The sequence below is a fragment of the Leucopleurus acutus genome, assembly GCF_964270905.1.
Source record: "Leucopleurus acutus genome assembly, chromosome: 1".
NCBI classification, from domain to species: Eukaryota; Metazoa; Chordata; class Mammalia; order Artiodactyla; family Delphinidae; genus Leucopleurus; species Leucopleurus acutus.
This window is the reverse complement of record NC_139142.1, coordinates 132,456,022-132,577,917: the sequence shown is the minus strand read 5'-3', so window position 1 is coordinate 132,577,917 and position 121,896 is coordinate 132,456,022. Positions and strand designations below refer to the sequence as shown.

The window sequence follows — 121,896 nt, the reverse complement described above, 5'->3', positions numbered from 1 at the left end:
CGTGCGCCCACGTTCAGCAAATATAGCAGGTAAAAATTTAACTTTGCATTGCTTTTAATGGCTTCGTTAACCAAGGATTTAACCAGGTCTGCTGCTTTTATGTCTTTTACTTTGGGTTTTTCCAATGATTGTTTCCCTTTATGATGGGAGAACGGTATAAAATAAGGATAACAATCCAGTTTATGAAAGAATCACAGCAACAAGCGAATTTTCTAGAATCGCGTTTGCAGTCACTGCTAGGAATGCATCTGCCAGATGAAAGGCTACCGGGCTCGGGGGGGGGGGGGGGGGCGGAGGGCGGCGCGGAGCAAAGCCTCTAGGTAACCCGTTCGATGGCTCTCTAGCGCCTGGCGCCCGGGGTGCCTCCCCTCCTCCCGCTGGTGCAGCACGGAGACGCGCCCCCGGGTAGCTCCGAGCGGCCACGCCTCCCCACGGCTGTTATTTAGACACCCCCCCCCCAACTGCGACCTCAGCCGGGGAGTATGGGCTAAGGGCTCCCGCGCAGCGCCAGGCGGAGAACCGGGTGCTTAGGGGAGACAGGGAAGGGTGCTGGTGTTTAGTGAGAAACACCAGAGTGTTTTTCAAGCATCTGGCCATCAAACCTTGCACTGAGCCAATGTATAAAATCGTAATGTGCGGGAGGCGCTCGTATCCCCGTCTTGGCTGAGGATGTGGCGGCTGTCTAGGGGCTGTTGTTCAATGCAGGCCACTCCTCCCGCCCGGAGGCCCAGGGCCGGTGTCCCAGACACGGCCCGCCCGGCCTAGCGCAGAAGCTGCTTGCGGAGGGCAGCGCCGGGCGAACGCAGGCCGCGCGGGAGCTGATCGGGGATCATGGCCGCGCTGTGTTCGGCGCGCAGAGTCAGGCGCGGGCACGCGGCGCGCAGGCGGCGCAGGCCGGTCGCGCTCACGTTGCGGCAGAAGTCCACGTGCAGCGTCTGCAGCGCCCGCCCGTGCGCCGCCACGGCCGTCAGCGTGCGGTTGGTGACGCGCGCGCAGTTCTCCAGGCGCAGCGCGCGCAGGCGCGGGCAGGAGCGCAGCAGACGCGCCAGGCAGTCGTCGGTGACGTGGCCGCAGCCCGACAGCGTGACGGATGCCAGGTTGGGGCACCTGCGGAGAGAACGCGGTGACCATGGGCCGGGGCCGAGGAGGGTGCGGTTAGCGTGCTAGCGTGCGGCCGCCCCCGGTCACGCCCCTTAGCTCCCTGGTTGGTCCCCGTGCCAACTCTGGGAGACCGGGCAGGCCCTCCCGCTTTTTATAGAGGAGGAACGGGCCCAGAGAGTTTCGGGCACTTGCCCGCGGTGACACGCCGGGATCTGAACCGGGGCTTCTGTCCCATGTCCCCTGTTCTTTCTGCCACTCCCTCCCACCTTACTTTAATCTGCCTGGGCTCTTAGTCCCAGGAGCCCAAGCCCCGGCCCTGCTGTGGACATAGGCGATGCTGGTTCCAAGGAGGATCGGCTACAGTTTCTTTGGTTCTTTCAGACTTGTTGCCTTGGGTGGGGGTGAGGAAAGCGGTGTGGAGTGACCGCTCCAGTCTAGCTTCAAGCTGAGGCCCTGATGCTCCTGGCAGGACGGTGCAGAGAGGAAGGGTTTTCTGTGGGGTGGCTTAGGGTCAGGCCCATTCCAACCCGTGAGGCCATCGGGGCACGCCTCTTGAGTATTCGCTCTGAGTTCTAGAGCCCTGGTTTCAGCTCAGTTGACTGAGACAGTTACTGCATCTCCAGTGGGATGCCAGCCTGTCACAGGCCAGGATCTGGAGGTAGCTAGACCCAGGCCTGAGGTGGGTACAATCAGGGATACAGGTAGCTTGTCCAGAAAGCTTTAGGGCCGGGGGGGGGGGGGCTCTCTGCCCCAACCTTACCAGCACCTGCTGGGGGAAAAGATTTGAGCAAATTTGGCTTATTTGCACCATGACCTTGATTAAGTCACTCGCTGAGCCCTAGTTTACCTGGGGGAGTGTGTTGGGAGTGGGTGGCAGGGAGGGAATAATGCCTACCAGTGGGGCTGCTGTGATGATTAAGCGAGATTTGGGGTATCTGGAACCTGTACAGGACCTTCCGTAGGCCATCATAACCCATGTTTCCTGGGAGCAAGCAGGACCAGACCGCTTCCAGTCCAGAAGGACCTGTCTCAGCGGTGCAGGCCTTGGCTTCCTGTAGCCAGAGGGAGCTGGAGTCGGGCCACAGGGGGTTTCCCTCTCCCCATCAGCCTCCCCCATTGCCCCTTGACTGCACCTGCCTGGGCCAGCTCAGCTCCCTTGTTCCTGAGCAAGGAGGTGAGGAACTAAAAGACTGGTCATGGCCACATCCACACGCCGAGTGCATCCTGTCTTCCCAAGTCCACACAACTTCCTAAGTCTTCATATCAACCTTCCACCCCCAATTTCATGAATGAGGAAACTGGCTCAGGGAGCTCGAGTGACTTGCCTGTGACACATTTGCTGTGTGACCCAGGACAAATGTCCGAACCTTGCTGGGCCACCTCCTCATCTGTCAGGCAGAGAAACTGTTACTTTCAGGGTGGTGGTAAGGATTAGGTAGGGGTTTAAGCCCCAGGGCTGTTAAATGATCCCTTCCTGTAAGAACCTTTAAAATAATCCGGATGCAGGAAGAAACCAGAGGAAGAAAAAGCCAGCTCCCTCCCTGCCCAGCCATCCTCAGCTTTCCTCTCACAACCCCTCTCCCCAGCTGATTGCCAGGTGTAGATTTGGCGCATACTTATCGATACCTACTATGTGCCAGTGCTGCTGTGTCATTTAATCCTTTCAGCGTGTGAGATAAGGTAGTTTATCCCATTTTACAGATAAACAAATGAGGTTGAAAGTGTTTAAATATTTGGGCTGGGGTCACATGGCTGGACAGTAGCAGAACTGGGGGACTCAGCCCCGAGCCCTTTGCTTTTTTGGTGACACTGGGAACCCTTGCCGTACCTAGACAGTGGCCTTGGAGGTCCAGTCCACACCTTGCTGGTTTGGGGGATTAAACCTGGTTCCCCTACAACAAGAATGCAGCAGATCTGGGGCAAGCTTTTCACCCCATACATATCGCCCTCCAGTCTGATTTCTGGGCCTTGTTAAACTCATCAAAATGTCATGGTCCCACCAGGGACCAGCCCCAAGTCCATCTTCTGTTTTCTTCTCTTGCCTTAAAAAAAAAAAGGGGGGGCGGCGAGGCCACTACACTATTTCCTCCCATTCCTTGTTGGGCTGCCAGAACATAGCAGCTGTTAGACTTGGGTGGCAGCAAGCTGACTGAACGTAGTTTGTTAGTAAACAAGGGGGTGTCTTTCCTCAAAGGCTAGGACAGGACTGGTAAAGTCTCAGTGAGAGTCAGTTCTTGCATGGACTGCTCTAGGCAGGAGGCTGTGACTGTGAAGGGAGTCTAACCCATGGCTAAGCCTCTGTGGGGTTGACAGGTCAAATACAGGATGTATTTGGGACAGGCACCAAAAAAATTATTCCATCTATCTGAAATTCAAATTTCTCTGGGCCTTTTGAATTTTTATTTGCTAATATCCGGCAATCCTAGACCGGGGCAAGTCACACCACCTGTCACAAGTTCCGGTTTGCTCATTTGAAACTTAGGCTAAAACACCCTCTCCTTCAGGTGCCGTGAAGATTAGTGAGTTTCTAATAAGGAAACCATTATCACCACCCCTACTTCTGGAGCCTGGCTTGGTCAGCTAACCCAGGGCTGAGCACCCTAACTCTCCTTCCTCGGCCGCATTTCACAGGTCTTGGGGTTTGCTTGCTAGGGGCAAATCGTAGGGGTGAGCTGATTGCTGAATCTAGAAACCTCTTCCTGGAGCCTGACCTTGAAAATGAAGGCCCAGCTGGACCTACCCAGCACTTAACGGCTGCCAGGGAAGACAGCCGCCTGAAACACAGGGACAGCTGAAGCCAAGTTTGTCCTCTTTGCCGAAGCAGCTCCAAGACCCGTGAGGCTAAGAGGAGGATTGGTGCCCGTTTCCCCCAGGATTTTATCCATCTTCTGGGGACCGCGCAGTGGGCAGGCCTGGAGGGTCTAAGCCTTGGGCCTAGTCTGAGGCTCCCGGAAGCAAAGCCGTCTTGCTCTTGTAATTGGCTCTTCCCTGACCCCCGGAAGCCTCCCAGAGCTCTGGATGCCAGCGCTGCTCAGAGGCGGCCTACCTGTCGCACACCTGGAGGAGGAAATCACTGACTAGGCTCTCGTGCCGGCTGCAGATGTTCCTCTGGAGGGCGCTCTTGAGCCAGTCCTCGATGCTGCACACCTGCACGCGGCTGGAGTGCCAGCAGATGGACAGGCTCCTGAGCGCCGGGCTCAGGAGGAAGTTGTCCTTCTTGAGTTCTGTGAGGGAACGGAAGTGCAGCAGGGGCCACAGCGCGGGGTCCTCAAACACGTCCTGGAGCTGGGGGCAGGTCCTGGCAAGGTTCTTCCTGCTGTCCTTGTCCAGAAAGGAGAAGAGGTGTAGCAGGCACTCGCGGTTGAGCTGGGTGATGTGCATGGTGCACGGCAGCCACGGCGTGTGGCTGGAGCCCGGGGTCCTGACCTACCTCCTGCTCCTCCTCCCCAGCTCCGGGCTGGTGGACATATATGGTTGAGGAATGGTGTTTATTTTTGGCCAACAACTGGTGCTGCTGCTCTGAAGAGGCGGGGAAGCCCAGACCCAGACACACGTGCAGCAGTCCGTGGCTCGGCTTATGTTCCGAGGAATTGAAAACCCTGGCAGAAAAGCAGCGTATTGAAATTAAATAGCTTCCTTAAAAGGGATTTCTTTCCTTTTAGCTGACCGTGGTGTTAGGCGGAGAGCTCTTTTGGCATTTTCATCTGTGGTGCTGGCTGGACCACCTCTGTCTGGGCTTGCAGTCTCTACTCACTGGGAGGGACTCTAATTGTACATAGGATCTGTTTTTGTTTCCTAGGACATCAGTATGAGTCTTTTGCTCTCCTCTTAGTAGGAAGAAGACTGCTGTCTATGAAGAGCTAAGGGGGACGGTTTTGTGCTCAGAGGTGTAAGCAGAAGCCTGGGTGACACTTTCATCTGTCACTTTGTTCAGTAGTGATGGTTTCCAGGCTGAGCTACCTTCAAATCCTGCTGCTCTCCTCCAGGCGCAGGGATTTCTTCGGTCTCCCAGTTGGCTGTATTTTTACCCTGAGCTTTTCCATAAAAGATTTGTCTTAAGTAGCTTATCTCTCCAAGGTTCTTCTGTGTGTGTCACGTTTTAAACTTAAGTTTACTTGGCTTTACATTTTTCCAGATATGTGACCCGCTGTATCTAGTCTGTATTTCCCCAAATGTCAGGACGGATGAGGTAGCTCTTAATACAAAACTGCTTGAAACAATTTTAAGTTGAAGTATTTTACTCTTTTGCCCTTTAAGCCTGCCACACACCATCCTCCTTGTGAGGGATGCTTTTAGCTCCTGGAATTAAGCTGCTAGGCAGGTTGCCTGGAGGTTGTTCATTAAGTTCTCCCTTCCTAAAGTAACTGAGATTTCTCAGTCCATGGATCCATTTTCTAATACTGCTTCACTCCCAATCATTCACCAGACCCTACCGCATTTCCCCTCCTGTGAACTCCTAGCTCTGTGTACCGGTTGGTTGGTTGGTTGGTTTGTGGGCTACAGTAGTGAGATGAGGAACCATTTTTCCTCTGCTGGACCAGGGAACACCACCTCAGTGGTTACCTTTGTCCCTTTTCCCACATAATTAGAATGGGAAGGAATGGGAATACTTTGTTTCCACTTGCGTGGAGTAACACAGATGAGGCACATAGGGCGGACCCTCTTCGGGAACTAAGGCTCGATCAGACCTGGTGCAGCTTTGCCTGTTAAAGCAGAATGCAGCCTAGAGGAGAAAGCAGGCATTCTAGCCAGCACCCTGGCTCTGAGGAGCCGGTCTCAGTGGTCCCCTGTGCCTCAGGTACCCGGCCACTGCCAAGGTAAAGTGGAAGGGGTGACTTTCCTTAAAAAAAACAGGAACCAATAAACAGCCAAAAGGAAGATGTGTTTCTCAAGGAAAGGTTAACTAGGAACTGCTCATATTTCAAGCTAATCATTTTAATTGTTCGAATTAAAGCTGACAGCCAGAGTCCCTCTTTGGGCTCTAGCTACACTCACCCACTGAAACGGTACTGCTGCACCAGAGGTGGATTTACTAGAAAGCCTTATTATCTCCACTTTCACTCCCAAATCCTTTCCAAACCAGTACTTTTTAGAGGGCCGATTCCTGGAAGTAGTTGGTTCTTTCACCTTCCTAAAAGGCAGAGCCATGTTAAGTGTGCTGGCCACAGGGGAGAGTCATTGTGGTTCCTCGTGGCTTCCAAGCTGCATTCCCGCAGCTCTGCTCGAACAGCAAAACGTGGGCAGGGTGAACGTTCAGAGCCTGGCCTCTTCGCTGCTCGTCCCGCGGGGTTGTAGGGAGCACCCCAGAATGCAGGGTGGGTCCCTGTGCCTGCCTGCCTGCCTGCAGGGAGGGATCTGGCTTGCGGCCTGGGGGTTGTGGCAGCAGCTCCTCCCAGCTCCTCCCTTTCCGCCCTGTGGAGCTCAGCTCCGGGGCTGCAGCAGTAGCCGCTATGGCCTCTGACCAGCACAGCTGCCAAAAGGAGACGTGTGACATGGGAACTGGAGGCAAAACCATTTGGGCTGCAGGCGCCTTTGTCTTCAGTTTCAGAAGACTGATAGAAACAGGCAAATAAGTAACACAGAAAAACGATGGGTGTGGACACAGGGTGGGTCTTGATTTTTTTGCTTGTTTGCAGGGGACATGGGGGCGGAGAGGGGTGTAAAGCAGAATATTTATTTTTTAACAATGGCACTTGTTTGTCTGTTTGGCTTTAAAAGGCGATCCTTTGCTCGGAGCCCCAAACCTAGTTCCTCAGAGTCGAGTCTGGCTCCAAAGGAGTCAAGTGGACCTCATTTTTATAAAATCTTGTCACAGGGAAAGACAGGATGAAGTCACTCACTGCCGGCGAGCTCTCCCTCAGGACCTGAACGCAGGCACTAGAGGCTCTCTCCCACCACCCCCCTCCCCTGCCCCTCCAGGTCACTCCGTCTGGGCCCATGTGCACCAGCAGCCCCAGATGGCGAGGGGTCTGTAAAAACCTACTACCTGTTGACTGACTCTAACGGCCTGTAGCTTGAGCTAAGTACATCATCACTTACTATGCTCCACTGAAAGGTGTTCAGAAATAATAGTCAAAAGGAAAGAGACCAGATCTTTAATGATACTTTCCATAAAACAGTTCAGGTTGGTGAAGCAGAAAAGGGATGTGATTACAACTTAAATGAAATCAGTCACTTGCACAGTTAATCCTCTCAGCATCACACAGACTAGGTTTTAGTGGAAATGATTACATCACACACAACCATCACTCACAGAGGGCAGTCTGGAGTCCTTCACAGACCTGAGGGGGAAGGTACTGCACCCAGTGAGGTGATGCACAGACCTTGGACCACAGCATGACGCCACCCACGCCCACCCCTTCCTGTGCTATGGGCACCTTCCTGCGGCCGTACGCTCATCCCTTGGGACCCATGCCCTGGATGCAGGAACGGACTTTGCTCAGGAGCTCCTCCAGGGCCTGTGTGAAGAGGCCACTTCAGCAACAGGGGGGATGTGAGAAAGTTTAGGGGACGGTGGAGGTGGAAGTGGGATAAGTATATCTAAATAGACTTACGTACATACACTAAACCAATGAAGAGGAGGTTTGGCTGTAAGAAATAAATATGTCCCCAACCCCGGAAACCAAGCTGCTGAGCAGGTTCCACAGGTGAGATACACATTTAACACTTAACCAGGGCCCATATACTTTACTGGTTTTATTCTATTACATTTGTCATCACTAGACACTGAGTAGAATACAGTGGATAAGCAAAAGTTTCTCCACCATGGAGAGAGATTTGTGTTGCCACAAACTGTTTCTGTCACCCACCTGTGTGGGAGGACTTCTGAGAAAGTTTTCTTGTTCCGAGGAGCCCTGTGACTCGGCGTGAGGCCCTGCCTCAGCGCTGCTCTCTGAGCGAGAAGCCACAAACACGCTAGAGACAACACGGCACAAGGGAAGAGCCCCGAAGAGCACGAAGAGCTTTTGAAATAGGCGTGATACAGCTGCACAGTTAAAAATTTCAAAATACAGAGAGGCACATTTACATCGCTGGGGTTCAAGTGGACAGTTCACACGGGTCCAGTCACTTTTCCAAAGAACCTTCATGATACCCTTCAAACGTGTCTGCTGAAGTAAAATCAAGAAATAAAAACACTGCGGGATTCAGAGAGGAGACGCGTTCATTTCCTAAGCCAACAGCGTTGCCTGTGTGAGGACCACGTTCCCCAACAAAGTAGTCTAGTCTGTTGTTAAGTTCCATGCGGTATAAAGGCCACTTTCCTCCGTCAACACTGCCCGAGGCTTTCTTGCTGGAGTTATAACTGCTGCCTGTCCAGAGACTAATGATGTAAGTGCAAATGTCAGAAGTTACAGCTGTGTACCTTCTAAACAAAAGAGCCTGGATTCATAGGAGCGAGATCAGAGGAGATGCACGTTTCAAGTTCAATGACATGGGGTGTTAACGCACTGATACAGTAGATCAAATTATGTGAAACTGTCATTTTTGTAGATCAAAAACAGTCAAATAGAATTTCACATGGCTCGACCTGTGTGATTTAACATTGTGAACTGTTTTAAATACATGTTTCCCTCTTAATTCTAGGCACTCTAAGTTGTAAGACTTAAACACGATGGCAGAGCTTTTCTCTCTGGAGTGAAAGTGTAGACCAGTGCTGTCTGAGAGGGTTCACACGGTGGAACTGTCCCAGACCTGGGCGGTCCTGTGCCACGTGTGGCTGCTGAGCATTTGAAATGTGGCCAGTGTGACTGGAGAACTGAATTCTTAATTTATTTTTAATTAACATTTAACTAACCATATGTGGCCAGTGACTGCTGTATTGGACAGTATAAGTTTAGACATAATTGTAATTTGTTTCTAGTTAAAGTATATAGCAGATGTGTTCTGCTCTGAGAAAATGTGGGATTTACCCAGCTAATATTAAAGTGGAAATAGAGCACATCTGCTCCTGCAACTGCAAATATCCAACCTAGGAGGAGAGCCACCCAACTTTCTTTTACATTCATACACTTAAGAAATTACCTGGACTATTTTTTTCTTTTAACAGAAAAACAAGAATAGCAAAAAGTCTGGTTGGCTGGCTTAACATGAAATACATTCTGCCCCTTGTAACAACTTGTCGAGAATCGGGAAGGGAGGAAAATAATGACTGGGACAAGAAATGAACATGAAAATGTGCCTGGTCCTATCCCACAGGCAGAGCTGGAGCTCCTTCCTTTTCTCTCATTAATTTGCACATCATGCCACCAGCACCCCAAGATCCACAGGCTGGCTTGGAGCGCTTGCAGAAAGCACAGTTACCTTCATTAGATGGGATTCTGGTTCCAGATTTCAGTTTGAGTTAAATCTAAATAGTGCTGGTGCCTATTTTTTTGATTTTTTTTTTTTTTTTTTTCCGGTACGCGGGCCTCTCACTGTTGTGGCGTCTCCCGTTGCGGAGCACAGGCTCCGGAAGCGCAGGCTCAGCGGCCATGGCTCACAGGCCCAGCCGCTCCGCGGCATGTGGGATCTTCCCGGACCAGGGCATGAACCCGCGTCCCCTGCATCGGCAGACTCTCAACCACTGCACCACCAGGGAAGCCCTTTTCTTGAAAATTTTAAAACAGACTACTAACCTCAACAATAGAAACTGTACTTATTCAAAGTGAAAATATTTTCAGTTGCTCTGCTATGAGGATAGGCCAATGAGAATTGTTAAAACTTAGACTAGTAAAGACTTTAGTTTCCTTCTGTGGAAGCAGACCCCACAGTATTACGCGACGTTTAGGTGATGGTCAGGATCAACTCTGGAGGGTAGCATCTCAACCTCAGGTGACCAAGTAAGAAGTAAGACTACAGTGGACATGCAGTTAATCCCGGTGCTACAACTAACAGGGAATTAGGTGCTGACTCTAAAAGGCGAACAGAAGCTATGGTTTCATGGCAGTGGATAAATAACACCTGGATAACATGTAGCCGAGTCATGGAATTTTTTAAACACTTAAGTGTATTTGGCCTTCCTGGGAGTTTTCAGTACCCCTATCTCCATGAAAATACCCCAAAATCAAAAAAAAAAAAAGGTAATTCTTGAATTTGCAATATAGTTACAACTGAACCAACAAATTTAGTTAGTGCAGCTCTGAGAGATACGAAGAGCAGCAATTACCTGGTCTACTTAACAATGCCCTTTCAGTTATCTTTTACAAGCAAAGAGAAGAATTACTGAGCAGTCACTGAAATCTCGTGGGCCACAAATTACGTGCACACATGATCCCTGATTTTGAGCCAACCTGATCTCCGTTACAGCTGTGAGAAGGCAGCAGGTGGTTACGTTGCTCTTCACGATCAGGAACGTATCTTCCTTTCAGCATGTGAGAGTAACAATGCATTGATGTAAATGTGCCTCAAAGTGAGAATTGAACATTAATATAAAAAAGTCAAATAGAACTAAGTTCTTGAAACTACATATAAAAACTGAATTATTACAACTAAAGCAGCAAATCAAAATATCTGCTGAGGTTTTCTGGTAGAACTAAAAAAAAAAATTAGTTGGTGCCCATGTTCAATAAGTCACTACCATTGACAAAATAAAACTAAACCCAAAATAGGAAACTGAAAAGTGCATAATGAAATTAAATCTTGGATCAAGTATTTATGGAAAATTGGAAATGTTTGTCCGGTATAGTTGACGAATAATGATTTGGAGGAGGTATTAAAGTTTATCCGACCCAGCTTTGGCCTGGCGTTCCACATAAAAAAGGATGTAGGCCTTGGCCTTCACAACGGTGTCTTCATCAGTCAGTGTTACAGTACTGTCATTGAAATGGAACCAGCGACCTTCGTGAGTTGCATATGCTGTGTAATGTCCAGAACCGACCCTGTAAGGAAAGGTCAGATGATCAAAGACTACAGAAATCACAAAAGAATCTATGCAACCATATAAATTATCAGGTAGACAATCAATTTTAATAAGTACTGTAATTAGAGAATAAATCCTAGAGGCTTGTAATTTAAGATAGTTGCTTGGGCTCATGTGTTTATCTTCTCAAAACTCATTGAAATGACAAGGAATATACTGACACTGGAAAACAGGGAAGAGTGCCATGGACTGACCAGAAATTGAGGATTTTTTAGGACACACAAAGCAGTGTTTACATGGTACTGGATTAACAGAGAAACCAAACAGTGAAGGAGCTCTCAACCTAACAAGCAGAGGTCAAAGCCTATGGAAACATGGAAAACTGAGGACCAGGAAGTCTTAGAGGAAACCTGAGCATAAGACAGAAATCTGCCTCCAGGGAAGCACTTTCCCTCCTACTTTGGCCATCAAAGGCTTTTCTCTCTCAGCATGACCCACCCACTCACACATGGAACCCCAGAGTCAGTCCTCCTGGGTAGGAGAAAGCCTGTAGATAGAATAGAGACCTTCATAAACTGCTAGAAAAAACCCTTACAACATTTCCATGAGCTGAAGACATCAGACTTAAGAGTGCCCCTGTCAACTACCAAAGAGAAATGCATCTGATGTAATTTCTCAAGTCCAAAGGAAAAAACAAACAAATGAGAATCAGACACGTAGTGGACTTGTCACTTGTAACTATGAATGGTGAAGTCAGTGGAGCAATGTCTACAAAGTTCAGAGGGAAAAGGATTTTCAACATGGGTTGCGGTTTGCCAAGTCTGAAGGTAAAACTGCCATTCTCAAGCGGACCAGAAATAAGGTATATACCCTAATGCAGACCTTCAGGGGGAAAAAGTAGTCGAGAGTGTCATTTAACAAAATAAGAAATGCACCTTTAAAGTAGATGACATGAAGTAAAGTTATTCTAGATAATCCCCCATTTAAATATCAACTGGCCAAGGAAATCAACAGCTTTGGAGTAAAGACTACTCAGGATTTTGTGAACAATAGACTGGTTCTGAATGCTGGGCTCAAATGAACCCTTCTCCATTTTGGTTTCATGTGCCTTCTCTTCATGCTTTGCAACGTCCTCAGGAATATTCTTTCCCACCAAGACTGAAGGAAAGTTCTACTTCACCCACTTTAATGAATCTGAATCTAGTATAGGGAGTCCGGGGAGAGTTACCGGGAGTGGTACAAAACTGTGGGTCTTCACTCTGTATCCCCAGCCCTGAGAAGCCTGCTGGCATACTCACCCGGAACCATGGTGCACCACCACAGCAGCAAGGTCATAGAGGCAGTTCTCCGGGCCGCTGTTCTCAGGCTACAGAACAAGGGAGAAGGTATCCCAGCACTGAGTTAGGAGCAGTGGTCAATGACATCGGCATCTCCCTACCTCAGTGACCTCTACCCTCTATTTGTGAAGACTTAATTTTACTGAAAAGCCATCTTCACCAGGCTAACAAAGGTAATTACCTTACCTCTAGTAAGTAGCATTTCATGTCTAGGCCTCTCAGGGGAAATTCTACATATGTATCAACTTTGTTTCTTAAATATGCTGTCCAATGAAATCTTTTCAAATGTAAGCATAGCACCTGGATGAGAGATAAAGACAAAAATTATAAACAATTTACCTTTCAATCAAAATTAGCTACTTGGTACTAATGTCTCTGAAATAATATTTTAGGTGGCCTACCAGCTTTTCTTTGGATTCTTGATATTAGTTTCTTCCATGAATACCTTATTGTGGTACTGTGATTTATAACAGTATGTTTTTAGTCTTTGTCTCCTCTCCTGGCACAGAGCTTCTAAAAGCCTTGAAATTTTCTAAGTGAGGAGAGCCATGAAGGTGTCTTTTTATGTTAATGAGGTATGGGCACTTGTTGCCAAAAGAACCAAAAAATCAAGAGAGGAGAGAGTTGAAGCTTTCAGTCCCACCCCCCCGACCCCCAAGAGGGGAGAGGGACTGGAGTTTGAATGATCAGCAGTGGCCAGTGATTTAATCAGTCAGCCTGTGTAATGAAGCCCCAAAGCAAAGGGTTTGGAGAGCTTCTAGGCTGGGGAACCAGAGCTCTTCCACGTGCCACCATGCTGGGCCCCAAACTCCATGAGGACAGAAGCTCCTTTGTTCAGGACTTTGCCCTTTGTATCTCTTCATCTGGTTGTTGATTTGTATCCTTTAACATCCTTTGTCATAAATTGGTAATCTAGTGAGCAAACGGGTTTCCTGCGTTCTGTGAGCTGCTCTAGCAAATTAATAGAACCCAAGGAGGGGGTCATGGGAACCTCTGATTTATAACTAGTCGGTCACAAGGAGGGGTAACAATGTGGACTTGCGACTGGTGTCTGAAGTCCAGGGAAAGGGTCACAGGAACCCTCAATCTGTAGTTTGTAGTTGAGAAGCATAATGCACAAAGTAACAACCTGGGCTTGTGACTGGTGTCTGATGGGGAGGGTGATCTTGTGGGACTGAGCCCTTACCCTGTGGAATCTAACTCTGGGTAGATAGTGTTAGAATTGAGTTCAATTGTAGGACACCCATGGTGTCAGAGAAGTGCTTGTTAGTGGCATGGTGGGAAAAAAAAAACCTCCACACATTGTAAATAGTGATTAGGACATATTTACTTATGAATTCTTAAAGGGTGTATTTAGTTTTACTGAAACCCTTAGAGACCAATGCAGAACAGATTATATAAGTATAAAGTTAGAAAAATAATTTGTCTTCCAGTCAATCATAAGCATTTTTCCCCTCAGAATTGCATTATAATTTGAAACTCAACACTTACCTTGGGTAGTTTCTGAATCCAAAACTTTTTAGTGGACTTTTGTTTCTTCTTGCACTTGTGGCACATATATAACTCTGTCTCATCAAGTTCTTCTAAGTCGGTAAAACTGCGAAGACAATCTAAAACCAAATTGATTTGGGCAGCATTAAAACAGGATGTCTTTTATAGAGGCAGTGTACTGTAGGAAGAAGAGACTGTGAACTTCGAAGCTGAACAACTCAGGTTCAAATCTCAGCTTTACTAGCTATATGACCTTAGAAGAGTCAGCCTTTCTCAGTTGCAAAATGGAGACCAAAACAAAAAAGTCTACATTGAAGGACTGTTGTGAGGAAGAGAAATAACATGTATAATGTGCCTGGCATCATGTCTAATAATCTGATGATGATCAATTCATGACAGATGGTATTATTGTAGTTGGGTTTACCATTATTAGTAAAAGAATTAATCTGGATAATTCTGATAAAAATGGTTCCCTAATGAAATCAAGGTTCAAAGAGCAATTTTCTCTCAGTATCTTACATAACAAAGGACAAAGCCCCAAGTTCATAAAAATGTCAAGTTTACCTCAAACATTTTCAGTCATAACTTAATAAACATACATTACAGAAGGCTGCATTACTGACCTTCCTATTATATATCTCCAGTGAATCCTTTGCTTCACACGCTGCTCAGAATCCCCTAGATAAACCACAGCTATATTTTTTTCTTTTAAAGATTTAACTGTGTAATCTGGGATTCGGTAAACTTTGGCCCCAAGCTAAATCCAGCCACCTGGTTTTGTAAATAAAATGTGGAACAGAACCACACCCACTCATTTATATACTCTGTGGCCGCTTTTACACTACAACAGCAGAACGGAGTAGCTGTGACGTAGACCTTATTTGCTGTAAAGCCTAAAAACATTACCATCTGGCCCTTTATAGAAACAGTTTGCCAAAGCCTGGCAAAATTAGTAATATATTCAGAAGTCCATGTATCAATAAAATGTATGTATTGTTCTGTGAGAATAAATATATTATTTTTTTAGAGAAATATGAATGCCTGTGTACTCACCACTCCAGTAAGGAAATGGACTCTAGTACTTGAGAAGCCAGAGTTTATGTGAATGGCATCCCCTAGAGTTGTTCAGGGGGCAGCCTGTGTGGCAGCCCTGGTAAGAGCTTCCTGAGTGCCTCATCCCAGTCAACCTTCCCCCAACCCCAGCAGTAGTCATTATCCTGACCTCCGTTCAATCGTTTCTTGGCTTGTCTTTATATTCCATATATATGCATTTATGCATCTTTAAACAATATACTGTTTGGTTTGAGAAGTTGGGTTGCAAGCACAGACCTAGCGTTTAAGGAAAGGCAACACTCTCGCTGTGCTCGGAGTCTTCAAGTCATAGTCAGCCTTGGCACTAGAGAGAGTGTGAGAAAGAGCCCCTTCAGGGGAGTTAGTGGGGCAAGGTCTAGCAGGGATTAGATGTGGGCCGGGTTCTACACAGGCCAGCATGTAGCCAGAGGCCCATGTACTCTTTTCTTTTTTTAAGCATACTTTATAAAGCATAACATATTATATTAGCTTCAGTTGTATAATATAATGATTCAATATTTGTATATATGTAAAATGATCACAATAAATCTGGTTACCTTTAGTCACCATATATGTTTCAATTTTTTTTCTTCTGATGAGAACTTTTAAGATTTACCCTCTTAGTGACTTCCAAATATGCAATACAGTATAAACTACAGTTAGCATGCTATACATTACATCCCTGTGACTTTATGAGTGCAAGTTTGTACCTTTTGACCCATTTTACCCACCCTCCACCCCGATTCTGGCACCCATCAATTTGTTCTCTTTATCTACGAGCTTGTTTTTTAGATTCCATACATAAGTGAGATCATATGGTATTTGTCTTTCTCTGTCTGACTTATTTCACTTAGCACAATGCCCTCAAGATACATCCATGTTGTCCCAAACGGCAAGATTTCATTCTTTTTCTTTTCTTTTTGGCTCCGTTCGGTCTTCATTGCTGCACGCGGGCTTTTCTCTAGTTGTGGCGAGCAGGGGCTACTCTTCGTTGTGGTGCGCGGGTTTCTCGTTGTGGCGGCTTCTCTTGTGGAGCGTGGGCTCTAGGCACGCAGGCTTCAGTAGTTGCAGCATGTGGGCTCAGTAGTTGTGGCTCTCAGGCTCTAGAGCACAGGCTCAGTAGTTGTGGTACATGGGCTTAGCTGCTTTGCAGCATGTGGGAATCTTCCCAGACCAGGGATCGAACCCGTGTCCCCTACATTGGCAGGCGGATTCATAACCACTGCGCCACCAGGGAAGTCCCAAGATTTCATTCTTTCTCAAGGCTGAATTATATTCTATTGTGCATGTGAGTGAGTGAGTGTGTGTGTGTGTGTGTGTGTGTGTGTGTGTGTGCGCGCGTACCACATTTTCTTTACCCATTCACCCATCAGTGGACACTTAGGCTGTTTCCATATCTCGGCTATTGTAAATAATGCTGCAATGAACATGAGGGTGCATATATCTTTTGAAATTAGTGTTTTTGTTTTCTTTGGATAAATACCCAGAAGTGGAATTGCTGGATCATATGGCAGTTCTATTTTTAATTTTTTGAGGAACCTCCATACTGTTTTCCATAGTGGCTGCACCAATTTACAATCCCCACTAACAGTGTATGAGGGTTCCCTTTTCTCTACATCCCCCTCAACACTTGTTACTTGTTGTCTTCTTGATGACAGCCATTCTTACAGGTGTGAGGTGGTATTTCATTGTGGGTTTGATTTTTATTTCCCTGATAATGATGTTGAGCATCTTTTCATATACCTGTTGGCCCTCTGTATGTCTTCTTTGGAAAAATGTCTATTCAGATCTTCTGCCCATTCCTTCAGCTGACTTTTTAAAAATTTATTATTTAATTTATTTATTTTTGGCTGCGTTGGGTCTTCGTTGCTGTGTGCGGGCTTTCTCTAGTTGCGGCGAGCAGGGTCTACTCTTCATTGCGGTGAGCGGGCTTCTCATTGCGGTGTCTTCTCTTGTTGCAGTTGCAGAGCACAGGCCATAGGTGCACGGGCTTCAGTAGTTGTGGCATGTGGGCTCAGTAGTTGTGGCTCATGGGCTGTAGAGCGCAGGCTCAGTAGTTGTGGTGCACGGGCTTAGCTGCTTTGTGGCATGTGGGATCTTCCCGGACCAGGGCTCAAACCCGTGTCCCCTGCATTGGCAGGTGGATTCTTAACCACTGCACCACCAGGGAAGCCCCCTTCAGCTGACTCCTGAACAACGCAGGTTTAAACTATGCAGGTCCACTCATACAGATATTTTTTAGTAGTAAATACTACAGTACTACATGGTCTGTGGTTGGTTGAATCCATGGATGTAGAAGGACTGTGGACATGAAGGGTCGACTATAAATTATACGTGGACTAACCCCCTCATTGCTCAAGGGTCGACTGCAATCAGATTGTTTTTTTCTGCTATTGAGTTGTGCAAGTGTTTTATATATTTTGGATATTAACCCCTTATCAGATATATGATGCAAATTCAGTAGGTTGCTTTTTCATTTTGTTGATGATTTCCTTTGCTGTGCAGAAGGTTTTTAGTTTAATGTAGTCCCACTTGTTTTTGTTGCCTTTGCTTTTGGAGTCAGATCCAGAAAATCATCACCAAGACTGAGGTCAAGGAACTTACTGTGTATGTTTTCTTCTAGGGGTTTTAGGGTTTCAGGTCTTACATTCAATTCTTTAATCCATTTTGAGTTAATTTGTGTGTAAGATAGTGGTCCAGTTTCATTCTTTTACATATGGCTGTCTGGTTTTCCAAACACCATCTATTGAAGAGACGGTCCTTTCCCCATTGCATATTCTTGGCTCCTTTGTCATAAATTAACTGACCATGTATGCATGGTTTATTTCTGGGTTCTCTATTCTGTTCCATTGATCTATGTGTCTGTGTTTGTGCCAATACCATACTGTTTTGATGACTGTAACTTTGTAGTATAGTTTGAAATCAGGAAGCATAATACCTCCAGCTTTGTTCTTTTTTTCTCTAGATTGCTTTGGCTATTTGGGGTCATATGTGATTCCATACAAATTTTAGAATTATTTGTTCTAGTTCTGTGAATAATGACATTGGTATTTTCGTAGGAATTATACTGAATCTGTAGATTGTCTTGGGTATTATGGTCATTTTAACCATTGATTCTTCCAATCTGTGAGCACAGTATATCTATATCTTTCCATCTGTTCGTGTCACCTTCAATTTCTTTTATCACTGTCTTGTAGTTTTCCAAGTACACGTCTTTTCTTTTAATTAATTTTTATTGGAGTATGGTTGCTTTACAATGTTGTGCTAGCCTCCACTGCACAACAAAATGAATCAGCCATACACATGCAGATATCTCCTCCCTTTTGGACTTCACTCCCATTTAGGTTACCACAGTGCATTAGGTAGAGTTCCCTGTGCTATACAGTATGTCTATTTTATACATAATATCAATGATGTATATGCAAGTACATGTCTTTTACATCCTTGGTTGGATTTATTTCTAAGTATTTTATTCTTTTTGATGTGGTTGTAAATGGTATTGTTTTCTTAATTTCTCTGATAGCTCATTGTTAACATATAGAAATGCAACAGGTTTTTGTATGTTGATTTTGTATCCTGCAACTTTACTGAATTTGTTTAATTCTAACAGTTTTTTTGGTGGAGTCTTTGGCATTTTCTATATATAATATGTCATCTGCAAAAAGTGACAGTTTCACATCTTCCTTTCTAATTTGAATGCCCTTATTTCTTTCTTGCCTAACTGCTCTGGCTAGGTCTTCCAATACTATGTTGAATAAAAGTGACATAAGTGGGAATTCTTGTCTTGTTCCTGATATTAGAAGATTTCAGCTTTTCACCATTGAGTATGATGTTAGCTGTGTGACCTGACATATATGGCCTTTATTATGTTGAGGTGTATTCCCTCTATACCCACTTTGAGAGTTTTTAGCATAAATGGATGTTGAATTTTCTCAAATCTTTTTCTGCATGTATAGACATGATCATATGATTTTTATCCTTCATTTCTGTAAATGTGGTAAAACAAATCGATCGACTTTGCAGATGCTGAACCATTGTTGCATCCCTGAAATAAATCCTACTTGATCATTGGTATATGATCCTTTTAATGCATTGTTGAATTGGGTGTGCTAATATTGTTTGAGGTTTTCTGTGTTTATGTTCATCAGTGATACCGGCCTGTAACTTTCTTTTTTTGTGGTGTCCTTGTCTGACTTTGGTATCAGGTAATGCTGGCCTTATGCGTTTGGAAGTGTTCCCTCCTCTTCTGTTTATTGGAAGAGTTTGAGAAGGATTGTATTCTTCTTTGAATGTTTGGTTGCATTCACCAGTGAAGCTGTCTGGTCCTGGACTACTGTTTGTTGGGAGGCTTTGATTACTGGTTCAATTTCCTTACTAGTAATCAGTCTGTTCACATTTCCTGTTTCTTCATGATTCAGTCTTGGTAGGTTGTGTGTTTCTAGGAATTTATCCATTTCTTCTATATTGTCCAATTTGTTGGCATGTAATTGTTCCTAGTGGTCTCTTATGATCCTTTGTATATCTGTGGTTATCAGTTGTAATGTCTCCTCTTTCATTTCTGATTTTATCTATTTGATCTATTATCTATTTTAGATCTATTATCTATTATCTATTTATCTATTTAGATCTATTTAGATTATCTATTTAGATCTATATTTATCTATTTGAGTCCTTTTTTTAAATAGTTTTTAATACGTGATTTTACTTATTTATTTGGCCATGCCACGTGGCATGTGCAATCTTAGTTCCCCAACCAGGGATTGAACCATGCCCCCTGCAGTGGAAGCACAAAATCCCAACCACTGGACTGCCAGGGAATTCCCAGTCCTCTCTTTTTTACTTGGTAAATCATAGCAAAAGGTTTGGCAACTTAGTTTATCTTTTCAGAGAATCAGCTCTTAGATTTATTGATCTTTTCTGTTGTCTTTTTTGTCTCTAATTCATTTATTTCTGCTCTGATCTTTGTTATTTCCTTCCTTTTAGTAACTTTGGATATCATTTGTTATTTTTCTAGTTCCTTGAGCTGTAAAGTTAGGTTCTTTATTCGAGATTTTTCTTGTTTCTTGAGGTAAGCATTTATTGCTGTGAACTTCCCTCTTACAACTGCCTTTGCTGTGTCACATAAGTTTGGTATGTTTTACTTCCCTTTACATTTGTCTGAAGGTACTGTTTGATTTCTCTTTTGATTTCTTCTTTGACCTACTGGTTGTTCAGTAGCAAGTTGTTTTCATCTCCACATGTTTGTCATTTTTCTAATTTTCTTCTTGTAGTTGACTTCTACTTTCATACCATCATGGCTGGGAAAGATGTTTGATATGATTTCAGTTTTCTTAAATTTATTAAGACTTGTTTTGGGAATTGCCTAGTGGTCCAGTGGTTAGGACTCCATGCTTTCCCTGCCAAGGACCCAGATTCAATCTCTGGTCTGGGAACTAAAATCCCATGAGCCACACAGTATGACCAAAAAAAAAGAGACTTATTTTGTGGCCTTACATATGATCTACCTGGGGAATATTCCATGTGCACTTGAGAAGAATGTGTATTCTGTTGCTTTTGTATGGAATGTTGTGTATAAATCTGTTAAGTCTGTCTGATCTAATGTGTCATTTAAGGCCAGTGTTTCTTTATGGATTTTCTGTCTGGATGATCTATGCATTGATGTAATTGGGGCATTAATGTCTCCACTATTTATTGTATTGCTGTCTATTTCTCACTTTAAGTTGGTTAATATTTGCTTTATATAGTTAGGTGCTCCTATATTGGGTGCCTAAATATTTACAAACGTTACATCCCCTTGTTGTATTGACCCCTTTATCATTATATAATGTCCATCTTTGTGTCTTATTACAGTCTTTGTTTTAAATTCCATTTTGTCTGACATACCTATCCTAGGTTTGTTTTGGTTTCCATTTGCATGGAATATATTCTTCCATCCCTCTACTTTCATTCTGTGTGTCCTTATATCTGTAGTGAGTCTCTTGTAGGGAGCATATAGATGGGTCTTATTTTTTTAGCCCATTCAGCTGCTCTGTCTCTTGATTGGAGAATTTAGTCCATTTAAAGTAATTATTGATAGGTATGTACCTACTGCCATTTTGTTAATTGTTTTCTGGCTGTTTTGTAGTTCCTCTCTGTTCCTTTCTTCTCTTGCTCTCTTCCTTTGTGGTTTGATGACTTTCTTTAGTGGTATGCTTAAATTCCTTTCTCACTATCTTTTGTGTATTTACTGTAGGTTTTTACTTTGTGGTTACCATGAGGCTTACATAATATATTTTAGACTTAAAACTTGTAACAGTCTATTTTAAGTTGATAACAAGTTCAAACGCATTCTGAAGCTCCATTTCCTCCTGCCCACATTTATGTTTTTGATATCACATCTTTAACATCTTTATTAGAGTATAATTAATGTCACATCTTTTTATCTTGTGTATCTCTTAACTATTGTATATTTTACTACTTCTGTCTTTTAACCTTCATACTAGCTTTCTAACTGATTAATCCACTACCTTTACTATATATATTTACCTTTAATGGTAAAGTTTATACTTTATGTTTTTGTTACTAATTAGTGCCCTTTATTTTCAGCTCAAAGAAGTCTCTCTAACAGTTCTTGTAAGGTCAGTTTAGTGGTGATGAACTCCTTTGGCTTTTGCCTGTCTGGAAAACTATCTCTTCTTCAATTCTGAATGATAAATTTGCCAGGTAGAATATTCCTGTTGGAAATTCTTTTCTTTCAGCACTTTGAATATATTGTGCTACTCCCTTCTGGCCTGCAAAGTTTCTGCTGAAAGATTCAGATTCTCTCCTTGTTTTTAACTTTTGATACTTTAATTATGTGTCCTGATGGGAGTTTTCTATCTCTTTGTTGACGTTCTCACTGTTGTTCATCCACTCTTCTCCTGAGATGGTAAGCATCTTTATGACCATTATTTTGAACTCCTGATCAGGTAAATTACTTATCTCTGTTTAATTAAGGTTTTTTTCTGAGGTTTTATCTTGTTCTTTCATTTGGAACGTAGTCCTCTGTTTCTTCATTTTGCTGACTCTATGCATTAGATACCCCAGCCACCTCTCCCAGTCTTGAAGGTGTGGACTTTGTGTAGGAGATGAACCATATTGCTCAACCATGCCCTAGCTCTTGGTTGTCTCTCAAAGCTGGAGGTGTCCCTCCCACCAGAGTCAAAAAATTGGGGTCCAGACGAGGGTATAAACTCCTTTCTGGGAGATACCAGTGAGCTGTGGCAAGGCAGAGGGAGAGTGCAAAGATGACCTCCCTGGCCTGTGTTGCCTGAGAGTACCTCTATAAGCCCCTAGGTGTGTGCCAAACCAGAAGCCTGCCTCTCAGGCCAAAGCTCCAACATAAGTAAATTGGCCTCTTTTACAGGAAGACTTGGGGTTTTAGTCTGCTGTCTGTGCAGTGCCCTGGAGGTGGTAGCCTACCAAGCACTATCTTCAATGGTTAGAGTCCTGTGGGACCCAGGAACACAAGTCCCTCCCCCGTGGCCTCCAGAGACAGGCAGTCAAGGGGCATCCCATGGGCTGCAGTCACAAAAAATGGGGCACCAGACATGTCTAAGAGCTCCCCTTCAGGATATAATGGAACTGTGGAGCATGGCAGAAGGAGAGGACAGCACCCATCCTCCAGGTTCTCTGGAAAGGATTATAGTCAGCCCTTAGGTGTGTGTCTAATTAGAAGCCTACCCTTCAGGCTGCAGCTATGATGATAAACATATAGGCCTCTTTCAGAGAAAGGCTGAGCTCCTAAGTGTGTTGCTTCTTGCTGTGCCTGGAGAGTGACAGCTGTTTAAGAGCTCTTTCTCCATTGGTTACAGTCCTCTGGGACCTGTGAGCATAAGCCCTGCTGGCCACCACAGCCAGGTGACAGAAAGGTGTCCCCTGACAACAGCTACAAAAATCCGAGTGCCAGACAAGGGTATAAGCTCCTTTCTGGAAGATACTGGTGAGCTAGAGCAAGGCTTTAGCCTTGCTAGAACACAAAGGTTGCATCTGCTGGCCTCCACTCCCTGAGAGCAACTCTGTAGGCCCCTAGAACTGCGCCAGACCAGAAGCCTGCCCCTCAGGCCAAAGCTCCTGGACAAGCAAAGCCTCAGAAAGACTGGGTATGTCTGTCTGTTTTCTGTGCAATGCTGTGGGGATGGCACTCTGCCAAGAACTGTCTCTCCATTGTTATAGTCTCATGGGATGCAGGAATGAATGTAAGCCCCTCTGGCCTCCAGAGCCAGGTGATAAAGGGGCATCCCCTGACAGGAGCTGCCAAAACTGGGGCACCGGATGCATGTGAAAGTTCCCCTCCAGGAGATGTTGGTGCTCTGGAGCATGGCAGAGAGCCTGAAGATGGTGCCTGCTGTCTGGAGCAAAACAGAAAAGGAGTGTAAAGATGGCAGCAACCCAAAGCAGCACACACACACAGACACACACAGACACACACAGACACACAGACACACACACACACACACACACACACACACACACACACACACACACACAAAACGCGGCTCCGGCAGGTTTTACCAAGGCAAAGGAGAGCATGAAGATGGCACCCACCAGCCTCCATCCCTGGAGGGTCTCTCAGCCGGCCCCTGCCCCTCAGGCTGATGCTTTAAGGTCAGCAAATAAGCCTCACATAAAGTCTCGGTGCTTTTCAAAGGTCTGCTTCTGCATGGGCCCCTAAAGTGAGTGAGTCCGTGCACAAGCCCTTTAAGAGCCATTTCTGAGTCTCGTGGGTCTGGTGGATGCAAGCCCTGCTGGTTTTCAAAGCTGTTTTGAGGCCTCACTTCTCAAGTGCAGGTCTTAAAAGGTGGGGTGCCTGGTGAAGGGAGAAGCTCTGGGTTTTGAGTTCCCTCCCTATGTGGGTTGCTGCCCTGGGTGTGGGCTTATGGTGAGATTGTGTCTCAGCCTCTCCTACCCACTACAATGTGGTTCCCTTCTTACTTGCCCAATGTGCAGGAGTCACTGTTAGTTTTTAGGGTTTTTTTCAGAGCAAATTGTTCCATACGTAGCTGTAGATTTGGTGTGTCCATGGAAGGAGTTAAGCTCAGAATCTTCCTGTGTCACTGTCTTGAGCTGGAATCCCCATGCATTCTTTCTTCTTCTTCTTCTTCGTTTTTTAATTGAAGTACAGTCGATTTGCAATGTTGTGTTAATTTCTGCTGTACAGCAAAGTGATTCAGTTATATGTATATATACATTCTTTTTACATTCTCTTCCATTATGGTTTATCACAGGATATTGAATATAGTTCTCTGTGCTGTATAGTAGGACCTTATTATTTATCCATTCTATACATAAAAGGTTACATCTGCTGACCCCAACCTCCCAATCCATCCCTCCCCCAACCCTCTCCCCCTTGGCAACCCCAAGTCTGTTCTCTATGTCCGTGAGTCTGTTTCTGTTTTGCAGATAGGTTCATTTGTGTCATATTTTAGATTCCACATAGTGATACCATATGGTATTTGTCATTCTCTTTCTGACTTACTTCATTTAATATGATAATCTCTAGTTGCATCCATGTTGCTGCAAATGGCATTATTTTGTTCCTTTTTATGGCTGGGTAGTATTCCATTGTGTATATGTACCACATCTTTCTTATCCATTCATCTGTCGATGGGCATTTAGGTTGTTTCCACATCTTGGCTATTGTCAGCAGTGCTGCCATAGGGGTGCATGTATCTTTTTGGATTAGAGTTTTGTATGGATATATGCTCAGGAGTGGGATTGCTAGGTCATATGGCAACTCTAGTTTTAGTTTTTTAAGAAACCTTCATACTGTCCTCCATAGTGGCTGCACCAACTTACATTCCCCCCACCAGTGTGGGAGATTTCCCTTTTCTCCACACCCTCTCCACTATTTGTTATTTGTACAGTTTTTAATGATGGCCATTCTGACGGGTGTGACGTGGTACCTCATTGTAGTTTTGATTTGCATTTCTCTAATAATTAGTGATGTTGAGCATCTTTTCATGTGCCTATTGGCCATTTGTATTTCTTCTGTGGAGAAATGTCTATTTAGGTCTTCTGCCCAGTTTTCAATTGGGTTGTTTTTTTGTTGTTGAGTTGTATGTACTGTCTGTATATTTTGGAAATTAATCTCTTGTCGGTTGCATTGTTTGCAAATATTTTCTTCCATTATGTAGATTGTCTTTTTGTTTTGTTTATGGTTTATTTTGCTGTGCAAAAGCTTGTAAGTTTGATTAGGTCCCATTTGTTTATTTTTGTTTTTATTTCTATTGTCTTGGGAGACTGAACTAAAAGATCATTGGTACAATTCCCTGCAGGTGTTCTTGACTATACCTTTGCTCCCTGATCCCAATACCCGGAATGTACATCCCACAACTGCCTCTCCTCAACTCAAACTTCTCACGTTTTGGTTTTTTGTTTTTTTTTTTTGAGCCTTTCCCAACCTCCAGGGGAAGTGACCCTTCCCTCTTAACCCTGTCCTAATAGATTTCGTTAATACTACATTGCCAACTTGCTATTTTATCTCAAGGATGGTTCCTCCTTTTATTTCCTGAAGCAAGTAACAAATATTAAACTTAGAGTGATGCTGCCCTTAGGGACCTCCGAAGTTACACATCTCTAGCTACAAGGGCACTGACTATACCACAGACTGGCTTGTACTGTGAATCCCTTTAGATTGATCACTATGGTCTTGTAATCTCTGAAGCTGAAATTACAAGAACTTCCATCAGCAAGTATTTGTTGCATTGTGTGAAAAGCTGTAACCTTGCAGGGAAGGAGGGGGAGGTGGGGAATGGGATTATACATAGGAAGGAAAAATATAATTTTCCACATTTAAAAATCAGCAATGTAAACACTCAAACTAGGAAAAGAAGGCAACTTTTTTAATATGATAAAGGTCATGTATGAAAAATTCAAAGCAAACATCATACTGAATGGTGAAAGACTGAAAGCTTTTCCCCTAAGATTAGGAACAAGACAAAGATGCCTTTGCCACTTATATTCAACACAGTATTGGCAATTTTAGCCAGAGCAAATAGGCAAGAAAAAGAAAAGGCATTAAACTGAAAGGAAAAAGTAAAATTATCTGTTTGCAGATAATACGATCTTTTATGTAGAAAACTCTAAAAATAAAACACCAAACTGCTAGAGCTAATATACCAATTTGGTAAAGTTACAGGATACAGAATCAACACAAAAAATCAGTTGTTTTTGTACACTAACAATGAACAACCCAAAAATAAGACAATCTCATTTACAATAGCATTTTTAAAAGGAATAAAATACTTAGTAAAACATTAACTCAAGAAGACAAAAGATTTGTACTGAAAACTACAAAACACTGCTGAAAAAAATTTTATAAAGACCTAAATAAATGGAAAGACATCCCACGTTTATGGATTGGAAGACTTGATATTGTTAACATGACAATACCACCGATAGAAGTACAAAGATTCAATGCAATTTCTGTAGAAGTCCCAGGGGCATTTTTTGCAGAAATAGAAAAGCCCATTCTAAAATTCATATGGAATCTCAAAGAATCCCAAATAGCCAAAACAATCTGAAAAAGCAGAACAAAGTTGCAGGACTCACACTTCTCTGATTTCAAAACTTACTACAAAGCCATAGTGTAGTACTGACATAAAGTTAGTTTTCAGGGCTCTTTCAGAGGAAATTGTTCCATACGTAGCTGTAGTAGTGACATAAAGTGAAAGAGAATAGAGAGTCCAGAAGTAAACCCTCAAATATATGGGCAATAGAATTTTGACAAGAGCAACAGGATCATTCAATGGGGAAATGACGGTCTTTTCAACAAATGGTGCTAGGGAAACTGGATATCCACATGCAAAAGAATGAAGTTAGACCCTTACCTAATACCATATACAAAAATTAATTCAAAACTCTTAGAAGGAAATATAAGGGAAAAGCTTCATGACTTTGGATTTGACAATGACTTCTTTGATATGATACCAAATGCAGGGGCAACAAAAGAAAAATTAGATAAACTGGACTTTGCCAAAATTAAAAACTTTTGTGTATCAAAGGACACTAACAACAGAGTGAAAAGACTAACCACAGAATGGGAGAAAAATACTTGCAAATCATGTCTCCAGTAAGGGATTAATAGATAAAATATATAAAAAACTCCTACAACTCAACAACAACAAAAATAAACCACTTGATTCAAAAATAGGCAAAGGACTTAGACATTTCCCCAGAGAAGATATACAAATGGCCAAATAAGCACATCATTCAACATCATTAATGATTAGTAAAAGGCAGTTCAAAACCACAATGAGATACCACTTCACACTCATTATGATGGCTATTTTTAAAAAACTGAAAAATAACAGGTATTAGCTAGAATATGGAGAAATTAGAATCCTCATGCATTGCTGGTGGGAATGTAAAATGGTGCAGCCACTGTGGAAACCAGTTTGGCAGTACCTCAAAAAGTTAAAGAATTACCGTATGATCTAGCAATTCCACTCCTAGGTATACACTCAGAAGAAGTGAAAGCAGGGACTCAAACAGACTCAAACGTAAGTATACTTACGTTTGCAGCAACATTCTTCATAATAGCCAAAAGGTAAAAGCTACCCAAAGTTACATCAACAGATTAATGGATAAACAAAATGTGGTATATATGTACAATGGAATATTATTCAGTCTTAAAAAGGCAGGCAATTCTGATACATGCCATAGTATGGATGAACCTTGAAACCGTTACGCTAAATGAAATATGCCAGTCACAGAAGGATAATAGTATGATTCATTGAATGTAGAATAGAGGTACCAGGGCTAGGGAAAGAGGAATGGGGAATTAATGTTTAATTGGTACATTTTCTGGTTTGGATGATTTCTAAAGTTCTAGAAATAGTGGCGATGGTTGCATAATATTGTGAGTTTACTGAATGCTGCTGAATTGTACACTTAAATTATTAACATGGTAAATTTTACGTATATTTTACCAGCATAAACAAACTTTTTTTTTGAATAAGTGAAAATCAATATCTGCCTGAAGCTTTCATAAACAAACAGTAGGCAAGAATGATGACTCTGAGATGCTTGGTCACTCAGCTTCTCCGTCCCATTAACCAGGTGGTGGTATGATTTGCTAGCAAGACATCCATTCCCCAAGTCTCCCCAGCCACATAACACTGAGAAGCAGAAACAACTCGATGGTGGGGAAGCATCTTTTTCCTATATTTAACCTGCACTGAACCACTTTCCTGTGTATGGAAGCATGCAGTCATTCAGACGGGGTTACTAATGAGTTAGTGGGTGGCATTGTGAAAGTCTCCGTTGATAATTACTTAGACCCTCTAATTTCAGGAATATGCTACCCTTACAAATGTTGAGATTATTGAAAGAATATATCAACATTTCACAGCGACTCAGCTGCATTTTTGAGACCAAAATGTAAAATGCCCAGAAGTACTGGAGTGCTCTCTGGTTTCTTCTCCCTGCTAAGACACGGGTGGGCGCCTCTGCGGCCGCCCTGCAGGTCTCCCTCCGTGGGGAGGCCCCACCCACTTTCCACACACAGGCCTAGAGCCACAGCATCTGGCCTTGGCCCTGCATCATCCTGCTCCTTTTCTGCAAACAAAGCCCCTCCCTCTAGCAACCGTCCAGTCCTTTTCTTCTCCCCAACACAGTTTCACCTTCCTTCCTCCAGCATCTTTTTGCTTTCCAACATTTTCTTCCTTTGTATTTTTCTTCCTCCCTGACTTTTTGAGAGGCTTAAACTTATGGGGTGACCACCAAGTAAGTGGTCCCACAACTGACTTATGTACAAGATAGTGCAGAGTTGCCTCCTTTTCATGTGAGGCCGTACATGATAAACCAAAATGGAACAGAAGCCATGAAAAGCCCATCAGACGATTCACACGCAAGCAATAAAAGCTGAGCCTAGTTTTTCCAACACTCAGTTTTAAAAACGGTGGCCCCAGCTGCCTCTCAGAGCCCTCTCTCTCTCTCTGTTCTCCCAACTCTCCCTGGCGCTGCCACAGGCACAGGAAGCCCACACCTGGGGCTGTCCCCAGACAATGACAGGCCAGGAAACTGCTGTGCCAAGGGCAGCCTCTAGGGAGTAGTTTCAGTGAAGAAACGACATTATAAATCCTTGCTGGATTTGTAGAGAACTACCCCCACTACCACAATCACCTCCCTATGGGTTTAAAAAAGCTTCTTTAGTTCTCCTGAAAAGTTAAGGCCTATGTGTAATGGCTTCTATGGGTTAAAAAAATAATAACTCACAACAATTCTAAAGTTCCAAGTGCTGCCTTTTTATAAAGCAGCTTTTAAAGGAGTTTTTAAGTTAAAATATCCTTAACCATGGTATTTCTGGAAATAAGCTTAGAAGGGATGTTTCTTTTCCTCTTTGTGCTCTTTTGAATTGTCCCCAAATTCTACAATAAACATACAAAGAATTTTGCTTTTTTTGTTTGAAACATATGCACACAAACATTTCTTTAAAAGGAGGACTGCCTAGATACAGCATCTCCTTGACATTCACAGATTTGACAACTGCCATCTTAACTATTTGAAAAGTCTGAATGACCCCAAAATGTACTACAGTATAATATTCTGCAGCAGCATGAACATGAATCTCACGTCAGAGCTCACATGTAGAAGTGAGTCACATGGCCGGTGACCAGTCTGCTAGGTACCCATCACTCACACCTCAGCCAAGTTTTGTTGTTCTCTACTTACCTTCATTAAGGATCTGAGAAAACAGCTTAACGTTTTCATTTGTACTTTACTGCATTTCATGAGGGAAAAATACATGTGTGTGTGTTTGTGTGTATATATATATATGCCATATATATGTGTATGTATGTGTGTGTGTGTGTGTGTATGCATGCCAAGGTGGCTTCTAAAACTCCTAAGATTCTTAAAGGTTTCAGGGCATATATTTCGTAAATGTCAGTCTAACTCATTACATCAACTGTTAAACAGCATTCTGTAGAGAGCAGGGAATAACACTGATTTGCTGAAGTTACTAGATCACTTTATACACTATATAAATTAAAGCAGTAATTGGGAAGTATGCATAAATAATCCACATTTTGTTTTACTCCCCCAAAACAAATATATAAAGGTGATACATTAAGTTAAAAAACTCAAACAATATAAAAGAGATGAAAAATAGTCCCAGTTCCATTTCTTTCTGAATCCCACTACCCACTAAGATAGTCACTGTGAACAGGTGTACGCTGCTCAAGAATTTTAATGCACATATTTTTTTAATATTATAAAATGGAAGAATTCATGGAATAATTCTCTATATATACTTCCATGGATAGTGTTTGACTCTACAGTATTTTGTAGCTAGCTTTCTGTGGCCTAGCTGTTGATCAGTTTTATCTTTCTTAAATGTTACATAGCACAGTGTATTAAACCAATGCCCTACTGGTGGACATATAAGTTATTTCTGATTTTTTGCAATAGCAATGTTTCCATGAATATCTTTTACATATGTTACTGTCCACGTTCACAAATGAAATTACTATGTCTAAAAAAAAAGCCCATTAAAAATGGTGATCACTACCCTCCAAAAACAACTGTACCAATTTATACTCCTAACAGCAATATATGAGAGTGCCCACCTTACGAAACTTTCACTAACAGTGTATATTATCTGTCTTTATCATCTTGACTAATTTTGCTTTACTTACGCTTTCTTGAATATAAATGAGACTTAGTATTTTTCCAGATGTTAAATTGACCATGTGCATTTCTCTTATTCATATATTTTGCCCAAGTACTTTTTTTCATATATGTTACAAATATTAGTTTCAAGTTTATCATCTTTTCTACTTTGTTTATGGTATCTTTTACCATTATACAGTTAAATTTATGAATTTCTAGCCTTCATGATATACTTACAAAGCTCTCTCCTACAACACGATCAAAAAGATGTTTTACTATAATGCCCTTGTGGTTTTATTTTTCACACTAAATCTTGAAGTCTCAAATTAATCTGGGAAAACATATGAGTTAGGAATGAAACTAATGATTCCCACATAAATTTTCATTTACACTAATACAACCTATAGTAATTTCTTATTTTCTCCACTAATTTGAAGTGTCTCCTTTGCCGTTTAGTAAATTCCCATATACATAGTACTTCCAGGACACTACCTATGTCATCTCTGTCCTGCTCCATTATTTTTGTTTTAAAACATTTTTAGCTCCTCTTAAGAGTATCTGCTTATAGAAGAACTTCTGAACTAATTAGAATAAATGTAAGAAGTAATTTGGGGGAAAACTACATCTCTATCATACTGGGTCTTCCCATCCAAGAATATGACATGGCTCTGTTAATTCTAGCTTTTTCTGTCCTTTTATGAAGTTTTATAATTTCTTCATCTAGGTCTTGCATATTTCTCAATAAATTTATCCTCAAGTACTTTTGAGTTTTTAATACAACTGTGAATAGGATCTTTTGCTATGTGTAAGAAAGCAGTTGGTTTTTGCCTATTTTCTATTTGGCCATCTGACTAAGCTTTTTAGCTCCACATTAAGCATTTATTTATCAAATCAATATCTGTGTTTGTTTTTTGTTAACTGAGGGCTAGGAAAGCAGGTCTCCTGCGTTCCAGAGATAGCTAGGGCTAAACATTCTTTCATAATTTCCAACTGATTCTCTTGAAATGTTCTAGGTATGTAATAATTTGGTCTTTCCTCTTCACTACTTATTTCTTTTCCTTGTCTACTGCCTTGTCCCACAGCAGCAGTCCTCCTGGCTGATTCCTGACTGTAATGGAAAGTCATTAGTGCTTCACTATTACTGTGATGATCACTGGCAGCTTTTGATAGATAATCCTCAACAAGTTAAGAACATGTCTATTCCTATAATAATAGGGCTTTTTTTATTCTTCTTTTAATCAGTCATGAATTTGCAATTTTATCAAAACCTATTTGGGCATTTTGATTTTTCTTCTCCCAACAAATTATACTTTCTAATATTAAATCAGTCTTGCACTATTAAAATAAATCCTACTTGATCTCTGTATATTACTCTTTCAGGACACTACTGGATTCTATGTGCTAACATTTTATTTAAGATTCTTTATAGTATTAGTAAGATAAAGCTACATTTTTTTTCCTTTCAGATGGTATCTTTGTTAGGGTTTAGACATGGGGTTATTTTAGCCTCCCATACACCCTTTCATTTAAATGATTTCAAATGACAGTGGTCTTTCTCACCATCACCTTTCCTTTTTAAATGAAAACTAACCTTAACAATTACAGATCCAAAAAGCACATAAGTAATTCTAGCCAACTAGATGTCTAAGCATGTAAAAGCAAGACTTCTCAGGTAATCACACATCTCCATCCCCATTTAATAAACAAATGTGTATTACTCAACTAAAATTCATCACACTATGGACTGTCCAAGAAAAACGACTGCCCTTAATTGATATTAGTGGTAAACAAAAAGAGAATGAAGCGTTACCACACCCCATCATATACTTTTTAAAGCTGATGTAAGCTATTTATTTGTTTATTTTTTACTGAAGTGTATTTGATTTACAATACTGTCTGGGTTTCAGGTGCACAGCAAAGTGATTCAGTTATACATATGCATATATCGATTTTTTCAGATTTCTTTCCCTTATAGGTTATTACAAAATATTGAGTATAGTTCCCTGTGCTATACAGTAGGACCTTGTTGGTTATCTACTTTATATATAGTAGTGTGTATATGTTAATCCCAAACCCCTATTATAATTTATCCCTTGCCCTGCTTTCCCCTTTGGTAACCTTAAGTTTGTTTTCTATGTCTGTGGGCCTATTTCTGTTTGGTATATAAATCCATTAGTATCTTTTTTTTTTTAGATTCCACATATAAGCAATATATGGTATTGGTCTTTCTCTGTTGGCTTACTTCACTTAGTATGATAATCTCTAAGTCCATCCGTGTTACTGTAAATGGCATTATTTTTTATGGCTGAGTAATATTCCATTGTATATATGTACCACATCTTCTTTATCCACTCCTCTGTTGATGGACATTTAGGTTGCTTCCATGTCCCGGCTATGGTAAATAGTGCTGCAGTGAACATTGGGGTGCATATATCTTTTCAAATTATGGTTTTCTCCAGATATATGCCCAGGAGTGGGATTGCTGGTCATATGGTAGTTCTAGTTTACTTTTTTAAGGAACCTCCATACTGTTGTTCATAATGGTTGTAACCAATTTACATCCCTACCAACAGTGCAAGAGTGTTCCCTTTTGTCCACACTCTCTCCAGCATTTATTGTTTGTAGACTTTTTGATGATGGCCATTCTACCTCATTGTAGTTTTGATTTGCATTTCTCTAATAATTAGTGATGTAAGCATCTTTTCATGTGCTTTTTGGCCATCTGTACGTCTTCTTTGGAGAAATGTCTATTTAGGTCTTCTGCCCATGTTTTGATTGGGTTGTTTGGTGTTTTGTTATTAGGCTGCATGAGCTGTTTGTATATTTTGAAGATTAATCACTTGTCAGTTGCTTCATTTGCAAATATCTTCTCCCATTCTGAGGGTTGTCTTTTTTTGTTTTCTTTATGGTTTCCTTTGCTGCGCTGAAGGTGTTAAGTTTAATTAGGTCCCATTTGTTTATTTTTGTTTTCATTACTGTAGGAGGTGGATCCAAAAGGATTTTGTTGCCATTTATGTCAAAGAGTGTCCTGCCTATGTTTTCCTCTAAGAGTTTTACAGTATCCAGTCTTACATTTAGGTCTTTAATCCATTTTATTTTTGTGTATGGTGTTAGAGAATATTCTAGTTTCATTCTTTTACACATAGCTGTCCAGTTTTCCCAGCACCACTTATTGAAGAGACTGTCTTTTTTCCATTGTATTTTCTTGCCTCCTCTGTCATAGATTAGTTGACCATAGGTGCATGAGTTTATCTCTGGACTTTCTATCCTGTTCCGTTGATCTATATTTGTTTTGAGGCCAGTTCCGTTTTTCTTTCTCAGGACTGCTTTGGCTATTTGGGGTCATTTGTGATTCCATTAAAATTGTAAAATTTTTTGTTCTAGTTCTGTGAAAAATGCCATTGGTAATTTAATAGAGATTGCATTGAATCTGTAGATTGCTTTGGGTAGTATAGTCATTTTGATAATACTGATTCTTCCAATCCCAGAATGTGGTGTATCTCTCCATCTGTGTGTGTCATGTTCAGGTTCTTTCATCATTGTCTTACAGTTTTTCGAGTATAGGTCTTTTGCCTCCTCAGGTAGGTTTATTCCTAGGTACTTGGTTCTTTTTGATGTGATGGTAAATGGGATTGTTTCCTTAATTTCTGTTTCTGATCTTTGGTTGTTAGTGTATAGGAATGCAAGAGATTTCTGTGTATTAATTTTGTGTCCTGCAACTTTACCAAATTCACTGAAGAGCTTTAGTAGTTTTCTGGTAGCATCTTTAGTATTTTCTATGCGTAGTATGTCATCTGCAAACAGTGACAGTTTTACTTCTTCTTTTCCAATTTGGATTCCTTTTATTTCTTTTTCTTCTCTGATTGCCGTGGCTAAGACTTCCAAAACTATGTTGAATAAAAGTGGGGAGAGTGGACATCCTTGTCTCGTTCCTGATCTTAGAGGAAATGCTTTCAGCTTTTCACCATTGAGTGTGACGTTAGCTGTGGGTTTGTCATATATGGCTTTTATTATGTTGAGGTAGGTCCCCTCTAGGCCCACTTTCAAGAGGTTTTATCATAAATGGGTGTTGGAATTTTGTCAAAAGCTATTTCTGCATCTATTGAGACGATCATATGGTTTTTATTCTTCAATTTGTTAATGTGGTATATATCACACTGACTGATTTGAGAATATTGAAAAATCCTTGCATCCCAGGGATAAATCCCACTTGATCATGGTGTATGACCCTTTTAATGTATTGTTGGATTTGGCTTGCTAGTATTTTGTTGAGGATTTTTGCAGCTATGTTCATCAGTGATATTAGCCTGTAAGTTTCTTTTTTGTGGTACCTTTGTCTGGTTTTGGTTATCAGGGTGATGGTGGCCTCATAGAATGAGTTTGGGAGTGTTCCTTCCTCTGCAGTATTTTGGAATAGTTTCAGAAGGATAGGTGTTAACTCTTCTCTAAATGTTTGATAGACTTTGCCTGTGAAGCCATCTGGTCCTGGACTTTCGTTTGTTTGAAGTTTTAAAATCAGAGTTTCAATTTTGGTGCTTATGATAGATCTGTTCATATTTTCTGTTTCTTCCTGGTTCAATCTTGGAAGTTTATACCTTTCTAAGAATTTGTCCATTTCTTCTAGGTTGTCCATTTTATTGGCACATAGTTGCTTGTCTCTTATGATCCTTTGTATTTCTATGGTGTCCACTGTAACTTCTTTTTCATTTCTAGTTTTATTATTTTTTTGAGCCCTCTCCCTTTTTTTCTTGATGAGTCTGGCTGAAGGTTTATCAATTTTGCTTATCTTCTCAAAGAACCAGCTTTTAGTTTCCTTAATCTTTTCTGTTATTTTCTTCATCTCTATTTCATTTATTTCTGCTCTGATCTTTATGATTTCTTCTACTAACTTTGGGTTTTGTTTGTTCTTCTTTCTCTAGTTGCTTTAGGTGTAAGGTTAGGTTGTTTACTTGAGATTTTTCTTGTTTCCTAAGGTAAGATTGTCTTGCTATAAACTTCCCTTTTAGAACTGCTTTTGCTGTGTCCCATAAGTTTTGTATCATCTTGGCTGTCATTTTCATTTGTCTCCAGGTACTTTTTGACTTCCTCTTTGATTTCTTCAGTGATCCATTGGTTGTTTGATAGCATACTGTTTAGCCTCCATATGTTTGCTTTTTTAGTTTTTTTCCTTGTAGTTGATTTATAATCTTAGAGCATTGTGGTCAGAAAAGAAGCTTGATATGATTTCAGTTTTTTTAAATTTACCAAGGCTTGCTTTGTTGCCCAACATGTGATCTATCCTGGAGAATGTTCCGTGTGCACTTGAGAAGGTGTATTCTGCTGCTTTCGGATGGAATGTTCTATAAATGTCAATCCATCTGGTCTAATGTGTCATTTAAGGCCTGTGTTTCCTTTTATTTTCTGTCTGCATGATCTGTCCATTGATGTAAGTGGGGAGTTAAAGTCCCCCACTATTACTGTGTTACTGTTGATTTCTCCTTTTATGGCTATTAGCATTTGCCTTATATATTGAGGTGCTCCTATGTTGAGTTCATATATATATATTTACAATTGTTATATCTTCTTGGCTTGATTCCTTGATCATTTTATAATGTCCTCCTTTGTCTCTTGTAACAGTGTTTTAAAGTCTATTTTGTCTGATATGAGTATTGCTACTCCAGCTTTCTTTTGATTTCCATTTGCATGGAATAGCTTTTTCCATGTCCTCACTTTCAGTCTGTATGTGTCCCTAGATTTGAAGTGGGTCTTTTGTGGACAGCATATATATGGGTCTTGTTTTTATATATGGGTCTTGTTTTTGTATCTATTCAGCCAATCTATGTCTTTTGGTTTGAGCATTTAATCTGTTTATGTTTAAGGTAATTATCAGTATGTTCTTATTGCCATTTTGTTAATTGTTTTGGATTTGTTTTTGTAGGTCTTTTTTCTTCCCTTCCTCTTTTGTTCTCTTGTGATTTGATGACTATCTTTAGTGTTGTGTTTGGACTGCTTTTTCTTTTTTGTGTGTCTCTTATATAGATTTTTGGTTTGCAGCTACATTGAGGTTTTGATATAACAGTCTCTCTCTCTCTATATATATATATACACAGGATTAAGTTGCTGGTCTCTTAATTTCAAATGTATTTGTACTCTCCTCACAATTGCTGATTTTGATATCATGTTTGTGGTTTGATGATTTCCTACCCTTACTATATGTTTACCTTTATTGGTGAGCTTTCCCATTCATAATTTTCTCATTTCTAGCTGTGGCCTTTTCCACCTAGAGAAGTTCCTTTCGCATTTGTCATAAAACTGGTGGTGCTGAATTCTCTTAGCTTTTGCTTGTCTGTAAAGCTTTTGATTTCTCTGTTGAATATGAATGAGAGCCCTGCTGGGTTGAGTATTCTTGGTTGTAGATTTTTCCCTTTCATCACTTTAAGTATATCATGCCACTCCCTTCTGGCCTGCAGAGTTTCTGCTGAAAAATCAGCTGATAACGGGATTCCCTTGTATGTTATTTGTTGCTTTTCACTTGTGTTTTTAATATTTTCTTTTTGTCTTTAATTTTTGTCAATTTGATTAATATGTGTCTTGGTGTGTTCCTCCTTGGGTTTATCCTGTATGGGATTCTCTGCACTTCCTGGACTTGACTGTGTGTTTCCTTTCCCATGTTAGGGAAGTTTTTGGCTATTATCTCTCTTCAAGTATTTTCTCAGGCCCTTTCTCTGTTCTCCTTCTGGGACCCATATCATGCGAATGTTGGTATGTTTAATGTTATCCTGGAGGTCTCTTAGACTGTCCTCATTTCTTTTCATTCTTCTTTCTTTATTCTGTTCCACAGCAGTGATTTCCACCAGTCTGTCTTCCAGCCCACTTGTTCGTTCTTCTGCCTCATTTATTCTACTACTGATTCCTTCTAGTGTATTTTTCATTTAGGTTATTGTATTGTTCATCTTGTTTGTTCTTTAAAGCTTCTAGCTCTTTGTTAAACATTCCTTGTATCCTCTTGGTCTGTGCCTCCGTTCTGTTTCCGAGATCTTGGATCAACTTTACTGTTATTACTCTGAATTTTTTTTAAGTAGATTGCCTAGCTCCACTTCATTTAGTTGTTCTTCTGGGGTTTTATCTTGTTCTTTCACCTGGAACATATTTCTTTGTGATGTCATTTTATCTAACTTTGTGTGTTTGAGGTCTCTGTTCCCCAGGCTGCAGGAGTATAATTCTTCTTGGTTCTGGTGTCTGCCCCCTGGTGGGTGAGGTTGGTCCAGGGGCTTGTGCAGGCTTCTTGGTGGGAGGGACTGGTGTCTGGCCCCTGGTGGGTGGAGCTGGGTCTTGTCCCTCTGGTGGGCAGGGCCATCTCAGGAGGTGTATTTATAGGTGGCTGTTGGCTCTGGATGACTTTAGGCAGCCTGTCTGATGACGGGTGGGGCTGTGTTCCCACCCTGTTGGTTGGTTGGCCTGAAGTGTGCCAGCACTGAAGCCTGTAGGCTGTTGGGTGGGGTCAGGTCTCTTTGCCAAAATGGTGACCTCCAGGAGAGCTCACATCAATTGAGTATTCCCTGGGGCGTCTTCCACCAGTGTCCTTGTCCCCACAGTGAGCCACAGTCAAACCCCACATCCCCAGGAGACCTTCCAAGACCCTCAGGTAGGTCTGACCCAGGCTCCTATGACTGCTTTGCCCTGGGTCCCAGTGCATGTGAAACCTTGTGTGTGCCCTCCAAGAGTGGAGTCTCTGTTTCCTCCAGTCCTATGGAGCTCCTGCACTCAAGCCCCCCTGGCCTTCAAATCCAAATGCTCTGTGGACTCCTTCTCCTGATTCCAGACCCCAAGGCTGGGAAGCCTGATATTGGGCTCAGAACTCTCACTCCTGTGGGAATCTCTGCAATATAATTGTTTTCCAGTTTGTAGGTCACCCACCTGCCAGATATGGGATTTGATTATATTGTAGAAGTGCCCCTCCTACCGTCTCATTGTGGCTTCTTCTTTGTCTATTGTAGAAGTGCCCCTCCTACCGTCTCATTGTGGCTTCTTCTTTGTCTTTGGGTGTAGAATATCTTCTTGGTAGGTTCGAGTCTTTTTTGTTGATGGTTGTTCAGCAGTTAGTTGTGATTTGGTGTTCTTGTGAGAGGAGGTGAGCACAAGTCCTTCTACTCCACCATCTTGTCTCCAGCCTCTCCCTCATTCTTAAGCAGAAGTTGAGCCCTCACAGGCAAATGTCTTTGATGCTTCATCATGAAAGATAATTGCCACTGCATGTGCTTCTTTGTCTCTCGAGGCAGCCTGGTTATATTTTTGATGTTGTACTGTTCAGTTACCTTGTGAAAGTCTCTGAAATATGCTGCCTTTTCATCTGGAAATTTTTCTAGCCCTCTGGGTCCTTTACTAGATGCCTTCTTGAAAACCACCAGCATCGTCTGAAAATCTCGTTTTGTTGCATTTTGCAGATACTGCATGGTTTAGAAATTCTAAAGCTGACAGTAAGCTCTTTAACAAAATGAAGTCTGAGAATTCAAAGGAAAGCCAGCTGAGAATACAGGAAACATGTTTCTAGCCAAACCCTCAACGCCTCAGGATGGTCTGGGCCCCCTGATGCTAATACCGATCTTTATCAGATTTCAAGGAGGCAAGAAAAATACTACTTGGGATATGAGGCAAATTCCATTTGCCACTATTCTTGTTCATAGTACCAGTCAACCACCTAAGTAAGCTGTGTCATACACTCTCCTGGATGGTCTCAAGAAAGGAACATCTCTCATATTAGGGCATTAAGTGAAATGTTACAGAGGCAATAAGAACCATGTATGACCAATTCAGGAGAGGTGGGGGGAATCAGCACTGAAGGAAGGAGGAAAGAAACCTGAACAAATGAGTGTCTCTGGGTCTTCCAATCAGTCAGTCAAAAATCATCTGGACTAACTGTTTTGTTTAACATGAGGAATTATGATTCAAATAGATACCCAGATATATATATTAAGGAACAGTATTTTTTTACTACATTAATATTATTAGTGTTCTTATTGAAATTTTAAGATGAAGTCAATCTAATTTAGGTTATATAATTTGAGGCTAATTCCTTTAACTTTCACTGATTTCCCCTCTAAATGATCAAATAATAAGTGATCAAATAATATTTGTTTTATGCTTAAGTTAGCCTATATTCATATGCCATAAATATAAAGGGAAAATGATCTGACAGACACTTGCTATCAAGTATACTGTGATATTTTCTTAATCTCAAATAGGCCAAAAACAGTTCTAGAGAAACATACTAGAGCCACATATTTTAGAGGGAAGTGGCATGGATGGGGCTTCCTTAAATTTCTTCTGTACTCCTGTTCAATCAACACTGTTGTATAGGTGGAGAACAAACTAAAAGCACCTACAAAGTGTTTTCATATCCATTTTACAGGATAATTTGCTTCTACAGCAGCACCGTCCAGTAGAACTTTCTGCAACAGTGGAAATGTTCTGCACCTGTGCTGACCACGACAGTAGCCACTGGCCCCAGGGGGCTCCCGAGCACTCTAAATATGGCTAGTATAACTGAGCAATGGAATTTGAAATTTCACTTTGATTGATTTTAATAGGCACATGTGACTTCATGGTTGCATATTGGACAGTACAGTTTTAGACCAACAGAATCTTCTGTTTTGTAAGAAAAGTTTACATTATATGTATATTAATCATTATGACAATACAACTAAAACTTTTTGACAGTGCTCCCTAAAACGTTTAGTGAACATGTAATTCAGGGTAGAAACTTTATTTGCCTTCACTATAGAGGTACTTAGTGACAGAACACATACTAATCCTCTTTCTTTTTTCTATCCTAGTTTCTTCTTTCTATGACTAAAAAGAACGATTAGTCATTTTAGTGGTTGGTCAAGGACAGGTCTTCTGCCTTGACTAAAGTAGTTAATACTCATCAAGGAAAAAATCTGTTCAGAAATCTCTGAAAGTAAATGTGAATTTGTATCTTGCAATTAAAAGCAAGGCCTCAGGCTTAGGCAACAGTTATGTCCTCAAGAAAGCTCTCAAATTATTAGGAGCTCTCAAATTATTAGTCATACAAAAGAGTGAATGACACCATAATTTATAAAACTTTTCTGAGGTTCTTTCTTCCTCTGGTTACTAGTGGAATATCCATAGAATAAATTCTATTTCATTAGATCAGAAAAAGTTTTGTTACAAACTTTCAATTTTAAACTAGTTTTAAAAAGAGGAGAAAGGTGAGAAATATGTTTCACCTGGCAGGTCAGTATCTCTGGCAGGCATTCTTGCTAAACAGAATTTTTTTGTACAAGAAGAGACATTCAGGTTTGACTTTTGTTAAGTTAGTTATAACACAAATTAATTACAACAATTATTTGGTATTTCAAGGGGGAAAAAATCTAGAACATCAAAGTATCTTTACCTCGTAATGAACAAACTGGTCCATTTTCTTGATTCTTAGAGCGTTTATTTCTGAACTGACTTGGAATATCTAATGAAAGGTCTTAAAAGGAAACAGGAAAACAACTGTTAAAGGCATATAACCACACTCAAAAAATAATTTCAAAAATTGATGTATTTTTAAGGATTTATCTCTTTACTTAGTTTTCAAAGGAAACATTACAGTTATTATTTTAATACACTATCATATCTCCATATGCCAAATATGTCTTACCTAGGAATGGATCAAACTTTCTAGATTCTGTCCCACATATGAGGCAGTTAACCTCATTTTGGAGAATGCCTCCGAATATAGCCGTGACAACTGTAGATGCTCCATTTCTAAAGAAAATCACACAGGCAAACATCTCGGTAAAAAACTAAAATACATACGTGTAGGTGGCTCTGGGGTGTGTGTGTGTGTGTATATATATATATATATATATATATATATATATCTCATTTATTAATTTAAATTATAACACAAAAATTTTGAAGCTATATATAGATGTATACCAAATAAAAGGTTTAAGCCACTGTCCTTCCCCCAGCTCCTCTCCCAAACCCACTACTTTGTACAAAAGTTCCTAACAAACAAACACTGAACATTTGCCATTACTAACAGATCACGTACGTGCCTGTCTGTACTCAGGGCAACAGGACCCCCCCCTTTCCCTCAATTATACCCCTCAGAAGAGAGGGAACTGCCTTAGATTTGACCCTTTGCAAGACTTCTCATATTATGGGGCGCACTCTCAATTACTTTACTTTGAACAACCACCTGGATCAAAGATAGTTTCAGGTGTTTTTAGATGGTCATATTCGGGGGAAATGAGGTAAACAAATTTAATACATACTTAGTAATCACTGGTGGAGATACGACTTCACATTTGAAGTGCTGGATATTACTATCAACAAGCCTTTTAAAAAGCTCACTTAAAACAATATAATAATTCCCTTGTGGAGATAAAAAAAATATGTACAGCACTTTAAGAACAATAAGAAACCAACTGTCCTAATACTACTTAACCTCTCTGTGCCTCAGCTTCATCAAATGTGAAACAGGCATAACATCTATCTACCTCAGAGGCCTGGTGACGATGAAATGGGAATATACCTACAGTGCTTTTAGACAAGTGCTTACCAAAAAGAAAGACCTTAGAGTGTTGTAAGCATCTTTTATAACAATAATCAGGATCATACCTGCCTTCTGCTTTTCTTTCCTAAGTATCCTGGACATGTAACTCACAGGTGCACAGCCTGCCACGGTATGGACAGAGAAGGCACAAGAACAGCTGAGAAAGTGCACCAGTGACAGCATGATTAGCAAGCACTTATATTATTTGACACTTACATGCCAGGCTCCATTCTAGGTACTTTCCACGTAAATCAATTAATCCTCACAGCAACTCTGAGGTAGATAAGATCATCCCCATTTTGCAGACCAGGAAGCTGAGGCTCATAGGTTAAATAACTTGGCCCAAGTTCACACAGCTGGCCTGACCTGAGCACCTGCTGTGGACACTATACTCCTCTTAATTTAACTAATATATAATATTAATGGGTAAATCAACTATACTTCAATAAAAAAATATTATTTTAAAAACCAAAATGGCGGGCTTCCCTGGTGGCGCAGTGGTTGGGAGTCCGCCTGCCGATGCAGGGGATGCAGGTTCGTGCCCCGGTCCGGGAAGGTCCCACATGCCGCGGAGCGGCTGGGCCCGTGAGCCATGGCCGCTGAGCCTGCGCGTCCGGAGCCTGTGCTCCACAATGGGAGAGGCCCGCGTACCGCAAAAAAAAAACACCCCGGAATGGCTTTGGGTTTCACTGCAACAACAGGAACCCACAGAACAAATAAAGATGAATCAGAATAAAAACAAAAATATTAATGGATACTGAGGTTCACTTGTGTGCTGTCATTAACAGTACTACAGTGAACACAGATAATAACTTTTGTGCACTTATGCAGTTACTTGAGCCAGTATATTGCTCTTGTTCGCTAATAGCAATTTGAGGTGGTTTCTGTCACTTGCGGTCAATAGTACTCCTAATACACTGAACCGTACTTCAAGTTGCTCCAAATTAGACCTACTGCAATGATGAGACAGACAAAACTTACCTGAGCAATTCTATTATTTTAAAAGTTTGCTTCCTTTTCTATGAAAGGGCTTCCTTCCTTACTGGCAAAAGAAACAGACTGTAGCTTTTTTGTTTAAGTTGTTCATAGGATACACATGGCTTTAGTAAATTACAAAGGGAAGATACAATGGGAACTGTAGGATATAATGGCCATTTCAGGTTTTAGATTTAATATCTGTATCACAAAGGATATACCACCCCCCCAAAAAATCTACTGAAAAATAAAGGGACTATGACTGACCCTTTTATACTGATGTTCACACACACTGCTGCCTTTAATTAAAATGGAAACTGCTTTATTAAAAAGCAGTACATTTAAACTCAATGTACTTCTTCCTTTATAATTTCTTCCTCTGAGAAAAAGATACTAATGAATTCTTGGCTATCTGATGTGTATGGCATTAAGCTTAGTCATTATACAATGACTTAAAACAAGATTCACGAATTATTTGTATGGCATTAAGCTTAGTCATTATACAATGACTTAAAACAAGATTCACGAATTATTTCAAAATCACTGTTCCATTTATCGTAACTACACAACGAGAGAATTTAAATATTGGCTACTTGGACAGGCTATTATGCTGCAAAGTTCCTTTATATTGGCACTCATGATTTTCTATGTGTTAAAAAGAACACATCCGCCATTTATTTCTACCATCCTCACCCCCACCTTCAGTAGGGTTCAGTGTGTTTATACGAATAAATACAAATACAGGAGACCTTTTTTTTTGTAGTCATCCTCCAGTGAATTTAAGGGAATATAAAGGAGCCTGAGTTTTGAATACTTAATAATTTTTTTATGTTCCTAACTCACTACTGGAACTTAAAATTACTATTATTTAAAATATCATGAAAGGGTATGGATTAATACTGAAAACTCATTAGTTACTAAAAGAACATCTTATATCACACAATGTGATTCCCTAAGGGTGCCCTGGGCATCAAATAAAATAATAAAGACATATATCCTCTCACTTCACACAGACTATCCTTCATAGAGCCCAGCTCAATATCCTTTGTGTATGAATATATCATCCTAAAATACAAAACAGAATTTTTCATTTAGTACTATGTTTGATTGGGTGCTAGCAGCAAGAACATTTCTACCAGATCACAGGTCCTTCCCTTTCTGTACTGGATTCTAATTTGAACCATAGCTCCTAGGACCTAGGTTCAAACATTTTAAAAAGTATGGCAATTCATATTGATTGCCCGTCTCTGATACAGTCAGATTGGCTGTGAGACTGCTCTGTCATTAAAAAGACCTCATCTTACACAAAATCCGATTTACGGACTGTCAGACTGTCAGGCAATATACTACAGCAAACCCTATATATAACTTACTCTTTTCTTCTTTCTTTGGGGAGTTCGTCTTACAAATCCCTTTCCTGCATAGGTCAATATGAAACTTTTCCCAAAATTTGAACAAAAGGGGACAACTAACCAAGATCCAAGCTGAAATAAAAGTCAATTTTCTCTCCCTCAGCAAAATAAACATTCTGCTCTCAATGTATATTTTGGGGTATCAGTACCTGGGAAAGCAACCCAAAAGGTTTGTTTTGTTCATACTGAGAGGCAAAAAAAAAAATTCTGAAAAGTTACGAATGCCTCAATTTGATTAAAGAACAGACATATTTTTGGAAAATTTAAGTCCAAATGAGGCTTTAGAAAAATTCACATTCAAAATATTTTAAGCCTGTTATTAGGGAACAAATGTAATTATTTTAGTATATGAAAACTGTCTCCCATACATTATTCAATACAGTTGGAGGAAAATTTTTAAGTGTTAAATTGTACAAATGTTTTCTATTTCTTCAAGTTTAAAAATAATCTATAGCAAATAACGATTAGAACTACACCTGGATGCAAGTACAAGATGCCTTCGATCTGGAAGCAGGAGGCATGTGCTAGTCCCCTTGGTCACAAAGTTCAAGTGCACAAAAGTTTCAGCAAAGGTCCAGAAAACTTCCCACCTTCCATTATAAATCTAATAAACAAGAACACCAGTAGCAATCTGAGGTCTTCCCAGAAAACAAAAGGAAACTAAATCTTACATGCAACATTTGTTACTTGCAGACAGAGTAGAATTCTCTTGCAGAATTGATGAGCGGGAAATACCGTTGAAACCGCCCTGGAGTTCCAAGTGCAGGTGGTCTAACAGGTAGCGCATGAACTCATGAGCGTCCTGCTGCTGATAGCCCCTTGAAGCAAACAGAAACAGTCACTGTGGGGCTCCGCCTGCCCAGCCAAACAGGCAGGAGGGCAAAGTGTTGAGAAGGGCCACAGCCCTGCGCTCAGAGCACAGGGAGGCGCCCTGATTCTTCCTCCTCACTTCCTCCTTGTTTTACATGTGAAAGCACCTTCCAGACAGAATTCCACTACTGAAAAACAAGTCTGAAAACACAGAGTAGTAGAGCTAACTGGACTTCTAGTGATCTCAACTGACCTCACTTAAGAGGAAAACTGAGGGGCAAAAAAGGGGTTGTGGGACCTGCCTGAAGTCCTGCAACAGGAGAGTAACATGTCTCCTGGATGGACTGTGAATCTTCCCATTTCCCACACGGCCTCTCTAGAAGATGCTCAAATGTTAAAATTTCACATCTTAACCTGCACCAGAAAACCAGGTCTAAACCACCATTATAAGAAATAAGGAAATTAAAACTAAATCTTTAGACTGAAAGATACTAATTTTTAAACACTGGCTGAAAGGAAGAAAAACTTTATCTAAAGAGTTAAAGATGTATAGCATTCTGTACTTGCATCCTAATCTCTGATTCAAGAGATTTTTTAAATAAATAAAAACTTTAAAACGCATTGACTTATAATTATGCTCTAGCCTAAAACTTTAATATATACAGCAACATATTCTGAGGTTACTTCTTATACTATATTCAGTCAGGAAATTCTATGGAATTCTTCTACTAATACAGACCAATGACAAGTGAACAGTAATGAAATCTGACAGAAAATTAAGCTGGTATAGTTGGAAGGTAACAGAGGTTTATGTAGATAAATCCAGCAATGATATCTAAAGTACATTCATAAAATTATGGATAGGAAAGACTACTGCCTACATTTTTACAGGCATGGAAGGCTGAGCCTGCGCGTCCAGAGCCTGTGCTCCCCGGCAGGAGAGGCCACAACAGTGAGAGGCCCGCGTACCGCAAAAAAGAAAGGACAGGAAAAGCTGGGCATGCTAGGAAGCCATAAGAAGTGTGGCAAGTAGATGTATGTCTGCTGGGAAGTTCAAACTCAGGAACAGTTTCCCTGCTAAGTGACTGGCTTTTGATTTGGGTGGGAAAAGAGAAAGAATAGCTCTGATGATTTCTATGTCCAAAGCTGTTGATTACATTTAGGGTACTTTTTTTCCTGCATTTATTTATTTATTTAAATAGAGAAAAGTTGTTCCTACTTCTACATGCATGATTGTATTTCAGGCTCCTCACTTTTTTCCCCCTTTGGCCATGCCGCGCAGCTTACGGGATCTCAGTTCCCCGACCAGGGATTGAACCCAGGCCACAGCAGTGAAAGCCCGGGATCCTAATCACTAGGCCACCGGGGAACTCCCCAGGTTCCTCTTATTTTATTCCAAGGTATCACACTCCCTAGATACTGTCACATGTTAATCAAGGAAAATGGGCTTTCTAAACTTTAAAAAATTTTACTTTGGGATTATAAATACAAACATAATTCAAGACCCCATTGCATTTCCACTTCGGCATGTTATCAGAACTTTTACCCTGTACACATAATAGGAGTAACAATTACGAGAAGAAAACCCTACCTCACACCTGGGCACTGTGCAGTGACCCTGCACTAAAACTTTATTCATGATATAATCTCAAGATCTAGAGCTAGCCAAGAGAAAATTATTCTCTGATTACATGAAAGTGAGGAACAATCTGAATTACTACAGAACGAAGAGAAAGCCCTGCTAAGAACACACAGACATCCTATTCTGATCAGTCACTAAGGAAATCTAAGAGTTCATATGTAATAGGAATCACTCCGGAAACGCCATCCGAATTTCTCAACCTGGTTACCTATTCCAAAACTTCTTTCCCTTCATTGGTAGGAATAATAGAATGAGTAAAATTAAGCAGCTAAAAACTAAATCATGCTCACAGCTGGGCTAAAGAAACCAGAAAGAACAGAGATACGGGCAGATTTAGATGAAAAGTAGAATTCTATTAGGTGAAGAGGGAACTGAGTCACCACGGGAACCAAGTAGAAGAGTATAAAGGTGGTTGGTGGGCCTCACTGGGGCATGTGGACAAATTACTGTTAACACGTCTATCGCTGACCAACACCATGAAGACCTGGGTTCTAATTCTGGTCCCAACACCTACTAGATGTATAAAACTGAACAAACTACTCTCCTCTGTCTCAGTTCCGTCTTCTTTCAGATGGGGCTAACACTTCTTACCCTGATGGGAATTTTGTTGTGTTTCTTAATGAAGGTCAGATATAAAATACCTAAAGTGCTCGACACATAATAGGCATTCAACAAATGGAAGCAATTTTTATATAATAACCAAACACAAAGATTAAATCCCCATCAAGAGTCTAAGTAGGTGATCGTTAGAAATTTTATATCAAGTCCAGATGTGATTAGCAGTAACTTAATCATTTCTACCTTTCCTATTTAGAGTCAGGAAATTCTAAAATTCTTACAAAATGATTCTCTCCTTCTCAGGAGAGATTTAAATAACATGAAATATAAAAGAAATTTCCTTCAAAACAAAGACCAGGGTTAACAATAGTCAATTACGTCTGATCCTCAAGGCTATAGACTCTTTGGCAAGGCAACAAATTATAGTCCTTTGAAGCTGTTACCCTTTAGACATTTCTCCATAATACCAATATATCTAAACCACTCTGAGACAGTAAAGCAAGATGTATTGCTGAGTTTTACCAGAGCGTGCTGGTTTTTAAAAAGAAAGAGAGGGGCTGTACAAGGTGCCAAAAATCATGACTAGTAAGAACCACGACGTGCTTCAGAAAGATAAAATCAGCAGAAGGTGGTGAAGGCTTCTGTCAAGCACCCGCAGTGCTTCAGATCTGCTGTTACCTACGGGGAGGACTAGCTTAGGAGCAGAGGGAGATGTCTCTGACAGCAGGGCTCTTTCCCCACTCAAGCGAGACCAGATAAAGAACACGGGAAACGCTGTGACTCTATAACCACATTAGGAGATGATGTGTTAATTGTGTTACCTTCTGGAAAGCAAATGAAGCCCAATGGACTTAACTACAGTCTTGTAAGGTCTTCAGAACCCAGAACAGTGAATTCGATACCATGGTTTTCTACTGATCACATTTGGATTTTTTTTTTTTTTTTTTTTTAGCTGAAATAACAGGATGGTGTATGATGATAATTACTCTGTATAAGATTTTGAAAAAATCAAGGAAATTTTGTCCAATATGTTTTCCTAGAGCACGTAAGTTATTTATAAGGGCTCTGTTTTTATAACAACAAAATGCCCTGCCTTTTTTTATAACAACAAAATGCCCTGCCTTTTGTTAAAGATTTTTCTAAGGTCTATTATTTAAACACATTTGTCTAGTAGGATATATCCAACTTCTGCTCTTCTCCTTAAAAAACAAAACACTGGTTTCATTATTGAGAATACCACCACTCTGTTGGAAATTGTTCCAGGAACAGTGTAAAGACTAATATTAATGTTTTAAATATCCTTCATTAAATAATACTTACCTAAAATTCGGCATAATCTTCCAAACAACATAAAATAAGGACTCTGGGCTAAATGCAGTCTGGCTACCTTGCCATAATGCACAGAGTGTCTTTCTAAACTCTTCCACCAAAGACCTAGAAAAGAGCAGGGGATGATAAGACCCTCAGCATTAGTGAGAGGCTGCTATTTCAATACATAATGCCAAACTGTCTAAAATCCACAAATAAAAAATGAAAACATAAAAAGAGTTTGGTCTCTTCTGAACTCAACCTGACAGCTAAGTACAGCATCTCAGAACCCATACAAATAGCAGTGATTACAGACAAAACTAGTTTTTTAACTATATGGTGAACTCTGAGTATGCCAAAGTACTGCCATACTTGTAAAATAAAGCAATGGATAAGTCACAAATCAAATTACCTAAGAATGAAATGTTTCCAAAAAACCCGTAAAACAAGTAACAGAATCTCGTTCTCCATCTCTTGCCTTTCTCCTTCCTGCCCCTCTCTAGGAGCGCGCTCCCCAGACCTCGATGCGTGACTGCTCCTCTCTGCCGCAGAGTCCATCTGGCCACAAAGCTTCAACACTCACCTCTATGCCAATGACTCTCAAATCCAAATCTAAACTCCAGATTTTTCTCATGACCACTTTTATTCAGTTGTCTCCAGGTTCCAACAGGAATTTTCTACTGGCTGCCCTCTTGTCTCTTCTAACTCACTGTGTCCTAAACCTGTTCTCCGTACTCTCCCTACGGCCCCTCAGTCTCCAATCGCCCCTTCTCTCACAGGAATACAACTTCCATTTTTTTCTTGGCACACGAGCTGCCTGGAATAAAAAAAAAATTTGAGTGTGCCCAACTTCTGACAAATTCCCTTAAAGAGAAAGAGTGGTCCTTCTTATTCACCCTTTCCTTCTGCCCTCCAGCTAGAATGAGGACGAAACGGTGGTGCGCCAGCACCATTGTGGATGATGTGGGCTGGTGGGACAGAAAGCCAGAGGAGCCCAATGATTGTGTGCAACAAACCTAGATGGATACCCTCCAACTTTTATGTGAGAAGATAAACCACGGATGTTTAAGTCACCGTTAGTTTTGGTCTTCTATGCATGTAGGTAAGCTTATACACCTCCTCAACTTCAATGGCTGTATGTGTCAATACAGCTACCATACTCATGGATACCTGGTTGATATCACAGAGAATCTCACTATCTTCTTTCTCAACCCCTGTTATCCAGTAGGTTCTTCAGATACAAATCATATTTTTTACTTCCTAGTACCTGAACCCTCATCCTATGTTTGAGGAACCCCACCTTAAGAGTCAAAGCCTGCCTCCTACTGTGGAAGCTGAAAAGGCCAGGTACTTGCTGTCTCAGCCCCCGCCCGCTCCCCCTTGAAGCCAGGACTCAGGTACACGGCCTGGGTATGCCTATTTGAAGCTGGAACAGTGCCAGACTTTCTGGTGGCAAAGAGCACAGTCAGGAGCGCAGGGGCAGAGCAGTAACAGCAGCATCGACCCAGCACCCAACTCCAGCAGTGCTGGCAATGGGAACTTCGGTGCAGCACGGACAGCGGTCCTGATGGGACACCCTTATGGATGCCTAGACTCCAGACCTGATTTCCCCCGCATCCAGTAATGGTAACCTCACCAACAGACTTTCAATAAATTCCTTTTCTGCCTAAAATGGCCAGCGGCAATTTCTATAATTCGTAACTAAACCCTAAATGACACTAATGCATCAAGTACTACTAATTCTTCCCTTCACTTTTGTGCACATGTATTTTTTCCTCTTCATTTCACGGCTATTCCCTCTAACCAATTACTATAAAGTGAAAAGCCTCCTTGAATGCAGGCACGTTCCAGCTCATCCTATATGCTGCTACCAAAGTAAACTCTTAAAACACCAGTTCTAGTGATATCATTCCATCCCTGCTCCAACGCCTGGCTTCACTGCGTACTCCACACTACACACTACACACTGTTCTAACACGGCCTATCCTATTCTCCCTCAGGCATCTAGGCAGAACACTGTCGGATTATAAGACGGCTTTTCAGAATGTGTGGGGATGAGGTGTGTGGGAGCAGGGATGGGCAGGCAGGGAAAACATTACATTAAAATACATACAGATGATAAATCATAGCCCTATTTCAGTAATGTTAAGATACCCCTTACGGTCATGATAATATGATAAATCTTTCTGAGCCCCAAAGAGAACGTGGCTGCACTGAATTTGAATATATATTGGTTTGGTTCTCAATAATCACTTGTCAATTTTTTTCCTCCTTCCATATCAGCTAAAAATTGACAGTACTGCTCTGTAATTAATTTGGTAACTACAAATTAATGTAATTATCCAAGACAGGTTTACCTAACCCTATCAGACAAATCAATTCACAGAGACTAATGATATTCACGCCGGTCTATATGCCTAGAACTGTGTTTTCTTCATAGATGTCAGTTTTAGAGTGCCCAAATCCACAGACTCAACAAGCGGAGTGCTACATTTGTCCTGCCTACTAGGTAAATAGAAATAAAAGAATTCTAACAATTTTTAAGATTGCTAGCTAGATACTTAAACACAATTGAGAGTTGTTTTGGTGTTTTCTTTTTTAAATGCACGTGCCTATTAACTCAGATAATGCAATGGGAATCACCAGTAAGAGTCATTTGTTCTGTAGCTCAAAGCCAGAAAGGACATATTCTTAGACTCACACGTTGTTGTCCCCCTGGCTCCTGGTATGGTACGTTCGCCTTCCTGCTGTCTTCCCATTCCTTAACTCCACAGCAGGCAGCTCTTTGAAATAACAGCAAAACTGCTCAATGTTACTATTTTAAAAGGAAGGGGAAAAAAGTATTAGTTTTTAAATGTACTAAGAAGTAAAGAAAGCACTATGTGACCTATACAGTATATGGATTTTGAAAATGTGATATTTCAATTTCTCATTCAAATGATACTCAATGCAATCTCTTAACATTGCATTTCTTCATTAAGCTTCCTCATTTACTCCAAGAAAACAATATAAGGGGGACTTCCCTGGTGGCACAGTGAGTAAGACTCTGCACTCCCAATGCAGGGGGCCTGGGTTCAATCCCTGGTCAGGGAACTAGATCCCACATGCAAGCTGCAACTAAGAGTTTGCATGCCACAACTTAGGAGCCCGCCTGCCACAACTAAGGCCCAGAACAACCAAATAAATAAATATTTTTTTAAAAGGGAATATAAGTAGATGACTTTGCAAAAGTAAACAAAGACCTTAAAGCAAAATCTCTGTTCCAGAAATCCTTCCCCCTTCCCAGCTATAGCCTGTCACCATTTCTTTCTTTTCAGGGCCTTTGTTCCCAAGTTTTCAATAATTTCCTCAAATAAAAAGCCTTGAAACCAACCATGTTGTTTAAATACACTATACAGAGTAACAATGAGAATTCGGTAGTGACTAGAATTTCTTCTTTGAGCAAGACTAGATAAGCTGAGAGCCAGTACCTTTAAGGAGAGATCACACATGGCTTCTGTTCCTCATTAGCAAGGTGGCCTTGGGAAAATAATTTACTGTGGTCTTTGATACCACATTAAAATCTAAAAGTATGCAACTTTCTAAATAATTTCTTCTGTATAACTTAGGTCAGCCTTGTTGTCTATTTTATTTTTCCTGCTCATCTTACTCTTTTTTTTTTTTTTTTTTGGCCATGCAGCATGTGGGATCTTAGTTCCCTGACCAGGAATCAAACCCGAGCCCCCTGCCGTGGAAGCACAGAGTCAACCGCTGTACCGCCAGGGAAGTCCCTGCTCACCTTACATTTTGAAGATCTTCTAAACATCTGATCTTATGACCATACTTAAGACTCAACTAATGATTGAACTAAGTTATCTGAACAAGGTTCCTTATAGCCCAGGGGTCTGCAAACTATGGCCCACAGGACAAATCTGACCCTGGGCCAGTGAGCTTTTACATTTTTAAAGTGAGTTTTGTATTTTTAAAGAGTTGTTTAAAAGGGAGAGGGGTGTTGAAGGGAGGAGAAGATGTGTGAGAAAGCCTGGATGTAGCATGCAAAGGTTAAAAATATTTATTTAATCTGGCCTTTTACAGAAGTTTGCTGGCCTGTGCTCAAGCCTATTCAAGAAGGAACAGGAACTAAATAATAACAGCTAACAGTTATTTACTGCTAGGCACTGTTCTAAGCACTTTATGTAAATTATATAGTATCTTCCCGACTACCCCGTGAGGTAGACTATTATCCCCAATTTCACTGATGAGACAACTAAGGCACAGGGAACTGAGGTAACTTGCCCCAAGTTAGTAGGCTAGAGTTAGTGGCAGAGACAGGATCTGAACCCAGAGCCTTTGCTCTTATCCACCAGAAACTAACGTCAGATACTTAGGCTGTGACTGTAACAGTACCTGAGTGACTGAAGGATGGCGTTCATGAAACACGTGTTCCCCAAATTCCGAAGGCCTGTGGCACAAATGGCAGTGGTGCTTCCCTGCAAAATGGAACAAGAGGTGGCCTTCAGTAACACCAAGAGAAGGCCAACTGTTTCAACATCAAAGAAGAACAAAGGCCTATATTTGAAACTCTAGCAACAAGCCAGTTCGGAATTGATACTTTTCAGTCCAACAAATATTTCAAATTCTCTTTCTACTCTCTGTAAATGTGTCTGGATATTTTTAGAAGGCTGTTTCTGATCCTAGGATTGTTCTAAATGGAAGCTTATGAGGAAGTCACCATTAATAAGTACTGTGGAGTACACAATGCAAAAACCAGGAAGATCCTTAAATAAATTTAAGACTTAACGCCGTCATAAGACTCTATTAAAGCTACTACAAATTGGAAAAAATATAAACATGCCAAGTATTTCTGTCCCCCAGCTTTTAACTCTAAGGCATGCAAATGACCAATACATGTTTTTCCTAGCAATGGAATATCAATCTGAAAAAACTACCTGAACTTCCCTTAAAGACTAAGGCTTTGTTTTTTGATTAGCTGTACAAATGCACTGTGATGTCTGAGTACTACACATGGTTAGTGAATCTACCCATCCAACCCGAAGCATCACTTTAGCTCTTTCTTCCACGAAATTGTAATACTTAATTGTGTGTCTAAACACAGCTAGCATGACAGCAGAGAGGTAGATGCAGGACAAAATTACTGGTATACTTTACAATATTTAGTCATATTTAAACTTTGTTACTCCATTAATGGCCATACATTTGGTAAGAGATGGGTATCAGAATGAGGAAGCATATTCTTTTATGGTGAAATTGTATTAATGAAGGCCCTAAGGAAAAAACTTACCAAAACTTCAGACCCAAAGCATTTTTTTTTTTTAAGATTCTTATTTTATTTATTTTTTGGCTGTGTTGGGCCTTTGTTGCTACGTGCGGGCCTTCTCTAGTTGAGGTGCACGGGCTTCTCATTGCAGTGACTTCTCTTGTTGCAGAGCATGGGCTCTAGGTGCACGGGCTTCACTAGTTGTGGCACACAGGCTCAGTAGTTGTGGCTCACGGGCTCTAGAGCACAGGCTTGTAGTTGTGGCGCACGGGCTTAGTTGCTCCGCCGCATGTGGGATCTTCCCGGGCCAGGGCTCGAACCCGTGCCCCCTGCATTGGCAGGGGGATTCTTAACCACTGTGCCACCAGGGAAGCCCCAGACCCATAGAATTTGCACTAGGGACCTTTAACAGAAGGAAGCAAGGATCTTTGGGATCCTACAGAGATGGAGTAATAAGGTACATGAGTAGGCGTTAAGAACAAATGCCTCCTAAGGCAGAGGAGCACGGTGGTCATCCTGACGGAAGGAAGGCACTGACAGACAGACTCGCTGGGGTATTTAGTCACATCAAGAATCATTAGTACAAGTGGCAAACATTTTGTAAAATATTCCAAATCCAAGGCATACATTTATAAAAGTTTATAAAGGGCAACATTAATGTTAGAACTGTAATCAAACAGTGACTAGATCTCAACCAATTCTTATATTTGAATACATTTTAATTACTTACATTTACTTTTAGTAACTTGCTGTTCAGTGATGAGTTTTCCAAAAGTTTTCTTTTCCTATGCCTGTCAGCTGTGAAAGCTGAGCTATTAAAGCACAAACAGACAGTCAAAAAGACGTTCATACATACACAACACTACACAGCAAGAGAGAGTAAACATGGCTGTTCTAAGTACCTAGGGTATGGAGCCCTGCCTGGCTGCTTAGCCAGGCCAGGAAGTGACCCGTTAGGCCACGGTGGCCCACAAGTATTTCAAGTAACTGAGGAGTTCCACTTCCCCTGGAAATCCCCACTGCTCCTCCAGCAGGGTGGGACTGGAAGCTGCCACCCTCCGGGCGCTTCCCAGAAACGCTGGCCAAGTGGATGTGGTCTGATGGACAGTCCCTCTCCTCCACCGCTCTATCTACCTAATCAATGGTGAAGCTTCAAACAAGAGAACACCCACTACTCGTAAAAAAGAAAAACACTGGTCTGACATGATTATTCTGAGATTTAACATTAAGTCTCAAATTCTACGCCACTTCTTTCTTAATTTTGATAAAGGTATCATGTTTTGTTAGTATGTTGTAATAGATGATGATATAACCTGAGTTTGCAGAATGATAAATAAATTATAGACGCATAGGCATATATCAATTCATTTGATTCAGCTCTGCTACAAAGCATATTCTAAAACAAATCCTAATTAGCACATAAATTCTGAATTTAAATTATCTAAATGTTTCTCATCGAAAGAGATATTAAGTTTGAAATTTGTTAGAAAATAATTCCTATCTTCACTTTAAAATTATTATGTATCAGGGGAACTAATCTAAAGGAAGTGAAAGTTACTATTAAACAACATAGACTTTTTAAGTCTACCAACTCTTTCCCATCTTCCAAAAGTACCAGGTTAATCCAAAGAAAATACATAATTATTTTTCTTTCCAAAATTTCCACATGAACTGTCTTCAGAGCATCAGATCTAGTGACAGTCAGCTGTTTCAAATCTAAAAATATTCTTAGGAAAAACGTCTTCAGAAATGTATGTCCCTCTCAGTGTACTGGTGACTACAAGGTAAGAAGAGATAATCCCATATGTACTACGATGTTAAGTTATTCCTTCACAAATTCTGTAAGTAAAGAAGTTCACTCACAAGCACAGTGTATGTACTGTGACAATGCCTAATAGTTAACTTTTGGTTTTAACCTATACAAAAAAAAGCATTTCGCTTTTTAAAAATATGTTATTAAATTTTACCATCAGTGATTCTCAAAATGGCAGAATCCTTTAGATCCACGCTATTTAATATGGTAGCTGCTCACAACATGTGGCTAATAAATTTAAATTAATTAAACTTAAAAATGTAAAATTCAGTTCCTCGTCACACTAGCTAATTTTCAAGTGCTCAACAGTCACGTGTGTCTAGTGGCTACCATACTGCACAGTGTAGATTAATACAACGTTTCTGGTGCGCAGTGCTTCTCCAGAGGATACGCTGAACAGTCTAAAGTAAAACTCCAATGTAATCATAGTTCTTTCATTGTAGCTTCCATTACAGAGTAAAGGCTACGTTTGAAAGAATAAAAATAAATTTAGGTAATGTTTATTGACATAGAAAAAGGACCGCAAAGTAGCTTTTTCAGTGGGACCAAGGAGAAGTGTAGACAAGGCAGTCTGTGACATCTTTTACCTGACGAAGAAATAAATGGAAATAGAAGATTCAATATCTGCATAAACGCATGCAGGTTCTTGAACTTCCGGTTTTCCCTTTGACTTAGTTCTGATGAATTTATTTGTCATTGAGATGACAGTCTTTTCTTAGAGAAAACTATAAGTGGCAGGAAGAAATAATTTGGTAGCTACCTACTTCTATAACGAAGAATCAAGTTAGTAAGATCTTTACAATGACATCACCACACCAAAGAGTGATATTTACATAAATTACTGCAGGAATCTCCTACTTCACGGTTAATTGTGTTATTTCAGACCAAATTCAATATTCTAGATCTGTGTGTCTATACCTGTGTCTCTAACCCTAGATATGCTCCTGCTGCTTTGTTCAAATTAAAAGGGAGGAGGCGCTTTGAAAAAGTGAGGAGCCCCAAGATGACAAGCCAAAGTGCACTTAAACCCAGACTGTTCTAATTAGCTTAGATTTCAAAGAAATTGATTCTTCCCTTATCAGCTCATAGTCTATTTAGACAGAGACATGCACAGAGACTTTGGTTAACCAAAGCTAGACAGTGTTTCACTCAAAGAACTTAGGTTATTCCCTCTCAGCACTCAATTTTAAAATACTCTGTTGGCTTCACATGTAAGTTTGCTAAAGGACTCTCACTTGTGGCATGTTCTCACAATACCATTTTTATACATCGACTGTCAAAATAAATAAGATGCTGTAAAGCAATTATACTCCAATAAAGATTTTTTAAAAAACAACAAAAAATAAATAAATTAGATGGCACCTGACAATTAGGGGTGATTTACACAAATTTCACCTGAGTCAGCGACCATTCCAGGGCCATGCTTCTAACCACTGCAGCTTCAAAAGACATTGCTACTGGGGTTCTGTTTACTGCTTGAATTTTGGGTCTAGTGAGTTTTATCTGACTAACCTATTTGGCTATAGCGAAAAATAATTCTATTCACTTAAGCAGTTTCATTTCTTTATGATGACAAAGCATTTCACAGCTTCCTATACTTTCAAGTGATAAATACTGCCCCTAACAAAAAAAGGAAAAGAAGAAACTAGGATCTTGTGCTATCACATAGATGCACGCTGAACAATAATATAATTAAACCTATTTTCCCTTGATACATAAATTTCAGAGTTTCTAAGAAGACCTCATAATACATTTGGATAAGGATTTTCTAATATCAAAGGTAACTCTATAATGATCTTGTATCATTTTTTGCCCTTCCCTTGCACTACCAAAATTCCCCTTGCAAATAAACTGAGGAGCTTATAAGTTGGTGGATAATAACTAAAAAACAGGCTCTGGAGCCCTTGCATATGGTTTATGACAAATATTAAACAAAATAAATGCTGAGCTATGATCACTGACTATGGGCATTTTCAGATACCCAACTCCAAAGTTTACTTTGTTCACATTTCAATCACACTAAAAACGTGATGAAGTTATGGAACTCACAAACAAAAATCCCACTCAGAAATGCTGAAAGACCCCTCAACCCCACTCCATCCCTTCTTTCCCAAGGCCTATTACTTACTTTTCCAAGTTCTGTAAGTGTTCTCTGACTTTCTGTACCAGTCCCAGCTTGGTGTCATTAATCACAAAATCATCACAGCGATAACTGCAAGGAAAATATTAATCAATGTGTGTAAAGAGCTCGAGGAAACCACAGTAATGAAATCACTAAAAGGCCTGGCTACTGCCAAGATGATCACATGCCTCTGCAGGCAGTTACTGTCAGTGGTGAGTTTAAAGAGGACTTGGAATCCACAGTGGAACGCTTTTCAAGAGTCCTTTATAAAAAGTCACGTAGGCAATGAACACCAGTTTCTTTACACATTTTTATTCAAAAGCTCTTCAATTCCTCTTTCAAAAATGAAATACGCTACTACACGTGTTATATTCTTTTCAATGGTACATAATACATGGAAAATGAAATACAAAGCACCAATTCTGTTCATGTAGCACGAAGCCTAAATCTTTAATGTGATCCTTCCCAACTCAAATTAATGGGGAGTTTGCAGGCAGGAGAGATTTAAGAGGAAAGCAGGAAAAAAGTAATTAACCTGTAGGGATATTTGAATAAAAAAAACTAAAAGCCATATATTTCACACATAATTTAATTTAAATAAACTGAATTCAGATGGTTGAGAAGAATGAATCTTTTCATTCCAAGGTGTTAGAAAACAAAAACAGTGGCTACATCTTTCAGGAAACCGATAACCGCTTTGAAGGAAGACATTTAAGATGTTCCTTAAAACTGATATTGTGTGTGTGTGTTTTAGCGAGTCAATAAGCAAATAATATAAGGAATCACACATAATAAACTTTAACTTGTACATTAGCATTCCGTTTTCTTCCTAGAATAAGGCCGATTTTAATAAAAACAACTTACAAGCTAGTAGCAAAATATTCTTTTGAACTGCAGCTTTGTACAAAACCACTTATTATAACTACCAAAGAATAATGACAATAACATTGCCATTCTGAGCAAACAAAAATTTTGAATGCATAGCAATTAGTAAAAATTAGGTCATCTCTAGCAGAATCCAAAAAACATTTCTTACATACCTGAAACCAGTCTATAAAAAAATTGTGAATGGGATGGGGGAGAGTAGTTTTTTAAACAAAGGATCACACACAGAACATGGCTTGTGTCTCTTATTCACGGAATTCAAAATGTGAGTGCTTGTGAAAACTTTAAGTAAAATATATATGTAATTATTTAACATGCCCCTCCGCATTAACTGACTGCCTGTGTTGTCAATCAAGTCTCTAACGTATTCTCCAAGCTCCCGTGGTCAATCCCTAACGTTTCTACAAATAGCAAAAGCTACCTTTTACATCCTAGACCGTTCCTCTATGATCAAAGTACCAGCAATGGCAGGAAAATAATTCCTTATCAGTTTTATGACAAAGACATAAAGGAATTAAATTAGTGAAAAGGTTTAATTCCTTGCTTCCTGTCAGCATAAATGTTAAGAGGGTAAGGTCTACTCTGCAAAGCTGGGTTTAAGGCACTTGGTTCCTCCATGAACCTCAGGCATTCACTAAAGAATGAAATTGTGTTGTTACTCTAATTCCTGCTTACATTTTCATTCTATGTTTGCATAAATATATGCATGTATTTTGGCTAAAAGAATACCCAGTGTTCAAAACAAAAATAACTCCAAATGCTAGTGTTCATCTGGGGAATGAAGTCTAAAAGCAAATTCAGATCATCTTTCATGTATTTACATGCTGCTAGAATATCTCATTGAAAAGTAAACCCCTTAGCTCCTACGGGAAAAAAAAAAAAAAGTTGCTTTGTTTAAAGAAACAAATTGTTTCAGATTATATGAAATAACTGATTTTTTTCTTATTAAAGTAATTCTTTTTGGTGTGACATGAATTCAGCCTTTAACATTTGTTAAAGGAACGTCTTCATATATTGAAATACAGATTCATTTACGGCCTTGCTCCATTCTGAACTAAGCTGACTTAACTGGGTCTAGTTGCTTCATCTCTTTGAATGTTCATTATTAAAGTGAATAAGTTTCTCTAGACTCCAGAGCTGTTCTAATGTGACTAATGCAACTGAGGAAATGCATTTTAATCTTTTAAAATTTTAATTGATATAAAATTTTATTTAACTAAAGCAGTATAAAATATATTTCCATTAAATACCTTATGGTTTTGGTAAAACTATATTTCACTTTTATTATGACATCATGTAAGATGTACTGCAGTGCACAGTGTGGGTGCACATGTCATTTCTAGGATCACACACAAGCATATCACCAGTCTAGTTTATGTCAACAGAAGGTTTCAGTTATTTTTCTATGCAATAATGAAGCGCTGTAATGTGCTTGTTTGAATATTTTCTGCAGACAGCAGGAGTTACAGTGATACCTATGTAAATAGTAATTGGTAGTTAAACTGAAATACGTATTTTAATAATTAATATAAATAAATTATTTTTCTGGGTTAAAAACTAACAATGGAAAAAAATTTTAACTTCCAAATGAAGTTTGGAACTTTTAAAAAAAGATTACACACAAATGTGTAATTGACAACATAGGCACACTAATGAGGCAGAATTGAATGGAAAAGGTGTATCACAAATTTTATAAATAATTACAATTATGATTTAATACAGCAGAGCCAAATTAATAAGCTGTGTAAAAAAAGTTTTAAGATAATAAAGTAGACAATATTGAGTCATTTTCAGCAAATGCATAATAATATAAGTTGCTTCTCTACAGTCAAAAAATAATCAATGAAATTTGTCACAATCAATGAAATCAGAATGAAATGTATAACAAAGAAGTTTCTTAGTGATTTTAAGGATTTGAGCTTGTAATTCTGGCAAGCTTTAAAATAGCTTGAATTCTTGCTCAAGAAAGAAAACCATTTTTAGATGGAGAGATGAAACATTAAATTATTATTTCAGTTAAGGGAGTTATGTTTTAGAATTTGAGATAAAGATCAAAAAGGATATTTTACAAAAAGTGAAAGATCTTCAGTTGATCCACCAAGCAACTGTTAGTGAATAAAAGACCTTTCTAACATTATTCAAGATCAATTCATTTAACATTTGAAAATTGTAAGTACTTTTACTTTTCGCTTTAGATGAGTTTTACAAGACAAGAGACAATGGCCAGTTAATACTTTGGGTACGTTTTGTTTCAAATGACTTCCAAATTGAAATGTCTTCATCTATTTGCAACCTTAAAAACAATCAACCACATGTTGTAAATATTTTTTAATCTTTTACCTGTCACTTTCAGCTAGACAGGAAAAAGTTTCTATCAAGACAGACAAGGACCTGCTACATGGGATCAAAAACCCAGATTGAATGGAATTACTTCCCTTATTTGATCCACTGCATATTAACATATTGAAAATATCTGTGCTCTAAAGTAGACTGTATCATGGATGCAGTTATTAAAATTGTTCAGTATACATGTGCAAATGCTCTGACTCATCACCAGTTTATGGAACTGTTAAAAGAAATGGAAGATAATGAATATGACTACATGTTCTTTGCCAATGTTCACTGCTTGAGTCATGGAAGAATTTTACAAAGGTTTACTGTACTGTTAACTCTAATTCAAAATTTTCTTGAAACAAAAGGAACACCTGCCAATTCTGAACAAAGAGAAAACATCACAGCATGATTTACATTTTTTCACCTATATCACAGTGCACATAAATGAGCTAAATTTAAAGATCCAAGGAGAGAATAAAAGCTTGCTTGTGACCTAGCTAGACAGGTATGAGAATTTATGTTAAAATTTAAACTATTCATAATACAAATCAATAATGACTTTACACATTTCAATGTGAACAAATATACAGAAGATTTTAAATACGATGGCATTATGTAAGTTGTCTGCAACATCTATAAGAAAAATTGAAGAATGCTTTGTTGATATGGACAAATTTGGAGTTGACTTTCAGTTTATATAATGGTCCTTTGAATTTGATGTTGATAATACTGGGTGGTTACAAGAGTTAGTGGATTTACTTAAATTAGATACAGTTTTGAGACTGATATGCTTTTGCTTTGGGCTCAATTATTCTAAAAAAGATGAGTCAGTCTTGTCAAAACAGATGCCAAGTATTAAAGAAAATGGGGTTTTTTGGTACTTTATTCATTTATTGGAAAATTTTTAATAGTGTTTGGAATCTACATTTTTAACTGCAACTTTTATGACTAAATACAGATCAAGCATTTCTGACGAAAAGTTAGCATCTGAATGGAGATGTGCTGTACATGTAAAATACATACTGGATTTTGAAGGTTTCATATTAAAAAAAGATGCACACTATGTCTAATAATTCTATATGGATTACCATGTTGACATGATAATATTTTGGATAACTGGGTTAAATAAAATATACAGTTAAAATTAGTCAACCTGTTTGTCTTTGCTTTTTTATTGTGGCTACTAGAAAATTTTAAATTACATATGTGACGAATTATTTCTCTTGCACAGCACTGCTAGCCTAGAAAATATCTAAGATACTAGCTGTTCTACTATAATACTACCCAATATTATAAAGAGGTGATAAATATAACTTTAATGAACTATAAGAAGTCAATTTTATTTTGGCTGAATTTGTTCTCACTGGCTTAAAAAATTTTAAGTTTTCACAATTGTCCTTCTGGCCAAGAGTCATTTTTAGATCTTCTTACAGTCACTGTGAAGGACATTTACTTCTAAGATTCTAACTTTTGTCCTGTCTGAATTCACCACACTATACAAGCGTTATTAGATGACGAAGATAAAAGGAAAGCACCTGCTTCCACACGTCAAAACGTCCAGGGGCGCCTGGCACGTGGTAGAGGGTCAATAAATGTCAGCTTCCTTTTGCTGTGTACCCAGGGCTGCCTCACAGCACACCCGTCTCTAGCTGCCCCCATCCCCTGTTCTGATTTCTTCTTCCTCCCTGGCCCAGAGGTGAAAAGAAAATAAGTAACAAAAGTAGGAAGTAAATAAGAATTTAAATGTTGTCTGGTTACCTTAGTCTTTAGCTGAGACGCTGCTTTCAAACTGGAAACTATCCCACTAATACTGATATTAAAAAGTCCCAAGGCAATGAGAAGGATTTAAAGTAAACAAGTTTTCTAAAAATCTCTTCCTGGTTTACAATTGTGTTGAAGGTATTAGGTCAGTATTATGCTTACCTCTAACACCTGAAAAACAAATAAAATTTAGCCACTATTCTTAGTTTTCCCTTCAAGGAGATTACACCAGAATAAGTACAAAAAAGTGCGTAACTTGTAGGCTGTGTTTCAAAGCTTCTAGATTGCTCCTCTGAAACTTGGAATGCATTTCCCATTTTGAAATAAATATTGTTATACAATATGGTTAAATGTTGCAAGGTGAAAATACACCTGGTTCCCAAAACGTAACTGAAATAATATAAAAAGTTCTACTCCTCTTTTTCATCTTTCTACTGAGAAATTGGAGCTGAGGTCCAGGTTTTGGCATCTTTTCATATAAATAGGACTTCACATGTCTAACAAACAAAAGTCAGGAACTACCTGTATTACACAACCAACTTTTAGGCTATTATATTAACACTTAAGCAAGTTTAAATTTCGTGATGTTAGGTGATTCTTCAAGTAAAGATGAGCTCTACCTCTAACAGACTACTTGTCAGACAAGGAAAACGTTTACTTCTGTATTTACTAAAAAGAAAGAACTGTTTAAGGAAATTTAAGTAAACTGAACACTAAAGACAAAAAAATAATACTTAGAAGTCATATCAGGCAACATATTAGAGATGTTAGATAAGGAAATCAGATATAAAAAGGCAGGTAAGGAGAAGGTACTGGTATCTTTCTCTACTTCTAACACCTTGAGGCAAAGTATACTATCATCTTAGCTATGTAAAAATTAGTCTCAAACCAAATTCCTTGAACCAAATATGACACTAAAGTAGTTTTAAAGTACTTCAAGCCAATAGTTAATAAACTGTTAAATGTAGAGTAGGGTATTATATATATACTGCTGTTCAGAGCAGAAGATACACAATTAATTTTATTACCTTGCACTGAGAGAACGTGTAGCAGGTAGCAGGTAAATTTTCATAAGAAATACCAATTATTTATACTACTATTATACTTTGGTAAAAAACTGATAATATCACAGCTCAAGTTATTTCAAATTCTGCTTATTCTAATAAATAGCAAAATTGTCCAATTTCTTCATTACATTGATTCCTTATGTGTACATTTTTAAGACTGTGATTTTTTTTCTAATTTCTAGCATCTAATCATTCCTAATCCTTTCTAAATATTTTTCTCTCTATAATCTCCCCCAAACCCATCTTTTTCCTCCTCCATCTCAACTAATATTTTATTCTAAACCTTGGTTATTTCCTTTAGTATGATATCCCCCTCTGCCCCACCCAAATACAGTGACTTTCAAACGCATAGATATCTGTAGCCGAATTAAACTATAGTATTTGATGGTCCCTGCAATGTCGACCTTACCTAAATTTTCTTCTCTCGCATCTTTCCCTCCCAATCTTCCCTTTCACTTCAGTGTTACCTGCTTTATGTTTAGATTTAAGCTTTCATTCCATACACCACCAACTCCCTTACCCTCCCTCAGTATTTTCCCTGTAGCACTATTCACTTGTTTAACAGCAAAATATATTCCTTACTTGTTCATCCCTATCTGTACTTTTTCCCCATTCTCCAAAAATTAAAACATGCAGCATGGCTCAATTATTTTCTCGTCCTAAAATTTAATGTGGCTTTACCTCCTTTTAAAAATTCTAACTTTAGAAACACTTGTTTCCTTCCCATTTCCAGCCTGTGCCTCATGCCCTCTCTAATTATAAAAGGAAAAACACCAGTCCACTAAGATGAAATCTTCAAATTATTTTCAATGGCTCCTAATCAGATAAAAAATAAGCCACAAAACTGAGCATCCATCACCCCCAACACATTTACACATTTGTACTAATTATATATGCAAGTAAATCTAAATTAATATGCATATAGTATAAAAAAGAAAAATTTTAGAAGAATGAGCTAGAGATGAAATAAACTTTTTAAGTGTCTTCATACCATTATTAAACTGGTATCTCAAAGTACAATATATACATAGGGTGAGGTTTGACATTAATGATAATGGATATAAATTCATACTTCACACAGTCTCAAACTTTTTGTCCAATTTATCAGATCTGATTAGTCTGTGTTTTTATTAGATAGCCAATATTTTTACTTTGTAATGTATGTGATGAGCTCAGAGTAGGAGTGTATGTCAGCTTACCTTTTCCTTGTTCACCAGTATTTGTCTTACTATTGTTACTGTTATTATCTTGGAGGACTTTTTCTCATAAAAAAATCTTTTAAAATGTGTATCCATTGAAGAGGGTTGATTCTTGGTAAAATTAAATAAACCCATGTAACTAGGCAGACAAAAACCGTTAACATACTGCACAATGCTAAAAGTGAACAAGGGAGAGGACGCCACACGTGAAGCTGATTCAGGACACTCCGTGTGTGGTTCATGACACATAACCACCTAGTCTACAGACCACTGGCAGTAGGTATTTTAAATATTTGCCAATGATTTTATTTTTGCCAGATAAAAAGTTTTAATAAAAGTTCTGCTATTTTCCTCCCGTACCTTCAAGTGCATTATTTTAGAGACCACTGCACTAAAGACTAGGTTCCTAACATACAGCTGGTTCTCAATGAATATTTATGTACTGAATAAAAGCAACATATCCGCTATTTTGATTTTTTTGGATGTTGTGCACATTATGTTCGAGGACCATCATGTTCATCAGACCCTGTCTCCAGGAAAACTTTTGAAGGTAAAAATTTGAGGGGGAAAGGAACTGTTTACAATGTCAAGTTTTCTTCACAAAGGATCCATATCTTTGCTTTGTATCTTTCTGTAATACTTATTCCTAGATTTAGTTTATAGTTTTGGTCATTATGTTGAATGTTTGTTTTTTTGTTTGGTCATTTCCATTTTTAACTAATGACTGCTAATGAAGAGAAAGCTATTAGTTTTTGCATATTTATTATGTATCACCATCTCAAAATTAATTAGTAATTCTACTTGTTGTTTTCTACTAAAGTCCCCCTAAGTTTTCTCAGCATTATATAATTTGAAAGCAGAAATAATTTGTTCTTTTCTAATATTTATACCAATAATTTATTCTGTCTTATTTCAATGGATAGAACTGCCAAAGCAATGTTTAATAATAGTGATGATGATGTAAATGATGATAGGAAGTATTTGTCTTGTTTCTGATGTTAATGGAAACAGCTTTAGTATTTCATCAATTTGCGTATGTTGTTTGCTTTCTTTGGGGGGAACTATCATATTTTAATAGTTTCCTTTTATTTCAATGTTATTAGTTTTTTAAAAATCAGAAATGGCTTATTTATAAATGTATTTTTGCTTCTAATGATACAATCATCTGGGATTCCCTTTAAAATGAATATGTTGGCAGACCAGTGAAATTAACTCAGTAATTATATAATTTTTCTCTTTGACACATTTAACTGGGTTAGATTTGCTTTAAGTTATACTTATTTACAACTATTTTAGTTAGTGAAATTGACTTATTTTCTTTTTGGAGTTTCTATCAGATTTTTGTCTTAAGGTTTTTAAAGTTTCATAATATTAATATACTCAATGTTAAATTTTAAGTGTGAGGCTACACTGTCTGATATAGTAGCTACCAGTACATGTGGCAATTTAAACATAATCATTAAAATAAAATAAAACATTCAATTCCTCAGTCCCACTAGCCACTTTTAATTGCTCAACTGCTACCATATTATATGGTGCAGGTGTCACACTCAAAACAAAGAAAATCTCTCTCTCTTTCTCAGCTTTAAAATTCTAAAGCTTTTTCCATTCCTGTTGTAAGTGCTATTGAAGCTACCCAAGTCATAAGTCTCCACGTCATGTTCTTCAAGCACTAAGAAAATATTCCCAGACCAAATCATTCTTCACCCACGTGAAACAAGAAGCAATCATCATACAAATGAACCTGTATTTTTTACGCAACAGTAAAGGAACAAGTCCTTTAATCTACTGGCTATAAGGCAATCTTTATACAGTAAGTCATGTATAATACTAATACCAAAGAAACAAAATCAAAAAACTTTAATGCAAAAAGTACCCCTCTCAAGAAAGGGCAATGGCAAATCGATCATTAAGTTTTAAGTTCCTTTTCATTCCCTTGTATAATAGATAACATCATAATATGACACCCAGAGTAAACTTCGACCTCCAGCTTTATTATAAATGACAGATATAGTTACAGAAAACAAAAAACAAAAGAAAACAAAAAAAGCTGGTATTCCAGTGACTTCATCTATTTCAAACCAAGAAAAGTTAAATCCAAAGAACTCTTTTAGAAAGCAAGCTTATTTTTAAATTCTCTTTTATTCAATTCTAATGCGCGGCCATCAACTAAGCCCATTTTGGAAAATTAGAATACTTGCAGAGAAAACTCATTTCCTTTGTTAAAAGCAGAAAAGTACCAGCTTATTAAGAAGGAGCCTTTTGTTTTCAGACCACGTGCTAAAAAGTTTCTTTTTAATAAAACTTCAAAATACTGTTTTTAAATCAACAAAATTCTTCCTGTTCTCTAATCTTTACAACACTGAAAATTTGTGCCCCAAAAGTTTATAAGGATAGTCAACAAAAGATCTTCCCCTTTTTAATTTTTAATCACAACTGCCTTTGAAAATGATTCAGCATCCATTTAAACCCACAAATAAAAGCTTTATTTTTATGAGTTTTAATTAAAACTGCTATTTATTATAGGTGTTTAAAATCTAAAATACAAGTCTTTCTTCTAGACAAATGAATTGACTCACATTTCATAATATTTCTTTGTTTGAAGGAGTGCTTTAAAACACTACTCTACCAGGAAGGAAAAATTCTAGTAATTTAGTTTTAATACTCCTTTCATACTTTTGAATTCTCAGAAATTCAGCTATTGTTGATAAGTTGACAAGACTATGTCAGATGTCAAAAGTTATACGTTCTGTATTTTAAATCTATTAACTCCAAATGTCTATCTACATAATAAGTCAAATAAAAGTTCCTAATTTTAGGGCTTCCCTGGTGGCGCAGTGGTTGAGAGTCTGCCTGCCGATGCAGAGGACACGGGTTCGTTCCCTGGTCCGGGAAGATCCCACGTGCCGCGGAGCGGCTGGGGCCGTGAGCCATGGCCGCTGAGTCTGCGTGTCCGGAGCCTGTGCTCCGCAACGGGAAAGGCCACAACAGTGAGAGGCCCGCGTACCGCAAAAAAAAAAAAAAAAAAAAAAAAAGTTCCTAATTTTAATCTTTGTTTCTTCTCAATCAATTTTACTCTTTTTTTTGATACAATAACGTATACCACATACAATTCCATTTGTATTAACTGGGGGAGGGAATTTGGGGTAGGAGGAAAGGAAATATTACTGAACACACACACAATAATCTGAACACCTGCCCTTGTGTGAAAATCTTAAGATTTTCATTTTTATTAAAATCTTCATTTGTCTCCTAAAGGAGTGGGTTTGTGTCAAACTAAAATGATTCTCTCCCTCTTTTGAAATAATGACCCGTTTTATGTTCTGCTTGGTTAATATGTGCTTCTCCTGGACGCCCAGTTTATATCAGAAGTGAAAGGACCTGCTCTGCAAGGGTGTCCCTCTCGGGAGGTAAATGGAATAGCTCACATAGGCTGTGATTTGAGTCTTTTTCACGAAAAGGGTTCTGCAGCTCTTCAGTCCTCCAAAAGTATCAGGAGGGCACAATAGTATAGATTTGGTATAACCTTCCCCATTTTTGGAAAATAGTTAACAAAATTCAGTCTTTCAAACATCTACTGCTTACTCGGCACCAGACACTGAGTACTGTGGACAATACAAAGATCTGACATATGGTTCCTGCAGTCCCCAAGGATATTTACAAATAACTAACATGCAGCAGGAAATTATAAGTATCCCAAGGACTGTGAGTTTAGGGGAGATTACATCCAGCTACAATTGGAGTTACTTGGGGGAGGGGGGAAGTGCTCAATGATAACCTCATAAAGGATATGCAAAGACCGGACAAAGGCAGGGACTCTTGGAAAAGGGAAAGTAAGGATAGAAAAACTGTAAGCCTCGGAGCATGTTTCAACTTCTTCAGAGGACAGAGCACATGGAAAAGCCGCCTTAACATTAGCTATAGTCAAAATATTTTGACTACAAGCATAATAATTAATAATCAAATAGGTTAAACCTAATACACCGCTAAAGTAAACCAATTAGTGTAACCACAAGAAATTTATATACAAGGAAAATTTACAAACTGAAGTGAAATTACTCAGGTGCACTGGAAAATAACACACACACACACACACCACACCACATACAGAAGAAGAAATCCTTTTTTGTTTCTTAATCATAGTGAGGTGTGGGGAAAATGTTAATTTAAACTACAGCTTCATCAGCTTACTACTAGCACAGTTTCCTTTTAGGCTGTCAGTATAATGCTACAGGATGATTCCCTGGCATTTTGTTCTAAACCCACAAATGAGATGGTTATGTGACCAGCTGCAGCTCCCTTCCTGCATTTCAGAAGCTCTCGGAGTCCACACACTTGCGGCTCTGTATAACTTCACACAAAAGACTGGCAACTGGCCAAGAAACCCCTGCCACGGTGTATATTCCCCCAAGGTCCAAGATCTGCCATTTAATTCCAATTCAGCCGTGAAATGACTGGTACTTTAGCATACTATACCAATATAAAGCAAATTAAATTCCAGTCCTAGTTAATAAAGGTATTCCTCTAAAATGCAATATACAAAGACATTAAAGTATATAGTCTATATTTTTAAAGAGACCTACGAATATAATTCCACTCCATTAGGAAAATTCCAAGATAATTCTTTAAATTTCCTCAAAGAGTTACTATTTCCTCATAATCTTACCAACAGCGAGAAAACCCACTGCACACAGAGATTTAATTGTATTTCCAAATTTCCCCATTAAATATTTCATGCACATTGCTAACTAAAAATCAAGAAGAATGAACGTTTTCAACATCTGGTGCATACAGGTTGACATGACCTGCAATGATGACTGTGAGACAGATACCTCAAGAATGATCTTAATTCCTGCTGTTTAAAGAGAAATACTTACAACCTTACAGAAACACATGGTTCTGTCAATTAGATAGCTGTGTCATTCTAGTATATAAGTGTCCTCAGGGAAAGGGGGGGAAACTAATGAAAACACTTTAACAGCTTGGCTAATACTTAATTTTTGTAGGAAGGGGTGCTTTATGAGAGCAAATAATAATAAACTCAGCACTAGGCTCAGAAAATCTTCCCAAGATTTTCACTTTTACTGATGTCTTCATGTACCTCTAGTTTGTCTCTCTTCCATGTCCGGACATCTTCCACACAAAGGATCACTGAAATACTAGTGATCTACAGGACTAAACCTTACAATGTTTTATTCAATAGCCACAGTGTAATAATGTTAAACCTGTAAAAATGTAAACTTGGTAGGCCACTGACCTTTTTTCTTCCTTTTGATGGGACACCTTTCTACAATACAATAAGCAGCTAAGGATAACGTAGAAAGGATTAGCACACAACTTCAGTAGGAAGTGTGAATCAAAAGCAATATTTGGACTTTAAATCCCCATCCCTGCCCAGTATTGCCTTCATGTAACATTCGAGGGCTATATGGCAAAAACAAAAACAAAAATAAAAGGGCTCCTTTAAATGGCTTTTTTTTCCTTTCAATGTCAGAAACCTTTTGAATTCAGTAAAATGATTAAAACCATAAAGAATTATTCATAATTTACTAGTCAAGGAAAGAAATTTGCTTCACGCCAAAGTTAAAACTGTAAAATACACTGACTCTGAGCATACCGAATGGATATGGATTGTTAAACATCACTTGTAACCTGAATAACCTGTTCAAAGTAGTCAGAAAAGTTCTTATTTATTGTCGTTTACATGAAACAGACATGTATAGCATATTACAAAGAGAGAACAGGGCCTCCAATACCCTTTTAAAGGATGTGACACTTAAAAAAAAAATTAGCCTGAAAGGCTACACACAAAATTCTTGATGTTTATCTACAGAGTAGAAGAGGAGAGTGGAACTGTGTTGGGACAGGGGAGACTGTCAAAATAATTTTTTAAACAAAGAAGTTAAAGATTATATAACAAAACCCTAACTGGACAGTAGGAATGTGGGTTTTTATCATATTATAATAATATTATCATATTATTCTTCAATTAAAAACAAAAGAAGAAAAGGAATTATAATGAACAACAACAAATACTTTTCATTTCCCTGAAGCTTAGTGGGATGGGAAAGAAGAGGAGACCTAGAGGTTGAAAGGGCAATTTAAATTTACATCTGAATGAATAAGGACAAGCATTCCTGATAGCCCCCAGTCCTCTGCGAATTCCAACAGGACTAAAAGGCAGTAATGGCAGTCCCCACTGGCTTAGAGACTGGGGGGAGGGGAAAGAGTGAGGAAGACGAGAAAACGCCTGCACACACATAGTAAAGGAATAGCATTTTCAGATAATATTAATACTTACCAGTATGTACTGTAGCTACTGCAATCCATACACACTGTGTGCTGAGCTTTTTCTTGCTTTTCTGATTTCTTATGGTTGGTTAAGGGTATTTGTGCATCTTCATAATGTTTTTTTGCATGGCCATTCACATACCTTACAAAAATCAAATGAAAATGTATTTTAATCTAAATATTGCTTGGGAAGTTAAAGTAGCAGGAGATGATAATAAAATTAGATGGTTATCAAATCAGAATAAGAAAGAACTCCTTCTAATAAAGAGCATTCAATCCTGTAAGAGCATTCATCACTTAGTGATTTATTAAGCTGAGTACTTAAAATATGCTTTTTTGCAATCAAATACAGTCAACTTATTATTGTACACAAGACTAGGACCAGGCAAGGAAAGGTGTTATCTATGCAAACCAGTTTCAATACCATTGAGATGATCACTTATCAACTCCTTGGCTGATAATTTTGCTATATAGCCTTTTTCTTTTTTTTTAAGTTTTCTTAGGCTGCTAACTCCCAACTCAGCTATTATCAAAGACAAGCTTTGCAAACTAAATTACTCAATCACTGCCCACAGGGCCATAGGCTCTGCTTAGGTTGCTGCTTAATATAAAACATGAGAGTCAGATATGGAAACAGGATAATCTCCCATCTCTTTCTCATCAATATGGCTTCATATCTTTCACTTGAATGCCTGAATAATCACTCCACTAATATGGAAATAGGTTTGTTTAAAAGAAATCCAAACAAAACAGAAATTATCTTAAGCTTATATAAACTGTAATTTCTTACTACATGGGCAAAGATAATCAAAGGCTGACTACAGTCAGAAAAATTTTCTAACACTTTCCAACTCAGATTTAATAAATCATTTTATCACAAAAAGCAAAACGAAACTGAAATAAGGGTTCATCTACACCTTCACCTAAATACTGTACAATGCCATAACTGACCACTACTTGAAGACCCTCATAAAACATAAACTTCCCAGTTCCTAGAAAGCTGCCAATTTATAGAAGGTAAGGCCTAATTGTAAACTCAGAACAGTCAAAACAAATGTCGGTTAAATAGTGCCAAAGTAAACCTTCTCAGAGAGTTAAGGTGACATTTTTGTCATGATGTGCCTTAACTGTACGAGGAGCAACACTTACCTTGGGGAAAGTAGGCTAGTTTGTGGTAAGTAAGGAGGATCAACTCCAAGCCTGGCCTCTCTACCCCAGGAAACCTGGAAGCAGCAGAGGCACTACTAACCTCAACTCAGAGTTTGATCACGTTTTCCCCCCTTTTTTTCACTGTAATAAACATAACCAAGACTTGTGTGTAGGGTCTTCTGTTCACAAAAGTGGACTAAACTGAATTTTTAATTCCATTGTATATATGGCTGAGTTAAAATAAAAATAATGATTAAGAGTATAAACTCAGGGCTTCCCTGGTGGCGCAGTGGTTGAGAGTCCGCTTGCCGATGCAGGGGACACGGGTTCGTGCCCCGGTCCGGGAAGATCCCACATGCCGTGGAGCGGCTGGGCCCGTGAGCCATGGCCGCTGAGCCTGCGCGCCCGGAGCCTGTGCTCCGCAACGGGAGAGGCCACAGCAGTGAGAGGCCTGCGTACCGCCAAAAAAAAAAAAAAAGGTATAAACTCAAAAATTAGACAGCCTGGGTTTTAGCAGGTGTTATCACATAATGGCCTGGTGAGCTTGGGTGAGTTACTTAACCTCTCTACTTCTGTTTTCTCATCGCTAAAACAGAGATAATAGTACTTATATCTCCTGGGTTGTTAGGTGATTAAATAATCCATGGCTCAGAATGCATGAATGAATGAATAGTACATATAGTTCCTTTAGCCACTATACTGTAGCCTCCAAATGTACTAGATATTTCCATGGTTACTGTAATAAATGTCAGTGATAAAGTAAGTGTATTACTGCTAACATTAAGATTAGCAATGTTTTGGCTAATATTCAAATACATGTCAGAAGTTAACAGTCATGTATAAACTACCACATAAAAATAAATATTTCCCTCATCTAGTTTTAGATTTTAACCAATTTGGTCTAAAAAGGAAAAGTGTCCATATACATGTCACAGATTTTTTAACAACAATCACAAAAAATAGGAAAAATAAAAGGGATGGTGTCATGAAGACCAATACAATATATAACTCAAATATACTACTGATAAAGTACATTTCCTAGTTTGAAAGAATATTCAGTTTAAGACTCCCCTAAAGACAAGTGGTCTAAATTACTAAGAAAATCGTCATTCTTGGCAATCAACACCCAGGATTACATGGCAAAAGAAAATTAGCCAATCAGCTATGTAAAATGAAGATCCAAATGCAGGTTACTCTCATTATCTGTGTAATCTACTTAATTATATTTCTCTGAAACCATGTCAGATTTCCAAATTTAAGATTGCTTACAATTGGAAACATACTACCTACAGAGCCTAGAAAATTTTCAATTTATTTTTCCAATACCTACTTAGAGAACTGTTTGTTGCTTGCTGTTAAGAACACTAATGTCTCCACTTTTTGAGAGTATGTCAGGTCTTTTTGTTGACATATGACCTTCCAGATTTAGGCTGTAAAGCACTATGAGACGACTGGAGGATAGAACTATATAAATTTTATTGCATTATAATTCTCACCTCTCAAAATCTAGGAGAGGAATCTGTCTCTTCAAGTGCAGAATTTAAGTGCTTCTACTTTTCTTCTTTTTTAAAAAAAATGTTATCTGTACAAAGTATTTTCAGGTTCCCCAAATCCTAGAGATTTCAAAACCACAATAACCACAATTAAGATATGCAGTTAACATTTTCCAAAAGTACTCTTAAGTGTACATGGAAAAATAGACTCAATTCCAGGACTGAAAATGTGAAAAATCAAAAGTTAACTGAACAAAGATGCTCTCTTCATGCAATGAGGGTTTATGAATAACGATGGGGAAACTGTCCAAATAAATACAATATAGATTTCAGCCTGTGTGACTCAGTATGATTTCCCACCTCCTTGCTGCTAAGCTACTAACTTCTGAAGTAAATTCAAAGCAGATTTTCTAAGCTAAAAGAGCCACAGAAATAAATGTGCTACTACCAGACACACAAAGTTTGATATTTATTTGAGTTTGTGCTAGAAGAAAGAGTTACTAAAGTATTTAAGTAACATCATTTTGAAGCCAAGAACTGGGAGGAAATGCTCAGGCTTGAACTGGGTTTGGGAGTGTTAAGTTCCTAGAATGCCAAAATGTCTTAACGGAACAATGATATATTTGGTACATCTTAGCATAAATAATGAACTCCACAGTGAGACCATTTTTGAGGGAATTCCTTTATCTGTTTTGTTTTCAGAAGAATGATGTGATATCTGGGATTTGATTCAAAAGTCAGTAAAGGTAGGGAAGAGTAGGTAACAGGTGAAACAAAATTGGCCACATGTCAATCAAATATTACTAGTAGATTGTCTTGATCATCAAATTAATTCTTCTGAGTATCAATATAAAGGGGTTTTCCCCCCCTAGATTTTCCTCAGTCCCATCACTGAACAAAGGGATTCTATTAGGAGAGGGAAGAAGCCCTACAGAGCATTACGTACACGCTATAATTAAACAACGGTGCTAAATAAATCCAAATCAATAAAACTTTGACATAAAGCTTAAAGGTAAACTGAAAAAAGCAAGTTGGGTAGTGAAGTAATAAGCATGTCACCTACCTTCCACAGTGGACACTTGAACAAGTCAAACAGACCCAGGGGCTTTTGTTGGACCGGCACACTAATAAAAAGAAAAATACACAATATGCCAATTGTATCACGTTATTTCCCAGTTTCTCCCCTAATCTGTAATACCACATCCTGTGATTAAGTTACAAATTCCACGGCTGCTTAGGTGTACTGAAATCACAAATCCTTGCTTTGTGAGTGCATTTACACAAAACGGCTGCCTGATTAACGTTATACTGAAAGAATCTAAACGCATGTCCACAACAACTGCTCATATTAATTGCGGACTCAACTCAAATAGTTTAACCACAGGTTAAACACTTTTCTCCTTTATTACTTATTCCTTTTTTTTTTTCAACAGCCTCTGACAAGTTAAGGACAGTCTATTTTCTCATCAAAAGCATTTTTAAGGGAATTCCCTGGCAGTCCAGTGGTTAAGACTCCACGTTCCCAATGCAGGGGGCACGGGTTCCATCCCTGGTTGGGGAACTAAGATCCCACAGGCCGCATGGCGCAGCCAAAAAATAAATAAAGAGACAAAAGGTTAAAAAAAAAAAAAGATTTTATAAAAACCATTTTTAAGTCTAATTTTTAAATCACATGTCTTTACCATACAGATCATATACTAGTATAAATGACAACTCTTTTAGTTTATTTAGTGAGAGGCATAACCTAAGGATACAATTCGGAAGACTAAGCCCAGTTCTTCCCAAATTAATGTCTCAAATGCATTAAATATAATTCTAAATATGATAACTGCATGTAGTTCTTGCTGAGGGTATAATCAGGACATTAATTACTTTAGTTTGAGTAATATAGGGACGCGGCAGGCAAAAAGGGGTATGAAAACTTCTAAAATACTGATTACAATCTTGCTTGCTGTTTACTTATTCAATTTTAAGCCCAATAAACATAACAATGATTTTAAAAGGGAAGGGATATAAAAATCACCTGGAACAAGCTTTTTCAAAACACATATGTTCTACTCAGGCAGAGACATCTACACTGGGGTGGGTACAGAAGGACAAAAGAACATGTCTATTTTGACAAAAGCAACTTCCCAGGTGACTCCCCAGTACAACCACTTGAGAACCACTAGTCAGCTTCCTAGGGGCCATGAGAGGGGCACCGCAGCACATCCACACACTCAGGATTATAATAAGTCCACTGCCTGGCACACAGTATATGCTCAATGAACAGTTGTTGAAACAAAGTTTAAATTTCTTAGTTTAAGATACCAAGCTCTTCAAAGATCTGATCCCTACTATGTTATATTGGTCCTGTCTAATCATACATCACAATCGGCCTTTCTCATTGTTAAGAAAAATTAGCCAAAACTGGAAATAAAGTGAATCAAGAACTATAAGCCCTTTCAATGTATAATAAAACACATTATATCATGAATATCCCAAAGATATTTCATTATAATACCATTGTTTGACCTGCTGTTTACTATTGATTAGGACCCAAATTCTATGAAGTTACAAGTGAACTTGTAGATTTTTATTTGGTAGAGATAATATCTGTCTGGCAGACTCCAAGGCCTATGGTTTTACTACCCTGCAGGACATTAATGGGTTTTATATCTAGCCTAGCAATTTACTTCAACATTCATTCTTCAGTGTCTGCATTCACTCAATTCCTCAAATGCTCTTGGAATCAGCTTTACCATCCTGCTGGTTCCCTTATTAATGAGTTAAATAAATCTTTGACATACATTCATTCTACATTTGGGAGGGAAGGAGAAGGCAAGGAAGAATAGGAGAGTACAGTGATATACTGCCCAAGGGCCTCTGCCCTTCTGCCCAGCACAGGACTCTAACTATTTTTGAATGAGAAAACTTGCAGTGGTAAAAATCCCCTTCCAGTTAGCCAAGGGCCTTACCTTTCCTTAGGGCATTACATTAACTGCTAGGGCCACCCTGAAGGCATTTTAGTCTTTTACTCAGTTGGGTCCAATTTTATATGTGCATGTAAGTCACATGATAAAGGCTAATAAGAAGAACGCCAAACTGCTAACAGCAATTATTTTAGGCAAGTACATGAGAAGACTATTGTAAGGGGTAACTGTTGGCTTTTTATTTGTACACCCCTGTGGTATTTGATTTGTATCAACAAAAATATGACATTTTTATAGTTTGAAAAGAAAGTCCTATAGAGTATATTTTTAAAGGGAAAAATAAATTAGAACACAGTTTACTTGAAACAGATATTCCTGGTCTGCGATGTAACTTGAAGGATTAAAAAACTACAAATATTATATAGTTTTATTCCTCCAGCAAACCTTTTTCTTTTAGTAAATACTAAGAAACACTGTACTCAATCTGGAAGAAGTTTAATATTAACCTGAAATAAGTAATTATGTTATAATAGTAAGTTTAGGTCCAAGTTTTTAGTCATTTACAGGTTTTTGTTTTTTGTGTAATTATGGGAAGATTTTCCCCCCCTCCTTTGAATGAGGGAAAAAAAAAAAATCTAGAACAAAATCACTGTTACTTTGGTGTGTTTCCTACCAAATGTTCATTTTTCCCCCGATGGCTGTAAAGTGTGTGTTTGGACAAAAAGTACATACAATTTTGTGATCTAATTTTTCCACTATCAGTATATTAAATGCATTTTTTTCATGTTACTGAATTAGAACAGTGTACTCTAAATCTAGTCTTATAAAATCTCAATTACCTCATAAAGTTTTATCAGTTTTTTAATTTCTTAATTTCAGATTTTCAAAAAGATACCCTAAGCCTGAGGGGAAGAAATGGGGAATAACTGCCTAATAGGTACAGGATTTATTTTGGGGTGATGAAATGTCTTGGAACAAGATAGAGGTGGTAGTTGTAGATGTACTAAATGCACTGAATTGAATTATTCACTTTAAAATGGTTAATTCGGGGACTTCCTTGGCAGTCCAGTGGTTGGGACTCGGTGCTTTCACTGCCAAGAGCCCAGGTTCAATCCCTGGTTGGGGAACTAAAGATCCCACAAGCCGCATGGCATGTACATAAATAAATAAATAAGTAAATAATATTACGTTATGTGAATTATACCTTGATTAAATAAATAGGTGCTTAAGACAGGGATGAGGAGAAAGAATAAAAGGAAATAAAATAGTATTGACTTTCAAAAACATCGGAAAGAAGTGACTGTGCCTTTTACTAAATCTCAAAAAAGACCTCACTTTCTAAGTTAAGAAAGCAAATTTCTTTTATCATGAATATTTACAATAAGAAAGTTAAGACTTAACGTGTGATAAGACAGTTGGTCTTGGCTATTTAAATGACAGTACTCTCTGAGGGCTTAATAGTGTCACACCAGAAGAACATTTGAAGGCTAGGAAACTCCAGAGAAAAGGGTATTATGGGGCATTCTGAAGCCATTTATTACACTGCTTTGGGGAATATTCACTCTGTGTATATATACCTTATCCAAATTATAAACCTCTAAAGTACCCAAGACAATTAGAAAATAGAAGGAAAAATACTGGCTTTAAATTAAACTCTCAATTATTGCTACAAATAGAACAGGTCATAGCATGAGTAAAAGAATACCTGCAGTAATCTTAAATTCATTTATTTTAATCACGTTAAGGGGACACACTTTATTATAAAAGGTAGTCTCAGTTTATAGACAGATGGGTTTCAAGTTTATCTGTAGGATGAATACATTTCCCATGGAAACTGCATTAGAGGTTTGCAGGCTATTTTATAAAACTGTACAAAAAGCATAACAAAACTGATAGACTATATTGTGTGTGTGCATGTGTGTGTGTGTATAAAATAAAACCATACACAGTCAATAAAAATGTTTTTAAGCTATAAATATACTATCTATTCAGCAGAACATAAAAATATTAAAATGAAGGGTTTTTATTTTTTAAATCTTAAATGCCGGTACTTGAGAGAAAGAGGTTAATTAAGGTTGGAAACTTGTAGGAGTTCAAAAAGATAAGTCTGAAAACTTATAAGGGCTCTTTTTATTATGCCTAATTACACTTCAAGGTGACATCATGGCAGGGAAGGCATGCAGTATATTTCTCACACTGTTACACGTGGCCGCGGCAGGGTCACTGGATGTCATAAACAGAAGTCTGGTCCTCTTTCACTCAGATTATGAAATTTCCTCAAAGTTACTCTCCTCCAGCAATCTGTCGCATATGCTTAGATTCTTCCAACCCCGAGCTCGGGTTTCCTCTCACAGCTCCTGGGCATCTCAGCCTGGGGGGCTGGTACTATCCAGCTCCCTTCACTCTCCTCCTGCTGCTATAGCCTCAGAACTCTCCTCTGGCCCTGTCCTTACCCTCAGCCAGGAGCTCTGCAAGTTGGCAGCAGCACCCCTTTGCGGGGAGTGGAGAATGTCGATCCTCTCCTAAGCTAGGGCCATTTCCCACAAGATAGAAGCTCTGACACAGGTTGGGCAAGGGAGACAGGTGAAGTAGGCCCAGCCTCTAAAACATGCTCGCATTCATGTCTTCTTCCTAAAGCCCCCAAAAGCCTTAACCCTCTCGGAAACTAGGAAGGGACAACTGATGGAGCACAAAGGCAGAGGGAAGGCATCCAACTGATCTACAAACCAAAGTGGTTTTACTCCCTGCTACTCCTATGCAGGAAAGAACAGTCTGCTCCTTTACCAAGAGACAAGAAGGGCAGAAAACTAGGGAGTTCTAGGGGACTTCCCTGGTGGCGCAGTGGTTAAGAATCCACCTGCCAATGCAGGGAACACAGGCTCAAGCCCTGGTCCGGGAAGATCCCACATGCTGCGGGGCAACTAAGCCCGTGAGCCACAACTACTGAAGCCCGCGCGCCTAGAGCCCGTGCTCTGCAACACGTGAAGCCACCGCAATGAGAAGCCCACGCACCGCAACTAAGAGTAGCCCCCACTCGCCACAACTACAGAAAGCCCACGTGCAGCAACAAAGACCCAGTACAGCCAAAAATAAATAAATAAAATAAATGGAAAAAAAAAAGAAAACTAGGGAGTTCTGGGCTTAAAGGGGCCTATTTACACACGAATATCTAGGTTGTGTTCAGAAGGCAAAATGGCATCCACAGCGAATATAAATTTCTTCCCACTGATCTTCAATAGCCTTATTATTCACTACATAGAACCTAATAAGATAGAATACATTTGGTATTCAAGGCCCATCAACAATTCTCCTTAAGTTCTAAATTTTTTATAAAACATCATGCACTAGTGCTTACGATACAACTTGGTCACTGTCTCTACAGGCAAAATAGTTCAAGCACTCAGCACTGACAGGCAAGCCATTTATAGCGCATCCATTATTCAATAGTTGCTTCAACTGGCAGAGAGGCTCTTGAGCTTCTTAAGAATTCAGAAAGGTGAGGATCCAATGACTAGGATTCTAGTCCTGGCCCTATCATTACTAGCTATAGAACTGAGAACATCACTACTATTCTGAGTCTATGTCTTCACTGTAGAATAAAAACTAGGTGATGAGCATGTCCCCTCTAATTATAAAATTATTCAAAGAACACAAAGCAAAAAATAGATTAAATAATCATATAATTCCCTATAGATAAAATTCTTGCAACTCCACTCTCCTCCTAATTTTCTTAACAAAAAGATTAATTATTAGTGTAGTATAATTTTCTAAATCAACAACCTTCAGCTTTTTTTTTCCTGCTCCCACAACTCTTGAGAGGCAAACACATTCCCAGCACATTGCCTGTCAGTAACAGCAGCTCACTGCAACAGCGAGGTCAGAAAGTGTGTGGAATCGCTGTTCAAAACCATGGTACAGCGGCTTCCCTAGTGGCGCAGTGGTTAAGAATCCGCCTGCCAATGCAGGGGACACAGGTTCGAGCCCTGGTCCGGGAAGATCCCACATGCCGCAGAGCACCTAAGCCCGTGCACCACAACTACTGAGCCTGCGCTCTGGGGCCCACGAGCCACGACTACTGAAGCCCGTGCACCTAGAGCCCGTGCTCCACAACAAGAGAAGTCACTGCTGTGGGAAGCCCACGCGCCGCAACGAAGGGTAACCCTGCTCGCCGCAACTAGAGAAAGCCCATGCGCAGCAACAAAGACCCAACACAGCCAAAAATAAAATAAATTTATTTTTAAAAAAAACACTGTAGACAAACATGCTGCTCCAATAGTAAAACTCAGAATACCACCCCCCTACCAACAACACAGTTTTTAAAGTGCCACACTAAAAAACCAGCAACCCATAAGAAAATATTCATAACGTGTTTTTTCAAAGAGCAGGTTCTTTATTTAATATTTATCTAGTACATACCATGTGCCAAGCACTATTGCACTTTATTGTGCCACTTTATAAACATTACTTCATTTAATCCTCTACAGTTCAATGAGGTGTGTACCATTATTGGCCTGTTTTATAGATAAGGAAGCTGAGGCACAGAGAAGTTATATACCTTGCCAAGTTAGTTAAGTGACAGAACTGGAACTCAAACTCAGTATTTGAAGGTATGGACTGTTGCAGAGCAAGTCCAGAAGGTTGTCATTTTTGCTTTAGAAAGATTATGTACTATGTGTTTCTGTGTATACGTTATATACCTGTACATAAACTGCTTGAAGTCTAGAAGGGTACACAGTAACTGTTAACCGTCATGTAAAAAGAATGGGATGGGGGATTAGAGCCACATGGACCTACTTTCAACTATACTGTTTGAATTTTTTCAGAAAGCGTTACTTCTTTTATAACAAAAATAAAGTTTAAATGTCTTAAATTTAAAGATACTGGTATTATAAAGTCCTAATGAAATAAACTTATTCTAAATTATTAAGCGTAAGTGGTAAGTGAAACCAAAATCCTAGATTACAACTCTACGGGTGTGTAAACATATGATCAATGAAAAATATTTGCAGCTGTTATTCAAAACACACACACACACACACTCCATAGAAGTATCAATAGTAAAAGTGTTATTCCTCTCGAAATTGGAGGATAGGGCAGAATTATCATAAAAGTTCTATAAATATTCCAGTACATATACAAGTAGAAATATACTCCAGGACTAACCCAGCTTACCCTCCAACTGATACATTCTTAGATGTTTAGAACAAGGCGTATAATCTTCTTTATACCATAAATGCTCTTTGAACCACATACTCATGAGCCTATTCTATGCTAAAAGTTCTGAAGCCTCTTCTATCTTCAACTTGAATCCTCTGAAATTACTGGGGGAAAAAGAGTGGTAAAGTCACATAAAGAAAGCAGGAACTGAGCCTTCACGTAGTCCAGAAAAGAAGAAATCCAGCGATATTAAGCAACCGCCAGAGGTGCCAGAGCAGCCTGAGCGTAGCCAAAATCACTGCCTGTGTTCCCATACCGCCACCTCCCACCCCCGGCACTGCGGCTCATGCTGGGAGTGCACGCTGGGTTCCCAGGGAGCAGGGCAACAGGAGAATTCTCAGACAAAGCAACAGGCAGCGCCCAGGGCTAAAGAAGTGAGCCCATGCAGAGCTCAGGAGACTGAGCGGAGGTCCAGATACTGAAGGAGGGGAGACCAAGCATGAGCACCAAATCCAAACTGCTCAGAAGCGGCAGGCTGGGGCTCACAGAGGATCACGGAACCAAGAGTTCAGGGCCAAGGCAGGGAAGGCAGCTATGAAGTAAAGCTTACCTCAGTGCCTTTCCGCTTTGCCCCATGAGAAGCTTTCCCACCTCCCTCCTCTGGCTTCAGTCCCATTCTTATTCAAGGCTGGCAGTCAGTTAATCTCTCCGGAGTCATTACATAAGTAAATTTCGGATCAGTTTTCTGATAAAGTCACAGTTCAGTATTTCTCACAACCATTCTCTCCTTTCTGCTTAATGGCCCTATGATAGATTAAAGATGACCACTCTCTCATTGAGAGGCAGGTCTATGTCCTCTTTCCTTGAATCTGGCCAGGCTCTGCAGTGCCTTGACTAACTGAAAATGGCAGAAGTGACTGCGTGCCAATTTGCAGGTCTGAGTTTTAAGAAATTGACAGCTGCTTCTTTTTATTGCTTGCTCTTGGGGAAGCCAGCCACCATGTGAGAAGCCTAATCACCCTGAGACCAACACACTGTGAGAAACCCAAACGACACAGAGAGACCTTGCAGAATGTGACACCATGGGGGATGGGGGGATGGGGAGGGACAGAAACAGAGCAGGAGCAGAGGCACAAGACATGTGATTTAAGAAGCCATCATGGAAGTGGATGCTCCAGCTTCAGGTACGCCAGCTGAGACAGCCCCAGCCAAGCTCCTCCTGAATTCCTGCCCCACAAGATGACAAGAAAAATAAAATGGTTGTTTTAAGCCACTAAGATGTAAGATAGTTTGTTATGCAGCAATAGATAATCAGAACACTACTTGTAGAAGGAGGGGTATCAGCGATACAGCATCTACCGTTCACCCCTGTCAAACGACTCATGGGAATGACTGACATTGTTGTTTAGTAGAAGTGAGGATGAGACCCTTTGAGAGGTTCTACTCCATAGGAATCAAAAACTATCCAAAGACTAGACTATCCCCTCTGCAACAGGGGCAGTAAGACGGTAAGAACACTGCAGTCTGTCATCAACTAAGCTGCAATCATCCTTTGGACTGGCTCTTTCTGTATCCCATTAATAGTTTAAAACCAGGTGTGCTGTCATTACCATAAGACAACCTAATTCTTGAGCAAAACATCACTCCTAATGTTGTCCTATATTGTAAAAAATGACCTTCAAAAATCTCAAAACCACTATTCCTGTATTCTACTCTAAATAATTCAATTCTTCTTTATCCAAGATAAATAAGGATTACCCGGTTCTCTTTAAGAGGCACCATCCTTGGCTCTCAGAGGCTAAACTTGAGACTGCTCTAGCCAACTTTCCTAATCTTTTTCACGTCAAGACATGCATGGAAAACGATAACATCTGTATGGTGCATGCACATAAACTGAAGAGTCATCGAAGGGCCAGAAGTGATCTGTTTGGAGGCTCCTGTCACCCTTAGGCTGAGGGGATCTGTTATCTCAATACATATGTAATCCTTTTATGGCCCTTCTGATGGAAAGCTATGTGGTCAATCTTTTTACCTGGTTATCTAGCAATGCAGGAGGAGGTCTCCCTTCTACTCCAATGCCCACTTGTTGGAACAAAAGACTGGAAGTCATCAACCAGCTGCATTATCTAGGAATCCAAGATGCTCCTCTGAGTTTATACTACTCACTAATGTGCTGAGACCTGCAGGAGAAAATGGATGCCCAAATCCTTATTTCTATCCTATGTATAACCGTATTATCCTTCTGCCATTCTATAACCCAAGGGAGCAGCCAGTTAACAGCATGACACAGGAATCTAACATGAATTAAATTAAAAGAGAAAACTACTACAACAGCTGGGTCTGAGTACTCAGGTGGCAAAACAGCATTGCCGAGTATGTAAAAGGAAAAGTCAACTGCTTAAAATGAACCTGAACGTAGACTAAAAATGTTTCCAAGGCCACTTCCAGCTCTCTGATTTCAAGGTTTCCCAGACAGAAATATAATTACAATAAAGTATTTCACTTCCACAGCCTTGAATGTATTTGTAAGATCACGGTAGATGGGAAGATAGGAGCAGGCAGACAAATAGTCTGAAGTATTATTATAAAATCACTTACACATTATTGCTCACATGATTAAAACGTTAAAACTTTTAATCTTCCTTGAAGATACCCAATAATACAAAAATATATTTGTACAAGGCTGTTAGTTGCAGCATTATCTGAAACTGCAAAATACTGGAAACAACCTAAATGCCCAAAGTTAGGAGAATGTTTGAATTCACTGTGACAGATCACAAATGGAGTACTATGAAGCTGTTAAAAAATAATAAGTAAAATTTCTACAAACATGGAGTGATATCCAGAACAAACTATTAAATGATAGAAGCAAATTCCAGAAGAGTATACTTAGTTTGCTACCTTTTGTGAGAGAAAATAAGAAAATACTCATGTACCTGCTTTTTTTTTTTTTATATAAAAAGAAACAGGAAGGATATATAAAAATAATTGGTTGTCTACATGGGGTGGATAGGAATGAGTAGAAGGGTTAGGTAGTAACACTTCTTGGTATGGCTTTAACTTTTGGAACCATACTCATGTTTTATATACTCAAAAAGTAAAATAAAATCAGCAAGGATGAGGTGGAAAAAAATCTAAAATGGAAGGCTTCCCTGGTGGCGCAGTGGTTGAGAGTCCGCCTGCCGATGCAGGGGACGCGGGTTCGTGCCCCGGTCCGGGAGGATCCCACATGCCGCGGAGCGGCTGGGCCCGTGAGCCATGGCCGCTGAGCCTGCGCGTCCGGAGCCTGTGCTCCACAACGGGAGAGGCCACAGCAGTGAGAGGCCCGTGTACCGCAAAAAAAATAAAAATCTAAAATGGAAATCAAACTGAAACAAACGAAGCTAACTGTAAATCAAATAAATCAGTGTATTAAAAGATGGAAGGAAAGGGAAGGAAATAACCCAAACAACTTTTGAACATAACACTTCATATTTTGTGAGTACACAGACAAAAAGAAACTGTAAACAAATAGTGAACTCTAGTCATAAGGAGTTTTCTTTGCAATGTTATGGGTTAGCAGTTTAGAACCACTTTCTCTGATTATGGCATGGGGCAAACAAGTACATATGCTGAGATAATGGGAACCAGATTCTCTCTGTTAGAGAAGAGCATTACAAATACAGAAAGGGCAAGACTAGATCTGTAGTGCTGAACTGGAATTAAAGGTATCAAAATGAACTCATGGTTACACACACACATACACACACACACACACACACACACACACACACAAATATAGACATGTTTATTTATTTATATATGTTTATATTTCTTAGCTCCTATTTGCTGAGAGATCTTAGTTTATAAACCTTATTCCCCACTAAGGAATGATGGCTACTTGGAGAAATGGCTGATTCCAGGACTGGGGCAGCCTGAGTACAAGATGAGCCTGGAGCACCTTGCCATGCCAGAAAGTAAGAAAGGGCTCCAAGAACAATAGGCCTAAGGAGGCTCCCACTAGCCAAATCTAAGACAATTTGAGCTTCAAAATAAATAACAGAATGTCACAAAATAAAATAAAAATCTATGAGTCCATGTTAATAAAATAAATGAATAAACAAGTGGGTGAGAAAGGAAAGCTCTTCCCTGTATATACTTAGAAGAAATAAGTCAGAAAATCAACATCTTGCAATCATCCTAGTAATAACTGATTCAGTCAAGAATCATCAATGGATGCTAAATTACTAGATGAAAGTTTGATGAGGAATAAGACATCTATACATGAAATCTCAAAGCATCTCCTACAAATTAATAACAAAGGGAAAATAGTAACGTTACAATAAATAACCTTCAAATATCACCTAAATAATCAAAGTTAACATCACCAAAATGAGACAAACCAACCTCATACACCTCTTGTTATGATGCCCTGAGAATACACATTGCTTCTGCAGTGTTCCTACAAAAACAATGCACAGCCTGAATCTAATCATAAGGAAACAACAGAAAAACTCAAACTGAAGTACACTCTATAATTAGCCTGTTTTCTTCAAAAATACCAAGATGTGAAAGACAAAGACAGGATAAGGAACTGTTCCAGACTGAAGGAGACTATAGAGTTATCACAACTAAGTGAAATGCATGATCCTGGATTAGATGTGGGGGGCAGAAAAGGGAAATAGCTACATTATATGAGGTACATTATTGGGACAACTGGAGAAATCTAAGAATGGAATGTGCATTCAATAATACTATTATCTCAGTTATTAAATGTCCTGATTTTGACCAATACCCTGTGCTTAGTGAAAAGAAAGTCTTTGTGCTTGGGGGAAAAAATAAATAAAGTATTTCTGGATGAAGGAGCATTATTAGGTCTGCAAATTACTTGGTGGCAGGGTGCGGGGAGGTGCATAAAAAGAAGGTTCAAACGTGTAACACAAATGTAGCAAAATGTTAACAACTGATGAATCTAGGTAAAGAGTTCATGGGAATTTCTGTACTATTCTTAGCAATGTTTCTTTTTTTTTTCTTTCTTTTTTTTTTTTTTTTTTTGCGGTACGCGGGCCTCTCACTGTTGTGGCCCCTCCCGTTGCAGAGCACAGGCTCCGGACGCGCAGGCTCAGCGGCCATGGCTCACGGGCCCAGCCGCTACGCGGCATGTGGGATCTTCCCGGACCGGGGCACGAACCCGTGTCCCCTGCATTGGCAGGCAGACTCCCAACCACTGTGCCACTAGGGAAGCCCAGCAATGTTTCTTTAAGTGTGAAATTATATCAAAATAAAAAGGCTTTCGGAGATTAAAAAAATTTTATTCTTTACTTCCAATTAAGAACATTTTTTTAAATTACTAAAACACAAGGGAAAAGGTTAAATTACCATTGTGCAGAGCCAAACAGTACTATAAACCTGGCAGTAACTTCCCTTTCTTGATGGATGATAAATTAATCCAGTAAGAGTATTACAAGATATTAATTGCAGTGGTCCAAGTGACCTTACAACTTTTTCTTTCAATGTTTCTTTTATATATCCAAACTCGGGCTTGTATTTGGCTTCCCAAGCAGAGTCAAACCCCCAGGCTTATCTGCTCTCTCTGCTGACTCAGGTAATAGCGACAATATTTTGCTCTGTTCATTAGGGAAGATAAATCTGAGTTTGAACTTTTACTCAAAAACAGTACTGCAAAATTTCAGTTTTAGTGATTTAACTCTCTGGACGATGACTAATAAGATCCATTTCTGATGGGGCAAAGCATTGTTTTTCCCTAAAAGCTGGATTTTAAATATCTCATTTAAAAATAAACACCAAATTAAGCATGGCAGACCAATTTCTCTCTTACCTCCTCTCCATCCTAACATCTCACTAAAATGACAATAAAGAAATCAAATCGACATGAACTCACAAAGATCATTTGAGACAAGCACATTTCAACACATTTTTGGGAGTCAGGAAGAAGCTGGAGGAGCAGTACTGATCTTAGTAGCATGAAGGAAGCTACAGCCTAAGTGCCAGCAGAGAAGAGTGCACACAGAAGGCAGCTCTGGGCTCAGGGACACTGGGCACAGCAGACAGCAAAGGTAAGGGTGGCACTGAAAACAAGGGGTCAAGGGCTGCAAGGAACAACAGACTCATGGAACTTACTACATCCTGATGCAGAAGAAGAAGAAGAAGGTGGCCTGCCCACAACCTTACGGTGAAGCCCACTACAGACAAGCCTCGCTCACTTACAGAGCTTTTTAGTGCCTCACTCTCACATGAAAAAATAGACAAAGATAAAACAAGATCCTTGAAGAAAACCTCTAGTCTGAGAGAATCATTTTGAAAAGAAGAAGAGGAACTCAGAGGAACAGAAACAATGCAGGGAGCACAGAAAAACCTCAAAACAAACAAACTCTAAAATCCAGGAGTAAAGAGAGAAGATACTATAAAACAACAAACAGCAACAGGACGTATGAAAAAGCAATGGTCAGAAAAATGAGAAAAAGCTCTTGAAAATTAAAAATATTATTAACAAAATTCAATAGAAGGGTGGAAGGGAAAAGAAAAAAAAAAAAACACCTAGGGAATACCTCAGGAACTAGAACCGAAAGGCAAAGAAATAAAAAGATAAGAAAATTACAGGTTCTACCCACAGTGCTCAACATTCAATTAATAGGAGTTGTACAAAGAAAAAAGTACAAACTAGGAGATTTAAGTATGGGAGGATGAGTGTACTCTCAAATGTTTAGATTGAAAAGTCCCCTGAGTACCAATTGCAATCATTGTTGCTTTTGTTGTGGTCATCCATTTACAATGCTTGGTGTCAGTCTATTTATCTCTTGTAAAAATAAAATACAGTGTGTGTGTGGAAAAAAAAAAAAAGTTCCTTGAGTACCCATCACTAGAAAAAAAAAACAAAACTAACCATGCCAAGACACATCATTCTGAAATTCCAGAACACCAAGGATAAAAGGAATATCCTAAAAGCTTCCAGGAGAAAGAATAAAAAGATATATATGAAGGAACAGTAATCAAAAAGGCATCAGGTTTCTCAACAACACTGGAAGCCTAAAAACTAAGGAATACTGCTTTCAAAATTCTAAGAGAAAAATCTTTTCTAACAGTCTATAGTCACCCAAGCAGTCAAGTATAAAGGTAGAATACAAGTGTCTGACTTGCGTGGGATCAAAAATTTGCCTCTCCTGAGACGGGAGCTAGATGATGTACCCCAGCAAAATGGTCTAATAAACCAAGGAAGAGAAAGACCTGGGATCCAGGAAATGAGAGATCTAATACAAAAGAACAGCAAGGGAACCACGGGATAAAAACTGTCGACTGGGCCTAGAGAACAGTCAGTTCAGATGGGAGCGAGAGAGCTCTGGGAAGGAAGGCTTCAGGAAAAAATAATACTAGGACATTATGTGTTTAAGTGCTTGGAAAATAATATTCATCGACGTTTAATAGATTTATAGGTTACATTTGGGAGAAAATGTACAGAAGCAAAGTAAGTAATTTTTTTTAAAAAAGGCAATTATTAACTCAAAGAAAAATAAAATGCCAGGCAAGAAAAAAAGTAATCACCATATTAATCAAAATCTGTAGTCTAGTTATATTGAGAAATGGAGAGAGGGGCAGAGGGGAGGGTAATGCAAACACTAATGTCCTCATTTACCATAGCAAGATGTCAAGAGATGATACCTAAAATGGATAAATTAAGAAATAACAGTGTATTACTTAGAAGTATGTAGGTAAACATGACAGAGAAAGCTAAATAGAGCTGAAAGTGGTGGTCTGTGGACAGAAGGGCTGAGAGGAGAGGGGAGGGAGGCTGCTGCTCTACTTTAACACTTTTGATACTACACTGTATGACTTAACTGTACACGTATTACTTTTGATACTACACTATGACTTAACTGTACACATACTGCTTTTGATACTGCACTGTACGACTTAACTGTACACGTATTACTTTTGATACTACACTGTATGACTTAACTGTACACATATTACTTTTTGAAAACATGAATTAATCTTTAAAAGGTAAATTGATATAACAGTCATATCAATTCATGAAGTTGCCTAAACCATTTTTTTAATCTTTAAAAAAAATGCCTATAATCTATTACATGAAATAAAAATTACAATAGCACTTTATCATTTGGGGCCAGGCACCTACTGAATTCCCTGTATACTACAAGGCTAATTTGCAGAGCTAATGGTATGTGTCCTCTACTAGAGAATGTAATTTCAAAGCTGGCCAAAATTTATCATCTATGTTAACAGATCCAGATACCTACAGAGCCAGAAAAGAGAGGGCATCTGGTCCTGCTGATTTCCTACACAGAGGCAAATTCTGATCCTAAGACTGGTCCCCTCACTGGCTCAAGCATTTCACTGTATTTTGAAATGCATTTCTGAAATCAGTTTTCAATGTCAAATGAAAACAGCATATGGAAATAATGTATGTGAAACTACATATTCTCTAAAACTGTAATGTACTGAACACATTTTTTTATTATTCATTCTGTCACAAACCCAGACTTGTTCAGACCTACTTCGGTGAAAAACACCTTATGATGCTATTATGCTTACCTATTCTACAGTCTTCAGCTAAATACTGGAACTGTGCCCCTACCTCCAAATGAGAGGAAAGGGTCGTGGGGAGAAGGATTAGAACTGCTGAAGTCAAAGAAGATTATTAAATCAGAGTCAAAATGGGCCACTCTTGCCTTTGGAAGACCAGACACAAATAACTACAGAAAAATGATCCGAGGTTTATATTGTTTCAAAAATAACTTTCCTTACGAAACTGACTATACACAGAATGAACACAAAAGCCATGAATCACTTAAGAAAAATTCTGGCATCCAATATTCCCTTTATTTAATATAGCAAGATCTGATGCAATTCCACGCCTTTGCCAGCAACCTGATAAGCAAATCCATGGTTAAACAGTAGAGGGATTTTCAAAAGAAATGAATCAAGTCATAAATGTAAACACCACACAACTATTATTTCAAAACAAAAGTGTATGCAAGATAAGAAAAGATGCATATATATATATTTTATAGGAAGCACTCCCTCCCATAAATAAATGAAACAATTAAGAGGTTAAGGGACCTCCTATTATCAAAGACTTTACTCAGAGCGGAGGTTTAATATCTGCACTGTACAATTCTTTTCCTAGTTTTTATGGTATATAATATAGGTTGGCACTAAAGCACAAAGTTGGGGATGGGGGTGTGTGAAATTTACAACAGCTGTATTTACTGGTGTGCTGCAAAACTATTCTTTTAAAATCAACAGGACTTTTTAGGAAGAAATGGAAAGAAAAAGCAAACTGGGCACATACTTATACTCTGCTTAAAGGGCTAGATACCCAAGATTACAGAAAATAGGAATCTGTAAACTCCGATAGCTGCTCTAATTATTTAACACAAACCAAGAGTTGGAAATTTTTTACAACCAATAGGTACAATTTTAAAATCGGACCCACGTTTCCGCAAAAATCTCTATTAATTATTCAAAGAAAAAAAGCCTGAAAAATATTTTTTAAATGAGTTTCTAAAAAGACTATACACAAACAAAACACTTGAAATAACTGAAATGAAACCGATGCAGTTAAATTAAATTAGAATTAAATTCTCACAGCATGAACGTTGAGCTTTGGTAGCTACTTCATACACATAAGGTGAAGCTTGAGCCAGTTGTTGCAAACAATTTCTCCAATGTTAATACAGCTCACAATTAACATTCAAAATAATTCAAATGGAAACTAGAGTTAATCTCAATTTTACTGTGTGACACTAAAATGTACAAATCACTCAATCAATAATATAAGTGTCGGCCCCAGAGTGTCTAAGTTATATACAGAAGTTATTTTTCGAAAATATTATATTAGAATATATCTCTAACATGTTAACTATCAATTATCCCAAGGAAACATTCCATCACCAAAAAAAAACTTGCTCCCTAGAAATTTCAGCAGGATCTTCACAAACTTGGACCAAAGTCCTACCATCCCAATATTGTACAACAAATGTTCAAGACAAAGGAATGGACAATAATCTATTATCTAAAAAAGAAAACCTGAGTGTGGTCAGTAAGGACAAAGATTTACAGAAGCTAAATCAACAAGTGTACTACCCTACAATCAGTTAAATTAAACCTGCAAGAACATGACAGTTAATCACTAGCCTGCTCTTCCTGGTAATGAGAATAGTATAAGAACAGTCCATAAAATTAAGAGTCTTCAGGGCAGGTCAAGGATAAACAGGCAAGCAGATTTCTACAAGGCTGCCTTAAATCCAGTTAGAACAAAGAAAAAAATATCAGGAAAGAACATCTACTCAAAATGGAAAACAGCCCACTGATAGAGCTATTCAATCCTAAAGTACAAAGTCTCCAGAAAAAATCCAGTTGGTTATAATATCTTTTCAAAGACACAAGCTGGTTCATATTCAAAATAAACTCTCAATTCCCTCCTCAAAAGAGTCTTATAAAATCTAATTAGCTAGCATCGATTAATGGTGAAGTATTTAGATAAACACAAAGACAACTACAAACTTCATTTTCCAATGTCCAAGTTTAAGTTCAACAATAGTTTTCAAAATCTGAAACTGCCATCTTAAGCTTATCTGCATTTTATGTATCTGTAAATAGCACACATATATACCTAATTTTCAGTATGTCTTAAGAAGGGGGGGGGGAAGAAGGGAGGGAAATCTGTTTTAAGCCCTGCAGTCTAAAGACTATAATTAACTTTTACAAGAAATATAATTGGAAAATCTTAGAATATAACTAGATGGAATCAACAAAGTACCCTGCCTAAAAGCAAAGATTCAAATAACCTCTGAGCTACCAGAGGCAAAAGCAAAGTTCCCTTCCTTAAGAATTCTCTCCCTCTCCCACTCCACAACAAACCCACCTCCAAAAAGAATCTCCTCCAGCAGAAACAAAATGAAAAAATGGGAGGGGACAACTTCAAAAGCGAAGCACATTTATATAATAACCGAAAGCTAACTGCATTTTATCCATAGCTATGGAGAGAAGGCTGACTCATGATATCTGAACTAAAGTAATGTGAATTTCAGCCTACAAAAAAATTAGACCTGAACCGAAATTCAGACGTTCAAAAACAGTGTTCTTCCAACTGTACTAACAATCTAGTTCCAACTTGGTGGCACTTTAATCAATAAACAGGGGGAGGAAGGGCTAATCAAATACAGAAGTCTAGGGCTTCCCTGGTGGCGCAGTGGTTGAGAGAGTCCGCCTGCCGATGCAGCGGACACGGGTTCGTGCCCTGGTCCGGGAGGATCCCACATGCCGCGGAGCGGCTGGGCCCGTGAGCCATGGCCGCTGAGCCTGCGAGTCGACAGCCTGTGCTCCGCAACGGGAGAGGAGGCCACAACAGTGAGAGGCCTGACTATCGCAAAAAAAAAAAAAACAAAACAAAAAAAAAACAGAAATCTAAAATTATTTTCAAAAGGTAGAATTTAAAATGTACTTTCACATCAAAACTCTTCAAAGGAATTATTCAGAGTATGTTTCCAAACATCTATAATCCTTTAACTTATCAAGCAGTAAGTGACTAGACGACAAAATAAAGACCCTGCTTTTACAAAGGCAAGCCAGAAGTATGGTTTGAATGGTATTTGAATTTAAACTTTGGGCTATCTCTAATGCCCCCAAGCATCTTGAGCAACTCTGTTAATCTTTGTCTGTTTCACAATCTATGAAACAGGAAAAACTACAAGGATGGGTAGTTAATTAAATTAGTCAGGATTAAATGCTAGCCAACTGCTTTGAAGTTACTTTATGTTGTTCTCAGCTCTCCTCCTACTGAGTAGAACTCATAGATGAGAAAACATCTGGAATTACTATATGTACTAACATCTGCAGACTCACAGCAGTTAAAAGATGATCTCTGTTTACAAATTTCTAAGCCAAAGATCATTCAACAATCGGAAAGATCTCAGGATACAACTGCAATGAACAATTTTTAGGTAAATTTCCTTTCATTGTGAAAGATACCTACTCTTACCTACATTCTCAAAACAGACTGTTAACAAATCACAGAGCATCTCGAGAGGTCTTGGCACAAAACAATTCTAGGTAAGATGAACAAGCTGTTCCTGTTGTTAATGGTATTCTCAGCATTCTAAGCTGTCAATCAAGGTAAGCTTCATCACAAATAAACCCTCCAAAAAGTACTAGCCCCTGCTGCGAATCTAACCATCTGTCCAGGAAAGCTCTATTAAAACACCTAGAATGCAGTTGCTCTCACGTTTAAAGGCGCTATGAATAAACAGAAAACACTAAAATACATTAAACAGTATATATTTTCCACTTCAAACGTTAATAAACTACTACCCAAGTCTATATGGATACCTAGGTTGAACACGAAACCCATAGGTTGGACACTAATTTTTTTTTTTCAAAGAAGGAAAATATACAATACAGCTCAAGAAAGGGGAAATAGCTCAAAAAGAAAAAACAAAGTAGGTTGGGGGAAATGCGCTGATATTTGTAAATTACTCCCTGATGGAAGAGGGACTCAATTAAATTTTAAAACAGGAATTTAAATTAATGAGCTACAAACTAAATTACTCACTGTTCTGCTTACTGAGCTACAAACACTAGAAAAACATAAGTATTACCAAATTGAGTTTAAAGGATCCAAAATTAATCTATTATATTCCAGTAAAGAAGGAAATTGCATGAATTTCAAAGAGGAAAAAGGATGGTATAAGAGCCTAAGGCTAATGCTGTAAAAGCAAAGAATGATGAGAATGAGCTATTTTGAGGATAAATGAATAACAAGAAACAGAAACAGAGTTCAAATTCTCCCATCAATCCCATCCTCTCTCCTGCTTAGGCCAAGGATAGTCTTTGTATACTACTAAGAATACCATCAGAAAATAACTTTTGATCCATGTGTCAAAACTTCTTCACAACAGCAAAAATGTTAGGCTGAATCCCTAGACTGCAGCCTCTTCAAACAAATACATGGAGCACATTCTAAATTCCAGGTCCTTCACATGTACTACCAATTATTCAGAGACTTTGGAAATATGCTTAGGCTGCTTTAAGGTTCTGGGGGCTGGGACTGGGGGTGGATACTGCCAGAAAAACCAGAAAGACAATTACATTTGACTTAAGCGTACAAATATTATTTTTAAAAAAGTTTAAATTCTTCAGAAAAGCATATAAAAATCAAATGTTAATCTTCAAAATTAATGTGAAAAAAGTATCACCTGTCCATTGATTTTTAACTGTCCCATCCACATTTACTACTAAAAATGGCCACCTGCCCACCTATAAACACAGAATGTCAAACAAATACAAATTCGTTGTGGTAACAACATTGCAGATGGTCAGTTGCTCACAATCCAGTCAAAATTTACTTTACAGACTAAAAACTGGAAGTGAGGACTGGTGAAAGCATTCTGGGGAGAAGCTCACTTACTTTCCATTTATTTTAAACATAAAGTTTAAGGCCATTCCAGCCACCATCCAAGTGGAAGAAAAGTTCCTTCATTCATTAAGCAAATATTTACTGAGTGTCTTATTACACTCTAGGCACTTAATAAATATTTCATACAGAGTTATCACTAAAATGCAGTGAACGCATTTGACCATATGATGAACAAATGACTGGTCCTACCTAGAAAATTTAGTCTACTGGGCATACAAGAGTCTTCTTTAGATTCAGGTTATGAGAGAAATACGATACAAAATAATTCATCATCCCATCAACGGGATTTCTCACCTTTATCGCAAGCTTTATCACAAACTACAGATTTATTACCAATGACAAGGAATCAATAATCAGAACACTATCCTACTAAATGGATCTTCAAAAAAGGTTTTATCTCCAATATCCACCCCAAACTGCAAAACATTTACTTAATCTACACTTACTTTTCTTTTTTTAAAATAAATTTATTTATTTATTTATGGCTGCGTTGGGTCTTCGTTGCTGCACGCGGGCTTTCTCTAGTTGCAGGGAGCAGGGGCTACTCTTCGTTGCGGTGCACGGGCTTCTCATTGCAGTGGCTTCTCGTTGTGGAGCACAGGCTCTTGGCGCGTGAGCTCAGTAGTTGTGGCTCGCAGGCTCTAGAGCGCAGGCTCATCAGTTGTGGCGCAAGGGCTTAGTTGCTCTGCGGCATGTGGGATCTTCCCGGACTAGGGCTCGAACCCGTGTCCCCTGCATTGGCAGGTGGATTCTTAACCACTGTGCCACCAGGGAAGTCCCTACACTTACTTTCCTTAGGTAACGTGAAGGCAAGCATGTACTAGAAACTTTAAGAAGCCTTCTCGGACTTCCCTGGTGGCGCAGCAGTTAAGAATCCGCCTGCTGAGCCTGCGCTCTAGAGCCTGAGAGCCACAACTACTGAAGCCCCTGTGCCTAGAGCCTGTGCTCTGCAAGAAAGAGAAGCCACAGGAATGAGAAACCCGCGGGCCGCAACGAAGAGTAGCCCCCGCTCGCAGAAACTAGAGAAAGCCCGCATGCAGCAACGAAGACCAAATGCAGCCAAAAATTAATTAATTAATTAATTATTTTTAAAAAGAGAGGCCTTCTCAACTCTTTGAAGAATTAATCACGGAAAAATTCTCATGCCTATGCTATTAAAATATCTCCAATTTAACCAGCTACTTAACCCAAACACTTGAAGTCTTTGGCTTTCCTTAGTTATTAAAACAGTTGTGTTTAGGGCATCCTTTTAAACAATTTGGGTTTTCTCCTCAGTATTTTGCCACTGGTTTAACTCTTTTACCCACATAAATATGAAATGCCCAAGCCTCCAGCTTCTGAAAATAACCGCTGATATGTGCACTTAACAAAAACCTTGAGAGAATGTCCTAGTTTCTTTTATTTAAAACTTTTTCATTTAAAATGAGAATGCCTAGGGACTTTCCTGGTGGCGCAGTGGTTGAGAGTCTGCCTGCCGATGCAGGGGACACGGGTTCATGCCCCGGTCCGGGAAGATCCCACACGCCACGGAGCGGCTAGGCCCGTGAGCCATGGCCGCTGAGCCTGTGCATCAGGAGCCTGTGCTCCGCAACGGGAGAGGCCACAACAGTGAGAGGCCCGCGTACCGCAAAAAAAAAAAAAACAAAACAAAAAAACATTCCGCCTGCCAATGCAGGGGACACAGGTTCAATCCCTGGTCTGGGAAGATCCCACATGCTGCGGAGCAACTAAGCCTGTGTGCCACAACTACTGAGCCTGCGCTCTAAAGCCTACGAGCCACAACTACTGAGCCCACGCGCCACAACTACTGAAGCCCACGCGCCTAGACTCCGTGCTCCGCAACAAGAGAAGCCCCCGCTCACTGCAAGTAGAGAAAGCCTGCGTGCAGCAACGAAGACCCAACGTAGCCATAAATAAATAAATAAATATGAGAATGCCTTTAGCAAAATTAGACATAAATCAACTTTTACCTCATTAGGAGACTGCTATTTTCAACATTTACCTTAAACCACACATGGATTAATCTTCTAACCAGTTAGTTTCCTATCTCTCCCCAACTAGATTAGACTGTAACTTTTTTGAGAGCAAGGGACTGACTACTGGACCCCATGGTCCCAGCTAATACATTTTATAAACTCTGTAAGTCTCCACACAGACATAAATGTTGCTAGTTTTAAGGCCTTAAGGAATTCTTTAATATTTTAAAGCTATTTTGATCAGAGCAGGTGTCCTTAACTGTTACTATCATTGTATACAAGTGGGTTCTCAAAGTGTGATCCTGAGGCCCTGAGAGTTTCCAAAACCCCTGCATGGGGTACATGAGCTCAAACTATTTTCATAAATAACACTGATGTTACTTTTATTCTTTACCCTCATTCTCTCACCAGCATGCAGTGGAGTTTTCCAGAAGCTACATGATGTGTGATAGATATCTCAAGAGACTGAATGCAAAAGCAGATATGAAAATCCAGCTGTCTTCTATTAAGCCACACAAGAGTTGCAAAAATTAAAATAATGCCAATCTTCTCACCAATTTTTTTGCTTTGAAAAGTATAGTTATTTTATACAAACTATTATGTTAACAGGTAATGGAATTATTATTGCTAATTGTAAATGATTTAATAAATATATATTAAATTTTTTTGTTTTAATTCCTAGTACAGCAAATATCAATAGATATAAGCTGTACAAACAAAGGCTCTTTGGGTTCTTAATAATTTTAAGAGGTAAAGGGGTCCTGAAGACAAAAAGCTTGAGAACCACTGTGGTACACAATTATAAAACGTATACAATAATATATACCAAGGGCTTCCCATAGATAAGAAGCTCAAGTTAATTGTGAAGTATAATTACTTCTTACACCTCTAATCTTGTTGAATAATATATCTCCTTGAAAAGCATAATTCAGCATAAAGCCAGTCCATCCCAGGCCCTATCTAAGGGGCTTTAGATATTTATCGAGAGTCCTCTTTATAAAGCTGTTCTGACCTATAATACCACCTATTACTTGAACAGTGTTTGGAGTTTCTCAAAGTTTTCACAAAAATTACCTTGTTCATCCTAACAACAACCTGTGAAGTAAATGTGAAGTGTTACTCCCACCCCCGCTTTTTTTTTTAACAGATGACATAATGAAACCGATGCTCCAAGGAAACAGAACTACCTTCCAAGGATGTACTGCTACCTAGGAGAGCCTAGGATGTTGGTCTTTTGCAATTTGCTTGGCTGCCTTAAGGCTATTTCACTGTGGTGTAACTGCAAGCTCCCAAAGAAAACAAGGCAAGGGCATTAATTTTAGTGTCCCAGTGCCAAAACAGAGATTTTCCCCTCCCTAATAAGAATGTAATCAGACTCAATACTTGGCCACCGCATTATTCCACACACTGGCTACCCAAAAAGAAAGAAAAAGAAAGAAAGAAACGAAGGAAGAAATTCCAGAGTGCTGGAGAATAAATGCCAGAATACATAACCCTCCAAGAGGATGAATTAGTCAAGGACTCACAGCTTTTTTTTTTTTAACCCCACATTTGTTTATTTATTTATTTTTGGCTGTGTTAGGTCTTCACCTCTGTGCGAGGGCCTTCTCCAGTTGCGGCAAGAGGGGGCCACCCCTCATCGCGGTGAGCGGGCCTCCCGCTACCGCGGCCTCTCCTGTTGCGGAGCACAGGCTCCAGACGCGCAGGCTCAGCAGTTGTGGCTCACGGGCCCAGCTGCTCCGTGGCATGTGGGATCCTCCCAGACCAGGGCTCGAACCCGTGTTCAAGCTGCACTAGCAGGCAGACTCTCAACCACCGTGCCACCAGGGAAGCCCTCACAGCTTTAATAATCATTTAATCACTGAAACAACAGGCAGGCAAGAACAAGATCAAACTCAATACAAAAACATGAGACTATATCAATGAATGGATGCCAAGAAGTTAAAGCGGAAGGCCCACATGAAATGGGTTCAACTCGTAGAACATGAGAAGGAAAAAACCCACATAAAGTTGCAAAACTAGATTTATTGGTTCTACAAATCCACGCACATGACTAAAATCACCCTCCCAAAGCAATGTCAGAGACAAACTTCGTTGCAAGATGCAAAGATGACATCCTAGCCCTTGGATAGAAATCACCCCTCCCTGATCAGCTCGGTGCTTTGTGACCGCCTAGAGGGGTGGGATAGGGAGGGTGGGAGGGAGGGAGACACAAGAGGGAAGAGATATGGAAACATATGTATATGTATAACTGATTCACTCTGTTATGAAGCAGAAACTCACACGTCATTGTAAAGCAATTATACTCCAAAAAAGATGTAAAAAAAAAAAAATCACCCCTCCCTGAAGACTACACATACTAGTTTGTTCTTTTTATCAGCACAAGCCTCTTAGTTATGCTCCAATTTAACTTAAGTTCAAGAGATGCTCAATTTTCTGCATCTCTTTTCCACACTCAAGTGGACGCCCTGACTGACAAAGGCAAGACTGACTCACAACAGGATATCTGCCACTTGCATAAACTCTTTTCCTTTTTAGATGCATGTGACCAATGAGGCCATTTTAAAATTTGATGTGATTTTACCTAGAAACAGCCAGAAGTGTGCTGTCTGCTTTGTATCTATCCCTGTAGTTCACCACAGATTAGGAGAAGTAATTTCATCATTCCTCATGAGGTATGCTTTTCCTAGTGTTTACTTTGGTCATTTTTTTTTTCAATCCCTGGGGCGGGGGTTACAGTTACAGCACCACAGCTCTACCTACAATTATAGATAATACAACACCAACTAATTCGTAAAGCAATTTGACACACCTTATTTGTTGTTTCATACTCAACATTCACTGTAGAAGAAACATTCGTAGGTAAGTTTCTACACCCTCATAAAAGAACTGCAATACTGCACCATAAAACCAATTAACCGGTTAATCTTCACGGGCTTTATGCAGAAAAAGACAATCTGACTTTACAAAGGCAAGCAAAGCATCAAACCTCTGAGACCTCAAGGAAACCGCAGTTATTTCCATTCCTTATCCCAGGGTACATTTTTCTTTGTGGCCTTACCTGGATTTTTCTCCAAGGACATAATCAACATTTAAGTAACCTGTCAAAAGTGTCAAGGCATTCTCTAAACTATCCTCCCAGCTCCGGCCCACAATGAGAAATGTCACACAGCTAAATCGTACCATTGCTCTTTTCTTCCTTTTATTTCTTCAAATGAACTTAAGATTTTTGAAATGCACAATTCAAATTTTACACTACAACGCAAACTACCACTGATCATCTCAAAGCTTATAAACAAAGACTCTATCGGCGGCACCAGGGCCCTACCAGGAAGTAATCAAAGCAGTGTGGCCGGTGCGATCTTAAGTCGCTCGAGCAGACAATAAGAGGGCACTGGGGCTTCCGAGGGGCCCGGCAGAAGGAGATAAGATGCTTAAGCAATGCAAAAGCATTACATAAACCTAATAACTGTCCTACAGCACATGGACTCGGAAATCCCAAAGCAATTTCAAACAAACAAAAATATCTGAAAGGCAACGCGAGCCGCCCCTCCAAAGCAGCTGCTCGATCAGCCTTCTGAGCTTTTTCAGCCCGCAGCCTGTTTTCAAACTTCACCTTCCCGGGCTGATGAAAGACTCCGACCTCGGCCGCCCGAGTTCTGAGCACCTCTCGAGGTCCCGGCGCCCGCTCGCCCGGCGTGGATCTAGTCGCCGGAGCATGGGGGGAAGCGAAAGGAAGCGGGTCCGGGGCAGGTAGCGAAGGGCCCCAGCGCGCCCTGCAGCCCAGACAAAGCTGCGCCCCTGAGCGGCGCTTTTCCCGTCCGGTCTAGGAGGGGACGCAACTCGGGCCCCGCCACATGTGCGGCCGCCTTGTGGGGGCCGGACACCCACCCCCGCGGCCCCCGACCCGGCGACACAGGCCAGCACAACCCCCGGGAACTGCAGGGCGGCGCGGGGGCGCAAGCCGCAGGCCAGGGTCCCCGCTCGCCGCCGTCCCCACGAGCTCGTGGCCCCCGCGGTCTCTATCCCTCGCGGGCCTCTCCTTCGCCGGCCGGACCGTCGGGCCGCGGGAAACAAAGGAGCCGCCGCCGCCGCTCCGCCCGCCTCGCCGCGTACCCCTCCCCAGCCGCCGGGCCCGGCTCGCCCGCACCGCTCCCCGAGTCCGCGCGCCGACTGCCCGCGGCCCCTAGACGGCAGGCCCGGCAGAGCCGGGGCCTCGGGTGCGCTGCAGGGCCGCCTGGGGCCGCACTCACCGCTGCAGCACCAGGACGACGGGGAGCCGTTGGGGAACTTGGCTGAGTCCGGGGCAATGCAGACGCTGGAGCTCAGGTGCGGACACTCCATGGCCACGAGGAGGGCGGCGAGGAGGACTGAGGCTCCGAGACCAGGCGGGGGGGGGGGGAGGGGGCGGAGGAGGGACTCCGAAGGTTCTGCCTGGGGTCGCTCCTCGCCGGGCGCTCGGCCGACGGCGGCTGCGTCCCGAGCCCTTGCGTCAAAGAAAGCAAAAGCTTCCGGGCGCCGGGTTTTCCCGCCCGCCGTCTCCCGAAGCCCGGCTCCGGAAAACGTGGTGCTCCGGCATCCGGGTGCTGCCGCCACCCCTAGGCTGGAGGCTTCCGTCTTCCCAGGCCGGCCCCTCCCCTCCCCTGGGCAGGCCCCGCCTACAGGCCCGGCCCCGCCCCTGTCCTCTCCCGCGGGGTGGGGTCCCCGCGCTCGCAGGCTGGTAGCCCAGCGTCGGACAGCGCTCGGAAGTGACTTTCCCAACTCCGCTGTCCCCGGCAGCCGCGGCTTCCCCCGGCCCCGGGTAGGGTGGGGCGCCAAGCCGGGGCACGCCGGGCCGGTCCGCGGCTTTTACCCCGGCCCGGCGAGCGCTCACAGTCAGAGAAGACTGACCCTGCGTAGTGTGTGGTGGCCGGACTACACTGCGGTAGAAAATCTGGCCACACAAGAAAGTGTGAAGAAGAAAATAAAAACCACCCGGGGAGATAGACAGCCCCCATTTTACACACGAAGGCACAAGCTCAGAGAGGTTAAGGGCCTGGCCCCCGGTGGCCCAGCGGGATGCATAGGTCCCAGAGCGGTACTGGTTTAGTGGTCTGCTCCCTGCGGCAGGTACGATACTGACTGGGTTCTAGGTTCTGAACACGTGGCCTTTGCCAGCCACCTGAGTGCTGAGTGCGGGGACGATCGTGAATCTGGGTTCAAACCCGGTCACTGTGACTCACCAGCTGCATTACCTCGAGCACGTGGTCGGACATTCATACCTCACCCTCCAGTGTAAGTTTAAATGAGGTAACTAACCTGGGTGTGCTGAGCGGGGCGGTCCCGGTTACCAGGTGATAAAAAGGGAAGGGAGCTAACATTTGTTAAACACCTGCTACTGTCTCCTAACCAGGCACTTAACACACAGTACCTCATTTAAACCTCGCACCACACCGCCAGCTGCTCTAACCATCCTCCTTTTTACCGCAGGGGAAACCGAGTCTGTAATTGGTTAATCCGTGCCGGGATTGGATCCCCGCCTCTCTGACCCCTTCGTAGAAAAGAGGATAGGGCAAGCCTCCAGCGGCCGGTAGGGCAAGCGCGACATCCTAGCGAGCCTGCTATCTCTCCGGGGCACGGCCTTGAGGACGTCCCGGGCTATTACGAACATTGCCTCAAAGTTGAGGCTCCTCGTAAAACCCGGCGAAGGAGCAACAGGGCCAGGAGGCGAGTAGGGGGAGGGGGAGGCTGATGTGGCAATCCTGCGGGCTGGGCGAGAGGAGGAAGGAAGGTCAGGAAATGATTAACTGGGCCGGGCCGGGTAGTGGTTAGAGCAGGGCACCTCCCCGCAGTGCAGTCCGGGAGCAGTCCAGGGATGCCCTCTCAGTCACTTAGGACGCCTCGCCATCCTCCCCACCACCCGCCACCTCTCGGTTTCGGCCGCGCACTCCTCTGCCTAACGGTGTCCACTCACCTGCGGCCTCTCTGCCCACACTTTCCTCCCCCCCCGCCCCCCCTTCACCAACTCCCGGAGTATTTCCAGTTCCTCTGTCAGTGCTCTTTGATTGCTCCCCAAGTTTTACTTGACTGCTTTAGAGCAAGCCATCTTGAGGTTTTATGGCAGTGACGAGTTGTGGAAAGTGCAGCTGCTCAAATCCTAGCCCTGCTGCCTACTTGGTGACCAACTTTAGCAAGTGTCTCTAGTCCTCCCAAGCCCTTTTTATCCGTAAAACTGGGAAAATAATACTTATCTCTCAAGGAAGATGCGAGAATTCGTGAGAATTGCCACCCCGTAGTAGATAGTCAATAATTTATAGCTTTTTGCTTTTTTCTTTTTAATGACAGCAGGTGAGAGGATAATTCCTAGGAAGGGGGAGGATAAACAATAAATGTGACCTCTGCCCAGGCTGTCCCAACCCTCTCCTCCTATCAACCGATTCTTTTTCAAGGCCTGGTTGTATCAACCTCTGTTTCCTTCCAGAAACCTACCCCCCATTTACGATCCATGCCCCCTCATTTAGCCATGAAACATGCCCTGAACTCACGCCAGTCTTTTATCCTAGCATGTAACGGTTCCTTTTGCACCCTCGCAAAGACTCAGTTTCCTTAGCATCTAGACCTCAGCTTAAACATCACTTCCTCAGGGAGGCCTTTCCTGCCCCTGCCCCAACTCCAGGTTACCTCCAGGTGTGTGATGCCCTTGTCTGCCCCCATATTCTGCCTTTTTAAAACACTCTTCAGGCACGTAATTATTTGTTTAATGTCTGTCTTCCCCTTGGAGGTCCATAAGGGTAGCAAAAGAAGTCTGTCTGGTTTCCTGCTGTATTCCTAACATAACATGTGGAACATGGAGGGCATCCAATAAATGTGTTCAGTCATGAATGAGTGATCGATTAGCAATGTCTATCATGGGCAGGGGGTTAGGAAGTGGCCCAATATATGCCAGGTAGTCGTCCCCTTCTCCCCCCCTTGATTTGTAAATTTCCCTTCAGCTCTGAGTTTATAATTTTAACGGCATCAGGAATGTGAAAACACCTTGTAAGGTGTAATCTGCCAGGGGAGAAGAAAAAAAAAAGAAAGGAAAAATAGTTTTTATTAAAGTCTTCTCGCTCTAAGTAGAATAAAAACCCCTCCGAGCAGGGCCCCCTAACCTAGTCCCCCCCTGACTGGTATAGACCGCAGAGGGCGAACTATGACTATCAGGCAGTTCAGAGAAGCTGGGCAAAATCAGAAGTCCCTCCTGGGACTTTTGCTAGGTTTACCTAAAAGTTTCCTGTGTCTCTGAAAGTTTTCATAATTAAAAATTTTTTTTCTTTGGAAAAAAAAAACTCGTGGTGAGTAAATGTGTCAAACGGGGGAAGACCACGGGGCACACTGGGAAATCTGCTTTTTTAGTCCCTCGTTTCTTCGGCTACATTTATTACTACGTTTTCTTTTTCGTTCTCGGCCCACATCCCTTCGGCGCTGAGGAGCTCTGACTTACACAAGGGTGAGCCCTGGTGGTGCAGAGCCAGCCTCCAGCGCGGGTGCCGGGTGCCGGGAACGCGCCGCCTCGGAGAGTCCCCGCCCAGCCCTCGGGAGTCCCAGGGGGTAGGGATGCGGGAGGAGGGCGGCTCTTGCCGGCAGAGGAGGACGAGTTTTAAAAGTTTGCATTTTTCAGAGGAGAGGAATGCACAATTTCAATCACACTATCAAATGTTTTTCTTCTAAAGGCTATATCTATATAAAGGGAGGAGGGAGGGTTGAGCCAGGAGCGGGGGTGGCGAAGTGGGGGGTTACAGGTTGCGGAGGGAACCATGATCAGGACAGGTCTCAAGGTTGTTATGACCATCCCCTAACTTTTAGACTTGAGACTTCTGGCAGAATTGGTGGTCCGGAAGCGAGGATTGCAAGCTGACCAGGCCCAGGGGAAGAAGCCTTATTGGAAGCACCGAGAGAGCTAGGTTAATTATTTACCTTAGAGATGTTTCTAGGAGCAAAACCTCCTTGGAAAACTCAAGAGGAGGCTTGGTGAGTATTCGGAAGGAGGGGGAGAGGGTGAGGAGAAGCCGCTCAGGGACTCTTTTATCACCTTGTTTAATTTCCAAGAGGCACTTATCTGATACTTCCTTGTTTACTTGTTTATCTATTGTCAGTCTCCTCCACGAGAACAGAGACCTTGCTAGTCCTGTTCATTGCCTGATTTCCAGCTTCTGGAATTCAGCCTGGTGCATGGCAGGTCCTCAGGAACTATTTGTTGAATGATTAAATGAATGATGGGGCTGGGTGTGGGCTTCAGCCAGGCAGCCCTCACTGGCTGTCATTCTCCCAGTTCTTTTCATTCACCCCTTTTGCATTATCTCCCTGCCCCAAATTCTTCAGTGGCTCCCTATGTGTGGCAAGATAAAATTGGAAACCCACTGCTATCACAGTCACCTGTCCCTTCTCTTTTGTTAAAGCTTTAAAAAAAAAAAAAAACGGTTCTAGCAGTATCTAAAATAGCTCCCTCATTATAGACAATGTGCTTCCTCACACCTCTGTGTCCTCCCCCCTCCATTCCCTTTTACCTGCCCAGCTGTAACTCCTCCCCCATGAAGCATACAGCCTCCTTAGGGAAGCCCTCCATCACTCAACCAAGCAGACTTCTATGCCCTCCCCTCACACCATCACTCTTTCTGTTCCTGCATCTTGTCACATGGTGCTGGGCTTTTCTGTTTACATTTCAGTCTCCTTTGGGAGCAGATGCTTTTCTTTTCAACTGTAGATCCTAGGCAATGAGTTCAGCGATTGAAGATATTGGGAAAAGATTATATTTATTGATTAAATGTTGTTGGAAGTGCCCCTTTCAAGAGCAATTACATCAATCATTGTGTGTAATGTTCCCCTAGGTATTCACAGAAAGGACCCTAACTCTGCAAGAAAAGAAATTTACATTAAGTGGGTCCCAACTGGGTGCAAGATACTATATCGAGTGGTTTTCATTTCTTCTTTAATCCCCACAACAAATCTTAGTTGGAGGTATTATCATTTCCTTTTTACTGATGAAAGAACTAAAGCTCAAAGAAGGTATAAACAATTGCATAAATTTACACAATTAGTAATTGCTCTTTTATCAAAAGTGGTTTTCACCCCTCACACACATGGCCAGCTAAATAATTTTGCCGTATTGTATGGGGGTAGCTGAAGTTCCTAATAAGGAAGAAGACTCTTAAGGACCACAGGACACAGAAGAGCCTTTTAAGTAACTAAAGAAAGGATCATTTATATTCAGTACCATTGTAACAATCATTGTATCATCAACATCTTAATTTGTATTGCTTTTTTCTATTGCTTTTAATGCTTTCTTCTTTATCATTGAAATGTGAACTTCACAGCACTTTTATGAAGGAGATGAGAAGGTTTTCTTGTTTAAAGACCCACTTTGCAGCTAAAGCACTGACCAATTAAGCAAAACCAAATGGCTCTAGCACCAAACAAAGCTTTGACAAGTCAAGGAGTCACTTTTCTCTCTGGGCCCCAGTCTCCCATTTGTAAAATCAGGGAGTTGAATCTGGATGATCCCCAAGGACCGTTCCAGAGTGAACATCCATTTATCCTGTGATTGCTCAGGGCCACCCAGTGACACTGGCAGAGGCAAGACCGTCCTTGTATCCCGCAGCAGAGACTGCTAACTTTTCACCCCAAATCTGTTTTCTTTTCCTCCTGGTTTCAGAAAAGAAATTTCTCAGCTCCCTTTACAGCTGGGTGCAGTCATTTTTAGTCAATAGAGTGAGCAGAAATCACAAGGATCAGCCTTGGCTGGCACTGTGGACAGCTGCCCATGACAAAAATACTTCAGTGTCTAGTTTTGTTTATCAACACGTGGGGGAAATATATTAGGCCAGGTCCAGAAAGAAATGTTGGGTCTTCTAAGCTTCCAGTCTGCTCTTTCTTTCTGTGCTTCCTCTTCAACCATTTGTTCATTTACCCAACAAATACTGTATGCACTCCTGCCACGTGCCAGGCACTGAAGTACAGGGACTTAGAGCTCTGCACTACATGGGGGCCCCCTCTGTTGACATCTCTTTGCCACTGTCAAGATGGAAAGTGTAATATCACTCCTTTCCCCTTTGTTCATTGACTGACTGGACATCAGAGCCTCTGAATTTCAAAGTGCCATCTAGACATGGAGTCTTAAGCCTTTAAATTGTGAAAATGACTTCACACAGAAAGGGCCTGGCTTGGTGCTTGGTATACCGTAGACCCTCAATAAGTGTCCATTTCCTTGAGACCTTGTCAAATAGGAGGGTTGATGTGGGGGATGAAGGATGATGGCCTGAAATCATTGATTCTAGGATAGCTGGCCAGAAGGGCAGATTTTTATCCTTTTTAAAGGGATCCAGGCCAGATTGTTCATTCAACAAATATTACTGATGCCCAAGGCTCACGGGATATAAAAGTGAAACAACACAAAGTCTCATCCTCAAAGGGATGAGGAAGGGAGCAAGAGAAACAGATCAGCAAAGAGGCAAGTGCAACCCAGCGTGATAAGTGTTATGAAGGGAAGTACAGGATGTTACTTAGCCACAAACAAGGGGCAACTAACCCAGGCTGGTGGGTGAGGGTGGGGGAAGCATCAGGCAAGACTTCCTGGAGGAAGTGACATATGATCTGAGACTTGAATGGTATACAGAAGTTAACCAGGTCCCTGTTACAGTGGAGGATTACTGGACTGAATGTCAATATTATGACATAGTATGAGTGTGTTTCGTGTTGGGTAATTGCAATCGTTGTTGCTTTTGTTGTGGTCATCCATTTACAATGCTTGGTGTCAGTTTATTTATCTCTTGTAAAAATAAAATACAGGGTGTGTGTATGAAAAAAAAAAAAAGTTAATGCAAAGTGTTTCTGGGGACCAGCGCTGGTTTGCACATTATTTCCTACAGGTCTTTGTCAAGATGTAGTTTAAGTTTTTGTAATCTTTTTTTTACCCCTACGTTACGTTTGTTCTGGTTAAATTTCTTGAAATATTAAAAAATAAATAAAAAATTAAAAAAGAAGTTAACCAGGCAGAGTGGGGGAGGGGGTCATAGCATCCCAGGCAGAGGGAACTGTACCTTCAAATGCTCAGAGACTCAGAGAGGGTCTGAGACTGCCAGTCTGGCTGGAGAGTCATGTGCAAGGAGGTAGAAAGCTGAGAGGTGAGGCTGGCAAGGAGGGCAGAAAGACATTAAAGGGCAGCTGACGCTCTGGAGCAGAGAACTGCCATCATAGAGAAATCTGGGTTCCCAGGACTCGGGACTCTTTCAGGGTTGCATTTCGCCAGGTCCTGGGAGAGAGGATAAGGGTGCAAAGACGCAGAAAGATGGGAGATAAGACAGAGGAAAAAAGGGTACCACTAACAATTATTAACATCTATAAGATGTTCAACTGCATTAGTCATCTGGGAAATGCAAATGAAAACCACAGCACACACCTAGGTGGAACCAGATAGGAGAGGGACTTCCCTGGTGGTCCAATGGTTAAGACTCCATGCTCCCAGTGCAGCGGGCCGGGTTTGATCCCTGGTTGGGGAACTAGATCCTGCATGCCACAAGTAAGAGCCCACAGGCTGCAACGAAGATCCCGCTGGCCGCAACTAAGACCCAGTGCAGCCAAATAAATAAATAAATATTTTTTTAAAAAAGAAGAAGAACCAAATAGGAGAGATTTGAATGCAGAGGTGACTGCCCCACACCATAATCATGACCAGACCTCTGAGACTGTGTCCATGAGGAGCTTGCAAACCACTGACAGGGAGAGGCCCATACACTTTAAGAAGTAGGATTTTGGTGGGGAAAAGAATCCTAGGCTTTAGAGAACCTCCATCTCTGCCTTCCCCCACTCCTCCTAACCTAACCTAACCTGACAATTCAGCTATCAGGAATATCCAGCTAACCAGAAAATGAATTTCTCACCCAACCAGAACATAGATTTTCATAGTCCCAGACCCTTCCATGAGGTGTCTGATGCACTGTAAAGAAGCAAGGCTTTGGGTCCAATCAGGCTGGTGTCCTGCTTCTGCCACTGGCCTGCTGTGTGACCTTGGGCCAGCAGCCTGACCTCTCTGGAGCCTGTGTCTATGAAATAGGAACAATAATAGCCGCTTCCAAAATGGAGATTCCCCTGCTCTGTCTCCCTTAGCCAAATACTTAATGTTTGGAAAGGGAGAACAGGGATCCACATGTCATGATCAGAACCATTTTCTGAAGTTGCCAACACCCATAATTTATGCATTTATGTAATCACACCAAAGGTTATAAGCATATTTTATAATTCCATCATCTAGAAAGCTCTGCTGTGGTTGACCCAGTTATAAATTGGCAGCAGCAGGAGAAAAAAAGGTATTCCACATTATTACCATCTGAAGAACAATAGTGGAAAAGTAAGGAAAGGGCTTTAGAGCCCTTTTGGCTTGGCCTTTCTCAGCTACCTGTGGAGCGGCTGGTGCTTTCAGGCTGGAAATGGAGCTCAGAATCAGCAAGGCTTCGTGGAAGATTACCCTGAGAGCCCTTAGGGAAGAATGATGAGAGAACTGGAAGGGCCAGAAGTTTCAGAGAGGAGGAAACTGGTGCTAGAGAGGTGACACATTTGTCCAGCAACACAGAGTCCTCTGGGCAGCTCTTGACATCAGAGCGCTCCTCGCTTGCCAGAGTCTGTGCAAAGCGAAGCTGCAAAAGGATTTTTTCATGCTTCTCGTTCGGCCCTTCCTGTGTGCAGGATGCATGAGCTGGTTCTCCTGGAGAAAGATGGCTACAGAGGCAGGTTTGCCTCCCCCATACCCCTCGAATGGGTCCTAGACTGTCACCTTCTACGTGCACCGCTGATTCTGCCTGTGGTCATCCACAGTGGGTAGTTTTATGGTTGACATCCTGATTTTTTTTTTTAAAGCACTTTCTTGAGTTGTGAGCTAAACTAGCTGCTTTTTTTTTTTTTAATTTTTGGCTGCACTGGGTCTTCATTGCTGCTCCCGGGCTTTTTCTAGTTGCGGCAAGCACGGGCTACTCTTCGTTAATCTTGTAGAAAATGCATCCTGATTTTTTTTTAATCTTTTATTTTATATTGGAGTATAGTTGATTTACAATGTTGTGTTAGTTTCAGGTGTATAGCATAGTGATTCAGTTATACATACACAGGTATTTATTCTTTTTCAAATTATTTTCCCATTTTGGTTATTACTGCATCCTGATTTCTTTTTTTTTTTAATTAATTAATTTATTTATTTTTGGCTGCGTTGGGTCTTTGTTGCCATGCAAGCAGGCTTTCTCTAGTTGCAGCGAGCGGGGGTTACTCTTCGTCACAGCGCACGTGCCTCTCATTGTGGTGGCTTCTCTTGTTGCGGAGCACGGGCTCTAGGCACATGGGCTTCAGTAGTTGTGGCATGTGGGTTTCAGTAATTGTGGCTTGCGGGCTCTAGAGCGCAGGCTCAGTAGTTGTGGCGCACGGGCTTAGTTGCTCTGCGGCATGTGGGATCTTCCCGGACCAGGGCTCGAACCCGTGTCCCCTTCACATGGGCAGGCGGATTCTTAACCACTCTGCCACCAGGGAAGCCCAACGTGGTGATATTAACTTGGCTATAGTCATTTACCACTTTTTCTTATAACTGAATCAAAAAAATAATTCTGGTGAATTGAATGGCCTGGCAACTGGTTTCTGGATTTCATTGAGTTTTTACAGCACTTGAAAGACAAATTCATCTGTACTTCCTTAAAAAAGATTTTCAAAGTCAGAAATTAGCCTGAATTTGTAAGGGGTGAGGGCACTTATTCTGCTTTGGCTGAGTTGAAAAGACTTCACCATGTCTCAGAATACATTTCCTTTCCATTTCCCCTGCCCATGCCCGCCATCTCCTACCCCAGGACCCTCAATGTTTCCTACTGGACCACACCTTCCCCGACAGCCAAAAAAAACATCAGGACACTCCCTTCTTTGAACCCCTCCCATAGGCCTTGAAGGGGCCTTGCGCTCAGCCTGTGCTAAGACTGGGAGCTTGCACGGCTGGAACCAGTTCTCTTCGTGAGTGGCCAGCCTGGCAGTGGGCGTTGGCCAAAGAAGGGAGGAACCACGCAAAGGCCACATCCCCACCTCTCACTGCCAGATCTCACTGCAAACTTGCATCATCACTTCCTGCCTGTGCTCTATTAGAAGCTGTCAGCAGCTGCCCACTGCTCCCAGAAGCAAGCCTAGACCCTTCCATGGCATCCAGTTTCCCCTGATTTGGTCCTGACTGACCTGCCAGCCTTGCTTCTCCACCTACCACACGGGCCTGACGGCTGAGCAGATTCTCAGTGCTCTCGCCCTGGCTTCTTGCTCAAGCTCTTTGTTCGGCCTCTTTCACTCCAGCCTGTGGAAGCCCTCCAACCCACCGAGGGCGCAACACCAAGCCCATGTTTGGAAAAATTCTGCCCAGCACCCATCTCATTCATATTTTCTCTCTCTTTCCCACTCCCTCCTTCTCCTCTTCCTCTCCTCTTTCCTCCTCTCTCTCTCTCTCTCCCCCTCTCTCACAAACACGCAGCATGGATTAACCTCCCTCCTTTATTCACGTTCCCATGGGACTCTGCTTGTCCTTAGAGACAGCACTTATTGCAGTCTGCTTTGGAACAGAATTCCTCACACTTATACTACCGCCCAGTTAGAAACTGTCTCCCTGGAATGCAAGAGCTGCCCATCCTCATTCATCTGGATATTTATCATAGTACTGGCCCCAGGGTTTTACACATAGTAGGTTCTCAACAAATGTTTGGCCTTTGAAGACAGTGAGTGACTTGATGGACAGAGACTTGGTTTTGGCAATGGACAGAACTGAGTTTGAGCGCCCCTCCACCTCTTAATAACTGTGTGATCTTGGATAAGCGATGTACTCTCTCTGAACCGCTTAGGTCCCAAACCTGTAAAACGGGGGTTACAATAGTGCCTACCCCATAGAGTGGTAAAGAATGGTTGAGATAATATGTGTAGAACGTGTAACTCTTGCCATTCATAAAGCAGGTTCCTATAAACATGGGTCACCAACTTTACCCTATACACATTTTTGAAGCTCGCTCTTTTGCCTTGGACGCCCTAGAGTGGATATCTGGGGAGAAACCTACTAGAATATTCCCATTGGAAGACAAAAATGACCTCCTTGCAACCTGGGCCTGGTTGCAAGGAGGTCAGAGGGGCTGGCGAAGACTGAAAGGATTCTGAGGAGAGAGTGGGGGCGGGGAGGGTTGGCAAAAGGGGGCAGCCCCAGGCCCTGTAGGAGGTGGGCTACACCCTTCCCAACTAATAAAGTCAGACACTTCCCAGGAAATCAGCTCCTCCAATCTCATTTATGCTAAATTAGCATCTACTAGAGAATTTCCCCAAAGCCATCCCCACACTTTAATGGGAACCTGAGTAATCAGAAATAGGAAAAGCAGCCAGGAGCATGGAGAAAGGGCATTTGCAAAGGAACTTGGCCACTGTGTCTCTGGCACTGAGGGTGGGGGGGGGACAGAGGCCTAGGAGGGCAGAACTCTAGAGGACCAGGGAGCCCCGCCTGTCACAGAGACACTCACACTTGCCAAACAGCCTTCGGATTGTACCTTGGTTTCCAGGGGCAGCCATCCTGGAAACGGGTGAAGGAGACAGGATTTAGAGTGGGGTGGAGAAGGGTGGGATGGGAACAGCAATGTCCTTCACGTGGCACCTGTGGTTCTCAGTGCACATTATTAAATAGGAGTTTTGATACATTTCAGCCTCCTGAGACTTTGGGCAGGGCCATCAGCTCTTCTCAGGGCTGAGTTCCCTTGAATACGCTGACCTCCTACTTCCTTCTGTGCACCAGCAGCCTGTCCAAAACTGAGTTCCCTGTGATAGGACAGTGTTGTGTGTCTGTGGGTGAGGGTGATACTAGTTTGCACAGTTGTCGTGGTGGGAAGATCTGAATGCCAGGTGGCAGTCTTTCCCTTGGAGACAGGATCCTGGGTTAGGATCTTGGCACTTGAATGACTTTTGGAGGTCACGTAGTCCAGTCACCCTATTACCGATGAGGAAACTGACACCTAAAGAGGCCAAACCAGTTCACAATGTATACGCATATCAAATCACCACCATGGACACTTCATATGTTTTATATGTTTGTCAATTATACCTTAATAAAGCTGAAAAAATAAACTAAAATTAAAATTAATAAAAAAGAAGCCAAGCCAGGAAGAGAACCAGGTCTCCTCATCCCCAGCCCAGGGTTTCTATCCTGTTTCTCTACGGTAGCCCCATAAAGACGTTTTGGTGTGGTGTGAAACAGGCATCATCACATGGTTGAAAATGATAAATCTGGATTTATTTTTATAAATATGGATTTGACTAGAACACGTGAATCTTATGTGTTCTAATCTTAAATTAGAGCCCTTACTCCTTGCCTGCCTTCTTGTAGCTTCTTGTTCCCACGGGGAGCTCGTGTGAATGGTTTCTAGATTCACACTCTGATAGACTCTTGGGGTGGAGTTGGGGAAGATCCAAGGCATGAGAGTTTGGGCTCGATCGGCCTGCTCTTTTGAGTGCTGGGTGGCAGGCAGGCAGGCATTCTCTCTTTCCTTCCCTAAAAGATCTCCATCCTCTTTAAGTCCAAAAGAGGCTGGTATGCAAGGAGACACCCCTGGGAGGTAGCACGTGGCCCCTCTCCCGGGGAAAGGAACAGACTGAGTGAAAAACGGACAGTAACTCACGTGAGTCCTAAAAAAGCACAAGTAGATCAATGGAACAGGATAGAAAGCCCACAGCTAAACCCACACACCTATGGTCACCTAATCTATGACAAAGGAGGCAAGAATATACAATGCAGAAAAGACAGTCTCTTCAATAAGTGGTGCTGGGAAAACTGGACAGCTACATGTAAAAGAATGAAATTAGAACGCTCCCTAACACCATGCACAAAAATAAACTCAAAATGGATTAAAGATCTAAATGTGAGGCTGGACACTATAAAACTCTTAGAGGAAAACGTAGGCAGAACATTCTTTGACATAAATCGCAGCAAGATCTTTTTTGACCCACCTCCTAGAGCAATGAAAATAAAAACAAAAATAAACAAATGGGACCTAATTAAACTTCAAAGCTTTTGCACAGCAAAGGAAACCATAAACAAAACAAAAAGACAACCCTCAGAATCAGAGAAATTATTTGCAGATGAGCAACTGACAAGGGATTAATCTCCAAAATATACAAACAGCTCATGCAGCTCGATATCAAAAAACCAAACAACCCAATCAAAAAATGAGCAGATGACCTAAATAGACATTTCTCCAAAGAAGACATACAGATGGCCAAGAGGCACATGACAAGCTGCTCAACATCACTAATTATTAGAGAAATGCAAATCAAAACTACAATGAGGTATCACCTCACACCAGTTAGAATGGGCATCATCAGAAAATCTACAAACAACAAATGCTGGAGAGGGTGTGGAGAAAAGGCAACCCTCTTGCACTGTTGGTGGGAATGTAAATTGATACAGCCACTATGGAGAACAGTACGGAGGTTCCTTAAAAAACTAAAAATAGAGCTACCATATGACACAGCAATCCCACTCCTGGGCATATACCCTGAGAAAACCATAATTCAAAAAGAGTCATGTACCACAATGTTTATTGCTGCACTATTTACAATAGCCAGGACATGGAAGCATCTGTCCATTGACAGATGAATGGATAAAGAAGATGTGGCACATATATACAATGGACTATTACTCAGCCATAAAAAGAAATGAAATTGAGTTATTTGTAGTGAGGTGGATGAACCTAGAGTCTGTCATACAGAGTGAAGTAAGTCAGAAAGAGAAAAACAAATACCGTATGCTTACACATATATATGGAATCTAAAAAAATAAAATGGTCACGAAGAACCTAGGGGCAGGACAGGAATAAAGAGGCAGACCTACTAGAGAATGGACTTGAGGACATGGGGAGGGGGAAGGGTAAGCTGGGACAAAGTGAGAGAGTGGCATGGACTTATATACACTACCAAATGTAAAATAGATAGCTAGTGAGAAGCAGCCGCATAGCACAGGGAGATCAGCTCAGTGCTTTGTGACCACCTAGAGGGTTGGGATAAGGAGGGTGGGAGGGAGAGAGATGCAAGAGGGAAGAGATATGGGGATATATGTATAGTTGATTCACTTTGTTATAAAGCAGAAACTAACACACCATAGTAAAGCAATTATACCCCAATAACGATGATAAAAAAAAAAGATGTGGTACATATATACAATGGAATATTACTCAGCCATAAAAAGGAACAAAATTGGGTCATTTGTAGAGACATGATAGACCTAGAGACTGTCATACAGAGTGAAGTAAGTCAGAAAGAGAAAAACAAATATCGTATAATATCGCTTATATGGGGATTCTAGAAAAATGGTACAGATGAACCTAGAAAAATGGTACAGATGAACTTATTTGCAAAGCAGCAATAGAGACACAGATGTAGAGAACAAACTTATGGATACCAAGAGGGGAAGGGGGGGGTGGGGATGAACTGGGAAATTGGGATTGACATATATACACTACTATGTATGAAATAGGTAACTAATGAGAACTTACTGTATAGCACAGGAAATTCTACTCAATTCTCTGTGGTGATCTAAATGGGAAGGAAATCCAAAAAAGAGGGGATATATCTATACGTATAACTGATTCACTTTGCTGTACAGAAGAAACTAACACATCATAAAGCAACTATACTCAAATAAAAATTAATTTAAAAAAAGCACAAGTAAATTAAGCCTAAAGAAAGGGGGATGTCAAAAGGATTGATGAAACTCACAAGGGTAAATGCATTGACTCATTTAAGAAATCTTTAACTGATCACTTAATTTAACCAGTTATAGTTCTATGCACTGGGCACATTAGACCAAGAAGCATACAGAGACCCAAGCAAGTGACCCAGAAGAGGAAAACTCAAAGTCATGGACAAATTCTCAGTTAAATGGAAAGTGAGGTTAGAGGAGGATAGTGGGAGGAATGAGATCTTAAAAGGTTGGCCAGAGATTTCAAGAGGATAACATCTGCACAGATAACATTTTTGAAAACCTGAAAGAAAGGAGGCAGAGAGAGATACAATTTGAGAGCTACTTTGGCACTCTAAGCACTAAACCAAAGTGTTTGCACTGCATGCTGGGATAATTCATTCACTCAGCAAGTACTCACTGAGCACTTCCTATTTTTCTGGCTATGCCAGGCTCTTTGCTGTTCCTTGCCCTCACCAGGCACACTCCCCTACCCTGCCTTTAACACATCAGTGTCCTCTTCTTTTGAGGGCTTCCCCCCAATGAACAGCACCATTTAGCAGATACATAAACAAACTGAAAAAGCTGTGACAGGAGAAGGAACAATATCCTAGCAAGGACCCTGTCTAATTCATCTTTGCACCCCAATGCTGGCACATAGTAGGCATTTAGGAAATGTCTGATGAATGAATGAATGAATATCATTGTGAGGCACTGAGGAAGCCAAAGTTTTCTAATGAGAAATGTTAGCCTGGGGAATTCCCTGGCAGTCCAGTGGTTAGGACTCTGCACTTTCACTGCCAAAGGAAAGAAATGTTAGCCTGGTTACAACTCTGTAAAAAGTGCATTTAAAAAATCTTTTCAAAATCTACTGAAAAACACTAACAGTGGTTGAATGATGGAATTATGGGAGACTTTCTTTTCTCTATTTCCCCCATTTTGTATATTGCAGCAGCATTTTTTATAATGAAAAAATATATTTTAGCCCATCCCCCCTGTTCCCTCCCCCCGACCCAAACTGTGAGACTTACATTACAACGTATTACCTAATAGAAAAAAATTGTTTGTACCATATAAATTATGAAGACTGAGAAAACATGACCTGAATTTTATAATGCAAACAACTATAATTTATCACCACATTATTCTGATGTGTTTGCTGATATGCATGATCATTTATAGCCAGGCATAAACAACAGCTCCCATAAAACATTTTGATTAGTATTACTTGAAATAGCCAAATTGGGTCTTTTGTCTGAGCACCGGGGAAGAGGAGGCAGAAACTGGGCCGAGGGGGATTTGACTCTGTTGCCCTCACTAGGGACCCCACTTTTCCAGCAGAGTCTGTCAGGACCTGGGAGCTCTGGGGACCTCTGGCTGACAGATGTGCAGGCGTCTAAGTGCTGGCAGCAGAGCAGGGCAGTAACTGGGACTGCTCAGGCTTCACGAAGGAGCTTTTCACCCCAACAGGAGCGGCGCTATCACCCCAAACTCTCCTTTCCTTTCCCTCCCAAGGTCAGCTTTCTAGATGTGAGAAAGCCCATAAGGATACTGCCTAAAGTGTCATCAATAAAAATTTATTTGGGCAGCGGAAGCACTGCCTCTAGAGGGCTAGAGGAGGGACATGTTCATTCACATGACAAATATTTATCGAGAACCAATAGGCACCAAGTGTAAACAAGGTCCTATACATACATGATATCATTTTCCCTTCCTTCATCATTTCTTTCTTCATGATATTATCCCCATTATACAGATAATGAAGCAGGCTCAGAAAAGTTAACTGGCCCTAGGTCACACATTTAAGTTAAGTGGTGGGAGTTGGGTGGACTGGAGAGTAGAGAGAGGGAAGGAGGAGGGATCCAAACTTAGCTCTATCAGACCTGGAAACCCACTCTCCCCGCACTTTACAAAGCAACATAGCAGAAGTTTCCAGACTTGGTGTTTAAAGTCTGTGTGACTATCAGCGGCCATTCTGGGTCTCAGTCTCCTTGTTTAAAAATAAAGGGCTTGAGAAATGTTTTCCAAGTGTCCTTCCAGCGCTGGTTCTTTGTCACAGTGTTCCCTCTCCTTGTCTTTGTGAAAGCTCTGCGGGAGGAACACACCCCGGTCACCAGCGCAGAGCAACGCCAGGAACTCCAGTCTCTCCGGGGCTCACCCCCTAGAGGACATCGGTGGTGTTGCAGGAGCCAAGGCTCCCACTGAGAGTCCAGGCAGCAAACAATCACAGGGTTGAAGCCAACTTTAATTACCGCTTTACCTTTTTTTAAATGGATTTAGAAAACATTCTCACAGCCCTTCCCACGCTCACCAGGGCGATGCTGCTGAAACATTTAATGATGGGGAACATGTGTAGCCTGAAGACCTACTGGTTCTATGAGTCATATTTAAAAATTAGATTATATTTTAACTTTCTACACCTCAGTTTCTTTTAGGACTGTGACGCCCTTTACTGATCCAATGCTGATTTTGCAGAGCCGCCGAAATGTGATTATAAAACAATACATTTGTCTCTACTTAGTTATTTTTATTACAATAGTCAAGTTTTGATTAGGTCATATATGCATGTGGTACAACATTCAAAAGTCACTACAGGGACTTCCCTGGTGGCGCAGTGGTTAAGAATCTGCCTGCCAGTGTGGGTCAAGCCCTGGTCCGGGAAGATCCCACATGCCGCGGAGCAACTAAGCCCGTGCGCCACAACTACTAAGCCTGCACTCCAGAGCCCGTGAGCCACAGCTACTGAGCCTACGTGCCATAACTACTGAAGCCTGCGTGCCTAGAGCCCGTGCTCTGCAACAAGAGAAGCCACCGCAATGAGAAGCCCACGCACCACAACGAAGAGTAGCCCCCGCTTGCTGCAACTAGAGAAAGCATGCGTGCAGCAATGAAGACCCAATGCAGCCAAAATATAAATTAATTAATTAATTAAAAAAAAAGTCACTACAGAGTTTTCAGTAATTATCATATGACCCAGAAATTCCACTCCTGGGTCTATACCTCCGCAAACTGAAAACAGGTGTTCAAATAAAAACTTATACACGAATGTTCATAGCAGCACTATTCTCAATAGCCACAAAGTGGAAACAACCCAAATGTCATCAACTGACACTAGATAAACAAAATGTGGTATATTCATACAGTGGAACATTATTCAGCCATAAAAAGGAATGAAGTACTGATACATGCTACTATTTGGATGGACCTTGAAACATTATGCTACCTGAAAGAAGCCAGACACAAAAGGCCACATATTATATTATTCCATTTATATGAAATATCCAGAAGAGGCAAATCCATAGAGATTTTCTTATCTGCAGGTTAGTGGTTGCCAGGGTCTGGGGGAAAGGGCGAATGGGAAGTGACTGCTAATGAGTATGGGGTCTCGTGTTGGGGTGATGAAAATATTCTGTAACTAGATAGTGGCGATGGCTGCACAACATTGTGAATGTACTAAATGTTGCTGAATTGTACACTCTAAAATATTTAAAATAGTACATTTTATGTTACATGTATTTGACCACAATACAAATAAATAAAGGGTATTCTGTAAAAAGTAAGTTCCCCTTTCTCCAGGTCCCCTTCCTGCAGACAAAAACAAGTTAGCACTTTTCCTTCTCTACTCTTCCAGAGATTATTATTGTATGTATGTATGTGTGTGTGTATATATATACTGTGTGCATATATAGCGTTTATTATATATGTGCTTGTATGTATTGTAAATATATATTCTTATTCTCCCTTTTTTGGGACACAGATTGTCACACCATTCTGCAACTTGCTTTTTCCACTTCAATTATTTTGGATGGTTCTGAGTCGGTACTTGTTGTTTTTAATGGCTTTTGATCTTTCCAAAATGATAAATGAAGAATATCATCTCATTATAGTTTTAATTTTTATTTTCTTTTGAATGAGCATCTTTTCATGTGTTAAAACCCATTTGTATTTTCTTCTTTTTAATTAATTAATTAAACAAAAATACAAGGGAACAAATCCACACTTTTATTTACTTACTTTTCAGTAAATTTAAATCCTTGAAGGGTACAGCATCACATGGATTCCGTATCCAATGCCCTTAGCAGGAAGGTTGCTTCGGAATTTGGCACAAACCATGCCACTGTTTCGAAGAGCATGAGTTATCTTTTCCCGGATTACTCTGGTTTTGTTAGGTTTTCCACCAGGAGTTACTCTGTTGTTCTTTGCTTTGTACACATAAGCACATCTCTTGCCTAGATAGAATTCAGTTTCAACTCGAGCATATACACCTTCAATTTTCAGGAGAGCTGTGTGCTCCCTCTGGTTCCGTAGACCCCACTTATAGCCAGCAAAAATGGCCTTGGACCACAGCCTTCCAGACATATTTGTCGTTTTAGAAGTCCTGTTCCCAGCAGGCCCCACTTATTTGCCCCCAAAGTTCAGCTGCGGGAGCGCCACACACCTCCCTAATTAATTAATTTATTTGGCTGCATCAGGTCTTACTTAGTTGAGGCACACGGGATCTTTCACTGCAGCGTGTGGACTTCTCTTTAGGTGTGGCGCGTGGGCTGTAGAGCACATGGGCTCAGTAGTTATGGCACGCAGGCTTAGTTTCCCCGCCGCATGTGGGATCTTAGTTCCCCGACCAGGGATCAAACTCGAGTCCCCTGCATTGGAAGGCAGATTCTTAACCACTGGACTACCAAGGAAGTCCCCCATTTGTATTTTCTTAACTATGACTTTTCTTTTCATATACTTTGCCCATTTTTATGTGAAGTTGTTGGTCTTTTTCCTTTTGACTTGTAGGTGTTCTTTATAAATTAACATTATGAGCTCTCTATGGTATTAATTTTCAATCTATTACCCAATTGTCTTTGACCCTCCAACATTCGTGTAACCAGATGCATTAATTTTCCCTGTTTGAATTACCTGGCATGGTTTCTGTTTTTCTGACTGGATCCTGACTGATACATTTGGGTGGGTTTTTTTTTTTCTTATTCATTTGTGTGAACATTTTGTACATTAAGGAAATTAACCAATTATCTATCATACATGCTGAAATTATTTTTATTAGTTTATTTTGCCTTTTAAATATGTTTATTCTTTTATAGAAATTTAAAACTTTTATGTACGCAAATTTATCAGTCTTTGCCTTTACAGTTTCTATATTTCATGACATGCTTAGATAGGCCTTCCTCATTCTAAGATGATAAACATAGTCACCTATATTTTCTTTCTATACTTTTATGGTTTCATGTTTTATATTGAGTTTTTTATTCACCTGGAACTTATTTTGGAGTAAGGAGTAAGGTAGCAATATAATTTAAATGGCTGTCCCAAATGGAAAATGGTGTTTAGTCAATTGTCTCAGTACCATTTATTGAATAGCCCTTCCTTTCTCCTTTGATTTGAAATGCTAATTTTATCAGGTATTACATTCAAATATATACTTGGGTCTGTTTCTGGACTTTTTTATTGGGTTATCTATTTCTTAGTCAGTTATACTTTACTTATTAGCCAGAAACCAGCATTTGACTTTATGGACTCATCCATAAAAATACCTCTACACTTGAAGTAAGTAACTCTTGGAAGTCAAAACACAAGAAAGGGAGGGTGGAGTC

The 121,896-nt window shown here is 40.5% G+C and overlaps 3 protein-coding genes across 4 annotated transcripts; all 3 read right to left on the bottom strand.

The window, feature by feature from the left end:
• Positions 1-761: 761 nt before the first annotated feature.
• Positions 762-4,609, bottom strand: FBXL22 (F-box and leucine rich repeat protein 22; the record flags this gene model as incomplete). Its single annotated transcript, XM_082852438.1, has 2 exons — positions 4,148-4,609; positions 762-1,107 (listed from the first exon to the last, which is right to left on the bottom strand). Exons 1-2 carry the CDS (start codon positions 4,480-4,482, stop codon positions 762-764), a joined length of 681 nt encoding a protein of 226 aa, XP_082708564.1. The 5' UTR covers positions 4,483-4,609.
• A 2,586-nt stretch (positions 4,610-7,195) lies between these two features.
• On the bottom strand, positions 7,196-101,948 carry USP3 (ubiquitin specific peptidase 3). Of its 2 annotated transcripts, XM_082850350.1 has the most exons (15): positions 101,829-101,948; positions 75,159-75,219; positions 71,464-71,595; positions 57,923-58,006; positions 54,712-54,793; positions 53,111-53,193; positions 51,426-51,539; positions 48,737-48,850; positions 45,078-45,224; positions 41,117-41,223; positions 40,865-40,945; positions 13,768-13,886; positions 12,463-12,576; positions 12,238-12,305; positions 7,196-10,958 (listed from the first exon to the last, which is right to left on the bottom strand). In XM_082850350.1, exons 1-15 carry the CDS (start codon positions 101,917-101,919, stop codon positions 10,793-10,795), a joined length of 1,563 nt encoding a protein of 520 aa, XP_082706476.1. In that variant the 5' UTR covers positions 101,920-101,948; the 3' UTR covers positions 7,196-10,792. The 2 variants fall into 2 exon arrangements, with proteins under 2 accessions (XP_082706476.1, XP_082706477.1); XM_082850351.1 differs by lacking the exons at positions 75,159-75,219; positions 101,829-101,948 and adding an exon at positions 74,099-74,179.
• An 18,377-nt stretch (positions 101,949-120,325) lies between these two features.
• On the bottom strand, positions 120,326-120,687 carry LOC309970029 (large ribosomal subunit protein eL33-like; the record flags this gene model as incomplete). The annotated part of the gene is made up of 1 exon (XM_082852201.1): positions 120,326-120,687. Exon 1 carries the CDS (start codon positions 120,656-120,658, stop codon positions 120,326-120,328), a length of 333 nt encoding a protein of 110 aa, XP_082708327.1. The 5' UTR covers positions 120,659-120,687.
• Positions 120,688-121,896: the final 1,209 nt, after the last annotated feature.

Coding starts and splice junctions, on each gene's coding strand:
- USP3 (XM_082850350.1), bottom strand. CDS start 101,919: ATGGAGTGTCCGCACCTGAGCTCCAGCGTCTGCATTGCCCCGGACTCA. Junction 54,794..57,922: donor CACTTACAGAACTTGGAAAA/GTAAGTAATAGG, acceptor GTGCTTTAATAG/CTCAGCTTTCACAGCTGACA. Junction 12,577..13,767: donor GGATTCAGAAACTACCCAAG/GTAAGTGTTGAG, acceptor TCTCTCATCCAG/GTGCTATGCTTACATTTGAA.